Below are 144,179 nucleotides of genomic sequence, written 5' to 3'. Positions count from 1 at the left end.
GACCCCATGGGCTGCAGCACGCAAGGCTTCCCTGTCCATCACCAACTCTCAGAGCTTACTCAAACTCATGTCTTTCGAGTCAGTGATGCCATCCAACCATCTCATCCTCTGTCGTCCCAATCTCCTCCTACCTTCAATCTTTCCTAGCATCAGGGTCTTTTCCAATGAGTCAGTTCTTCGCATCAGGTGGCCAAAGCATTGGAGGTTCACCTTCAGCATCAGTCCTGCCAATGAATATTCAGGCCTGATCTCCTTTAGGATGGACTGGTTGGATCTCCTTGCAGTCCAAGGGACTCTCAAGAGTCTTCGCCAATACTGCAGTTCAAAAGCACCAATTCTTCAGCAATTAGCTTTCTTTACAGTCCAACTCTCACATCCATACATGACTACTGGAAAAACCATAGCTTTGACTAAATGGACCCTTGTTGGAAAAATAATGTCTCTGCTTTTTAACATGCTGTCTAGGTTGGTCATAGCTTTTCTTCCAAGAAGCAAGTGTCTTTTAATTTCATGGCTTCAGTCACCATCTGCAGTGATTTTGAAGCCCCCCAAAATAAAGTCTCTCACTGTTTCCACTGCTTCACCATCTATTTCCCATAAAGTGATGGGACGAGATGCCATGATCTTGGTTTTCTGAATGTAGTTTTAAGCCAACTTTTTCACTCTCCTCTTTCACTTTCATCAAGAGGCTCTTTAGTTCTTCACTTTCTGTCATAAGGGTGGTGTCATCTGCATATCTGAGGTTATTGATATTTCTCCCAGCAAACTTGATTCCAGCTTGTGCTTCATCCAGCCAGTGTTTCTCATGATGTACTCTGCATATAAATTCAATAAGCAGGATGACAATATACAGCCTTGAAGTCCTCCTTTCCTGATTTGGAACCAGTCTGTTGTTCCATGTCCAGTTCTAACTGTTACTTCTTGACCTGCATACAGATTTCTCAGGAGACAGGTAAGGTGGTCTGGCATTCCCATCTCTTCAAGAATTTTCCAGTTTGTTGTGATCCACGCAGTCAGAGGTTTTGGCGTAGTCAATAAGACAGAAGTTGATGGTTTTCTGAAAATCTCTTACTTTTTCAATGATCCAGTGGATTTTGGCAATTTGATCTCTGGTTCCTCTGGCTTTTCTAAATCCAGCTTGAACATCTGGAAGTTCACGGTTCATGTACTGTTGAAGCCTTGCTTGGAGGATTTGAGCATTACTTTGCTAGTGTGTGAGATGAGTGCAATTGTGCAGTAGTTTGAACATTCTTTGGCATTGCCTTTCTTTGGGATTGGAATGAAAACTGACCTTTTCCAATCCTGTGGCTACTGCTGAGTTTTCCAAATTTGCTGGCATATTGAGTGAAGCACTTTCACAGCATCATCTTTTAAGATTTGAAATAGCTCAACTGGAATTCCATCACCTCCACTAGCTTTGTCCATAGTGATGTTTCCTAAGGCCCACTTCACTTCGCACTCCAGGATGTCTGGCTCTAGGTGAGTGATCACACCACTGTGGTTATCTGGGCCAGGAAGATCTTTTTTGTATAGTTCTTCTGTGTATTCTTGCCACCTCTTCTTAATATCTTCTGCTTCTGTTAGGTCCATACCATTTCTGTCCTTTATTGAGCCCATCTTTGCATGAAATGTTCCCTTGGTATCTCTAATTTTCTTGAAGAGATCTCTAGTCTCCCGTTCTATTGCTTTCCTCTATTTCTTTGCATTGATCACTGATGAAGGCTTTCTTATTTCTCCTTGCTATTCCTTGGAACTCTGCATTCACCAAATGGGTGTATCTTTCCTTTTCTCCTTAGCATTTAGCTTCTCTTGTTTTCTTAGCTATCTGTAAAGCCTCCTCAGACAACCATTTTGCCTTTTTGTGTTTCTTTTCATTGGGGATGGTCTTGATCACTGCCTCCTGTACAATGTCATGAACTTCCGACCATAGATCTTCAGGCACTCTATCAGATCCAATTCCTTGAATCTATTTGTCACTTACACTGTATAATTGTAAGGGATTTGATTTAGGTCATACCTGAATGGTCTAATGGTTTTCCCTACTTTCTTCAATTTAAGTATGAATTTGGCAACAGGGAGTTCATGAGCTGAGCCACAGTCAGTTCCCGGTCTTGTTTTTACTGACTGTATAAGCTTCTCCATCTTTGGCTGCAAAGAATATAGTCAATCTGATTTTGGTGTTGACTATCTGGTTATGTCCATGTGTAGAGTCTTCTCTTGTGTTTTGGAAGCTGGTGTTTGCTATGACCAGTGCATTCTCTTGGCAAAACTATATTAGCCTTTGACCTGCTTCATTCTGTACTCCAAGGTCAAATTTGCCTGTTACTCCATGTATTTTTTGACTTTCTACTTTTGCATTCCAGTCCCCTATAATGAAAAGGACATCTTTTTTGGCTGTTAGTTCTAGAAGGTGCTGTAGGTCTTCATAGAACTGTTCAACTTCAGCTTTTTTGGCATTACTGGTTGGAGCATAGACTTGGATTACTGTGATACTGAATGGTTTGCCTTGGAAATGAACAGAATTCATCCTGTTGTTTTTGATATTGCACCCAAGTACTGCATTTAGGACTCTTTTATTGACTATGAGGGTTAATCCATTTCTTCTAAGGGATTCTTGACCACAGTAGTATACATAATGGTCATCTGAGTTAAATTCAGCCATTCCAGTCCATTTTAGTTCACCGATTCCTAAAATGTCCATGTTCACTCTTGCCATTTCCAATTAGACCACTTTCAATTTATCTTGATTAATGGACCTAACATTCTAGGTTCCTATGCAATATTGTTCTTCACAGCATCAGACTTTATTTCCATCACCAGTCATCCTGGGTGCTGTTTTTGCTTTTGCTCCATCTCTTCATTCTTTCTGGAGTTATTTCTCCACTGTTCTCCAGTAGCATAATGGGCACCTACTGACCTGGGGAGTTCATATTTCAGTGTCCTATCTTTTTGCCTTTTTCATACTGTTCATGGAGTTCTCAAAGCAAGAATACTGGAGTGGTTTGCCATTCCCTCCTCCAGTGGACCATGTTTCATCAGAACTCTCCACCATGACCTGTCCATCTTGGGTGGTTCTATACAGCATGGCTCATGGTTTAATTGAATTAGACAAGGCTGTGGTCCATGTGATCAGTTTGATTAGTTTTCCGGGATTGTGGTTTTCATTCTGTCTGCCTTCTGATGGCTAGAGATAGGAGCCTTATGGAAGTTTTCTGATGGGAGAGACTGACTGAAGGGGAACTGGGTCTTGCTCTGTTAGGTGGGGCCTTGCTCTGTTAATCTTTTATCCAATTTTCTGTTGATGGGTGGGACTGTGTTCCCTTCCTGTTGTTTGACCTGAGGTCAAACTATGTTGGAGGTAATGAAGATAATGGGGCCTCCTTCAAAAGGTCCCATGCATGCACTGCCTCAGTGCTACGGACACTACACCAGGCCACCACCGGCCCAGGCCTCTGCTGGAGACTCCTGGACCTTCATGGGCAAGTCTGGGTCAGTCTCTTGTGGGGTCACTGCTCCTTTCTCCTGGGTCCTGGTGCACACAAGGTTTTGTTTGTGCCCTCCAAGAGTCTGTTTCACCAGTTCTTTGTAAATTCTGGTGAATCTATGGTGGGGTTAATGGCGACCTCCTCCAAGAGGGCTTATGCCATACCCAGGTCTGCTGTACCCAGAGCCCCTTCCCTTGCAGCAGCCCACTCCTGACCCATACCTCTGCAGGAGACACTCAAACCCTCAAAGGCAGGTCTGGCTCCATCTTTATGGAGTCTCCTGGTGTGCACAAGGTTTTGTTTGAGCCCTCTGAGCATTTCTGGTGGATATGGGGTTTGATTTTAAACATGATTTCACCCCTCCTACCTTCTTGCTGGGGCTTCTCCTTTGCCCTTGGATGTGGGGAATATTTTTTGGTGGAATCCAACATTCTCCTTTCAATGCTTGTTCAGCAGTGAGTTGTAATTTTGGAGTTCTCGCAGGAGAAGATGAGTGCACATCCTTCTATTCGGTCAGACAGTTACTCAAAGTGTACTCAAAGTGTGGTTTTTCCAGTAGTCATGCATGGATGTGAAAATTGAAAGTGAAAAGTCACTCAGTGGTGTCCAACTCTTTGCACCCCCATGGATTATACAGACCATGGAATTCTCCAGGCCAGAATATTGGAGTGGGTAGCCTTTTCCTTCTCCAGGGAATTTTCCCAACCCAGGGATTGAACCCAGGTCTCCTGCATTGCTGGCAGATTCTTTACCAGCTGAGCCACTGTACCATAAAGAAGGCAGAGTGCTGAAGAATTGATGCTTTCAAATCTTGGTGCTGGAGAAGACTGTTGAGAATCCCTTGGACTGCAAGGAGATCAAACTGGTCAATCCTAAAGGAATCAACCCTGAATATTCATTGGAAGGACTAATGCTGAAGCTGAAGCTCCAACACTTTGGCCACCTGATGCAAACATATGACTCATTGGAAAAGACCCTGATGCTGGAAAAGACTGAGGGTAGGAGGAGAAGGGGGCAAGAGAGGATGAGATGATTGGATGGCATTACTGACTCAATGGACATGAGTTTGAGTAAACTCTGGGAGATAGTAAAGGATAGGGAAGCCTGGTATGCTGCAGTCCCACGGGATTGCAAAAAGTCAGACACGACTGAGCGACTAAACAACAACAAAGTTATGGGTGATAAGGATAAGGCTCTAAGGACTCACTTCACTTATATCTTAGAACTAGTACTGATGGAAGAGGAAAAACCATAGACACTGCTCCTTATCGTGGAAAGGTAAGGCTCAATAGTTTTCTTATGACTGTACTATTAAAAATATACTTTAGGGACTTTCCTCATGGTCCAGTGGTTGGGAATCTGCTTGCCAATGCAGAGAACATGAGTTTGAACCCTGGTCTGGGAGAATCCCTTATGCCTCAGGGTGACTAAGCCCCTTTGCCACAACTACTGAGCCCTTGTGCTCTAGAACCCATGCTCAGGAATAAGAGATACCACTGCAATGAGGAACCTGTGCACCACAATAAGAGAAAGCCCACATGCAGCAATGAAGACCCTGGGCAGGCAAAAATAGATAAAAATAAATTAAGAAACAATAAACTTCAAAACAGCACACTGAAAACTTTATAGGTTACTTTGCATGATATCATGAATGTTATCCATTAAACACTGGAAACAATGTCTTATTAAGGAAGTTAGTAGAGAACCTTGAATCTAGGCACTATGGGCCTAATTCAATGATAAGAAATGAAGAGAGCATGGGATTCCTATCACATCCTTATTCTTATTGTAACCCTGTTTAAACACTTCAATAAGTGCTTTGATGAAATACAGTATTAAAGCTGGAACAGACTTAAGATATCACTTAGTCTAAGTGCCCCAGCTTGAAAGTGAAATTTAAGCACGCAGACATTAAGTCATTTGCTCAAGGTCACAGCCTCCTTCATAACAGTTTTTCTTACTTCTAGCCCTATTCTCTTTCCTTTTGGAGTTGTTAAGAGACAGCAATGAGATCATTTTAATTTTATAACTGTCAATTTCTATGTATTTCTACATGAGACATGCTTCTATATTTTCCTTATTTTGATCAAAATTAAATTATTGGTTGGTCTGAGATCCTTTGTGATTTGAGCTTGGATTGTTTCAACTAGAACCCATTACCTTGGAAAACTTGAATCCTTTCCTCCTCATTGCAGTATTCCTTCTTTTTCTATAGATGCTTGCCTTGACAAGGTCTATTACTATGTATATTTCAATCATTTCATTAGCTATTCTTACAATTTAACTTTGATTTTCATTAACTGCCAGGTGTTAGGCAGCTGCTCTGCTCATTTTGAGTTCATCCTAATTTTTGTGTTCCACTTTTACTAGCCTGGCCTGTTTTGAACAGGCTATCTTAATGGCTTGGCCTAATTTCAAGTTACAAAATAGATTTGTAATTAGTTAGATACCTGCCAAATCTAGTTGATTTCAAAATGAACCATAATTTTAAAATATCTTTCACTAATTTTTTTACTACTGGTTTTACATAATTTTATTTGCAATTTTGGATTAAAAAATAGTTATTTCATAATGATAAAGTCTAGGAATGCAAAGTAATTCTTAATTTGTTCTACATGATCCATAAGCCATAGGCATTCCAACAAAGGGATTATTATGTTAGTTCTATCTTTCTTATTAAAGTTGGTATCTTGCAGACATTTATTGCATAAATATTCAGTTTTATTAGTTTCAAGAAAGAAGCGTTTCCTGTCTTCCTTCTGCAGACTCAAGTGACAAATATGCTTATTGGTCACCAGGTCAACCTGTGGTAACAAACATTTTGAAAGTCTGTGTGATCAAAATGTTTTATTTTGACTTGGTGTTATTAAGAATTTCTTGGGTTGACAAAGTCTTCACCAGCTCAGACTGTCTCATTGACTCGATGACTTTATCAAGGAAGAGCTGGAATCCTAGTAAATGAGCAGTATAATGGGGTACTCTTCTGGCTGAGCTGAGTCTGGGTTTATAGGCCACGCAATTTCCTGACCTCTGTTCAGGGATTGAAGATCCCTGGGCAGAAAGTTCTTTTGAAAAGGTCTTGTTCTTTCCAAAAAATCCCTATGTAGCATCTTTAGCTGGATTGCCCTTCTAGGTTAAAGAGCAGATCTAGCCTTTAGCAATAATTCTTCAGACTCATGGAAGTTGCACAAAATACTGATTGAGCTAACTGCCTAAACTTTTGTAGGAAGGGTTCAACCCACTGAAGTTCTTTGGATTATAGCCCAATTAGTCTGATAACCCTTGCAATTTTTAAGGTGACTACTTCTCATTTTTTTGTACCTCAACTGCTGTAATGTTTCACAAAAAATTCCCTTTCAAATCTTAGACATTTAAAATACAGCTAACTTCTTCCCGCAGTCATATTCTGAGACCATATAGGAGCCATCAAACTGCTGACCCACATTGCTTGAATAGCTCTGAGTCTTTTCACTTTGGTGGGCTACCTTTTCTGCCAATCCTTACTTATTCCAGTTCCTTTGATTTTCCTAGTGAATGTAGTGACTTGTGTGGCTATTATTTCTTAAGAATAGAGTATTTTAATATATGCTCCATTTTGGAGCAGCTCTCCATGCTGGGACCCATCAAGTCAAACTGAAATGCATTTTGTGAGAATCTGAAGAATAGTTCTTTGGAGGCTCTATGTATCGTTAAGACCTACATGCCTGTAGTATTAAGGAAAAAGAAATATTTTAAAACTAAAAATGTTATTGACTCAAAAATATGAAGCACATGTACAGATACATATAATTTATATTTCATGTAAAATCTGAGTACATTTCAATACGTTTGGTATGAAGTAGGATGAAGCAAAAAGTTAAAATACCCAAGGTCTAGAAAGCTATTAAACGCCTTAGTTTCTAGGGCAGACATTAAATTTAAAATTAGTGATCCATGTCTGAAAGCAGCATAATACACATTGTTTTCAAGTGCACATGGGACATTCTCTAGGATACACTACATGTGTGTGTGATAAGTTGCTTCAGTAGTATCCGACTCTTTGCAAACCTATGGACTGTAGCCTGCCAGGCTCCTTTGTCCAAGGGATTCTCTGGGCAAGAATGCTGGAGTGAGTTGCCATGCCCTCCTCCAGGGAATCTTCCCAATCCAGGGATTGAAATCACGCTGCCTGCAACTCCTTCATTGCAGGCAGATTCTTTACTGCTGAGCCACCAGAGAAGCCTAATACATTACATAATAGGCCACAAAGCAAGACTCAGTAAGTTTTAGAAAATTAAAGTTATATCAAGCATCTTTTCTAGCCACAATGCTGTGAGATTAGAAATCAACTTTAAGGGAAAAAAATACAAAACTCATAAACACATGGAGGCTGAACAACACACAACAAAACAAGCAATAGATCACTGAAGAAATGAAAGAGGAAATAAAAAAATATCTGCAGACAAATGAAAACACAATATTCCAAAATCTCTGGGATGCAGCAAAAGCAGTTCAAAGGGGGAAGTTTATAATGATACAAGCTTATCTCAGGAAACAAGAAAAATCTCAAACAACCTAACCTTACACTTAAAGCAACAAGGGAAATAAGAACAAACAAAACCCAAAGTTGGTAGAAGGAAAAAATCGTAAAGATCTGAGCAGAAATAAATGTATTAGAGATTAAGAAAACGGTAGAAAAGATGAATGAAACTAAAAGCGGGTTCTTTGAAAAGATAAACAAAAGTGATAAACCTTTAGCTAGACTCATCAAGTAAAAAAGGGAGAGAGCCCAAGTCAAAAAATTAGAAATGAAAAAGGAGAAGTTACAAGCAACTCCTCCACAGAAACACAAAGGACCATAAGAGACTACTATAGGTAACTACATGGCAATAAAATGGACAACCTAGTAGAAATGGACAAATTCCTAGAAAGGTACAATCTCCCAAGATTGAACCAGGAAGAAACAGAAAATATGAGCAGACCAATTACAAGTACTGAAATTGAAACTATAATTAAAAACAAAAGTCCAGGACAGATGGCCTCATAGGAGAATTCTATCACACACTCAGAGAAGAGTTAACATCAATCTTTCTGAAACTATTCCAAAAAATTGAAGAGGAAAGGAACACTTCCAAAATCATTCTATGAGGCCACCATCACCTTGATACCAGAACCAAAGATACCACAATGTAAGAAAATTCAGGTCAGTATTACTGATGAGCATAGACACAATAATTCTCAATAGAATAGTAGCAAGCCAAATCCAACAATACATTAAAAAATCATATACCATGATCAAGTGGTATTTCTCCCAGGGATGCAAGGATTTTTCAATATCTGCAGATCAATCAGTGTGATATACCATGTTAATAAATTGAAGAATAAAAACCATATGATCATATCAGTAGTTGCAGAAAAAGCTTTTAATAAAATTCAACATCCATTTATGATAAAAAAAAAAACCCTCCAGAAAGTGCACATAGAGAGAATCTACCTTAACATAATAAGGGCATATATGCCAAACCCACAGCTAACATCATATTCAATGGTGAGAAACTAAAAGCATTTCCTCTGAGATCAGGAACAAGACAAGGATGTCCACTCTCACCATTTTTATTCAAAATAGTTTTGGAAGTCCTATCCACAAAATTAGAGAAGAAAAAGATATAAAAGAGTTTCAAATTGGAAAAAAAAGAAGTAACACTGTTACTATTTGCAGATGACACAATACTATGCATAGAAAATCCTAAAGATGCTACCAGAAAATTACTAGAGCTCATCAAAGGATTCATTAAAGCCATAGGATATAAAATTAATATACAGAAAACTGTTGCATTTTTATATACTAATAAAAGATCAGAAAGGGAAATTAAGTAAAACAATCCCACTTACCACTACACTAAAAAGAATAAAAAAGCTAGGAATAAACCTGCCTAAGGAGCATAGAATGTGTACTTCAACTGTAAGATGCTGATGAAAGAAATCAAAGATGACACAAACAGATGGAAATCTACCCGGGGTACTTGGATTGGAAGAATAACTATTGTCAAAATGACTATACTACTGAAGGCAAGCTACAGATTTAATACAGTTCAGTCGCTCAGTTGTGTCTGACTCTTTGTGACCCCATGGACTGCAGCATGCCAGGGTTTCCTGTCCATCATCATCTCCTGGAGCTTCCTCAAACTCACGACCATTGAGTCAGTGATGCCATCCAACCATCTCATCCTCTGTAATCCCCTTCTCCTCCTGGCTTCAATCTATCCCAGCATCAGGGTCTTTTCAAATGAGTCAGTTTTTCCCATCAGGTGGCCAAAGTATTGGAGCTTCAGCTTCAGCATCAGTCCTGCCAACGAATATTCAGGACTGATTTCCTTTAGGATGGACTGGTTGGATCTCCTTGCAGTCCAAGGGACTCTCAAGAGTCTTCTCCAACACCACAGTTCAAAAGCATCAATGCTTCAGTGATCAGCTTTCTTTAGAGTCCAACTCTCACATCCGTACATGACTACTGGAAAAATCACAGATTGACTAGAGAGACCTTTGATGGTAAAGTGATGTCTCTGCTTTTTAACATGCTGTCTAGATTGGTTATAGCTTTTCTTCCAAGGAGCAAGCATCTTTTAATTTCATGGCTGGAGTCACTATCTGCAGTGATTTAGGAGTCCCCCAAAATAAAGTCTCTAACTGTTTCCACTGTTTCCCCATTTATTTGCCACGAGTGATGGGACCAGATGCCATGATCTTAGTTTTCTGAATGTTTAGTTTTAAGCCAACCTTTTCACTCTCCTCTTTCACTTTCATCAAGAGGCTCTTTAGTTCTTTGCTTTCTGCCATAAGGGTGGTGTCATCTGTGTATCTGAGGTTATTGATATTTCTCCCAGCAATCTTGATTCCAGCTTGTGCTTCCTCCAGCCCAGCATTTCTCATGATGTACTCTGCATATAAGTTAAATAAGCAGGGTGACAATATACAGCCTTGATGTACTCCTTTCCCGATTTGGAATCAGTCTGTTGTTCCACGTCAAGATTTAATACAATTTCATATCAAATAACCAATTTTTCACAGAACTGGAACAAATAATTTTAAATTTTGCATGGAAACATAAAAGACCCTGAATAGTCAAAACAATCCCAGGAAAGAAGAAGAGAGCCTGAGGAATCATGCTCCTTGACTTCAGAATATAGAGTATGATAGTGTACTCTACAGTATACAGTACGATACTGGCACGGAGACAGATTTACACATCAGGAGAACAAGATAGAAAGCCTGGAAATAAACCCAAATACCTATGGTCAATTAATCTGCAACAGAGGAGGCAAGAAAATTCAATGGAGAAAAGACAATCTCTTCAATAAGTGGTGCTGGAAAAACTGACAGCTACCTGTAAAAGAATGAAATTAGAACATTCTCAAATACCACATACAAACATAAACTCAAAATTTAAAGCCAACTACTATAAAACTCCTAGAGGAAAACATAGGCAGAACACTCTTTGACTTAAATCACACTAATATCTTTTTGGATACACCTCTTATAGTAACAAAAATAAAAACAAAAATAAACAAATGGGACCTAATTAAAAACTTTTGCACATTAAGGGAAATCATAAACAAAACAAAAAGACAACCCACAGAATGGGAGAATATATTTGCAAATAAAATGGCCAACAAGGGATAAATCTTCAAAATATACAAACTGCTCATGCAGCTCAAAATAAAAAAAACAAACAACCCAATCAGAAAGCAGGCAGAAGATCTAAATAGACATTTCTCCAAAAAGACATACCAATGGCCAAAAAACACATAAAAAGATGTTCAACATCGTTCAGTATTAGAGAAATGCAAATCAAAGCTTCAGTGAGGTATCACTTCATATTGGTCAGAATGGCCATCATCAAAAAGTTTACAAACAATAAATGCTGAAAAGAGTGTGGAGAAAAGGGAATCTTCCTACACTGTTAGTGGGAATATAAATTGGTATAGCTACTATGGAGAACAGTAAGGAGGGTCCTTCAAAAAGTAAAAATAGTTGCCCTATTATCCATAGTCCCACTCCTGGACATATATCTGGAGAAAATCATAATTTGAATAGATATATGCACACTAGTGTTCATGGTAGCACTATTTACAAGAAGCAAGACATGAAAGCAACCAAAATACCCATCAACAGATGAACAGATAAAGATGTGGTATTTATATACAATAAATGCTATCCAGCCACAGAAAAGAATACAGTTTTGCCATTTACAGGAATGTGGATGGACTTGGAGGGCATTATGCTCAGTGAAATAAATCAGAGAAAGATAAATACTTATGATATCACTTATATGTGTAATCTAAAAAATACAACAAACTAGTGAACATAACACAAAGAAGCAGACTCACAGATACAGAGAACAAAATAGTGGTTACCAGTCAGGGAGGCCCTGGAGAAGGAAATGGCAGCCCACTCCAGTACTCTTGCCTGGAAAATCCCACGGACGGAGGAGCCTGGTGGGCTACAGTCCATGGGGTCGCCAAGAGCTGGACGTGACCGAGTGACTTTACTTTCACTTTCAGTGGGGGAGGAACTGGAGGGGGCAACACAGGGGTGGTGGAGTGGGAGGTGGATACTGCCGGGTGTAAAATAGGGTCAAGGATGTGTCGTCAATGAGGAACATAACCAATATTTTGTAATAACTGTAAATGGAAAGAAATCTTTAAAAATTGTATAAAAATTAAAAACGAAATTAGCTATCCATGGGATACTAGATGTGACAGATGCCACAGACATCATTTATTTCAATTCCTTTCTCTCCAGCCTTTAACGGTTTACTTGCTTATTTTCTCACAGATGAAGAAAGAACCCAGATAAGATTCTGGGATTCTCCCAAATCCACAGAACCAGTTAGGGACACAGCTTGGTTGACCCCGCGAGTCTTTTGTCTCCTGACACAGCATTTTATTTTTGTTTGTTTTTAAAAGTGGTGCATCATTGTCCACAACAGTTTATGGGTATAACATGAAAAGGTCAATTATATTCTAAGTTGGGAGACTTCCCTGGTGGTCCAGGGGCTAAGACTCTGCTCTCCCAATGTGGGGGTCCAGGTTCCATCTCTGATCAGAGAACTAGATCCTACATGCTGTAACTAAGGGCAAACATTTGCTACAACTAAAGTACCATGTCCTGCAATGAAGATCAATGATCCTGTGTTCAGCAACTAAGAACTTGTGCGGCGCTCCCCCCCCGCCCCCCAAAAAAAATTTAAGTTGGAACTAAGTTAAGAATTGATGCTTTTGGTAGGGGACGTATGTACACCTATGGTTAATTCACACTGATGTATGACAGAAATCAAACCAATATTGTAAACCAATCATCAATTAAAAATTAAAAAAATAAAAGTAATCCTCAAAATAAAAAGAAAAAAGCATTGATGCTTTCAAACTGTGGTGCTGAAGAAGACTCTTGAGAACCCCTTGGATAGTAAGAAGATCAAATCAATCAATCATAAAGGATACCAACCCTGAATACTCATTGGAAGGACTGATGAGGCTGAAGCTCCAATACTTTGGCCACCTGATGTGAAGAGCCAACTTATTGGAAAAGACCCTGATGCTGGGAAAGACTGAAGGCAGAAGAAGAGTGCAACAGAGGATGAGATGGTTGGATGGCATCACTGATTCAATGGCCATGAATGTGGGCAAACTCCAGGAGATGGTGAGGGACAGGGAAGCCTGGCATGCTGCTGTCCCTGGGGTTTCACAGTCAGACATGACTAGGTGACTTAATGGAAACAATAAGATGTAATTCAGCATTTCATCAAGGTTTTCAAAAGAAAGACTGTGAAAATAAATTTCAGTCTCTCAGCTCCTATAAGATTAGGACCAGTGTTGTAGAATGGGGGCTATTCCGAATCCTTCCTAAGGCTGTTATAGACTGTTATAGACTGCATCTCAGGGCATACTTCCCAGAGCTGCAGGAGATGGAGTGTTTAAGGGGACAAGAGATGATATCCAGTATGTTTAGAGTTGTTGCTTTCCAGAACAGTCAGAATGGCTGCTGCGGAAGAGAGCAAAAATAGTCACAAATATTCTTGTGTGCATCGTGCTCAGTCGTGTCTGACTCTTTGCAGCCTCATGCACTGTGGCCCACCAGGTCCCCCTGTCCATGGGATTTTCCAGGCAAGAATACTGGAGTGGGTGGCCATTTCCTTCTCCAGACAATCTTCCCAACCCAGGGATCAGACCTGCATCTCTTGCACCTCCTGAATTGCAGGCAGATTCTTTATCACTGTGCCGACTGTGAAGTCCAAATACTGATGAGCTCCCTACATTTCCCAGTCTTGCATTTGACTAGCTCTGCAATAAAATATGAGTGAAAATTTTGGCTGTCACTTCTAGGTCTGTGTGATAGTGTGTTTTTTGTGTCCTGCTCAGTCCCTCTCTTACATCCCCAACCTCCAACCCACTATCCACATGGGGATAAGAAGCAAAGAATTCCAAGATGATGGTAAAAACTCTGAAAGGAGCCCGGTAACGGTCATGCGTAAGACAACGGTCACCAGTAAAACCGTCCCACTCTGGAGGATTTCATGTGAAGAACTTTGTGCTCTACAGGTTTGTGACTGTTTGTTACAATAACTTATATTAATTACCTAAACACATCCAACTGTCTTTTAAATGTTAGTTATTAATTTGACTCTGATGGCCTGGGAATTAACATAAAGCAGTAGCTTTAGATGAAATCAGACAATTTCTCTAATATATTGAATAATTATTTCATCATATCAAATGCAGACTTCCAGACTGTTGTGCAGTGTGTAACATAATTTATCTAAAGTTTAAGCCCACAATCTTTATTTTCTCAATAGGTATTATTTTCACATTGATTACACAGTCCCTGAGGTTGTATCATATAGTTTCTCTGGTCATTAAGATATAGATATTCAAACCTATATGTTTTCCTTCCAGAGACAGATGACTTTATAATGACTCTTTGCATGTGACTGCACATAGACTAAACTGCTGTAATGAAGAGTCCCCTCCTTCACCCCAAAATACTCTGATTGAAACAAGCAGGAGTTGATTTTTCTGTTATTAGTCTAGAATAGGCCCACAGTGAGGCTGCACAGGGCCCAGACCCTATTAATCTTGCTACTTTTCCAACCCATGTGGAAGTAAGCTCATGAGCACCACATCTGTATGTTTGAGTCTGCATGGAGTGCAAGCAATCTCCTTCCTAAACTACATGGTGCAAAAGTTGAATGTATCACTTCTGTTCATATTCTATTTGCTGAAACAGTCACACGTCCACCCCTGGCTGGAAAATGTGGTTTTAATCTCAGTAGCTGTGTGTCCAGACAAAACACATGTATTCTGCTATAAAAAGGAAGGAGAACAAGGGACATAGGGATGCAGCAGTTTTTACCTGACTAACCACATTGGTAAAAGGACAGAAATGGTATGGATCTAACAGAAGCAGAAGATACTAAGAAGAGGTGGCAAGAATACACATAAGAACTGTAGAAAAAAAGATCTTCACAACCTAGATAATCACGATGGTGTGATCACTCACCTAGGAGCCAGACATCCTGGAATGTGAAGTCAGATGGGCCTTAGAAAGCATCACTACGAACAAAGCTAGTGGAGGTGATGGAATTCCAGTTCAACTATTTCAAATCCTGAAAGATGATGCTGTGAAAGTGCTGCACTCAATATGCCAGCAAATTTGGAAAACTCAGCAGTGGCCACAGGACTGGAAAAGGTCAGTTTTCATTCCAATCCCAAAAAAAGGCAATCCCAAAGAATGCTCAAACTACCGCACAATTGCACTCATCTCCCACGCTAGTAAAGGAATGCTCAAAATTCTCCAAGTCAGGCTTCAGCAATACGTGAACCATGAACTTCCAGATGTTCAAGCTGGTTTTAGAAAAGGCAGAGGAACCAGAGATCAAATTGCCAATATCCACTGGATCATCAAAAAAGCAAGAGAGTTCCAGAAAAACATCTATTTCTGCTTTATGGACTGTGCCAAAGCCTTTGACTGTGTGGATCACAATAAACTGTGGAAAATTCTGAAAGAGATGGTAATACCAGACCACCTGACCTACCTCTTGAGAAACCTGTATGCAGGTCAGGAAACAACAGTTAGAACTGGACATGGACCAACAGACTGGTTCCAAATAGGAAAAGGAGTACGTCAAGGCTGTATACTGTCACCCTGCTTATTTAACTTATATGCAGAGTACATCATGAGAAACGCTGGGCTGGAGGAAGCACAAGCTGGAATCAAGATTGCTGGGAGAAATATCAATAACAGATATGCAGATGACACCACCCTTACGGCAGAAAGTGAAGAGGAACTAAAGAGCCTCTTGATGAAAGTGAAAGAGGAGAGTGAAAAAGTTGGCTTAAAGCTCAACATTGAGAAAACTAAGATCATGGCATCAGGTCCCATCACTTCATGGGAAATAGATGGGGAAACAGTGGAAACAGTGTCAGACTTTATTTTGGGGGGCTCCAAAGATCACTGCAGATTGTGATTGCAGTCATGAAATTAAAAGACGCTTACTCCTTGGAAGGAAAGTTATGACCAACCTAGACAGCATATTAAAAAGCAGAGACAATACTTTGCCAACAAAGGTCCATCTAGTCAAGGCTAAGGTTTTTCCAGTGGTCATGTATGGATGTGACAGTTGGACTGTGAAGAAAGCTGAGCGCCGAAGAATTGATGCTTTTGAACTATGGTGTTGGAGAAGACTCTTGAGAGTCTTTTGGACTGCAAGGAGATCCAACCAGTCCATCCTAAAGGAGATCAGTCCTGGGTGTTTATTGGAAGGACTGATGTTGAAGCTGAAACTCCAATACTTTGGCCACCTCATGGGAAGAGTTGACTCATTGGAAAAGACCCTGATGCTGGGAGGGATTGGGGGCAGGAGGAGAAGGGGATGACAGAGGATGAGATGGCTGGATGGCATCACCGACTCGATGGACATGAGTTTGAGTAAACTCCGGGAATTGGTGATGGACAGGGAGGCCTGGCGTGCTGCGATTCATGGGGTTGCAAAGAGTAGGACACGACTGAGTGACTGAACTGAACTGAACCACACTGGGACTTTCAGCCACATTTGACTATCAGAAGGAATCTGTCATATTTTGTACTCAGTTCAGTTCAGTTCTGTCGCTCAGTCATGTCCGACTCTTTGCGACCCCATGAATTGCAGCACGCCAGGCCTCCCTGTCCATCACCTACTCCCGGAGTTTACTCAAACTCATGTCCATGGAGTTGGTGATGCCATTCAGCCATCTCATCCTCTGTCGTCCCCTTCTCCTCCTGCCCCCATATTGTACTATTCTACAGTAAATACCCTTGCAAATGAAAATCATTGACATCCCCTGAAATAATAAACAATACCTTTATTATCATATGGCAACCTTTTATTTCTTCCAATTTCCAAGGAATGAAGGCATGGAACATGTACTTTCCTATAATACTTTTTTAACGTGTTACTCTATGAGCCTTCATGTATTTTCTCTTGAATTTAGGAATTTCTGAAGGCAGGAGACTAGTCAAAAGACTTGTCATTGACCAATCAGAATGGGTGCCAGGGGTAAACAGAAGGGACGCCCATACAGGCACCTACCCGCTGAGTGTCAGTCCCGTCTAGGGTGGGGAAAACTCAGCAGGAATTTGTTTAGAGTGAAATGAAGAGTCTCATGGAAATAATTTATCCTCAGGGAAGTGAAAGCAGAAATTCAAAAGTTTGGCTTGGAAGAAGGGAGACTGTGCATTGTCTGTCACTCAATATATATATATTTCCCTCCTTCCCAATAAAAATAAAAGTCTATTTTATAGGCTATGGGAACAAAGATGTCAGTAACATGGTAGTGATCCATGCTGGGATCTTTGGCAGTATCAAGAGACAGCGCCCTTCAATCAGACGACAATGTCCGCAGCGTCTGGCATCAGCATGCTGAGAGCTGCAGCAATGGGGATGCGGCTGTGCCTTGGGTGGGGGTCAGAGGCAGGAGACCCCTCCGTGATCACAGGAGCAGAGCTGCTGCATAAGAACTGGCATTAACAGAAGATTTTGCAGAAAAGTGGAGCAAGAGAGGAGGGAATTCTTGAGTGGTCAAGAATCCTGAAGGTGGTTTGATATGGAATGTGTGTGTGGTTCCCATTGGACTCTCAGAAATATTTGAGAGGAAGTTGAGAAAATCAGGAATTTGTTCCTACACGATGGATGGGAGTGAAGACAGGGACAGGCTGTTAAGTGACATTTACTGTGACACTTTCTCTACCCTCTCTCCCTGTTTTCTTAATAGGGACTCACAGCTAGAGTTCTGGATCTATTTGATCTAGGACTTGAGGCCTCATCTGGTAGAGCTCCAAGCCTTGCTGCCTGTCCCCCTTGGCCTTTGTCACTGATTTGTCTAGCCTCTCAGAGGGGGAAAGGGCTCCAGCCTGGCACGCTTTTCATTCAAGGAATAAACATCCTGAGGCTGAAATTAATGATCCTCTTCACTAAAGTATCCCCCATTTCATTTAATTTCATTGTTTCTTCTGTTACCTTGGCCACTCTGGGCATTTGCTGCTTCTGATTCAAGGCTCTAATGACAAAATGGAAACCACACTATTAAGCAATTTCCTTTCTTCTAATCTTTGTAGAATAGAATTTTCTACTCTAATGATGTCTGCCTATCATTAGTCTTGCCTCTTAACTTTAACCTCTTAATTTTATTTGGCAAAATATCTCACCAGAGGGAAGAATGTAAAAGTCACTTTATAAACTGGCTTATGAAATGATTTGAGATTGGCTTAGTTGTGATGTATTAAAGATGTTTTAACAAGTGCATTTCATGGTAGAAAGATTAAGGATAATGGCATAAACTCAGATCATGATCCCTAAATAGAAAAAAAAAAAAAAAAAAAGAAAGAAAGAAAAGAGTGCTGTGATGAACTGGGTGCTATACCAAGCCCTGAAGGTACAATGGAGAATAAAACAGACATGAATTTGCACATTGTTCCCTATGTCTCTAGTTTCATGTTAGTATAATTCCATTTTGGGCAGAAAAATCGGGCTTTAAAAAGTCAAATGGACTTCCAAAATTTAAATTTCTTACTTTGGAATTCTAGATCCCAACAATTAGGCCACAAAATATCTTGAGAAGTGAATTTTCTTCTGGTTAGTTTGAGACAAACCAATCAACTCTTTGAAAAACTGTCACAATTACCAACCTGGTCCCAGGTTGTTCTCTTCTCTTGGAATTCCTGGCCTGCTACTTGTCCTGAGGCAAGTCTCTCCATCTTTATTTTTTTTTTTTTTCTCTCTTTTTTTTTTATTATTATTTTTTTTTTTCCAGTGGGTTTTGTCATACATTGATATGAATCAGCCATGGATTTACATGTATTCCCAATCCCGATCCCCCCTCCCACCTCCCTCTCCACCCGATTCCTCTGGGTCTTCCCAGTGCACCAGGCCGGAGCACTTGTCTCGTGCATCCCACCTGGGCTGGTGATCTGTTTCACCATAGATAGTATACATGCTGTTCTTTTGAAATATCCCACCCTCACATTCGCCCACAAAGTTCAAAAGTCTGTTCTGTATTTCTGTGTCTCTTTTTCTGTTCTGCATATAGGGTTATTGTTATCACCTTTCTAAATTCCATATACATGTGTCAGTATGCTGTAATGTTCTTTATCTTTCTGGCTTACTTCACTCTGTATAAGGGGCTCCAGCTTCATCCATCTCATTAGGACTGGTTCAAATGAATTCTTTTTAATGGCTGAGTAATATTCCATGGTGTATATGTACCACAGCTTCCTTATCCATTCATCTGCTGATGGGCATCTAGGTTGCTTCCATGTCCTGGCTATTATAAACAGTGCTGCGATGAACATTGGGGTGCACGTGTCTCTTTCAGATCTGGTTTCCTCAGTGTGTATGCCCAGAAGTGGGATTGCTGGGTCATATGGCAGTTCTATTTCCAGTTTTTTAAGAAATCTCCACACTGTTTTCCATAGCGGCTGTACTAGTTTGCATTCCCACCAACAGTGTAAGAGGGTTCCCTTTTCTCCACACCCTCTCCAGCAATTATTGCTTGTAGACTTTTGGATAGCAGCCATCCTGACTGGTGTGTAATGGTACCTCATTGTGGTTTTGATTTGCATTTCTCTAATAATGAGTGATGTTGAGCATCTTTTCATGTGTTTGTTAGCCATCGGTAGGTCTTCTTTGGAGAAATGTCTGTTTAGTTCTTTGGCCCATTTTTTGATTGGGTCATTTATTTTTCTGGAATTGAGCTGCAGGAGTTGCTTGTATATTTTTGAGATTAATCCTTTGTCTGTTTCTTCATTTGCTATTATTTTCTCCCAATCTGAGGGCTGTCTTTTCACCTTACTTATAGTTTCCTTTGTAGTGCAAAAGCTTTTAAGTTTCATTAGGTCCCATTTGTTTAGTTTTGCTTTTATTTCCAATATTCTGGGAGGTGGGTCATAGAGGATCTTGCTTTGATTTATGTCGGGTCTCTCCATCTTTAAAACCTAGTTCAATGATTCATCTTCCTAAAACCTTTGCAAATAGATGTAGTCTCATTTGTATCATGGTTAAATCCAACATCACAATTACTCTGATTTAATTAAATTACCATTAGCTTACATATTGCAATTGGGTGAATTAGAAAAAAGTACTTCAAGATACTTTACTTTCATCAATTGGAAAATTGTTGTAATATGATACAACAAAATAATTACAGACATTTGTGAAAAAAGTTACAACCATACAAATCTACTGTATCTAAGACATATAAGAAGTCTGCTAAAGTCTGTTGGCCTTTAGATGGTCACCCAGGTTTTACTTACTAGGTTGTGATTTGCCATTGTTCATGGTCAGTGGTGTGCTAGTGAGTTCTGAATACCTGGCTCCCTGGGAAAATCAACCAATGAACCAACCAGCCAATCCTGATTTATAGTGTTGCTGATGCTGCTAAGTCGCTTCAGTCGTGTCCAACTCTGTGCGACCCCATAGACGGCAGCCCACCAGGCTCCCCTGTCCCTGGGATTCTCCAGGCAAGAATACTGGAGTGGGGTGCCATTGCCTTCTCCAGATTTATAGTGTTAGCTGATATCAAATTACCAAGATGATATCAACTGGCTTGCAAAATCTGTGAAACTTTAAAAATTGGCTCTCGTGAGATAGTGCTGACTCCAGTACATAATGGGCTTGGCTTTGCTAATTCATTTTTGATATCTACAGAACTCAATAAATATTGACCTAGCAGTCCCACTCCTAGGGCTATATCCCAAGAAAATGATTTTTTCAAAAAGACACATGCACGCCAATGTTCAGTGCAGCACTATTTACAATAGAGAGTACACAGAAGCAATCTAAATGTCCATCAACAGATGATAGAAAAAGAAGAGCTGGTCTATACATACAGTGGAATATTAGTCATAAAAAAGAATGAAATTGGGTCATTTGTAGAGACATGGACGGACCCAGAGTCTGTCGTACAGAGTGAAGCAATTCTAACAGAGAAAACAAATCAAATATCATATATTAACCATACATGTGGGATCTAGAAAAATGGCACTGATGAACCTATTTGCAGGGTAGGAAGAGAGACATAACTTGGACACATGAACATATACACTCCCATGTGTAAAATAGATAGCCAGTGGGAAGCTGCTAATAGCACAGGGATGACCTGTAAGAGTGGGGTGAGCGTGTGTATGAGAGGGCGGTCCAAGGGGGAGGAGACATCTACATACATCCCGCAGATTCATTTTGTGGTACAGCAGAAACCAACACAGCACTGTAAAGCAGCTATACCCCAACAAAAAACATAAAAAATAAAACTCTCAGAAAAACACATTTGGGAAATGCTTCATGACGTTGGATTTGACAATGATTTCTTTAAGACCAAAAGCACAGGCAATGAAAGAAAATAGATAAAGTAAGCCATATAAAAATTACAAACTTTTGTGCATCAAAAATTACAGTGTCAACAAAGTGAAAAGGCAACTCATGGTATGGGAGAAAATATTTGCAAACCATGTATCAGATACAGGGTCTACTACTCAACAAGAAATCAGCCTCATTAAAAAATGGGCAAAAGATTTGAATAGACATTTCATCAAAGAAGATATACAAATAACCATTAAGTAAGTGAAAGGATGCTCAACATCAGTAATAATTTTTCTAAAATGCAAATGCAAACCACAATGAGATACTATTTCACACCCATAAGGATGGCTACTGTGAAAACCAAAATAAAACAGAAGAAAGTAACAAGTGTTGGCAAGGATGTGGAGAAATTGGAACCCCTGTGCAGCTGGTAGAAATGTAAAATGGTGTAACCACTAAGGAAAACAGTATGGCAGTTCATCGGAAAATTAAATAGAATTACAGACCCTGCAATTTCGCTCCTGGGTATACACCCAAAAGAATTGAAAGCAAGGTCTCAAAGAGATATTTGCACACTCGTGTTCATTAGCAGCATTATACAATAGCCAAAGCAGAATCAACTTAGGTTTTCATTGAAATGTGAAGGGATTAATAAAATGTGGCATATATATGCATATGCATATCTATATATATATATGCCATATATATATATGGCATATATATATATATGGCATATATATATATATATATATATATATATATATAGAGAGAGAGAGAGAGAGAGAGAGAGAGAATGAATCACTCAATCTTAGAAAGGAAATTCTAATGCATGCTGCAACATGAACCTTAAGGACATGTGAAATCAGCCAGAAAACTAGAACAAATATATTTCATTTATATGAGGTACCTAGAGAAGTAACATCCATACAGACACAAAGTAGAATGGAGGTTGCCAGGAGCTGAGGGAAGGGACGAATAGAGAGTTATTGTTCAATGGTTTTGTAGTTCCAGTTTGGTAAAATAATAAGGTTATGGAGTTGGGTGGTGGTGACAACGTGAATGTCCCTAACACCACAAAATTGTGACACTTAAAAATAGTTAAGATGGTAAATTTTATGTTATAGATATTTTACCACAGTTGAAAAAACAAAACAAAACCTTTGACTAGTAGAAGTTAAGCTCTTAAATTGCATTTCAGAGTCACTGAATGAGTACCTAAATGCAACTGGCTGAGTACACCCGCCAAAACAGCAGACAGTGCCTACCTTCCTAGAGCTGTCTTTCATCAGCCAGCACTTAAGTAGGCTCAGGGAAAAAAAATTATAAAAAAATTAAAATGAAGAAGCCTTAAGCAATGCAAATATGAAACTTACAGGTACTGTACCTGAAAAAAAATCAAGAATATGCTTGGCATTGCAACCAAGGACAACAGCATTTGCCAGTGTAACTATCTCTTTAATGTTTGAGCACTGGGGTAATATATCTTTTTTATGACACACTTCTGAGGCTGAAGTACAGAGGTTTCTGAGAACATAGCAATTCATTAGCTTGCCTAAGGTAAAAATAATACCTATAAATAAACTTTCAGGAAAACGCAATGTGCCAAGTGCAGTAAAATTTCAAGGCTGTCTTATGATTAGTATTTCTTCAGTCCTGGGTTTCTATTTTCTCAAAGCTTTGCCTAAACAATTTACATTTTAGCTACTTTAGTAGATAAAGCTATAAATATTTTCCTGACATATTAGTGCTTATACAAGGAAGGTCCTCTTCATGGTTAATTAGTTTGCATGCTGAGATGAGAGGTGGGTGATAGGCAAGGCTCATTAAGTGTCAAACACCTAACTTCTATAAGATAGATTATGTTTATTTTATAAAGGCCAATGTTGGACTCTTTGCATGAGTGAATCAATTATGACCACGCACATTAGTTGAGAATAATGGCAACTCATATCTAGTTATCTCAAACTGGTGTTGTATCCATATATTTCACTATCTAATAACAGATAAGTGAAGAATAATAAATATCCTTTGTCCAACCTTTTACAGTTGTATATATCTTGTTATTAGAAGATAATAGCGAATATTTATATCATGCATTTTCTGTAGCTGCTGCAACAAATTAACACAAAGTTATGACTTAAAACAACATAAATTAGTTACATTACAGTTCTGTAGATCAGAAATCGGAAAGTGGTCTCCCTGGGCCAAAATGGTCCCTGCTTGTCCGGTCCCTCCTGGAAGCGCTAGGAAAGAATCCACTCCCTCACCTTTTCCAGCTTCTAGAAGCTGCCTTCACCCCTTACCTCATGGCCCTCTTTGTTTATCTTCAATCATCTACAGCTGGTCATTTTCTCATATTGCCTGGCTCTGAGTTCTACCTCTAGCTTCCCTTTTAAGAACCCAGGTGATTACACTGGACCTACCCGTACAACCCAGGATACTCTCACCTTAAGATCAGCTGATCAGCAAACTTAATTCCATCTGCAAACTTTAATTCACCTTTACCCCATGCCCTCGCATCTTTACAGGTTCTGGAAATTAGGATGTGGATCTCTTTGAGTGGGGAGAGGGGCGTTGTTCTGCCTACCACAGAATCACAGGACAAAAATACATTTACATTTTTACACTCTACTTCTGAGCAAATTAAGCTTCAAAGGAGTTAAATAGCTTTCCAAGATTTCTGTGCCAATGCCATTTTCCGAGCAAAGTAAAGGTACTTGAATAACTGTTTTCCCCCAGATTATCATTTCACTCAAAACTTCAATTTTGTTTTGAGTGTGCTGCTTTTGCTTTTTTTTACCGTTGAAGAAATCTTTTGCTATTTAAAGGATTGCACGTTTTTTGCCTTTTCTGTTTCAAGAGAGTCTAGAGAGAAAAATGATTCGACAGGGATTAAGTAAGCGACTCACCTAGAGCAACAGAACAAACAATATGGTAAAAATAAAAATAAAATTCTAGTCTTTAAGCCAAAAGCCCTCATGTTTTTAAAGACCTACAGGTTTAATCAAGATATTAAATTTCAGTGTAGTTGAAAATACAATTTTCTGGCAACTGGTACAGTAACCTTTCCAGAGGTATGTGTAATTATGACCATTTTGAAGAATAAATGGAAACTTGCTTACTGTGTCAGCATTTGGCTAGTCCTTGCCCTGTGTGTCCCTGGGTCTATATGGAGCACTCTGGATTCAAATTTTTCCACAACACTGTGACCTAGTTCTTCTGCACTATAATATCTTTAGCCATCTCCAAAAGGTTCTATTTGCAAAACATTCAATCTGCCTGACTTCTGGTTTAGAAAAGGCCTTGATCTTTACTGATTTTAATTCTGAGATGAGGAAATGCAGAGAAATTATTTGCTTAATTCCGTGATTTAGCAACAGAACTGGAATGAGGAGTATTCTAAATTCCCAGTAATAGAAACAAATGTTATCTCTATCACACAAATTCTGGCAAATGCAAGAAATGCACGGAACTTCTTTCAAAGTAAAATGATAGTGAATAAACTTTGAGAATAGTTGAAGATAGTTGTGGGAGGGGGAAGCCCTTTTCTTGGTACAGGACATGTCAGGAGCTGTGAATAATGAACAATTGTGTCAGAGTGCACACTCCCCTTGGCTGTGTGCTTCCAGAATTAGCACTGCTACCTAGAGTAATCGGGTTCTTACGTACTTTAGTTGCCTTATTTTGTATGAGGTGTGTGTGCGCGGAGTTGCTCAGTCATGTCAAACTCTGTGACCCCATGGACTGTAGCCCACTAGGCTCTCTGTCCATGGAATTTTCCAGGCAAGAGTACTTAAATGGGTTGACATTTCCTACTCCAGGGTCACACAGCAATATTCTTTATCTCATTTTCCAACTGTCAAAACCCCATTCATCCTGTCAAGTACAACATATTGCTTCTAACAGAATGTCTTTGCCACTAGGAAAATCCCCTGAATTCTCAAGTTGTGTTTTCTCTGTATTTCTTGTCACATCACACATTCAGCTGCATAAGTCTTTGTGTACATTTTAATGTCTGTACTAAAAGTCCAGCTATTTTCATTTATTTTTATCTTCTAATGATCCTACTAGAAGGTAATCTAAGGACTTTTTTACATGCAATATACTGCATCACACATAAAAGGTGGTCAACATTTGGTCAATGAATAAGTGAATGTGTGTAATGGACAACTGCAGTGCCCACCAAAGAGTATCACTTTGTCTTGCTTTTTTCCTATTTTTGTTTCTAATAGAGTACCTCAAATATAGCATATGTTCAATAAGTGTTTACTGCTATAATTGTTTAAAGCACTAAATATTCTTTTAAAAATAACAAAGTTATATAACAAAGGTTATATAAAGTAATAAATTGGAAACTATATTGTTTCCTATAAAAGATAATTGTTTTGCTAAGACATGGCAAAAGATAGAATCCTGATGAAAACTAATGAATAAAATTACTTAAGCTTCAAAAAAAAAAAAGATGTTTTGGGAATTTTAGCTATAAGTGAGTTGATATTGATAGACTAAAATCCATTTTATAGTGATATAGAAAACTGATAGTAAATTTATATAGATTTTGGACTTCAACATATCTTGATTTGGTCCCTGGCCTTGTCATTTACTATCTTTGTGAATTTGGGCAAATTAAACTCTCAAACTCAAATTCACCATCTATAAAATAGGAGTATTAACATTAACTCACAGGGAAGTTACAGTAAATGGAAACTTCATACAAACAACCTAAATCATGTGCCTTACTCATAATAAAATATATTCTCTTCCTTCCCACCCTCTTATTGAAAATGTGTTTCTTAAATATTGAATCTAGGTAAAATGCATGTCTTCATTTGACACATTCAGAATTTAATGTGAACAGTATAATCCAAACTGAGGCATTTTGCAAAGTTTTAAAGAAATGTCTGGTATAGCTGGCATTTGGGACATCTGTGTCTTCCTCTCTCTTCTAGGGACAGTGCTTTTCTTCCTTTGGGAAACTGCCCTTCTCCTACTCCGTGGGGAATCAATGATCATAACTTCTACAACCTCCTCACTTCCGCATGATCTATTCACATGGGTAGGCATGTTTCCAAAACGGGCCAACTGGTTTTCTCCAGGATTTGTCACGTGCATTGTAGCTAGAGGCTGTACTTCCCCTGGGAAGGAAGCAGAGACTCTGAGCCGGTCATGGTTGGCCAGCAAGGCTTCCTTTTGGCAAAGCTGACTGGCAATCCTAAAGTAAGCCACATGGAAAGAAGCCCCAGTTGCTCTTGTTATTTAGTTGCTTAGTCAAGTCCAACTCTTTTGCGACCCCATTCACTGTAGCCAACTGGGCCTCTCCGTCAATGGGATTTCCCAGGTAAGAACACTGGAGTGGGTTGCTGTTTCCTACTCCAGGGGATCTTCCTGACCCAGGGATCAAACCCACATCTCCTACACTGACAGGCAGATTCTTTAACTCTGAGTCACCTGGTACTCCTACTAACCCAAATTTGATTATGGGATCAACACAATCTCCAGTTTTGGCTAAACTAGAGTTTGAACTTCACATTTATAACTAAAGTCAAATATAAGCAGTGGCTGACCTAGAATTAGCTGTATGCTGGTGTCTCCTCCTGCTCAATCTCTGCACATTAGCATCTGAGCCCCTGGTAAAGCATTTAAGTCTGATCACTGTAGAGTTTACTGCCTTCTGTTTCAGTCCTAGACTGCATCGTTAACTTTGGTCAGTGTTTGGCAAATGATAGCGTTTTGTATGGAGGGAAATCAACGGGAGAGTGTGGCCAGATCAGTCCTTTAGCATTTTCAGGGAGAAAAAAAAAAACCCAAGCAGACCCTCCTAGAGCACATCTCTGTTCTCACAGAACCACTTCAAGTAGTCAGCGGGAAGTCCATCAAAATCTCCTGCCCTATGTTAGGCAATGTGTGTAGAAGCTACTTCGTAAATCTGAGATCTAACCTGTTTTGTGTGTGCTTGTGTGGCCAGGCAGGTGAAGATGAGGGAAGGAAGCTCCTGATTCAGATTTTCTGCACTGAATTCCTTGGATCTAAGTAGACTGAGATACCAAACTGACTAGCTTCTTAAATAAATCAACATAGCTTAAATCCAGGGGAATTATATTTCTCTTTTTTGGTCATCGCCTCCCCCCATCATTCTTTTCCTTCCATTTTTGCTCCCATACTTCCTCCTTTCTTCCAAATGGCAAACTGTACCATTTTCACATTATAGAAATATTTAAAATGCAAGAAAAAAAGGAAATAAGAAGCACCTGCAGTATCATCAACTGGAGATATTCCCTACTGATTTCTGGCATATATTCTTCCAACTCTTTTCCTATGCAACTGCTTTTAAACATGATTGAAATCATAATGCATACTCAGCACTGTGTCCTTTTCATATTTTCTTTGGACAAATCTAAACATTTTCTGCTGTTCATTTTTTCTTTGGTATCATGGATAAAGATGTGGTGACCATTTTAGCATTCATTGCATCTTTGACAACATATTGTAGGGAACAGAGAGCTTGGTGAGCATATGTATTGAAGGATTAACACCAAGGTAATCAATATTCTTGCCTGAAAGATCCCACGGACAGAGGAGCCTGGCAGCCCATGGGGTCGCAAAGAGTCGGATAAGACTGAGTGACTTCACTTTCAACCAATAATCCAGGTACTTGACAAAATCGATAATCCATTTTTGTCTTCTTGGATGTAGAGTAGATTTTCAGGATGCATTAGAATTCGAGATGATCAGGTCAGAAATGACAGCAAGTGCATTTACCAAAGTCAAATCAGATGTGACCTGAAAAAATGATTGTTAGTTTTGGCCAGAAGTATAAAAATTAGTCATAACAGTTAGATGTCATCTTTCTTCACTCCCCAAGCTGAGAGTCCATCCTTGTTTCCAGCAAGAGCCAACGCCCATTCTTCTGCTAGACTTCGCTTGTACAACCTAGAGGACGTGCTTTGTCAAACAAAATAGAAGCAGTTTGGCCATGAGGTTGAAAATGCTAGTAGTATTTCTCACTGTTTTAGAGGAAATGCAAAAACAAACAATCCCCCTCCCCCAAACAAATAAACAAAGGAGTTGAAATTAAGACAGCATTGTTAAAGACTAGAATGCAATAAACATGTGCCCCTTGGACACCAGTCACATGCGGCTTCTCTCTTCACCTGATCTATCAAAAGTCAAGTCTCGGTTCTGGTACATTGCACAAAAACACTTTGGTTTCTGCTTAAGTCATCTGATTATATCTGTAATTCTCTATAGCATTTGGCAACCTTTTTTCTTAACTTCTGAAAACAAATCAGATCAGAAAACTATGGTATGTTTGCGAGATATGTGTGGTGAAAACAAGAAAATACAAGTCAAATAGCACCTGTCATTCATTTTTAAAAGACTCAATTTGAAGCTAGCAGGAAGTATAAGATTACAGTGACAAATGCTCCGTTTAGCCTTAATGGTTTTCCAGGCATAAAAGCTGTGAGGGTTTACATGAGAGGTGGTGGGGAGGCTGGAACAGAGGCTAGAGATAAGAGCAATAGTATGAAATATATGTGTTTTCACTATATATTTTTGGGACTGGAACCTGAAAACAAAGGACTCCTCTCCCAGGAGAGCATCCTTTCCACTTTGCTCCTAGAATTTATGCAGATAGTGCAGCACGGAGCAGGCACCTCATCAAAGTTGTTGCCAAGAACTTTTTCCTATCTTCATTCCTGAGTAACATCAGCCCCCAACTCAGTGTCTCAGCTTATGAACTCTTTTCTTGACCAGGATTCAAGCATGGTCAGACTTATATGTGAGATCATTACAGACAGCTTTTATCTGATGGGATAATACCAAGTGATTGGGCATAGTTAAGAGAGACAATATGATCCCATACAACTCAACACAGAGCCACGTACAATGAATGATGTCCACATGTGTGAGAGGTGGGGAGGTACTGGTGTTCTGACTTTGGTCTATCTGGCAGTCTTCTATTTCTAGAGATAAAAAGATCCAGGCACTAGAGATTTCATAAGGATGGGAGCCTGATGTTTTTAAGAGCTGGCAGTGGGGAGAGTCCAGTGCTTTATTATAATCTGTACTAGGTGCTCTTCAGTTCTGGTTCTTCAGCTGTTCTGACAGGATGAAAATTAAATAATTCAGAGATAGCTTTTCTCTTCAGAGCAGGATACTCCAACTATTGATATTCCTTGGGAATGTTTCACATTTTTTAAAAGGAAATATACACATAAGTATTTTATTCACAATAAAACTGGAAGTGATAAAGGAGGAAAAGATGAGGTAGTTGTCCTTGGAAGAGTGAAGTTGACAGTTTGGAGAAGGGGCTTCTCAGGCACTAGTAATGTTGAGTTTCTCAGAGTCCTAGGCTACAGGACGTGTTCAGCTGAAGAAAGTTCACTGAGGTGTATGTTTATGCTTTATGAAATTTTGGTATATATATTTCAATACCATTAAAAAATGTAAACAGGCATTTTTCAAGAGGTAGGAAAACCAACAGTGGTATTTTGGATATTCCATTTTCATGTTTCACTAGGAAAAATAAGGATTTTGGACCTCTTCTGTAAAATATTACTCAAGTAATGAGCTGAACTAGCCAACAGGATAAGAAAAGAGAACAGAAAAGCCTCAAGAACTCAACTGCTCTCAGGGACGAGATCCCTGCTCCCAGAACTCTAGGTGAGTTAGAATTTTAGAAACAAGGCCACGGGATATGCAGAAGCCTCTTATTTCTATTCAGAAATGCACTTCCAAAGCTGGACGGCTGGCACAATAAGCTTAGTGAATAATGGGTTCACAATTTCAATTTATTATCAAAATATTTCCATCATGACAAATCTGAAAAGACAGGAGATGCAGAGCTACATAAATGCAGTTGTGCCCTTTTATCATAGCCACCCTCAGAGAAGATTTCATTTTGAAAATCCTGCTTATACACTACAACTCTTATGTACCTCTAGCCAACTGTCCAGGGGCAGTTTTTAACCCAAAGTTTGTGCTTAAAGCTTTTCATCAATATGATTTATAAGTTTAAAAAGTCTCAAATCTTTATCTGTACATCACTTTACAGACCTTGTTGGTTCATGAACTATTTATCTTGGTCTGAAGCTTCCATATTCAATGGCTACTTATAATAACAATTATTTAGTCATAAATGTAGTTATAATTAAATATAAAAATTATTATTTATACATTACTACAAATCTCTTAAAAAGACCAAGTTTTGAGAGAGAACAAGAAACTGCTTAGAAAATTGCAGGGAGCCTCAAGAATCTCATTATCAGTGAAAGCAGGTACAGCAAAAAACAGTTTTAGACATTCATTGTAGCCCTAAGAGTGCTTAGAATACTCTCAGAATGAATAACTGATGACTGGTAAAATTAGATTAGAACGATGTTGAGTCCCAAGGCCCCAATATGTGTAAGAATTCTTTGGAAGAGTTCTGAAGGAGTGTAAATGTTGCAAAAAAAGGTAAAAACAGGTACACAGGCTTCATGTTCTTAACTCTTAGCTACTGCTGTACTCTTGGGGCCAAGTGAATTATTCTACCTCTTCTTTCTCCCTTAGATTAGAAATTCTAGTCCACCTCAAGAGACAGCATCAAATTGGCAGATCACATGGGAAACTGAAATGAACGGTAATATTCTGTCTAGAGATTAAGCATAATTTACACAGTGAGAATGAGTGATTTGATAGACATTAGACCCCTCCTCCCTCCACGCCTTTTCCAGAACAGCCTAACTTCATTTTTATTGCCATGCTCTCACCCCTGTGAACTACCTCCATGACCCCTTCTCTCTCGGATAGAGTTCCCCATTTCTGTGATTTGGGCAAGTTTAGCCAAGGGCTGCACCGCTTCTTCTGAAGATTACCAAACACGGCATTTCTTTTCTGGATTCATGTATGAATTCTTGCGACAATGGAAGGCTTCTGAAAACTGAGGAGAGTTCTGCAAAGTCCCGATAATCCTGGAGACAAACAAAAATCACCATCAGCATCTGATACTCACGTCCACACCATATAAGAGCTCTACAGAATTTATGTAGATCAAGTGAGTGAGTTTGGAACTTTCAGTTTAAAAGGAAATTAAAACAAAACAAAACAAAAAAACTGGTAGAATGAGCCCACTCCTTTTTATTAACAGAATGTTTAAACAGAGAGATGGTAAACTACAGAGTTTAAGTGCACAGATTTTGAAGACAGACCACATGCTCTAAATCCCAGTAATGAGCTGTTTTTATTTAGCCTGTCTGTGCCTCAGTTTCCTTTTCTATAAAATGCGTGTAATATTACCTGCACCTTAAGCCTGGCTTGAGGAGTTAATTTATAAATACTCTATATATGTGGTGGTAGGATAAATGAATAATTCAAACTTGGAAGTGCAGTTATTTTAAGAAGAATCTGGTCAAAGAATAAAATTATGATGTCTTAAAAAGCAGAGACATTACTTTGTCAACAAAGGTCCGTCTAGTCAAGGCTAAGGTTTTTCCAGTAGCCGTGTTTGAATGTGCGAGTTGGACCATAAAGAAAGCTAATTGCTGAAGAATTGATGCTTTTGAACTGCGGTGTTGGAGAAGACTCTTGAGAGTCCCTTGGACTGCAAGGAGATCCAACCAGTCCAACCTAAAGGAGATCAGTCCTGGGTGTTCTTTGGAAGGACTGATGTTGAAGCTGAAACTCCAGTACTTTGGACATCTGATGTGAAGAACTGACTCATTGGAAAAGACCCTGATGTTGGGAAAGATTGAATGCAGGAGGGGAAGGGGACGACAGAGGATGAGATGGTTGGATGGCATCACTGACTCAATGGACATGAGTTTGAGTAAACTCTAGGAGTTGGCGATGGACAGGGAGGCCTGGCGTGCTGCAGTCCATGGGGTCACAGAGTTGGACACGACTGAGTGACTGAACTGAACTGAACATATCTTGAAAGCTATCACAGTGTAACTTTATGATAGACTTTAAATAGGTATCTGTTGATTTAATAGGGAAGATAACAATTATTTTCCTTTCCCCCTCAAAGAACACCATAGATATCAGAAATTGGATTTAGCCTGAGTAACTGGGCAGGGTTGGCAAAATGCCAATTTCCTCTTATCTCTGAACCCCAATGGGTAAAAACAACACTGTCCAACCCACTATTGGCACCAAGCAGTATTTGAAGAGCACGGGTCAGTACAGTGATGGAGAGGTGATGTTTTCCCATCAACCATGAACCAGCTCCTTCCCTTCTTTTTCCACTGGGACCATCCCACCTCAGCCACCTTGGGTTGGGGGCGTGGAGTTAGGAGGCAAGCAGACTGGAGTGGTCAGAAGACTATGAACATGTTCTAACTTGCTGAGATCTCCCTAAACGGCAGATATATGAATAGCATTACTGTTGCTGTTAAGTTCCTAAGTTGTGTCCGACTCTTTGAGACCCGTGGATTGTGGCTCATCAGGATTCTCTGTCCATGAGATTTCTCAGGCAAGAATACTGGAGTGGGCTGCCATTTCCTTTTTGAACTGTATACATCCCAGCATTTCTCTCCCCCTCTAACCCATTCTCCACACAGCAGTCAGAGTGATGCTGTAAGTCAGAAAGAGAAAAACAAATATGGTAGATTAATGCATATATGGGGAATCTAGAAAAATGGTACAGATGAATCTATTTGCAAAGCAGAAATAGGGACACAGATGTAGAGAACAAACCTATGGACACCAAGCAGGGAAAGGAGGGGTCAAATGAATGGGGAGACTAGGACTGACATGTATACACGACTATGTATAAAACAGACGACTAATGAAAACCTAGCATATAACACAGGGAGCTCTACTTAATGCTCTGTGGTGACCTAAATGGGGAGGAAATCCAAAAAAGAGGGGCTATATGTATCACAGATTCACTTTGCTGTACAGCAGAAAATAGCACAACACTGTAAAACAACTATGTCCCAATAAAAATTTTAGAAGTATTTAAATCAGTAATTCTTTTACTTATAACCTTCTAGGGACTTGAAGAAAATCCAAAATCCTCTCCATCATCTCCAATGTCCTGATGGCCCCAACCTACCTGCCAGCCTCCTCATGGTCTGTTTCCCCTATTCCCCATTAGGCTCAAACTACATGGATCCACCTTACATTATGCAAACTGGCTAAGCTCTTGCCCTTGTCTGGCCCTACTGTGCCTGCTGACCCCACTCCCTGCAAAGTTACTCCCCAGTGACCATGTGGTTAACTCCACACTGACTATGTGGCTAACTCCCCATTGACCATGTGGCTAACTCCTCAGCCCCTGCTTCAACACATCATCTTAGAGGCCTTCTTGGAATACTGTCCATGTGAGCCCCTCTCACTGTACCAGCCCCATCACAGCACTTGTCATGAAATGTGATGATTTTTTTTCTCCTTCTTTCCTTCCTGACATACTCTCGACACTGTAATCTCAATGAGGACAACATATGGAGTATACTTTGCTCCCTGCTGCTCCCCCACAGCTTAGCACAGACCTCTTTTATTGCAGAACTCCAGAAATAATGAATGAGCCCATCACCTGGTCACGGTGATTACATGTAGAGAGTAACAGGACATTATGAAGAAAAGCAAAGCTCAGTGTTTTTGGTTTATTTGTTACAATGAACCAACAGGAGGGAAAGAAAGCATTTCCTCCCCCTATTTCATTCCACATCAAATTTGGAAAAGTCCTACTTCCTAATGTGTAACCCATCACCACATCAGTTATTTCTCAAATTTCCCACTCAGGGAGGATGTAAACTTTTTTGGTTGTATGTTTTTGAGGACTCCTAGAGCAATCTTGGGACTACCCTGGAGGCTCAGACAGTAAAGAACCCACCTGCAATTCCAGAGATGCAGGAGACACAGGTTCGATCTCTGGGTTGGGAAGATCCCCTGTAGGAAGGCATGGAACCCACTCCAGTATTCTTGCCTGGAGAATCCCATGGACAGAGGAACCTGGTGGGCTACAGCCCATGGGGCTGCAATGAGTTGGATACGACTGAGCGATCTCTCATGCATGTACCCAGATCAAAAGGAATCTTCCAGGCATGAAGTGGGGTAGGGGAGAGGGGTAGAGCAGAAGAATTTACATCTATGTTCACTGGCTGAAGAGGGAGGTCTCCTCAAGCCTGAAGAGGGGCCCAGTAAGGGCAGGTTGTGTGAATGACAAGGACGTGTCTGCCTCTCTGAGCAGGGTCCAGAGAGGACCCTGGATAGGATGGTCCGTGGCTGTCAGTGAGACTTAACGTCAAGAGCAGTGGTTGCTGCCTAGCTTGACCATGACCAACGGGAGGAAATGGAACCACCTGACTTTAGATAGGACGAGAGGACTGCAAGGATGCCAGCACCCATGGCAGGCCAGAGAAGGAGGTAATTCCTTGATTTCTAGGCTCTTGAGATCCCTTTGGATTCCCCTATGACCCTAAGAAGGAGTACACTGAAAATGACTGAAACTGAATTTCTCACCTCCTGGCGTAGGGTAGAGTTTGAATTAATTTGATTAATAATAATAATAATAATAATGTCCATGTATCATTTCTTACACTTGAAAGTTCATGAACAAATTTATTTGATAAGCTGATCAAAGTGATCATACATATAACAATAGGAAGATTTCAGAAATCAGGGATGTATAGTAGTACTTAGTCTTCAAGGTTCTAGGCTCACAGACTTGGAGTTAGAGAAGGGCTTTGGTTCATTTAATCTGATTCCCTTCCCTTCACTAGAAGCCCTAAGTGCTCGCTGAGGGACAGTATGCTGGTGGCCTGACTGTTCCTCTAACTGAGGAGCAAGCTCCTGACGGATGGGGTCATGGGCATTTGAGCATCACTGGCTGGAAGAACTGCTCTCTTTGCTCTTATTTTATTAAAATTTTTTCAAGGGATCATTATCTTAGATATCACCACATGGGGACAAGTACTTGAGTAAAAATGTCCAAACCCAAGACTTAATTCTACTTCTCTCTTAAAAATATTAAAGAAATTTAAAGGAATATACCTCAAAACAAGAAAGCCCACAATACACCTCTGGGAGTTGGCCATGCAATGACACCCAAAATAAGGAACACTCAGCCCTCCATTTCCATTCCAGGTCCTTTCTTTCCAGCCAAAAACTTCAGTTTAGATAATCTGATTCTGAAACATTAGGTCAACAATGTACCAGGGCTTCACTTACTTTCCTAGGACTCTAATTAGTGCTTGGTTGTTTATAACATCAACTCTTTGGATGGATGACATAAATAATCTATTTCAAATGGATACATTATCAGTTAATGTAAATTTCTTCTCTAAGAATAGGATCATATTTCATCAATTTTTTTTAATGCTATATGAAAACTATGCACTGTTTGTGTTTATAATAACAGGAGACAATAACATCTTCTATTATTTCCTACAGTAATTTTCTTGAAAATTTTAGTTTATTATATAAAATATATACTACTGCTATTTTATCAAATTCCTGCTGCTCACTACCTTGGCAAATAAACACTTGTACTGAAAATATCTAAGAGATGTGGAGTTGAACATGTAATCAAAAATGAACTTTATCTACCACATATCTGACTACTCCTGCTTGAAATTAACTGTTTTTTTAATTACTAAATGAGCTTTTAACAATTTATGAGTTCTCTGAAAATCTTTTCTAATTTTTTAAAACAGACAACAGGGCTACAAGGTTAACTAGCTTCATTCATGAATAAACTGTTCAAAATTTATCATTAACTAACGTTCATGATTCTTTTAAGGTAAGGTCACATTAGTCCACATGTGTTTCACTATAAATTCATCAAGAAATAAATGTGTGAATAGATTTCCAGGCATGGGCTAAAGATTAGTAAGTGCTAAAAGAAATTCTAAAATCCACACCATGTATAAAATACCAGAAATAAATGCTAATATTTAAGGTAAATGGAGGAAACAGTATTTCAAAGAGGGTTTAGCTTAGGCATGCTGAATCATTGAATGTGCTGTTCTGTGCTTAGTCACTCAGTCGTGTCCAGCTCTTTGCAACCCCTTGGACTATAGTCCACCAGGCTCCTCTGTCCATGGAGATTCTCCAGGCAAGAATGCTAGAGTGGGTTGCCATGCCCTCCTCCAGGGGATCTTCCTAACCCAGGGATCGAACCCAGGTCTCCCGCATTATAGGCGGATTCTTTACCAGCTGAGCCTCCAGGGAAGCCCGAGAATCCTGGAGTGGATAGCCTGGCCCTTCTGCAGGGGATCTTCCCGACCCAGGAAACAGATCTGGGGTCTCCTGCATTGCAGGCGGATTCTTTACCAATTGAGCCACCAGGGAAGCCCCAATCATAGAATAATAAGGAACAAAAGAGCCACATTACTTTAAAATGCCTAAATACATCATTAGAAAGAATATTCTTTTAAAAATATTAGATATTAAGCTGTGGAAAACATTACTAGCATTAATAGTGGTGTAGGATCTATCCAAGAAAAAGAAATGCAAAAAAGAAAAATGGCTGTCTGAGGAGGCCTTACAAATAGCTGTGAAAAGAAGAGAAGTGAAAAGCAAAGGAGAAAAGGAAAGATATATCTATCTGAATGCAGAGTTCCAAGGAATAGCAAGGAAAGATAAGAAAGCCTTCCTCAGTGATCAGTGCAAAGATACAGAGGAAAATAATAGTATGGGAAAGACTAGAGATCGCTTCAAGAAAATTAGAGATACCAAGGGAACATTTCATGCAAAGATGGGCTCAATAAAGGACAGAAATGGTATGGACCTAACAGAAGCAGGAGATATTAAGAAGAGGTGGCAACAATACACAGAAGAACTATGCAAAAAAGATCTTCATGACCCAGATAATCACAACGTGTGAGCACTCACCTAGAGCCAGACATCCTGGAATGTGAAGTCAAGTGGGCCTTAGGAAGCATCACTACAAACAAAGCTAGTGGAGGTGATGGAATTCCAGTTGAGCTATTTCAAATCCTGAAAGATGATGCTATGAAAGTGCTGCACTCAATATGCCAGCAAATTTGGAAAACTCAGCAGTGGCCATGAGACTGGAAAAGGCCAGTTTTCATTCCAATCCCTAAGAAAGGCAATGCCAAAGAATGCTCAAACTACCACACAATTGCACTCATCTCACACGCTAGCAAAGTAATGTTCAAAATTCTCCAAGCCAGGCTTCAAAAATACATGAACCATGAACTTCCAGATGTTCAAGTGGGTTTTAGAGAAGGCAGAGGAACCAGAGATCTAATTGCCAACATCTGCTGGATCATTAAAAAATCAAGACAGTTCCAGAAAAACATCTATTTCGACTTTATTGACTATGTCAAAGCTTTTGACCATGTGGATCACAATAAACTGTGGAAAATTCTTGAAGAGATGGGAATACCAGACCACCTGACCTGCCTCTTGAGAAACCTATATGCAGGTCAGGAAGCAACAGTTAGAACTGGACATGGAACAACAGACTGGTTCCAAATAGGAAAAGGAGTACGTCAAGGCTATATACTGTCACCCTGCTTATTTAACTTCTATGCAGAGTACATCATGAGAAACGCTGGGCTGGAGGAAACACAGGCTGGAATCAAGATTGCTGGGAGAAATATCAATAACCTCAGATACGCAGATGACACCACCCTTACAGCAGAAAGTGAAGAACTAAAGAGCGTCTTGATGAAAGTCAAAGAGGAGAGTGAAAAAGTTGGCTTAAAGCTCAACATTCAGAAAACTAAGACCATGGCATCTGGTCCCATCACTTCATGGCAAATAGATGGGGAAACAATGGAAACAGTGGCTGACTTTATTTTTCTGGGCTCCAAAATCATGGCAGATGGTGATTGCAGCCATGAAATTAAAAGACGCTTACTCCTTGGAAGGAAAGTTATGATCAACCTAGACAGCATTATTAAAAAGAAGAGACATTACTTTGCCAACAAAGGTCCATCTAATCAAGGCTCTGGTTTTTCCAGTGGTCATGTATGGATATGAGAGTTGGACTGAAGAAAGAAAGCTGAGGGCCGAAGAATTGATGCTTTTGACCTGTGGTGTTGGAGAAGACTCTTGAGAGTCCCTTGGACTGCAAGGAGACCCAACCAGTCCATCCTAAAGGAGATCGGGCCTGGGTGTTCACTAGAAGGACTGATGTTGAAGCTGAAACTCCAATACTTTGGCCACCTGATGCAAAGAGCTGACTCATTTGAAAAGACCCCGTTGCTGGGAAAGATTGAGAGCAGGAGGAGAAGGGGAAGACAGAAGATGAGAAGTTTGGATGGCATCACCGACTCAGTGAACATGAGTTTGAGTAAACTCTGGGAGTTGGTGATGGACAGGGAAGCGTGGCGTGCTGCAGTCCATGGGGTCACAAAGAGTTGGACAGGACTGAGCAACTAAACTACTACTACTAGAATCTATAAAATACACTTTATTCTGACTGGAGGATGATCTCAAGCAATCTAAGTATCTAGATTAGCACCCTTACTATTTGGGAAGCAGACATGGGTATCATTTTTGTCTATTTGGATTTACTTTAAAAAATGACCAGACCCTTTTATCTTATACAGAAATATTATATCTGAATAACCTTAGAAACACATTTATAGATTGTATAATAAGTAGTATCATAGCAACCATTCTTTGAAGTGACTGTAGACAACTAACAAAACCTAGATTTCCAAATGAAGTCATTTAAAATTCTAGAATATCAGGTTTTTACTTTAAATACTAAAGTTTAAAGTACATAAGACTTTAATTAGGAGGAATAAAAAATTATAGCCTAGACCTAGTGTTGTTTGGGAGCTTCCCAGGTGCCTCAGTGGTAAAAAAAGTCCACCTTTAATGCAAGAGATGCAGGTTCGATCCCTGGGTAGGGAAGGTCCCCTAGAGTAGGAAATGGCAACTGGCTCCAGTATTCTTGCCTGGAAAATCCCACGGACATAGGATTCTAGCGGGCTACAGTCCATGGGGTTGCAAAGAGTCAGACTGGACAAAGCAACTGAGCACACACACACACAAACACACAAACACACACACACAATATGGTTCTATAGATTCAACTTTATAGCAACTATACCTGGACTTATACTTTGATAGTGTGGTTATTTAAGCATAAAGTTAAAAAATCTCCCTTCATTTCAGGAATATTTCTACAGAAACCACTATGCACAATTTTTCAATAGCAACTCAGTGTCTATTAGTTTTTAAGGTTCTTTTAAAAAAAATGTATTTGACTTTGTACAGCCAGGAAGCAGCCTGTTTCCAAAACTAAACGTGACCTCAACCTTTTGCCAAGGAAATCCTTTTATCTCCAGAGAAAATAATAATTTTCCTGGAAAAAAGGTTGGCATTCCACTTACCCTTTTATTAAAAAATCAACACATACTTCTCTTATTATGAATGAAAAATAGTCAAAGAGGCATATTTTGGGCCAGAACAAATAAAATAAAAGTTACAAATAATTTTACATATTTATAACAAAATACTGTTTTCAGTTTAAAATTGAGGGTAGAAAAAAATTCCTTGTTTACCTATATGATCACTTTCTGGTGATCAGTTACTGACATTTTGAACTAAGCAGACATAAGAAATGAGAAAAAAAAAACATGCCAAAACCCTTGACTGTCAGCTAATAGGGAATGACTGCAAAATCCCTATGCTTTATTCATAGGAACTCTTATTCTGGTCATATTTCTCCTACATAATAGTTTAGGTACTAATTTTCAAGCACATACATATAATAGAGATTTCATATACATTAACATTAACCCTCCAAGCAACTCTCATTATAATGTACTTCTCATTTTATATATCAAGAAATTGAGACCCAGAGGTTAAGGAAAAGCTCATAAATGGCAGAGCCCTGAATGGAACTCAGCGTTTTTCTTAATTCAAGGCTTGCATTCATTTTCTACCATAAACTATAGAATATGCTTTTTGAGTCAACAAGAATGAAGAAATGGGATGGCTGAAGGCAGGCAATTTCATGATAAGAAAAAAATAAAACTAGGGAAGAGACAACAGGTAGAAAAACCCTAATAAAAAATCTTAACTGAAAAGTCAAAAAAATCACCGTAATGGCTCTGTAGTGTAGGAATAACTCCACATGTTACAGCCTCGAGGCCTTTGCTAACCTAATAAACAGTGAAACCATAAGTATTACACATAACAAAAATCTGCATCATCAAAAAAGAAAACTTAGGTTTTCTTCAGGATACTGTGTTAATAAGTCAGGAAGTTGAAAAATTTATTTTAAACACAGAAATTTTAATCCACTGGTTAAAATAAAAATGGTAATAATCAAGAGACATACATTAGCTGTCAAAAAATTAATATGCTACCCCTTGTTCTTTGAGGATGCTGTACATACAAAGTACTGTATTAAAATTACTTAAATTAACCTGGGCTTTTTATGGATATATGCTTTGGTTCATGAGGATATATAGGATATATATATAGGATACATAAAGCTTTGACAGATTAGATTGTTATGGTGATTTGTGTGAGCTTATAAATACTCTGTTATCCCCAGATTGTTAGACCTTAACTTCTAAAGACTTCAGTAAGGAAAAAGACAACTTTAAAAAAGTAAAGCTATTGGATCAATGTTGCACAGCAGGAATTAACATGGTATTGTAAGTCAATTATACTCAAAAATAAAGAAATGCACTCAGAGGAAAACCTATCAGATTTGTGGTTATCTGGGGGAGGGCAATTGGATGAAGGTAGTTGAAAGGTACAAACTTTCAGTTATAAAATAAATAAGTACTAGGGATGCGATGCACATGACATAAAATTAACACTACTGTATGTCACACATGACAGTTAAGAGAGTAAGACGGAAGAGTTCTCATTACAAGGAAAAAGTATTTTTCCATTTAATTTTGTATCTATTTGAGACGACAGAAGTTCAATAAAGTTATTAATGTTATGGTAATCCCTTCATGATGTATGCAATTTGAACCATTATGCTATACATCTGAAACTTATACTGTGCTGTATGTTAATTATATCTCAATAAAACCAGAAGTAAAATTTAAAAATAAAATGAAATGAAAAATGAAAAAAAAAAAAGAAAAACCTAAAAATTACAAAACCATAATGAGAATTGGTCCAGGGATTATGCTGCTCATGGCTCACACAGTAAAGGATCTGCCTGCAATGCAAGAGACCAGGGTTCAATCCCTGGGTTGGGAAGGTCCTCTGGAGATGAGAATGGCTACTCACTCCAGTATTCTTGCCTGGAGAATTCTATGAACAGGGGAGCCTGGTGGGCAGCAGTCTGTGGGGTTGCAAGGAGATGGACATGACTAAGTGACTAACACTTCACTTTTTTATCTAAAAAAGGACATAATTTGTACATCCTAGCAAGGATAAATTTAGTTTGCACCATACATATAATAGGCATACAATAATCAATTGTTGAATGAATGAATTTGAAAGAACCGTTAAGGCAAATACTCAATGGTAATGATGATACAAGAATAAGACGAGTAAATTCTTTAATTTTAAATATGCTTTTTTATTATTTCACAATTGAATGTGTATTTTTTTCAGGAGTGAATGATCTGGGTAGTATGTTTGTGTTTGTTTTAGGAGAAGCTTTTAAAATTAGTCCATTAGCTTTCTTTTGTTCTCAAACTGTTTCCCAATAAGCCTACAGAATTTTTAATTTGTTTCTCACACATTCATGCCTGAGACATGCTGCTGCTGATCAGCAAATCGGTCATGAAGAGTATAGTACCTGAGGAAGGGGTAGGAATTAGGAACTCGGCCCTAAAACAGACACACAAGGATTTACAATTTAACATTCAAATGATAGTTGGTTGATCTTCTTTCATTCTGGTGTCCTCTTAGGTTTTCTGAATGGGGAAGGACTTCTGATGCCTTATAATTCAACCTTCTCCTCTGCAGAGAATTTTCCTCCAGCATCCCTGCCAGGTTGTTCTCTGAACTCTGCTTCATCATACTCTTTCCTGGAGTTTTGGGAACAACTTTACTCCACATTGGGACCTTTTCATTACTAGAAAATTTTCCTCTGTATTGAATGGAAATCTTTTTGGAACAGCTGCTCACTGGTTCTAGGGCTTTGCCTTTTGTAGCCTCTTAGAAATGTCTCTGCTAGCTTTAAATAGAGCCGCTGTTCTGAGGTGACATCTTTGTTGGAATTCATCAACAACTGGGCCTAGGTCATATACAATCTGAGGATAAGAGCAGTCAAGGCAATGCTTGTGTAAACATGACATTTATCTTGATGTGTTCGGTTAATTCTTTCTGAGACCCTCAAAACAAAAAAAAAAAGAAAAAAAAAAAAAAAGAAAGGAAAAAGAGAAGCACTGGATTTCCAAATTGTACAGAAGCACAGTCAAAAACAAGCCTCCAAATCTGAAATCATGGAGCCAATACTGGAGCACTTTGACACCATGGATACCCACACACCTGAAATTGCCTGGACTGTGCACATCTGTTTTAATGGAGTTGAGTGCATACTCCGTCCTGTAGGTTCCACACCACACCTAGGGATAGAAATAGACAAAGGAAAGCAGTGTACTCAGGTTGCATCAAGGATTATTTGTTTGGGCAGTATGGAAGGAAAGCAAACTTCCTATTGCAAAAATTAAATAGAAATTCTGCATTCCACAACCAATTACTCTTCAAATAACATTTAATAATAGGCAACCAGAAACATAATTATCATTAATATGGTCTGATAGACTGTTACACACAATGAAAGTCAGTCAATCAAATGCTCTGCCACAATTGATTAAAACAAGAAAACTCAGTATGCAATATCTAACTTAGTATGAAATTATAACTCAAAATGATTTTCATATCTATCAATCAAGAAAGATAACAATACCTGGGCAAAATTCAAGAAGAACAGTTGTCTGTGATTTAGGTCAAGTCCAGGAAGTAATTTTTCTTCACCATTCTTTTTAACATAGTTTTGATAGGCCTAGGCAGTTAATGAAATAGAAACATGATGTTTATAATTTCTAAATTTATAAATAAACCTATTTGAAGATCATGTGACCAAGTAATTAACCTTTATCAGAATCACCATAATGATACATTTAGTTATGGCAACCTTCAAGTATTTAATGGATTAGAAAGAGAACTAGAATTTACTTACAAATACTCTGAAAAGAATAAGATTAATGATTAACAGATGATAAAAGCCTAGCTAATGTCAGAAAATCAACAAATGTTAACTGAATGAAAGGATGGATTTACATAAGTGATGAAAAACTTACCTAAATGTTGTTCTATAGATGAGTAAGTCTAGCCAGTTGGAAGAAAGAGTAGCCAGGAGAATCTGTAATTGCTATACTGGGCTGGGTTATCACTCTCAGTAAAAAGAGACTCACAACAGATTTCATTTGAGAGATTCTTGCAGAAAGTTAAGGGAGTCTCCTGAGATTCCTTAGAGGTTTACCACCATATGACTCTAAGAATAAGGATGAGCAATTATGGCCCCTGAAGACAGGGCCGTAAAGTGAACCTCAGTCACCCTACGAAGAAGGAATTTAGATTACTGGAATGTCAGGAAATGTCCTTAATTATTAAGGATTTATAGACACTATTGGAAAATATAGTTTTCCACTACAAAATATACTTAAGAATGGGATTGACAACAAATTTCTGAGATGTGTTAGCTTTAATTGAATACAAAGAAAGGTGATAATTAGATACACAGAAGATATCTTTCATTTCTTCTTGCTTGCCATCAACACAGATCTTCTGCATCTCTAATGTGTAAAGATGCTGGGGATATAGGAAAGACATGAACCTACTCCTCTGAGGGAGTTCACAATCTACCAGGGAGTATTACATGGCAAGACTTCATATATAATAATATATTTGCACAATTGTAATTTGCTTCATTATTATAAACCTGTACTTGTTCTACATGAGGAGCTCCATGGAAGTACCCTTAACTCAGACTTTGGCCGAATTTTTACAGCGGTGATTCTCAATCTGGTTGTGTATTAGAATCACCATGGAGTATTAAAAGGGTCAGTGCCTTCTGCTTCCAGGCAAGATGGAGTGGCTGAGACTGAATTTATCCTTCTACTGAAACAACCAAATGATAGACAAAATATATTAAGCAATGGTTTGCATGACACTAGACATCAGGCAAAAACTGCTCTCTAAGAGATGGTAAACAAGAGGAGCCCTGTGACTGCTCCAGCTTATAAGTTGAGCACTCCGGACCACAAAATAGAGCAGGAAACCCCAGGAGCCTGGTGGACTTCTTGAATGGATGAGGAAAAGGCATTGAGAATTCAAGGACACCAATGACAGGGTGAAGAGGAGAAAATGCAGAGAAAGAGACTCTAAGAAATCAAATATCCCCTCAATATTCAGCTGAGTACCTGAGTATACATGTGGGCAAACTATCCAAGGCTAGGGAAGGAACTGCAGGAAAGGATTAGAGACGAAATGTCTGGTACTCACAGGACACAAGAATGGAAGACCGCTAGGTTCACACAGTAGGGTGTCACTCAGCAGTGAAGAACTATCCCTAGACTGAGCACTACCCCAGACGTACCTAACACGATGTAAAAGCAAGATCTAAAAGGATCTAGCCGTTTCTGAGGGATTTAACTGTGCCGCAAAATAAAGCTCAAGAATATTAACAGGAGATCAAAAATTTTCTCCACCCAAAGATGTAAAATGTACAATGTCTGGCATCCAGTTTAAAAAAAAAAATCAAATATTCAAAGAAGCAGTAATCTACCATCCCCCAGGACTTGGCTGGGATTCATTCTTTTGGAAAATTTTCAGTCAGATTTATCTCCCAAGCCTCACACTTTGATCATCCTGGGTCACTGCCAATTCACAGGCCTCACCAGTCACCTCGTCCACATTGTTCTGATAATTCCTTCTTCCTGACCCAACCACTAAGTCTCTTCCCCCCTCCAACCCAAACATCTCTGTGGCGAACAAATAACACTACATCTTCCTCCACTACAATGAATATTCCATCCATCATATGTCAGTAGCCTGATTCTATCCTGTGGACACCTTATCCCCTGTGCCCTCTCAAGTAGCCCCTGCCTTTTTCTCCCACATGTGGGCTGTCTCAGGGTTGGGAAAACAACTCAAAATCATACTCACTCCTTATTTACTTCCAAGACCATTATTCCTCCACTCTTTTGTGAAAAACTCTACTTTTTCTTGTGCACATAGTATCTGCTAGGCCACCTTTAATCCTGGTTCAAGTCATCAAATAATGGCATCTTTTATAAAGGGTTTGAAGCTGGATCTCTAGCACCAAGAATAGTGCCAAACATAGACTGAAGGCCTCAGAAAGTATTGTTGAATGCAAGCCTAAATGAGATTCTAAGGGATATTCCAACAATATACTCCTCTGCGTTTATGGTATGGACCATTACACAGCCACATGCAGGAACCATATCATTTCCGTCCTTCACTATCACTGTAATTGGACTGGGTTTATGTTGATCAATCTTCCCAAATACTGCTTCACCTGCCAAGAAACTGAGGGTACTGCTCAGTACGTCAATGAATGATTCTATAATAAATCTTTTTGTTTTCTTATCTTTTCTAAAAAACTATCTCAGAGATTATTTCTTAGAAAAATGTTGCTTCCTCTATGGAACTTGCATACCTCCTCAATTCTGTCATTATAATATTCTGTTTCCTTTTCTCCTTAGTCTCTTTGAAGTTTAGAGAAGGTTATTCAGCTCAATCCTATCAACTGTATTGCCCCTTCTTATTAGCATATTTACAATCCCCTTTCTCCTTGTGTATTTTCAATTTGCTATTGTTACAAGTACCTTTTGCAAAAGGCTTTAAAATGAATGATCAAATGTGATCAATATGCACTCTAACCACTAAAATGGAAAGAAAATATTATTACTCACTCTGTATGCTTGGCCAATACCACCATTATCAGCAATGTTTTCTCCCAGGGTATTAATTCCATTGAGCTGTTAAAAAAAAAGACACTTAAGGATTCTTAACTGTTTAGATTGTTAAGAAAGCATCAGTAGTTCACTTAAGATTGAATACAACTTTTCAAGAGAAGGCTGACAACATACATGCTGTCCATTTGCCAGGTCCCAGGAGAAGTTCCCGTACTGGTACACCATGCACTGGGATAGGTCTTTAAAATTATTTGCAGACTGTTGAGTCCACCAGTCAACGAGGTCTCCATCTTTGTTAAAATTTCTGCCTGGAATATATATTTATCTAAGTAAAATGAGAACTCATTACATTAAGAGTTGCAATAAGATATCTTTAATTCAAAGTGCAAGGACTGAAATACCAAGTATGCAAGAGAATATTAAACTGGACAGATGAGTAGATAAACTGTTCTGCTTTCTCATCTAGGGTTGATAAAAACCAGGCCACTGGGGCTCTCTTTGCTGATACGCCCTAGTATTAATCCAGATTAATCCAACTTCACCCACTTGGTTGTTGATGTCTCGGCCAAGGCCACCAGATAAATACTCCTGAAATCATGACTTGTTTCTGGTGGATGATTTTTGTCTGAACCAAGTTTGTTTACTTTGATATTCTGAGATTTTTAAAGAGGTCAGTATTTCACTATGGCATTCATTTCCCATCTCAAACCCTTCATTAGTAATCGCAGACTCATAGTTTTGTCCTACTTCAAGCACGAACAAAAAGTTACCTTTACTCTTGGAGCTTTCTTGCTGATCCTAACTACATTGATCTTTCTCCTTCTTGATCTTCAGCAGCATCTATATACATTACATGTTTGACACTTGATTTTGTCATCTTTTAAACAGTTATCTATGATGTAGTGAATAAGGTAAGGGCTATCAAGACAGACTACCTGAACCCATATCCTGGTTCCACCAATTCCCAGTTTTGTAACTTTGACCAAGTCTTATGCGTCTCTATATTTTTCTGTTTGAAAAATGGAAGTAGTATTAATACCTACCCGTGAAGATTGCTATATAGTTTAATTGAGTTAACAGACCCTTAGTGTATCCCTCGGAGAAGGAAATGGCAACCCACTCCAGTGTTCTTGCCTGGAGAATCCCAGGGACGGCGGAGCCTGGTGGCTGCCATCTATGGGGTCGCACAGAGTCAGACACTACTGAAGCGACTTAGCAGCAGCAGTATATCCCTCCTGTCTCCTTTTCTTCCTCTGACTCTCTGAAGTTAGATTAAGGCTTAATTGTTTTCTCTCTACTGTTCTTATTTTCTTTCCAATTGTGAACTGATCTTTGTTACAGCTTCAACTCCTACCTCTCTACATATCTCATGTCTTTACTTCTATTCCTCTCAAATTTCATTGAAACTCGAAATCTATTTTGCTATCTGGGGCAGGATGTAAACATTTAATTTCCTACTGCTTTGCAAGAATGTGAACAAGGTGGTAGGTGTGAGACGCAGTCAAAATAAAAAGTCTCTGACCACAGGAAGTTTAAAAATCCTGGGGGCACCTTACTTTCTGAGTTCACATCTAATTTTAAGACATGGACTCTGCCCTCTAAAATTCTGGAGAGATAAGACATAGTCATGAAATAAGAACAAACAGTATCATTGGTGTTGATAAATATCAATGTCTTCTCAATGTGGACATTGTTGTATTCTGTCAGAGTAAAAAGCACACATTGCTAAACCTCACTATTAGAAAATTCTGATCTTCAAAAGCAACAATTTAAAAGGAACATTAAAAGTGCAGTGATTGTTAGGCTAATGATATGCTGATGAATAAATGTGTTTTATATTGATACATTATTCTAACTCTTAATTAGGCTTGCTAGGGTATATCTCAGGCAAATAAAAGCATCAGCAGTACTTTACCATTGTCATCAAAGCCATGGGTGATTTCGTGTCCTATGACCATGCCGATGCCCCCGTAGTTCAGTGACTTAGGCTGCTGGGCACTGAAGAAGGGCGGCTGCAGAATGCCAGCTGGGAAGACTAGGAGCAAAGAAGACGGTTAAAGATCGCGTGTAGGTTTTTCTGTAACGACAGGCACTGGATTGGCTATTTGCCTGCGAAGCTGCGTTCCAGGATGTCAGTTTCACTTAAATGTATACAAAAATCTTCTGTGACAGAAACAAATGCAGGTCTGGTTTTTTAAAAAAGGATATTAAGATGCTGTTATTTCTTTATATTTTATTTTATTTATTTTGGGCGTACCGCCAAGGCAAGCAGGATCTTAGTTCCCCAACCAGGGATCGAACCCATGCTCCCTGTAGTGAAAGAGCAGATTCTTAACCACTGGGCCACCAGGCAAGTCCCCAGGCCATTTACTGTTGATGACAGTAAAGAGTTTATCCTGGAGTGCACCATATCTGTGATTTATAATCACAACTGACTGTATAACATCTGTTAAAATTGTTTTTATGCTATAAGGAATTTAGAGCAAAGGAAAATTACCATCTCATTCAGAAGGTCTTTTCTCCATTGCAAATATTTGCGAGAAATAGTTAATAACAGAAGTATTGTTTTTAACATGACTAACAATTTATCCATCTATAATAGCTTAGTAAATAAAGAGACAATCAAAAGTACCCCCTAATCACATAACCTCTTTAAATTTTCATCAAGGCATGTGACTATTTATTTTTTTATGGTTGTTTAGTCCTTCATTTTTAATGTCTTCCTCAAAGCAACTCAAGTATTAGCTCTTTGAGAGCATAGATTTGTTTGCACGTACATGTATTTATTCATTTTTGAGTCCATTTGAATTTTTAATTATCTCTAGCACCTTAAATTGGATAGTGCCTGGAATATAACAGGTACTCAGGAAATGTGCTGAATAAATCAATAACTGAATGAATGAGTGAATTTCCTACAGTGTCCTAAAGACTTGTAAATAAATGAATTGTAATTTTTATATCTGCACTGACACCTGTCTTAACTAGCTAATTTTCTATACTTAAGACATTTCACACTGTTTAAATTTCATGTGTCACACATCAAACTCATTTCCCTTCTAAGCCATCTGACTTTAATATTTCTGCTAATAGCATGGGAAGAGTCTCAGTCACCCACAGTGAACATTTTTCTATTTATCTTTCTTGTCTCCCTTCTTTGTACAAAGTCCTTACAGATCTAGTAAGGAAAAAGTCAGGATTTCCAGTAGCATTTCTTCTGTTTGTCTCCTCCTGTCAGTCCTACTGCCACCTTCTGAGTTTACGTTCTCATTTCTTACCTGAAGAACTATTTAATTTCCTAATTGGTTTTCTTAGGTCTTCTTACTTCCAGTCTCCCCCAACTGCAATCTATCCTAAATCTACTGCATCCTGCCTGCCAATTAAAGCGCCACTGTCCTCATTATCATTATCCTGCTAAGACACCTCATCATTGTTAAGGTGGATGGTAAGCCAATGGATGGCTTATCATTGTTCCCTAATGAAAGACAGCATATTCTTCCTGGCCTTTGTCTCTATGGTGTTCTTCTCCACTTCCTCTACGCGCCCCTCTTCCCTCATAACATTCATAGTTTTGAGATTTTATTTTTCACATTGTAAAATTTTAGTATCCACTGAAGCATTACGTTCTGTAAGCAAAAATAAAAAAATCATTAGTATCAACGTCTACTACATGCAAAGGCCTGGGCTATTACTGCATGGAACATTAAGAGCACAAAAGAAAGGCCCTTATTTTAAGAAACATAAGACCTAGTTAATATAGAGTAGCAAATGTTGTTTTTTGTCATTCAGCTGGGGTGAGTATGACCTTAACTTGTAAGTGTTTCAGGGATAAATATGAGCTATTTACAGAAGAGACTTTAAAATATACACTGAGCAATTTAAGTGCTCTTTAGATCTTTAAAAAATATCTGGAAAGTTGTCTTAACAATCAAGATGACTAAGTTAAAAAAAAACATACAAAATGTTTGTCCTTGGAGAATTCTGATGAACATTATACGTCACATGTAGCTGCCTGAGCTATCAACGGTGCCAAGAAATTATTTTTAGCTTGAAGTATAAAAATTATGTGCAGTACTTTATTAACTTAAAGTGAGGACTATCTCCCACACTATGTACTTTGATTAAAATCCATCCATTATATAAAATGCTCTTATGAAACACACTGTTAAGACTAAACATTAACTATAAAGATCCTGCTGTTTTAATTATACCCTGATACACATTTTTCAGGCAAGTGATAAGATTTTTATGGCTCATATTCAATACTAGTCTTCAAGCTCAACTTTGCAAATCATGATTTCTCCTTTTACTCTGTCAGCTAAATATTTATGAGGATTTTACTGATTAGTCTTATCATTGTTACTAGTAGACATCACAACTGTTGATAATAACCAACTGCTTAGTTGTGCATTTTTTATGTTCATGATTGTCAACAAGTTAGTTAATTAAATACACCATTGGTCCATGAAACAAAAGACAGTGTTTCTCCCCATGCCTATCCCCTCACTTCCCTGGTTTATTTTTTTAAGGCTGCAAGCAGCTCAATTTTAGAATCTTTGATGTAAAGCTCAAGAGTGCAATCAGATAAAATCAATTTTGGTGGAAAAATTAAACATTGTTTTTATATTAAATGAAATAGCAACATGTTTGGAAAAATTTACTCTTAATTCTCAAGTATGAAAATAAGAGTCCTAAGAATGAGTAAGACAATTTTAGAAAGTTTAATTATGTCAAAGTAGTCATAGATCACCCAGGCTGAATATACTATAAATTACTTATAAATTACCTAAAATTGGAAAAGAATTTTGTTGTTACTGAAAAAGGAGAATGCAGCAGTAGTAAGACTTCTCAAATGACTTGTCATTTCCTTGGATAAGACTTGAAAGTTTAATAAGATGATTGGATAGTGCCTGAAACTTACAGAGAAATGCTTGACAAAACATTCAAGTGCAGCTTTTCTAATGACATGTAAGGTCCCTAAAGTTCTATGGTGCATTTACACAAGGAAGAGGAACAAGTGAATTTAACACTTTCAGCATGCCGTCCTGTCCTGAAAGTTGACTTTTTGCTTTTGAGAAGGGGCAAGGATGCATAAAAATTGGAATGTAGCCTACATGTGTGAGTTATGACAAAAAGTGGTGGGAAATGAATTTAAAAGTAGAAATTATTAATATAATAATAATATATTATTAAAATAATTATAAAAAATTGGAATGTAGCCTACATGTGTGAGTTATGACAAAAAGTGGTGGGAAATGAATTTAAAAGTAGGAATTATTAATATAATAATAATATATTATTAAAATAATTATAATTATTATAACAATAATATAATAATAAATAATAATATTATTATTAAAGTAACTCCCTATATAATAATAAAACAAGTTCTTTTTTTACCATAACATAAAAAATTCAATCCTGCAAGAAATTGCATGTGATCTACTTTAGGGGATTTGTGTGAAGGTGGGAGGGTCATTTATGAGACATGTTATTCTGTACCAATTCTAATTCTGTGATGCACATGATATCAAATCCATTAAAAGAGTGTTGCAAAAGCTATATATCTAGGTATGTTCTCATTTTGAATTTAACACCCTCAAACCAAGCAAGCTACAGCAAAAGGAAAAAGAAGTTAAAAGTGGCCTGACGTCTCACAAAGTGGACAATTATCATCTGAATAATCAAGAACTGGCTGTAATAAACATTCTTAATGTATAAGAAAGACCTCTTAAAGATGCTTTTATGAAGAAGAAAGTGAGAAATCAGGATTTTCAATTGTTTTTAGTTAAGACCATCCCCATTTTGGAGATTTAAATGAATTGTCAAGGAGAAAATGTACACGTCAAAGCGTTCTCATGCATGACACTTTCCCTTTCTCTGAACTGCTGTTATTAGCAGATAAGCATATGACAAGAGGTTAGCAATTTTTCAGATTTCTTATTTCCATCAGAGGAATTTATATTAAGCATCTTTAAGAGGTCTTTCTTATACATTAAGAATGTTTATTACAGCCAATTCTTGATTATTCAGATGATAATTGTCTGCTTTGTGAGACTTCAGGCCACTTTTAACTTCTTTTTCCTTTTGCTGTAGCTTGTTTGGTTTGAGGGTGTTAAATTCAAAATGAGAACATACCCAGGTCTCCTCTGCTCAGTAATCTCTGAGGCAGACCAATTTTGAGCCAACTTCAGGAACAAGGGGTAATTTAGAGACAAACGAAGTCTGTCTTGACCTGCTCTAGAGGACTGAGAGGATGAACATGCCAGAGCGGTCTCTTGGGGATGATTCAGCACTAGGTCTGATAGGATCCTGAGCTGGATTAACATAAAGCAGTATCCTTTAGTCTGCTCTAATGGAGTTGAGGCTGCCTCACTTTGCCTTGGGAATCCTTTAAAAAGTCAATTATCCTATTTAGTCTAAGTCTTGAATGAACAAGGGGCTTCCCAGATGGCTCAGTAATAAAGAATCCACCTGCCAAGCAGGAGATGTGGGTTCGATCCCTGGGTTGGGAAGATCCCCTGGAGAAGGAAACGGCAACCCACTCCAGTATCCTTGCCTGGAGACTCCCATGGACAGAGGGGCCTGGCAGGTTATAGTCCATGGGGTTGCAAAGAGTTGGACACGACTTAGTGATTAAACGGCAGCAGCAGCAGAATGAGCTAGACTTTACGCCTGACAGAACTACTGAATATCAAAGAGGTCTTCAAAGTGAAACTCTCCACAGAAAAAGCAGAGGTCTTTAATAATAAACAGTTCCCCTGGTGGCTCACATGGTAAAGAATCTGCCTGTAAGGCAGAAGAACTGGGTTCAATTTCTGGGTCTCCAGGAAAATCCCCTAGAGAAGGGAATAGCTACCTACTCCAGTATTCTTGCCTAGAGAATTCCATGGACAGAGGAGCCTGGAAGGCTACAGTCCACGTGGTCACAAAGAGTTGGACACGACCGAGCAACTTCCAGGAAAAGGTCTGAATGGTTTCTAGGAATACTTTACAAGGGATAGACTGCACGGGTTCTGAGTTGATTGTTAAACAGGCTCTGACCTAGGTTCAGGTAATCATTTTACTAGCTGGGTGATGTATCAGACTAGTTTTAAAAGCAATGGGAAGGAGTATCATCAAACTTTAGTTTCCCACTTGATTTTTAACTACACTTAGAAATGAAGGGCTGGACTGAACAAACCTGGAGAAGCTGGCTATACTGTTTAGAATACTTCCACTGAAGTACTAAATCAGTTGGTTGTCTTTCTTCATACTAAAACCCTTGGGGGTGGGGAATATATCTATTTGTAAGATACTTAAAAGAGAGCTGCAAGATGTCAAGGTATTCCCAGGAAGAGAAAAAAAATCTATCTTTGTTTTAGTAAGCCATTTCATTATTCATAGTATGATTCACTGAAGAATTAATTTCCATGCTTATTTATGTGATATTACTACTAGTGAACATAAATTTTTTTTTTGGATCAAAAGTGGTTAAGTAAATCCCACATGGTTCAACCTCATAAAACTGACTTTGCAGAGCCTTCCTGAGCCTCTCTCTTAGAACCTTCTAGGAAAAAAACAATGATACAGAGCAGGATCATCTCTACCAATGCCTGCATAGAGAACTGAGAAAAAAATCAGATTTCGGAAACTTTGGTTCTTGAAACTTAAACCACTTAAGATGCTGATGCTTAGAAAGCCCTAAAGTTAATATAACTTTATGGGGTTTTAAGGGAATTTTTTTAAAAAAGCAGTTTGAAATAAAAGTACTTAGCAATAAGATAAACCATTTAGCTATAAATGAGAATGTTATAAAAAAAAAACAAAACCACTTAATGTGACTTATACTGATTTAAATTTTGCTATTATAGTGAAAAGAGGTACATGGATACATTTACTTCCAAGGAGGATATTCAATAAATCAGTAACTCAGCCTCAACAGTGCTTTTGTAGGGAATATAATAAATTGGCCATGCAAAGCATTAAAGCGTGGGACCAACAGAGAAATATTATACGATTATTTAAGAATAGACCTTACCTATCTGATTTCTGCCTGAAGAGTAAAATGCATTGACTACAGCTGCTCCGCTTATCCACCTATAGAAAACATAAGAACTTGTTACAAAAGATACTGTTATCTGATTCAATCTGTTCACCACCATAAAAGCATTATCACTATTCCAAGATGAATTTTAATTTTCTGTTTGAAATATGATCAACAAATTAAAATTAATTCACTAGATGAGAGAATTCATTTAAAAATATTTCCACTTCTTGAAAAATGAGACTATACACAGGTCTGCAATCTGTTATTTAATTTGATAAACTTTTAATGATGGCATCTCACAGTGCAAAACCCATTCTAACGCATCTCTTTGGAAACGGCAATTAATTAAAATTATATTGAAATTTATTTAGTTCTGTGTTGCTGATACTAGGTGACTATGCCAACAATTCTGGAACAGTTGACAGAATATAGAAATACAGGTTGCTAAAATTTCAATTCAGCAAATTTCAGGTTGCTAAAGGTATATTTAAACTTTTTAAATTAATAGTTTACAAAGAGCCTTTTTGGGGACTAAGAGATCCCCTTGACAGGTATTTAGCTTTGGGTAGTGTGCCTACTCTGATTATTGCTTAAAATTTTTTTTAAAAAATATGACAGGTAAGTGAACAAAGGTATATTTTTTTATAATGACTGCAAAATGAAATCCAGGTGATTCTTAAATAAATCTGTCTGTCTGTATATGCCATGAATTAGGTTCTATATTGGACCTAGAGATTTTACAAAACACAATTCTTGACTTCAGAAGACCCTAGTTGAGATGATAAAGAAGCGTAAATAACTTATACAAGAGTGACTGAGAAAAAAAACCAACAATCCAGTTCTCCAAACAACAGTCTGAGAGCAGCGGTAAGCTAAAGGATGGAGCCAGTGTTCCCATGTCTTTCTGCTAAGATGTTATGAAGACTGCATATCAACAATCACTGTTAAGCACTTTTGTGCAACAGAAGTAATATTGTCTTGATAGGCTGTATGCTTATATACTCATTAATAGACACATATCCTTATATTGAAAGTGTCAATTGAAAAACTGACACTACTTGAATTCTGATACCTTCTTAAATGTCAGCACACATACACACATACACTCAAGACAACCATAAATTGTTATCTAATGGCTGCATAGTTATTCCACTCTTAGGGCAACAATTCTAGTGACAATTATTATCCTACTCATGAAAGGAGTTTACAGTAATTAGCACAATGAGGTTAAATCAGAACTGTTTCCAGACCCTGCTTTGCAAGGTAAGCAGTCCAAAGTCAGCTGTCCAAATCAGCATTTTAGTTAAAATTTCAGTAACTACTCTGGGATGTCAGATGTAAGGCCTATTTTGATCTATTAAAAGTAACTCAGACAGGGCCACATATAACAACTGTTGGATAAAGTCTAATTAAGCATGAGTTTTACCTCCAATAATAAGACTAAGACATTCATATGAGGGATTTATGACTTAAAAAAATCCAGATAGAGTTTCTGTAGATAAAAATAATTCAGATAGAATTTCTGGGAATTTTTCTTTAGGAAGGAAATAAGTTTGAAGATGGAGGGTTTGGGTGGGGGGATGCTCAATCAATGTGTTTCTTCTTTAGTTTGATTTTGTTGTTTCAAATAGAGAAAAACATTTTCAGGATGGCATGACCAATATTTCAGTCCTCCCTAATTTCACCACAGCTGAGTCATCAATATTTTAATTCTTGCAGGTTGATGATTATAAGCATACAATTTTATTTATTTTAATTAAACTTGACTTGCTTCCCACATGCTTTGTAGTGACTCACAACAAAAACACGTATTTGCAAACCCAGGGATGTTAGACTAAAATCTTCAGATCAGAAGCTACGGAAGAAAAGTTGATTTTGTGTGACCAAACAGTATTATGAAAGAAAATAATACAAATAAAACTCATGATCAGGAAAAATGATGTGTTAGGACTGTGTTTATATAAATTCACACAGAACCACATGACTCGCGTATGGTTTAAAGCTATCTGGCAGGAATAGAAAACAGGAAACACGCTGACCCTACTCCTGAGGAGAAACAGTTCCTTGTGGTGCCTTTAGAGGTATTTCTGATGGGTCATCAACATTCTGAACGTGTAAGACAGCAAAACTTGCCACCCCCAAAAAGTCTCTTTGGCATGAAGATAATTTTGAGATGAAAACAAATCTCCCAAAGGACTTAGGAAGAAACTTTGACCTGCCCCATAATTGCCTAAAAAAATTTAGGTAGAGGAGGCCTGTTCCTGAAATAGAGCCATCACCAGAGGAATCTTCAGAGAATATGGGCCAGATGTGGTGGGGGAGCCAGACAGAGCCAAGAGATCAGAGTCCACCCCGTATCCCATTATGAGAGCATGACCCACTGAACAAGCGTTTCGCAAACATCTGATTTTCCATCTTCACGTGAATTGCCTTCCTCCTCTTTGAGGTCCCAAACCACTATTCCCAACATCCTCTTTTGTCTTTAGCTGAAGATGGTACTTAGGGTGAGCGGTTCAGCCTTCTTGGCAAGTTACTCAGTTTTCCTGGGTCTCTCTTGTGTATACGTGGTATTAAATCTTGATTTTTTTTCCTGTTAATAATTCATAGACCAGGCAGAAGATCCTGGAAGGGTAGAGGAAAATTTCTTCTTCCCTGATGATACCCAACATAACAGATTTTATGCATACATAGCTTGTATTTATTAGAATTTCAATTGTTTAAAAATTACTTTAACATATTTCTAGGCCTCAGTTGTTCAGTTCTGAACTTCTGATTTAGTGATAATATACTCTGCATGGACATCAGTAGGTAATCACAGATAATATACAAATTGTTGATTTTGCACTCAGGCACAGTACTAATAATGAAACACAAAAGGTGCCAATTCAAAATGTTTTCTTTTTTAAATTAGTATATTAGAGAGGAACAGAACTAGATACAGGAAACTGATGTTGCAGATAGCAACAGATCTCAAAAGTCAGACGTAGATGAATGGAGTTTATATTATCCATCTCATGTTTATTGCTTTTGTAAAAATAAATGTCCCACCTGTTGTTTTAATGATTTTTTTTCCTGCTCTTCTGTTTAAAATTGCACTTTGATCAATGTTTGTAACTTCTTAGCAGGGAAAGCTTTACAGATTAAAATGTCCATTGTGAATTACACCTTCAAGAAAATAGGTAGCTATTTATGACCACAGAGCACTCACATAAAATTAGAATTACGGTGGTTAGTTTCACAGAGCCCAAGTGTGTAGTGTTTGCCTTTTATTCCTTGAGATCTTTCACAGTGCGTCCTCAGACTACCCCTGGGTAATTATCCAGACCCAAAAGCACAGGGCACTTTGTCCCTGGGAATGACCAGAACTTGAGGTACTGTAATTGGATCATTTCATCTTAAAGTGATGATAGTAGTTACAGACTCAGTGTCTAATATTTGTGGTCAATCATGAACTATCTCACTATGTTACAACAAAAAGCTAAATTAAAGGACAAAGAATATAGTTTTTAAAGTAAATGGTGATATAACAAAAACTGTAAGATCTTCTGATTTGGATGCAGCCTCAGAGTTTCAGGAGAGGCTTTCATTTATGGAAACTAGACAAATGCGACCCTGAACAGCAGCACAGAAAAGAGAAAATGCACAACTAACGAGAGAACCAGGTGTCCAGTAACAAAATGGATAGTGCAGGTTATCTGAAGAGATCTTTAAAGTACGGAGGCCAGACGCTAGCATCTCCTGCAGCAGGTACTGGACCTGAGAGAGAGTGCATGTCACTCTGCTCTGTGACTTATCTTCCTGCCGCCACTACGTGGCTGCAGAAGGATGGGTACGTGCGGTGTAAAGTGAAGGGTGGGGATGCAAGAGGTAAGCAGACTTTACTTTCCATTTCTGAGAAACGGTTTTGTCAGGTAATCTTCTTCTGGTTTGAGGGCACTTACAGCAGAACAAAGGGCCACAATAAGCAGCATGGTCCTCAAAGCTGAACTAACAATGCACTTGGGAAATACAACTGCAGTCTCCTGGAGAGGCAGGCCAGATGTGTTTCCCTCCCACCTCTTAATTACCCTGAGGAACCTAAGCGGTGATGAGATGAAAGCACAGGACACCGTTTACCCGGGGAACTGAAAACGGAAGTCTACAGCCTGATCCTATAGCCTCTTGGATATAATAAACCCACTGGAATGCAAAGACATATGGAATAAAACTTCTTTCACTCGTTAATGTGTAACTTTAAAACAAACACCTTTAAACAACAAAATCATGAATGTTCCTTTCCCTGAAAACATTTCATTTCTCAGCATCTAGTGCCTTTGAAGCAATTCCTTTGAAATCAGCAGTACAATACAATGGTTTTCTCTGTCTTCCTCAAATATTTCTGGAAAGGAGAATTCTCATTTGTAATGGTAATTACCACTGTAATTCCTTACATTTATTAATATCCCCTCAGCAAGACTTCAAAATTTTCTATATATTTTCATTCATCTTTCAAACTACCCATATAAGACAGATGATACCTCAATTTTCATGTATAGAAACTAAGGTACATTATAGATCAAACTCTTTTTCCTAATTATTGATAGAGTTAGTGATACAACTGGGAAAAGAATATATAAACTATGGAGAAATATGACACCCTCATCTTCCAATCAATCCCCTACTTTTAACATGTCGATCGGTACCAAGCATAAAATTTCATTACAAAAATCAATGCCATTTCCTTGCTAACCTCTTTAAAAATGAAGGTGCTCACATTTTTAATCTTTTTTAAAGATTTATTTTATTTTTTGGCTATACTGTGCTTAGGATCTTAGTTCCCCGACCAGGGATCAAACCCATGGCCCCTGTGTTGGAAGTGCAGAGTCTTAATCACTGGGAAGTCCCGTGCTCATTTTTACAAAGCTTCATATTTAGGGCTGCCCCTTACCCTAACAGGCTTTAGGGTGCTCGCTTATACACCACCCTGAAGTCTCATCATGACCCAATCATAACGATGGCCACTGTTTAATGAACACCTAAGTTACGTGGCAAGCACACTACTCAATACACAACAATGACCTCACAAAGTAAAAGTAAATGCTTTATCCTCAGCTTACAAAGGGACCACTGAGGCTCAGAGGTATCATGGTGGCTGCCTAAGTTCACCCAGTTAATAAGCAGCAGAGCAGGAATCTTAACTCAGGGTTGCTCACTCTCTCTACCCTCCACCTCAGCCCCCTGGTTCCAGAGTACAGGCTCTTCCCACTGCTGCACAGAGTACAACATTTTATCCAAAGGCAAAAGCACAGTAGGAACAAAGAGCCTCAATCAATTGGTCCTTTGAGCTGTTAATAAGCACCCTGAGTGATTCACGTGATCCTTGGAAGTGAGAGCCAAGGCTCCTACTCTTACCAGCACAATAAGAGAATCGACTTCTCTTTCAACCAAAAAAACCCAAAAAAACAAAACAAACCAACCCCCCAAATCATTGATTTTCTTCTTAGAAGTCATCAGTTGGTTGTGTATGGTTATAAGTTGGCAACAAGACTCAATCGCTTTAGTCTTCAGTAACTCTAGATGTGTGTACATGCTTGATGTGTGTACTCATGTGAGCGATATCTCAAATTCAGAGAAATTCCCCATTTGGAACATATAGGGGTGGGTAGATTTTTTTCTGTTAGAATTTTATTTTGGTGTTTATTCTCCTGACTGAGAATAATCTTGTGATCTTTCAGGAAAGAACTGAAAGCTCTTACATCCTATATAACCCTTAGCAATGACATAACATGACATTACAAGTCTATTCAATAGTCTGTCTAGCTCATGAAATAGTGACTCCGTGAAGGCAGCAACATTTCATGTTTTGTCCTTTTTCTAAATTATGGCAATAACACTTACCATGAGATCTATCCATTTAATATATTTTAAGTAAATAGTACATTATGGTTGACACTAGGCACAATGCTGTAACTTATTCATCTTGCTTAACTGGAAATATTTTGTCTGTTGATTAATAACTCCTCATTTCCTTCTCCTCCCAGCTTTTGGTAATAATGATTCCAGAATCATAATGATTTTCTTTTGGTAATAATGATTCCAAAATCATAATGATTTTCTGAAATTTGACTATTTTAGAAACCTCATATAAGTGGAACCAGGCAGTACTTATCTTTCTGGGCTTATTTCAATTAGCACATTTTCTTAAATTCATCAACACATACTGCATAATTTCCTTCATTTTAGATACTGAGTAGCATTCCATTGTATACACAGATTTTTCCCCAACCATTCATCTGTTGAGGGAAAGAGGTTGCCTCCACATCTTAGCGATTGTGAATGGTACTGCTATGAACACAGGAGTGTGAAAGTCTGAGATCCTGAGTTCAATTAGTTTGGCTATAGGCCCAGAATTACTGAGTCTTAATGGCAGTTCTTTTTCTAACTTCTTAAGGAATGTCTATGTTGTTTTCCATAACTTTTGCACCCTTTTGCATTCCCACCAATTGTGTTCCAATTTCTCCACATTGTTGCCAATACTTGTTGTCTTTTCATTTATTTATTTTTTAACAATATGTCATCCTGACAGGAGCGATGTGATATCTCACTAGGGTTTTGATTTGCATTTCCTTGATGATTAGTGAGTGGGGCTTCCCCGGTAGCACTAGTGGTAAAGAAACCACCTGCCAATGCAGGTAGACACAAGAGATGCAGGTTTGACCTTTTGACCCTTGGGAAGATCCCTTGGATGAGGGCACACCAACCCACTCCAGTATTCTTGCCTGGAGAATTTCACGGACAGAGGAGCCTGGTAGGCTATGGTCCATTGAGTCACAGAGTTGGACGTGGCTGAAGTGACTTAGCACACATGCATGATGATTAGTGATGTTGAGCATCTTTCCATCTATCTGGTGGCCATTTGTATGGCTTTGGAGAAATGTCTATTCAAATCCTTGGGGGCATGCTCAGCTGCTAAGTCATGTCTGACTCTTAGTGACCCAACAAACTGTAGCCCACCAGGCTCCTCTGTTCCTGGGTCACTTAAAATTGATTATTAGGGTTTTCTTCCTCTGCTATTGAATTATAGGAGTGTCTTATATATACTGGAGATTAATCCCTTACCAGATACGTGATTAGCAAATATTTTCTCCCATTCCTTAGGTTGCCTTTAAATTTTATTTTGCTGGGCAGAAGCTTTTAAGTTCCAAGGAGTCCCACTCCCACTTATTTATTTCATGCTTTGTTCTTAAAGCATTTCTATTGAGAACACGACAGGCACACACACTCATTTAGGTCTTGGGATACCAATGAGTCCTTCAAGCCCCAAGAGCACTGACTCTTCTCGTCCTGGAAGGGTGATGGGTGGTAAGCCTGCGGAGACTTATGCCAACCAGAAGCCACGTGCTATCTGGGCATTGTCCTCTCAAGAGGGCACACTGGTATCAAGTTCTAGACTTCTTTTGCAAAGCTCTTCAGTTTAAACCTTTACCTTATTAGCCTTCCTTCTCTATCTCTTCTTTCCCCTCTGAAACAAACCTTCCTTGGGTGCTAATTAAAATGCAAATTTTTTTTTAACTGATAAGATATATTTTGCTTATAATCCAAAAATGTGTTGAAAAATCACAATCTGTTATCTTAATGGGAATCTAAATAGGTGGAACTTAATATTTTAATCTATGATCACAGGTGTAGAATGAGCATAGCAGGGCAGATACTGCCACAGGAAACCAGAGCGGCTTGTCCAGGTTGAGTCTGTTAGTCTTTCTGACTAAGTAGCACTTGCTGAATCAGACTATCTGCATTGTGTATCTTCCCATACATCTACACTATGGAGAGTCACTTGTGTCCCAAGTCTCCAGCACTCTAAATGCCCAGCCTGGATGAGTCTTATCAATTTTCCACCTCTGGGCCATCTCATTTCTCCACAGAAATCCTCTATAGCTATTCTTTTGAAATTCAAGTTCAATGATACAAGACTTAATTAGAAAACTGAGTCTAGAAACATCACTGAAGGGGAAATAGCAGAAGAGATACTTTAGGAAGAAGTGAGGTACATCCCTACCTTACAAGAATATGGTCTTTCTCTCTTGGGTCACTTGTGGAAAAGCCAAGGACTAAAACATCTTCAGTTCAGTTCAGTCGCTCAGTCGTGTCCGACTCTTTGCGACCCCATGAATCGCAGCACACCAGGTCTCCCTGTCCATCACCGACTCCCGGAGTTCACACAAACTCATGCCCATCGAGTCGGTGATGCCATCCAGCCATCTCATCCTCTGTTGTCCCCTTCTCCTCCTGCCCTCAATCGTTCCCAGCATCAGGGTCTTTTCCAATGAGTCAACTCTTCACATGAGGTGGCCAAAGATTGGAGTTTCAGCTTCAGCATCAGTCCTTCCAATGAACACCCAGGACTGATCTCCTTTAGGATGGACTGGTTGGATCTCCTTGCAGTCCAAGGGACTCTCAAGAGTCTTCTCCAACACCACAGTTCAAAAGCATCAATTCTTCGGTGCTCAGCTTTCTTCACAGTCCAACTGTCACATCCATACATGACCACTGGAAAAACCACAGCCTTGACTAGACGGACCTTTGTTGGCAAAGTAATGTCTCTGCTTTTTAATATGCTATCTCTTATCAAAACTTCACAGTAAGGGCCCTAAAATTTTAGTGCTGGAAAGAACCTTAAAGATGTTATACAGTCTAAATCAACCTGCTCATTTTACAAATAGTGAAACTTCAAGGCTTTTAAAAGGCTACAGATAGTAACTGGCAGAACTGAGACACTGAAAAAGGGATAGCAGCTCACTGCAGTGGCAAAACTACAGTGGTACCAGCCACTCTTTTTGGTGCTGTTGGTCTTTCAGGAAGAACCACACAGAGCCACAGCTGTTGGCTGCCAACCTCCATAGCACCACTTATCTCAGGGACTAGCAAACATCCAGTTAGTCCAGATTAGAAAAAACAGTGGACTTGAAGCAATAAAGGAGAAAAAATGAATCAATTATTTTGCTTGTTTTGCTCTAGTTCACCTCAACATTAATTTAAATGCTGACATGTTCCTTCCAGAGAAAAGTTTTACTAATAGGTAAAGGTTTAATTGTGGGTTTAAAAAAGTGCTATCCTAGCAGCTTGTTGTCTTGTAATCGCAACAGCCAACTCCGCCTTTCATCTGCTTTCGTTGTTACATACCTTTCCTCTTCCACTAGATTGCTAGCTCTGAGTCTTACTCATCTCTTTATCCTCTGCAACGTAGCACAGTACTTTGCACACTGTAGCTATTTGGCAAAATGTTTACTGAGTTGCCTGCTATTACTGTCAGCTTGTTTTTATTTTGATGTATAACGGCAAGAAAGATGCAGCAACGAAGTAAGTCATTGTAGTTTATGAAATGCAACTCCACATGCTCAACAGTCATAATTTACCAAGCCTGGCACTACCTGTCCAAATGATATTACAGAAAATTCTGTCTTGAGAAACTAACAAAATAATGTCAAGTCTAAAATTAAGAAAAGGAATTCACTTTATTTTGTCCTAGTATATTGTTTCTTTTTAGAGGTTTATGTTTGTTCCATAGACTCTAAGTGAATAATCATGTTACTGAAAGTAAATTATTTCAGATACTTCACCAAGTAATTTTGCCAATGGATATTACATTTTCAATCTAACATTATTACTATTTGATAACATGACGTGCTTGAAGTTATTTACAAACTGTCATTAAGTCCCCAGAGAACATGATGTTTGAGGTAATTTTGGAAACATCAGCTAAGTACTCAGAAACCACATGAACCAACAGCCTTTTAAATTTAAATCTTTGCCCTTTGCAGTTGCCAGCTGCCTGAATGGGCAGAAGGAGGTCCTTTGAGCCAAATGATTAACTTAGGCATATCACACTCAGACTTCCTGACGTTCTCAATTTTTTGAATTCTTAAGCAGAGAAAACAGAGATCATGTTGGACATATTCACCAACAATGATGGTGAAATGCTTGGATATATCAGTACTTATTTGAGTGGCTGAGTTCACTTTATCAGCACTGTTACAAATTGACTATTTTATCAATCATTCACTCTATCATCATTGAAGGAAGGTCCACATTCTATTCATCAAAGTTCAATCTCTGGTGACACAAATACATGACTTTTGCTTTCTTTCAACAAGGGCTATTCCAGCTAAATATAACATAATATACTGGCGCTGTGAGTAAAATATGTGTAAGGTATCATACAAGGACAAGGTGAAGAGAAAAACATAAGGGATGCATGAGTAAGGAGGTAACACTCAAGAAGAATCATACTAAGTGTAGGTTTCTGTTAAATGAACAAGAGTAGAAAGAGTGGTCCAAGGTAAGGGATAAGGAGGAGGAAGAGATGGAGCGGTGATTTTAAAGTAATTCCTGTGGCTGGAGATTTGGGACAATGCTGTGGGGTAGGGTGACTCAAGGGATTCTGGAGTATGGAGTCGGAGATTGCAGAGCTTTGTACAAGCTTCATGAGATGGGCAAAACACATCGAAAGGTTTTCATCAGAAAACAGCATGACTCAATCTGTGTTTTTAAAAGCTCTCTAAGGTGGTTGCCTGGAGAATTAGCTCAAGATTGACTGTGAGATGATTGATAAGATTAGGACAAATATTGTAATCACTCTGGTGAACAATGAGAAATGTCTGAATAAGCCATGACAATGGAGATGTAAGATGGATCCACATCCCCTCATGCCAATAAAAGAGTTAATTAGCAGCTGGTGGATAAAAGCATTTTTAAGATAGGATTTGTAGTAAACATCACCGCAACTGCCAGAGACAATAGAAAAGAACTGCTCTGGAATGATGAACCCGTGTGTGTGTGAGTGTTAGTCGTTCAGTTGTGTCCGACTCTTTGTGACCCACGGACTGTAACCCATCAGGCTCCTCTGTCCATGGGATTCTCCAGGCAAGAATACTGGAGTGGGTTGCCATGCCCTTCTCCATGGGAATCTTTCTGACCCAGGGATAGAAAACAAACTCGTATCGGGACTTCCCTGGCAGTCTAGTTTCTAACACACTATGGTCCCAATGCAGGGGGCCTGGGTTCCAACCCTGATCAGGGAACTAGATCTCACACGCCATGGCCAAGACCCAGTGCAGCCAAATAAATAAATAAATATGTTAAAAGAAAAAAAAAGGAAAGCAAACTTATGGTTACCAAAAGGGAAAGGGGGAGGGGGATAAATTGGGAGTTTAGGATTGACATATACATACTGCTATATTTACGGTAGATTGGAGAAAGCAATGGCAACCCACTCCAGTACTCTTGCCTGGAAAATTCCATGGATGGAGGAGCCTGGTAGGCTGCAGTCCATAGGGTCTCGAAGAGTCGGACATGACTGAGTGACTTCACTTTCACTTTTCACTTTTATGCATTGGAGAAGGAAATGGCAACCCACTCCAGTGTTCTTGCCTGGAGAATCTCAGGGACGAGAACCTGGTGGGCTGCCATCTATGGGGTTGCACAGAGTTGGACACGACTGACTCGACTTAGCAGCAGCAGCATATTTAAGGTAGATAACCAACAAAGGCCTAGAGTATAGTGCAGGGAACTTTATTCACTATTTGGCAATAACCTAAATGGGAAAAGAATTTGAGAAAGAATAGATATATGTATAACTGAATCACTCTGCTATACACCTGAAACTAACACAGCATTGCAAATCATGTATAGTCCAATATAAATTTAAATTTTTTTTAAAAAAATCAAAATTCCTAAATTAAAGGTATCATCTTGTAAAAATATTTCACAATATTGAATATGAGCAAGTATGATTCAATATAAAAAGGAATTAACATTAATGCAAAGATTCTGACTTGAGAAGGGGGTGCAGTACTTAAAAAGAATACCAGTACCTGAGTCCCCACCTACAGGCATGTGTATCACAATCTAAGGTGGGAGAGTTGGGGAATCAGTCTATTTCAAATGCTCCCCAGGTGAATCTAAAGTGCAGTCAAGAGTGTTGAACCCTTGTACTCAGCATACAGGTAGAAGATGAGGAAGGAAGAAAAACTAGCCTCTTACGGCAGTGAAGACCTTAAAAGGCATATTGCACTTGTGACTGACTGTCAGAGGCTCATGGAAAGGATCCAAAAAGTACTCCTGAGCTGTGCATGCTATTGAGAAAACATTCATTAAATCTTAGATACAGTCTTTGCTATTGATTATCTGTGGTAAAGAGAAAAGAACTCAGAGATCAACACATATGATGAAAAGGAGTGAAAATTGCACACCACACTACAAAATTATTATGGAACTGGGGCTATATTAACTTCCAAAGAAAACATCAAGCAATAATTCAACAACAATTTTTAAAATTATGAAGAAATATTCAGATGTCAGGTGGATGCAGCTTATGTTAGCTCTCTTCAGAAAGAATGCTGCTGCTGCTAAGTCACTTCAGTTGTGTCCGACCCTGTGTGACCCCATAGACTGCAGCCCACCAGGCTCCCCCGTCCTTGGGATTCTCAAGGCAAGACCACTGGAGTGGGTTGCCATTTCCTTCTCCAATGTGTGAAAGTGAAGTTGCTCAGTCGTGTCCGACTCGTAGCGACCCGATGGACTGCAGCCCACCAGGCTCCTCCATCCATGGGATTTTCCAGGCAAGAGTACTGGAGTGGGTGCCATTGCCTTCTCCATCAGAAAGAATATTTGATGATAATTGTATACAGGTATTTTACAAAGTGCTAACAATTATTAAATGTAACTATATAGTATGTAACTATATTTTGTAAAGAAATAAAAACATTCAGTTATAAGGAGCTTCTCAGATTATAAATTTTTTCACAAGGTATTCTTTTTGATGACTTTCTGTCAATTTCTAGAGCTAGGATTTGACAACTGAGTATGATAGAAGCCATATGTACCCAATCTCTTTCTTTCCCACCTGGGACACTAAACATTCTCTGACATTTGCTGCCCTGTTTTAAGTACCAGATAACATAACATTTGCTCCAGTGTAAACAGAGAGGTCAGTAAAAGAAAGTGGTCTCTTTTTCAGATTACCTGGAGGGTCCAAAATGTTGTACAGGGATTGAATGTATTGGCATTTTCATACTGGGAATTTTGTCCAACCAGTACTTGGTTTACTGAGAATAGAACACTCTGTCGTCAAACAGTCCTTCTGCACTTTGTCCCTTTCTGGGCACATTTCCCTCCGGGAGGTAGTTTATTATAATACATCTTTCCTACACTCTACTATTGTAATGTAATGGAATTGAATCAAAGTTCACCCTTGATTTTTCCAGTTCCCACCTTGACTTGGTCCATATTACAAAATATTCGCTTAATAAATGTTAGTGAAAGAATAAAGGAATGCAGGAGTGAACCACACACTTCACTAGCATGGTATTGTGTCAGTTACCACAAAGGTCAAGTTAGTATATTTACTTTGCACTTGCTCACTCATTAATTTAGTTTTGATTGAAAATCTCCTATGTATCCAGCACTGAACGATCCAGTGCTGAACGATCTCCTATTCTCTTGGAGCTGTGTGGGAAAAAGTCCACACAGATAGTTCTAGGGATTTAAGTGCATAAGCACTAATGTTGATAAATATTTTTAAACACATCCATTTAACCGAAAAATAAACACTAAGCTGATCATTTCTATGGTGTACTAATACCACTAGTAAGCAGAGATTAAGATCATTTGAAAGCTATGAATGCGACTGAATCCTGATACCTCAGATTTGGTTCTCACAAGGTTGAGAGAAGTGTTACCTGGACAAGTTAGGTAGGGGACGGAGTTAAAGGCTGGCTGAACAATAGAAAGGTAGGTGGAACTAAGGGTAGATGATAATTAATTCTGAGTATAGTAATAGACTCAAAGGTTTGAAGGAGCTAAGGACCGCTTAGACCAAAGTGTTCTAGGGAGCTCTGTCCACAAACAAAGTAGAAGGGACAGACAATAATATGAGAAGAAATCAAATGTAGTCTGACGCCTTAAGGAAAAAATTTATATTTTGATTACATCCTCCTATATTCTTAGATGCTCTTAGAAGTACTCAATAGAAAGAGAACATTCCACCTTTCAACATTATTCTAGGTCAGGTTCTTAATCCAGCAAAAGCCCTCTTCTGAATGAACATATTAGAAAATTGAAATATACATACTCATCCTTGTCCACCTTTTCTCGAAGCTTCTTTAGTTGTCTAGTTTGGCCAAACTTCAGGTTTTGAATTATGTTCTCAAAGTATTCTTCTTCCTGGTAGCTCAACTGTATTAATTTAAAAGAATTTTGAGAGCAATACTAAAAACATGTCTCCAAAGTTTTGCTAAATAGCATTAAGAGATTATCACTTAATACAGTTAGCAGAAACCATTAAAATTTGCCAAAGAAAAATTAAGTTCTAATTAATTCCATACAAGTCACTGCTGCTCTGGCTGAATCATCCCTTCAGTGTATTCTTTTCTAATTAATCAAATGAAACCAAGTGTCAAACAAGCTTTTCTGTGTTGATATCAATCCTTACATGACAGATAACAGCATTCTTATTTACTGTGTTACAAGAACACTTATTCTTATAATCCTCAAAATAATTTTATGAAGATGGGCTGTTAGAGGAAACTGAGGCACAGACAAGTCAGTTGTCCAAGTTAATCCGTGATGAAGTTGAGATTTGAACCCTAGGAGTCTGACTTTGAGTTGATGCTCTTAGCCAGTTAGTGTGTGGTATGGCTGAGATCTGAGCCCATGTAGTTCAGCTGTGAGGCTGTGTGCTCAGCCACTAGACTCCGGCCACAAGGGCCCCAAGGACTCACAAACTACAGTGAGCTCATTTTTTAAAAAGCCAAGCTTTTCTGCAATGGAAAAAGAAACGAGGACAATGTGCCTTGCGAACTCTCAAGTTAGGCTAGTAATCAACAGATTAGAAATCATCATCCCCGGATCTCTAGGCAAGGGCCACCTTGTCACCAAGACGGCAAGTAGTCGTGGAGACTGCAAGGTTAGCAATAAGCTCTTAGAGGACTCTGAAATCCATACTTCAATCAATTCTGCTTTCATCATTTATATTACACAAGAGGAATAAAACAGTTTCTCACTCTCAAATAATAGATGCTTTTTTTCCAGAGAAGACATGACCAGGTTAATTCAGTGGAGGAATAATTAGAAATTGGAAGGAAACCTGAAGATTTGACTTTTCAGGCATGTATAAAAAGCCTGGGTACTGCCTGTTCATCACTTAAATATCTATGCCTTGATGCTCTTAAAAAAAAAACACCAAGTTTTTAATCACTACTCTTAAAATGGACTATATGGAAAGCAAAATAAGAAAACCAAACACAGACCAGGCCAATGAAACAACAGGCTAACACTAAAACAAACAGTTCTGGCTTCAGTGTTAAAGGCTTAACATAACAGGGGCTCTGGGTGTAGGCCCACATACGTTCTGGCCTCCCATAGCAAGAAAAGACATTGCCCCCAACCTCAGGCACCATCAGTATAGAGTCTCTTCAAGACTTACCTCAAGGTACTCATTATTCAGTTTGTCGTCATTTGAAATAATGTCATCAGGATAGCCAATTCTTTCTTTGATTGCTAAGGCCTATGAAAATTAGAATATTGAATGTGAGCATGATTATGAACTTTCAAATGCAAACGTTATGATTGTGCCCTTGACTGGAAATTGAATAACTTGATCCATACTGTTTACAAAATGAGTATTTGACCACACTTAAACAGAGATCTTTGCCATGGCTTCTTCCTGGAATTCAACATAAAAAAGAGTCTTGAAATTTAGCTTCTAATACCCTATTCTCATAGTCTGAAGCTTGCCTAAGAAAATTAACATGACAGACTGACAAGTCTTTGTTCCACAGGTATTGGAACAAAGGTATTACAAACTTTTTCTCTGCAAGGCTTTTTTCTTCAATCTTATAGGAGAAATAACATTTAGAACTTTTGTTCTAGTAGCTTATCTTTCCACTTCACCAATTTGGCTCAGAAAACAGATATGGGCTTACAGGTTCGGTGCTAAATATTCTTCTTGAATATTGGTTCCTGGAGTTTTTATGTTCTGTTTCAGTCTCCAGAGCTAGTGTACCCAACTTTCCACAGTTAAATGAATGATATTAGTTAAATGAGTAGAAAACAGGGTTTCCCTTGTTACACCATCTCGTATTTACCACTTGCTTACTACTGTTTGTGTATGTGCATGCCAAGTTGCTTCAGCTGTGTCTGACTCTTTGCGACCCTATGGACTGTAGCCTTCCAGGCTCCTCTGTCCATGGGATTCTCTAGGCAAGAATATTGGAGTGGGTTGCCAAGCCCTCCTCCAGGGGATCTTTCCAACCCAGGGATCGAACCTGCGTCTCCTATGTCTCCTGCACTGGCAGGCAAGCTCTTTACCACTAGTGCCCAGCAAGTGGGAAGCCCACTTGCTTACTATTTGCTATTTCTATTTTTTACTTCTGTCATTTTTCTCAAAGATATTTGATTCAATCATACCACATTGCTCTTAAATAATTTAATTAATTTAAATTTTTCATGAGGTATTAAGCTTGCATCTCTGAGTTATTTGTTTTGCCATCAAATGGATGTGGTTTTTTTTACAGATCTGTTTCATGAGTCTAGGATTTCTCCAGTGGATCAGACAGATGTGTCAGCTAATCTAATAGGCCCAGCCTATTTTCTTTCTATACTGTCAGCCCACAATAAATCACTCCCCTCTCAGTGGTGTTTTATTTTCTAGAAGATGTTTCCCCAAAAGGTATTCTAAGGGATACAAAATCTACAGAAATGGGAGGTACCACATAAGGAAGGATATACTGTAAAAATATTTGGGGTAAATACTGTGACCGCTTCCCAGGTGGTTTAGTAAGTAAAGAATCCACCTGCTGATGCAGAAGACTCAGGAGACATGGGTTCAGTCCTTGGGTTGGAAAGATCCTCTGGAGAAGGAAATGGCAACCCACTCCAGTATTCTTGCCTGGAAAATTCCATGGACAGAGGAGCCTGGCAGGCTACAGTCCACGGGGTCCAAAAGAGTTGGACAACTCTGAGAGGCTGAGCACGCACGCACTAGGACAGGAACACGAAGTAGGCTCTTTCACTGAAGGACGTCTTAGAGTCTACAATTAAGTAATTGCAAGTATCCAAGAGAATGAATTATTTTGCCTATTTATTCATTCAATTTGTGTTCTAGAGTCTACAATAAACCAGGTACTTTGTAAGGGGCTGAGGATACAATGCAAAAATTTCTGCTCATGGAGAGTCTATTGTAAATGTCAATGGTAGGCAATAAAATGAATATTAACTCTCAAGTGTGATGTATGATGCCATAAAATCATACCCTAGAGGCATGTAACCTAATTGAAGGTAGGATCAGGGAAGCCTTCCTTCAGGAAGTGTTGCCTAAACTTTTTGAGTATGGGACTCTTTCACAAAGCAACTTGCAGATCCAGAGTTTTATATCACTTTGGGAAATTATTAAATCTAGAACAATTTAATTGGTTACATCAAAAAGGACCATGTTATGACAGCTAGAACATGAAAGGAGCAAATCCAGCCTGAACTTCTGAGGAGCTAGACGGAGTGCTGCAAAGACAGCTATACTGGGGTGCCAAATTCTAGATCTGAGTCATCCAGGGTTCTGTGGTCACTGAAGATGACCCTTCCATGTGATCTAATCCTGAAAGAAAACTAGACTTCAGTCGGATTCTCTTATTATAAATAGATTTATGGACTCTTTCTGTGTTAAGTTCAAAGAATGGTATGTTCTTCCTGCTACTCTAACTACAAAGGAATAATCAGGTTGCATGTGAATACTGCTTATAAAGCACATACAATTTTCACTGGACATGTTCCTTCCAGTTTTATATAGTTATCAAGACAATGGCATAGTAAATTTAAACCTGAGATTTCCTTAGAATTTCTATTTTGCTTATTCTATGCAAGATGTTAAAAATCTCAATAAAAGGTGAATAGTGGGGGTAAATAAGAAAAGTTTATAAAGAGCTCCATCAACATCTCTGTAACTGTGGGACACTCTATAGTATTCAAATAATGCACTGACCTTACATTGGCTTAATAGAAATTTGGTATTATTTCCTCTAGGTTATATTAAAAAAAAAAAAACTAAATAGCACATGTTTACAAATTTTTCATTAGAAATTTGCATTAAAGATTATTGAATATTGGTAGAAATCTTTTAAATATGTTTCATAAAAGGAGGAAAAATATGAACCACTGATAATATCTTTTAATGTTTTCTTATTCACACAAGATATTTCTCTTATTTTCTTGGTTTGTGAAGACTTCTTTTTTAAAGAAAAGGAGTTTTTTCTTTCAAAGTTTTGAGCTGAACATGGAGAATAGAAGCTAGTTGCAAAGAAATAATGAAAGATGAAAATCATAGAAAAAAAAACTTCATCAATGAAAAATTGTCCCTGGAAATGTTACATCTTGAAAGAGTGTGTTTTTATTTTATACAATTCTTGATTACCATATTTTCCCCAAATATCTTAAAAGTTCATCTTTTCTTACAGATTTTTCTTTGGTAGTTAGCTCCACCTTGCTCTTTACCTTTTCCTCAGCTTTCTTTTTTGTTTCAGCATCCATCCAAGTTAGGTCATCTAAAGTCTGAATAAAAACCTCCCGGATCTGGGCAATTAAATCCTCAACCTTAAACCAAAAGAACAGAAAGCAAATATGAGCCATGAGATAATTTTTTGTAATAAAAATTAAGAAAAATAGAATTATAAGCTGTGTTGATGTGATTCAATAATATGTTAATAAATATAAATTTATAAATGATCTAAACAAATGGATATATATGGATAATTATATTTTTAAAGCAGCACTTCTATTAACACTAATGATTGAATAGATCTTAATGTATACATTAACAAAATTCTTCTTTAGAATGTATGGTTTCCATTATCAAGAAAGAAGAATTAACATAAAATACCAGCTGTCATTACTATTAATAGTTTAGTTAAGCATGAAGTAGCATTTCAATAAATTTTTTCACCTTGCCTTTAAGTTCCTTTGTTTTCACTTCAGTTACAATAAAAAATATAGTATTTGGCTTATACTTCAAATGAACTCTGATTTACTTTCTGGTTTTTAAGAAAAAAATACTAATTCTTAGTCAATTTTGCTAATAGAAGAGACTACAAATGACTATATTATAAGAACATGTGACTAGGTAATGTGAATATATTGCTCCTGGAAAATGGACAATTGCTTTTGGGTTAAACAATATTAGGATTAGAAAAATATGCAGACCCTTGGGGGAGGGAGGACAAGATTTATTGGGAAATAATGGCAAATGGTAAATCAGAAGTTCTTAGCCAATCAGTAAAATTTTAGCAAAATGATGGACTATTGTGACTGCCCGTTGATGCAAACTGATGGAGTACGGTGCTGAAAACATTACCACATGTTTACTATCTCCAGGAAATGCCGCTCCCACATAGAGCCTCCCCACGGCATTTTCCATATTCCCATTGACATAGTTTGCACAGCGTCTCCAAGTTGCTGTTTCCGATGTTGTGCCATAAAGAGCCTATGGGAGAGAAAGGAAATGGCATTGAGCAGGCGTAGACGGCCGGAGCGCTGCGACAGCACAGATTTCACAGGACTCTACTCTTGGGTCTCAGATTCTTTGAATATTCATTGCTTCTCCTCACACGTCAGGATGTCCTTGCATAGGAAAAAATGTAATCCAATAGAATTATTACTTATATATGATCTGGAAATAAGGTATATTTTCAGTAGCAAGTCCTAGAAGAACTGTTGGCTATTGCAAGTTAATATCCTTCTGGACCACTTTAGGAAAAAAGCTCTGCCCTGGACCACTTTAGGAAAAAATCTCAAAATAATACTATTGCCACTGCATAAACATAAACATGAAGCAATATTTAATATATGTAACAGGGGAGAGACCTGGTATACAAGAAAACACATTGCTGTTTTTCAACGCTTTTGTTGAACTTCCAGTACTTAGAAGAACTGCATGTGTACACATTTAAGTACCAATAAAGGGATACATTTATGCAAGGAAAATTTAACAAAACACAGCTCTTATCTTCTTTCATTTTTAAAATATGTCTACATTTTCTTTTAAAGGGTAAAAAATTAAAAATTTCAATCAGTCAGAATTATTCCCTGCCCATGACACCAACCAATACATTTGTGAGAATGTCTCCTTTTTCACATAAGGACTTTCTCTCTCCCCTCACATTAGGACCAAAATGATGATTGTTGAAATGATATGGGTACAGCCTAACAAAAGGTCTTAAGGGTATCTCCAGGGAGGTGTATTCTCAGTGGGAAGTCCACACAATGTAGTCCATCTGTTTGTATGTCTATTGTGCTGTGAGTACTAGAAAAATCAAATTAATTGAGATAGATAGCCCTGAAATTACTTGGAACACAACACCAAACCAAGCCAGTACTCTTTCATGAATTGTGCAAATAACCAAATGCCCTTCCTTCCAGGGCAATTCAATCATGGTGCCAAAGTAGACAGAGGAAAACAGAGCACCTGAAAACTGGCTTTCCTGGGCAACATGGCTTGAATACAGGCAAAGTAACCAACATTTGGCCTTCTGTCTCTTTGCAAAGTTTACCACATTCTAGCAATGGACATGGCAAGCCTTCATAATCATGGATCTCTTTATGCTTTAAGTCTTAAGAAAAGAGAGATTTTTTCTTCACCTTGCGGAAAGCATTTCTGGACTCCTTGTAGTTTCGGCTGAGGCTGCTTACAAGATCCATTATGAACCGCCAGGACATTAAATTTTGAAGATCTCTGTATAAAAAAACCCACCACCCAGCAACAGAAAAGATGAGGCTGCAAAGCTTCTAAAGAATGATATTAAATGCAAACTTTGGGGACATGGGCACGCTGACATACCTACCTGGCAGAATATTTGGCAAGAATGAGCTTAAGATTGGTTAAATACTCTGGAGCATAAACAATCACTTCTTCCTCATGTGGAATATTAATATTCACGGTTGACATGATTTCATTTGTGAAATTTGACCAGCTGAATGGCTGGAAAAAATCAGGTACAAAACATTCAGTAATTATGGACTTTTCTTCTTGGTTCCAAGAATCAGTTATGGTTACAGGGTCAGACATGGTTACAGTGCCAATTGTATCACTATATAATTATCACAATGGTCATTGTGATATTTGTTTGGGCTTCTTCTTTAATTGCTTCTGTCAGTTTTTGAATAAAAATTAGTTCTGCAGCATAATTATTTAAATGCAGAATTAAACCAACCATTTAAGAGCAAGAACAAAGCTTCTAAGAGTAGTAGGCATATGGTAGAAATCAGGCTAAATGTCATATTCTTGGTCTTGCCCATACGAGAGAAAAAGAAATTTAGTTATAATGTTTTCTAGGTTTAAGCCAAAATTTAAATGCATATAATATGCATATTTCTTAAAAGTATATATTAGTAGACAATTCGTTTGAACACAGTAATACACTTCAGTGAAGACTGTGTTGTACGTGAAAGTGAAAGCAAACTGTTGTTCTAGCAGAGGTATAAGTAACAGTAATGATACAACATACATGGTCTTGTGAAGATGAACAAAACGCATTTTATGTTATCAATGTCAGGTCTATATAGACATGCAGTTTTCACACTTCAGAAGCTGGATTTGGAGTTAATGAAAGAAAGAATCTTGTTTCTCTATTATTCTTTAAGTGGGAATTATGGTTATTCAACCACCAATGGATATGAGGAAAGATAGCAAAAGTGAAGACTATGCAAATGTTGCTGAAATACCACATTTCAATTAAGATTACTGATATTTTAGGCTACCTGGGAGTACATAAATAAACTGATCACTTACTCAGTATGAGGTGCTATGGCTTTTCTAGATTTCCTTTAGTGGCTTGGACTATTTTTTCAAACCACTTATTAAACACTTATATTAAAAAGCTTTATGTAAGAAATTCCTTGTTTATTGCAATCAGACAATAAACAAAACAACAACTGCAATTGTTTATTGTGATTCCAAATAGAATTCCATCACTGAATGTGGTAGTTTGTAGATTTTATGAATGTTGCTTCATTATCCAATTGTGTGCATCAGCTCACACACAGAATATACGCATATCTTAGAAGAGATGATTAGATACTAGCTAAGGAATTACAACTAAGCAAAAAGATGTCAGTTGATGTTTATAAATGGTACCTATAGATTTTTCTGTTTCTTGTGTTCTATTTCTCCATTATTGCTTTGAACACCTCCATAGATGGCCCTAATGAGAACATGGCAAGTTCTATGAAAAAATTACTCTTTTTTTGGAGGTAAGAAGTCTGGTACATATTATATGACTGTCCAAGTCCCATAGTTATATAATGACCTTTCAGAAGGATTTTCACTTTTAATGTTTCCAAACCCTTTTTTATGATAATTTCTAATACTATTCCATAGCTGCTTTGAAAGGGCTTTTTATCTTTGAAATTCGCTCTAATTAAATATGAATACAATGATTTAGAATAGTTTTTTCAAGTCTTTTCATAAAGTCAAATGGTTGGTATCATCTAAATTCATTTTGATGTTCAATTTATCTCAATAAATTTAAAAAATCATTGAATTTTAACTGTATTTTAATATTAACTTTGAAAATGACATAATAAGTACTTAAATTTTGTCACTTACCTTCCCATTGAATTCCAGTGAAAATTTATTTTGGATCTCAGCTAATGTCACTTTGTTATAAAGAAGCATTGGATCATTTCGATCTTCAGATTTAGTTGTAGCCTATGGATTTAATGTTTTATTATTATTTTAGACCAAGAATTCTTTTGAAAAATATAACTATATACAAGGGGGAAAGAAATATGGCATTGGTACAACATAATTATATTTAAATTCTATTCTGTATTTGTTTCATAATTTATCTTGTCACATCAAGAAGAAAAGAGAAATATAAGAGATTTTAAGTATATTTAGTAACAATCATCAAGACTTGGTTAGTGTTAAGTATGAGGGCTTCTTTGGTGGGTCAGTCAGTAAAGAATCTGCGTGCAGTGCAGGAGATTGCCTGCAATGCAAGAGACCTGGGTTTGATCCCTGGGTCAGGAAGATTCCCCTGGAGAAGGCAACAGCTACCCACTCCAGTATTCTTGGCTAGGAAATCCCATGGACACAGGAGCCTGGCAGGCTACAGTCCATGGGGTCTTCAAAAATCTTTTTATATTTTTATAACAACAAACCACATCGGCAATATTTACAGCCCTCCTTCCTTCCATGGCTAATGGGCAGCTCAGTTGTGCCTGTGGCTATTTCATATAATGAATTTCTTGGATAAAGTCATCTCCAATTAATCCCTCAAATACTGTGTCTGCTGCTGCCGCCGCTGCCAAGCCGCTTCCGTCGTGTCCGAGTCTGTGCGGCCCCATAGACGGCAGCCCGCCGGGCTCCCCGGCCCTGGGACTCTCCAGGCAAGAGCACTGGAGCGGGCTGCCATTGCCTTCTCCCACTCTGCCTGCTGCCCGCCACCATTCAGTGTCCTAGTTAAAATTCAGACCGGAAGACACACATACACACACACAATGATTTCTGCCAAGAACTGAAGGCAAGTGAGACCAAGAAAATCCCTAGTACACCGTGCAGGTAGGTGCCAAATGATCTGAGGAGAGCGCTAGCACTTACTTCTGTGACTGTCCGCTCATGGGGCCTAACGAGTTTAGTGCTATCGTCAGCATCCAGTATTACTGTTTTCACTGACTGAAAAGAGAAAATTTCAATAACAACTCCCCGACTAGTGGTTGACAGGAGTAGAAGCAATTTTAAGTGAAGAGAGACAAAAGGTAGAAATGGGAATTATTTCTCTAGTTAACAATGACTCGTGACTTCAGTTCACTGATGTATTTATTTACTTCAAGAAGAATGCAAAAAGGCAAAAATGGTTGTCTGAGGAGGCCTTACAAAGAGCTGAGAAAAGAAGAGAAGTGAAAGGCAGAGGAGAAAAGGAAAGATATACCCATTTGAATGCAGAGTTCCAAAGAATAACAAGGAGAGATAAGAAAGCCTTCCTAAGTGAACAAAGCAAAGAAATAGAGGAAAACAATAGAATGTGAAAGACTAGAGATCTCTTCAAGAAAATTAGAGATATCAAGGGAACATTTCATGCAAAGATGGGCACAATAAGGACAGAAACAGTATGGATCTAACAGAAGCAGAAGATATTAAGGAGAGACGGCAAGAATACACAGAAGAGCTGTACCAAAAAGTCTTAATGACACAGGTAACCACAATGGTGTGGCCACTCACTGAGAGCCAGACATCCTGGAGTGTGACGTCAAATGGGCCTTAGGAAGCATTGCTATGAACAAAGCTAGTGGAGGTGATGGAATTCCAGCTGAACTATTTCAAATCCTAAAAATGATGCTATCAAAGTGCTCTGCTCAAGATGCCGGCAAATTTGGAAAACTCAGCAGCAGCCACAGGACTGGAAAAGGTCAGTTTTCATTCTAATTCCAAAGAAGGGCAATGCCAAAGAATGTTCAAACCCTCACAATTGCTCTCATTTTACTTGCTAGCAAGGTAATGCTCAAAATCCTTCAAGCTAGTCTTCAACAAAAGGTAAACGGAGAACTTCCAGGTATACAAGCCGGATTTAGAAAAGGTAGAGGAATCAGAGATCAAATTGCCAACATCTGTTGGACCACAGAGAATGAAAGAGAATTCCAGAAAAAAGTACTTCTGCTTCATTGATTACGCTAAAGCCTTTTACTGTATGAATCACGACAAGTTGTGGAAAATTCTTAAAGAGGTGGGAATACCAGACCACCATGCCTGCCTCCTGAGAAGCTTGTACGTAGGTCAAGAAGCAACAGTTAGAACTGGATATGGAACAACAACCAGTTCAAAATTGGGAAAGGATTATGTCAAGACTGTATATTGTTACCCTGCTTATTTAACTTCTATGCTGAGTATGTCATACAAAATGCCAGGCTGGATGAAGCTCAAGCTGGAATCAAGATTGCCGGGAGAAATATCAGCAACCTAAGATAGCAGATGACACTACCCTAATTGCAGAAAGTAAAGAGGAACTTAAGAGCCCCTTGATGAAGGTGAAAGAGAGCGAAACAGCTGGCTTAAAACTCAACATTCAAAAAAAATGGCATCCAGTCCCATCACTTTATGGCAAATAGATGAGGAACAATGGAAACAGTGACAGACTTTATTTTCTGGGGCTCCAAAATCACTGCGGATTGTGACTGCAGCCATGAAATTAAAAGACGCTTTCTCCTTGGAAGAAAAGCTATGACAAGCCTAGAAAGTGTATGTATTAAAAAGCAGAGACATCACTTTGCTGACAAAGGTCCATATAGTCAAAGCTATGGTTTTTCTAGTAATCATGTACGGATGTGAGAGTTGGACCATAAAGAAGGCTGAGTGCCAAAGAACTGATACTTTCAAACTATGGTGCTGGAGAAGACTCTTGAGAGTTCCTTCGACAGCAAGGAGATCAAACCAGTCAATCCTAAAGGAATCAACCCTGAGCATTCACTGGAAGGACTGATGCTGAAGCTGAAACTCCAATACTTTGGCCACCTGATGTGAAGGGCTGACTCACTGGGAAAGACCCTGATGTTGGGAAAGACTGAGGGCAGGAGGAGAAGCGGTCGACAGAGGATCATATGGTTGGATGGCATCACCGACTCAATGGACATGAGTTTGAGCAAACTCCTGGAGGTGGTGAATGATAGAGAAGAAGCCTGGTATGCTGCAGTCCTCTGGGTCACAAAGAGTTGGATAAGACTGAGTAACTGAACAATAACGATTTAAAGATTATGTTTGTAACATCTGCCTGCAATGGTAGGCTGGACACTGTGAGAGACACAGGTGATTCAGAGAGCATGAAGACCCCACTAAATCTCAGTGTCTGAGAGGAGAGAAAATACAGACATGAAGACTTTTGAAGTAACATACGACTATTACAGAGCTGAGGCTGAACAAAGGAGCACACAGTCTGATAAGGTACAAGTGGTAAAAACCCAGGGTAATAAACTATGCTTCTCTAAGAATTCTGTTTCCAACCCAGAACCACATGTAACCCATCAAACTGCCAACCATCCAGCTGCAGCTCCAGCCAATGTCTGGTTCTGATTCTAGACTTTTAGTTTCATGTGGCCCCAGGAAAGCTAAAATTGCCTTCCAAGATCTTTCGTTTTCAAGATTCTGATGGCAAGCTGTCAAGCAGATAGGGATTTAGGATTGTAGGTTGCTGGGGGCAATGTCACAGCTCTGTGGATCCTAGATGGAAACCGACTATGAGATCAGTCAATAACCTGGATGCTGTTTAGACAGAGTTCCCTTGCTTGAGACTGCAGATTCTATCAGAGGAACGTCAGAACAGAATGTGCCAACTCAGCCTCTAAGGGCTGACCCAGAACCAGAGGAATCTCAGCAACAGACCCCTTCGGCTTTGCTGATAAACTCCTCCTGTCAGATCTCCCCTGAGCTAATAAGCAGCCTAACAGTCTGAACTCAGTGAATTTCATACTGCAGTGTGGCCATGTTAAGAGGCTAATACTTCTTAGCAAAGGGATAGAGACAATTTCTGTGGTCACCTTAAATTTTAAAACTTTAAAATAAAGCAAAATTATGTACATTAAAATTAAAACAGCTTTGCTGAATAGTCATCACATGTGTCCTGAATCTCAAGGGCATCTCAAAAACAGTGTGACTGTAAATAGTTAAGATCTTGACGTGCTCCAGTTATAATAGGTCATTAAACAAATCTAGTTTAATATTTGTCAAAATTAGTATGTCTCCTGGATGTCTGGAACTTGGTTTACTGAAAAACTCCAGTTTCAAAGGTCCTCTTGAAGTCAATGATCCATTGCTGAGCTGTACATTTTTATCACTTGCTTGAGGAGTTGTACCTTTTACCCTTAAAATACGATAGAGAGGAGAAAGAAATAAAAAGCAGTTGACATTATTCATTGTATCAGAGAATATGTGTTTTACATTGGCAATTTCTTTTTCCAAATCCATAACTTTATTCATTTCCAAAGAAAGCTGGTTTTCATCTATGGGCAGTCCTCTTTCCTGACGAATCAATTTGGCCACAGAAATCATAAAATCCACATATGCCGTACAAGCCTGTAAGAAATAAATAACAGTACATTACTGAAGAACCTTCTAAATATTCATCATGGCACTTAAAATTAAAATTTATTTTCAATTCAATATTCATTTTTGGTAACAGATGAAGCACAAAATAGAAATTCGTTTCTGAATCTTAAAAGAAATGACCTGCTCAGATTCTCAAACTCAGTGTGTGTTTGAATCATAACAGATTCTCAATGTACCTTTGAATTAGAACAGAACAATGAGGGATCACTCTAAAAGTACTACATCATTTAAAACCATTTGGTTATGGAGATTTTATAATCTTCAACTTTTAACCAAGTTATATTGCTTTAATAAGAATGCAGTTGCAAAACACTTGGTAAGCATTAAACTAGTATATTTTTCTTAAAAATACATTCTTTTGCCAAATTTCCTTTTATCAGGTTTTCTCTGCTCATATAAATTTTTTTTTCAACTATCCATGAAGAGATGGCCACAAGCATATCACATTATCAAGACATCTTTTAATTGTCTCCTCTAGCTAAGCAGTATTTTCTTTTTTAACGAGACTCTTTTGCCATGAGCTCCTCCAAGACACATCTGTGGGCTTTAATTAATTCCATAGCTGGTTCTCGTTACTGTGAAATTTCTAATATGCCATTTTGACTATCAGCTTTCTTCCAAGAACTCAAATTCTTCCATTTTATCTTCACACACATTTAACTGTATGAAGATAAGCTATAACCTAGTTATGTTATTGACCTTTTACAGAATATATAAATTGTTTATTCAAGTTCTGAGTGGCACTGAACCCAGGAAATTGAATACCACTTTCATAAATCTCAGCCCATTGCTATTTAGTTATTATCTATCAGCAGTTTAAATAACTTATGATCCCACCACATTAAAATTTACTCAAAATTTCAAATCCCAGCATCAGTTTGGGAAGGGCTTCCCTGGTGGCTCAGTGGTAAAGAATCCACCTGCCAATGCAGGAGACTAGGGTTCAATCCCTGGGTCAGGAAGATCCCCTTGAGCAGGAAATGGCAATCCACTCTAATATCCTTGCCTGGGACATCTCATGGGTGGAAGAGCCTGATGGGCTAGTCCATGAGGTAGCAAAAAAATCGGACACAACAGCAACTAGAAGACTACAATCAGGAAGGCCACACCACACGTTTGGGACCAATGGGTGGTTCTGAGCTTCAAATATTTGTCCACACAGGATAAATATGAAGAAGAGCTGAAGAGTACTTAACCCTTTCACAGTTTCCAGGGGGTTTTACAACCCTACTGATTATCAGTGAAAGGGGCATCCTTCTTGCAACTTTGAGTGGAAAAGGCACATTTAAATTCACAGTGACTCATTAAGAGGATCACACAAAAAATTTGTAGGGAAATGAAAATATTTTACCAAACAAGAACCTAAGCAAAATGTAAGCTGTTATTAATTTGAAATTCAAGAGGACATCTTTAAGTAACATTTAGATACTGGTATTCCATGACCATTATTAAACGCTAAGTAAACAATTTCCTGGGGAGAGGGCTCTCTCTTCCAAGGATACCCTGCAATTAGGAGGCTGTCTAACTAGCATCTCTATCCTGGATCTGCTACTCAATAAAATGTCATCTGTTTCTGTATTAAACACTTAATCACTAAGGTAACAGGGATAAAAGGATGTTTTTATGTACAGTCCTGCCAACTCCATTCTTTTCCTATTAAAAAGTAATCAGAATTCTTGTTTCACTTTGAAGAAAACAAACATGTCTGAGTTCATACCTAATGGGACCAATTATTCCAAAGTACAAGTACGTGGTGTTTTGAATTAACTGTATTTCAAATCATATAAATTCATCTGCATTCAGCAGGAAATTACTACTGACTGCAAAGAAATGGTAATCTGAATTTTCCAATATCAATCTCTAAGATTTTTTTTGTACACTATGGGATGCTTTTTTGTTAATGAGGTGAGAAAACAATAGCAAGAGTGCTCTCCTCCATTTCATTGACTCTGCAATGGTGTTACTGCAGTGTCTTCATCCCTAAAGATGTATTTAAAAGTTACAGAACTTGGCAAGCACAAGAACTTTGCACAATGCTTCCAATCTGCTGAACTGGTAAAGCTTCCCAGAAAGCTAGAAGTATATAATATCATGGACTTCTGGGATGTTTGAATATTAAATACAATTAACATAGAATACACTCTTTCCTTTAATGTGCTCCATTACCTGGCAAAATTTTACAGTGTGACTGACTAAAACATGTTTCAGTATCTGTTTTTTTTTTAATTGGAGGACAATTGCTTTACAATGTTGTATTAGTTTTTGCCATACAACAACATGAATCAGCCATAAGTATATATATATATTTTTATATATCCCTTCCATCTTGAGCCTTCCACCCACCACCACCCCTATCCCACCCCTCTAGGTCGTTCCAGAGCACCAGGCTGAGCTCCCGGGGTTATATAGCAACTTCCCACTAGCCAACTACTTTATACACGGTAATGTATGTATTTCAATGCTACTTTCAATTTGTCCTACTCTCTCCTTCTTCCACTGTGTCCACAAGTCTGTTCTCTACATCTGCATCTCTATTCTTGCCCTGCAAATAAGTTCATCAGTACCATTTTTTCTAGACTCCATATGTATGTGTTAATATGGTATTTGTTTTTCTCTTTGGAGATTTCCTTCAAAAACTAGGAATAAAACTGCCATATGACCCAATAATCCCACTACTGGGCATAGATTCTGAGAAACCATAACTCAAAAAGACACATGTATCCCAAAGTGTTCATCACAGCAGTACCTATAATAGCCAGGACATGGAAGCAAGCTAGATGTCTATTGATAGATAATTGGATAAAGAAGTTGTGGCATATATGTACAATGGAATATTGCATGCTTGACTACTCAGTGGTCAGTCTTTGTGACCCCATGGACTATAGCCTGCTGGGCTTCTCTGTCCATGGGATTTTCCAGGTCAGAATACTGGAGTGGGTTGCCATTTCCCCTCCAAGAGATCTTCCTGACCGAGGGATCGAACTATCTTCTTTGACAGTTGTAAGGTAGCCTAGTTGAAGCTTTGATACAATGAATTCTTTGTGTGACAAAAAAAATAAAACACAGAAAACAAAAAACCTAAATATCTACGTAGTCTTTCCTTTAAAAATAAAACATTATAAATCCCAATGCTTGTAATAGCAGGTTCAAAGATGATAACTGGTTTTAAATGGTTGGGTAAAATCCACAATAGCAGTTTTGTGAGCTTTTAAGTTATACACTATTGGTGAGGTATTTACCAATACCCAACACCAGGAACTGTCACTCTAATTCTTTATTTTGCAAGACCAGGCAATAATATTTATATGTTGGCTCTGTTCAGAAATTGGATTCCTTCTGCTTAGAAAAAAAGCTGCTATTTGTTGGAGTTGCCAAAGAGCAAGACAGCAATGCCATTCAACTATTGTCCTTCACACTTAATATCTCTGTTAATAAGTAACAGCAAGTCCCAGGGAGGAACAGAGAGCGCTCTGGAAACACTGCCTGATATTTGTGCACCTTGGTATGCCGACAACCACGGACCAGAGGTTTCATTTCTGGGACACCTCAGCCTTAGCAATTTTCTGCCCTTCCCTTTCCCAGATATCATGTGGAGCATTAAGCAACTGAAAAGTCACAGAACTGTCTTATTCCTAACTGCTGATGCCAGGGGTGTTATTTAATAGTGTTACACAGGATGTTTCGTGAGGGAACACACAGGGCCCCCACCAGGAGAGATGTTTCCTCTCAGAAGACTGTGAAGTTTGTTCCACTTGACGAAGCATGTCAGGGATCATGCAGCTGCCACAACACAGAGACTTGCTCCCCAAAGACAGATACAGACACACAGAAACACACAGCGGTTCCTGGAGACGGGAAGTGAGAAAGTCCCCAGATGCTAGCAGGGTTCAGAAACAGGAGAAACATAGGACATGAGAGAATCCACTGCGGACGAACATGGGGGTGGTCAGAGGCTTTTGTCAGGTTATTAATGAGAGCACCTGCAGATTCACATGAGAATTTATTGTGTAACTTCTAAGGTTTGTTGCTTATGTTTGGGAAGGTGCATGTACTTCTTTTTACAAAGTTCAGTTGATCTAAAAAATTTCCCTTGTCATACCCACTAAGTCCCAAGTTCAAAAGCTCCTTTATGTTTTGTTAAACACAGATACTTGGGTGAAACCTCCTGACTATTAGTCACCTGGTGCCCAGAAAGAACAAAACGAGGTCAGCAGTTTCCCTTGCAGGATCTGTTTTTACCAAGTCAACCAAGCAGCAGTCAGAGCAATCCTTTTAAAAACCAAATCAAATCACATCTAAATTATCCACTGACCTGGAACGCCAGTCATTCACCTTTTATAACACTGCCTCCATTCACCTATTTCCTTAAATTATTTTTCATCATCTATCTCCTCTGATTCGAACCATGAGAATTCTATGTGAATTAGAGGTCATTTCTGCCTTGTTTCCTTGATATCCTTCCTGTCCAGAGGAGTATCTGTCACATAGTAGAAGCTCAATAAAAATATAGTTAAATTGTAAGTATACTGAGTAAATTTCCCTCACTGTCATCAGCCTTCTAATCGTAGTCCAAGTCCAGAGCAGTTTCTCTGAGCTTGCATTTTGGGTAAGCAGGCAAACAGAATCCTCTCTTGGTTTACCCTAAGTTCTAAAACCTGCTCATCTAAAGGACTGAAAATCTCAGTTTGTGCTATTTCCAGAGTAGGTGCAGCTTAGAGAATTTCCCTGGATTATGATTTCTCTTATTTAGTACACAAGCCTTGGATCATCTCTTTTGGGCTTCTAACCATCTCAGCCATATTCTAAGTCCTCTGTCTTCATCCCTAAAGTGTTTTCTTTTTTACTTTTCTTTTTTTAAATGAACATCACTTTTTCTAATTGCTCTAAATTTCTTCATAACTCTCACCTCCCTCTTCCTACCCTGCCATGCCGCATAGCAATATACTATACAGCTTCTAACCTCGAACTCCTTTGCTACCTCCTCAGGCTTTCATCAACTAGATGAGAGATTTTCTCACTTTTACTTTAGCCCTGAAATGCTCTATTCAGATGAATGTTCTGTTAATGTATAAACAAGTAAAATAAATCTTGAAGAATGTATACATGAAGCTGTGGCTACACAGATCACTGTTTCTGGCACATGCAAAGTGGTCTGAACATTCAGAAACCACTACTGTGGCTTATTCTACCTTCTCAGACAAACACAGAACATAAACATAGCTACAATCCAATTATGCTCCAATATTTGGTTACCTAACCTGTAGATTTCCTTATGAAGGAGGAAAAGATAACAATTAGCCTTGAAGTACTAAGGAGGTAGAGAAAGAGAAGGTTTGAAACCAATTCCATTCTCCTGAATAGAGTTTAAAAACTCTTCTGAAGGTGTGATTTTTCAAGAAAATTAAGGTTGCTATTCCTTTCAGTGAATCAGTATGCAAGCACTTTCTTACATGAAGTAGTTGGTTGGTTCCATTTTAAAATTCTGTGAATGGATGATTATTTTTTATGGGCAATGGGTATCTCTCATATTATTTTCCTAGCATAGAAAAATATATACTCTTGTACTGGGTAGAGTTGTTTCAAATCTCATTACTTCTGTCCTCTGACGTAGTGGTGTGTCATTAAGCGACATCTTCAGATAATCAGAATACCTCAGAAATAAAGTTCCATCTCTCCAGCAAGAGTGGCTCCTTGATGAACCCATTTTGAGAGCACAATTAAATCTCAATTTTTAAAATAAATGTATATATTTGTTCAGTATCTATACAGATGTAGATGTGGCCTTCCGCCTAATATTTGGCCAGAGGGACACTGTGTTATCAGTTTTACACTATAAACTCCTGGAAAAAGACAGTGCTTGTCTGGTTTGACACCTTGGGTCATCCACATGAGCCAGCTTAATTCACTGTTTTCAATGAGAACTGCTCTCCAGGTTTGTTTTTTTTTTTTTTTTTAAGGAATTGCACCATCTAGAAGTAAAACTAGTTGGGAATCAGAAGACAGGATCATGACCAGGGGAGCTACACAGTAGCTATTTCTCGCCAACTTCTCACAACAGAACCCTCTGTTCTCTTTCTTCTTGGTGGAGAAGGGGTCTACTTTCCTGAGTCACTGAGATGGGCTGACAGTACCAACTAGCTAATCAGAGAGCCTGGTTCCCTGGATACAGTGCTTGGGCAAGAGAAGGGCAGGTGGCCCAGTTAGGATCAGAGCCCTTTCCTCAGAAATCGATAGACCATAACAGAGATGGGATTTCTTTTCTCTAGATTGCAAAGCTTTCAGGGATCATCGTTGATGCTGCAACAGAGATAGTCTGCTAGAAAAGGACTCCAACACAGCAGAAAGTAGAGCCTTGAGAATGGGAAAAAGAGTTAAGATGATTCAATTGTACCCCTGGAACCAATCATGCTTGATTCATCCCTGGAACTTTACAGTGTGGCAAACAAAAAGAAAACGTTTTTTACAGAATTTAAGTTAGAGTAGGTTTCTATTGCATATAATTAATGTTCCTGACACATGGATCTTCTAATTCACGACTTGAGCAAATCATTTTACTTAATTGGGTCTCTATTTTCTTATTTCTAAAATGAGGGGTTGAAATAAATCCTTTAATGTCCCATTTAGCTTTTAAAGTCTGTGCATAAGTAAATATAATGAGAAAATATATGATACTATCATGTAAAAAATACAAGAATATATTTCCTTGAGTTGCTATTGTCTTTAAGGCCTATTCCCTCTTTAGGAGGGAAAGTACAGAAAACAAAAAGGAACTGAGGTATTTAAGTTCAGAACAATAACCAGAGGATACAATATGCATTTCTCAAAATATAACATTCAAAATTTCTAAATAAAAGCACACGAGTTTGAAAAGCAGCGAGTTTTTTGTTTTTGTTTTAACCAGAGAAAAATAGGTTTTGTTTTAAGGAAGGAGGTTAGACATAGTTCTTGAAAAAAATGCATTACCTATTTTCATCACTTAGTGGTATAATGGCACATTTTACTATTTTGAATGCCAAACAAATATTAGAACACAAAAATTCCATTCCTAGGATATCAGAAGCCCCCAAATACTTCAGTGTAGTGGAATGGACTTCCTTGTAACTACAAGTGCTATTTTCATTGCTCATAAGAAGTCTGGTTGTAGAATTGTAAGATGATTCCCTAGAAAGAGGGATCAAAAAAGACCTGGGGGAAATGGCCTTAGGTAATGATTTGATCAAGGAAATCTATAATTAGGGTCCCTTTGATCAGAAAGAATGCTTCCTCTTCCCCAGCCCCTGAGACATATCTGCAACCTGGATGCCATTTCATAGTGTGAAAATCACTGGCTAGAGTGACAGACAAAGGAGCCAGTCTTCTCTAGTCAAAGATAAAGCACCTTTCCTGGCTTCCCTGATACCTTCCCTCTCAACCATGCATCCATAGATTCCGCAATAGACACTAAATAAAAAGAGTATATAGAAATCTGCATGCTATGAGAACATATATGTTCTTCATCTAGACAAAAGCTCCAGGAAAGGCCTTCACGAGTAAGTAAAAGTCAAACTTAGACTATAGGGATTAGGAGAAAATCAGGATGGCTGGCCAGATGGCGTGTGCATGTGTGTGTGTGTGTGTGTGTGTAGTCATCCTGGCAAAGGAAACAGCATACATAAAAGTATATAAGTGAACAACCTAGAGGGGTGGGATGGGCTTGGGGGTGGGAGGGAGGCTCAAGAGGAAGGGAACATAAGGATACCTATGGCTGTTTCATGTTATATATGTCAGAAACCAACACAGTACTGTAAGCAATTATCCACCAATTAAAAATAAACACATTTTAGAAAGAATTAATAAAGTATATAAGTGAGAAAACCAATGAAAACCATTGTTATACTTGTACAATGATGTTGAGATTTATTCTAGCTTTATAAATTCTCCAGTAGTGTTATTTTGTTGTCCTATCCCTTTCACCATTTTTTATCCATGAATGATAAAACCCTAAAAAAAAAAAAAAAAAAAGTACTTGAAGGGACTGAATTCTTTCAGAGATAGCAAAGTAGTGGAAAAACGAGAATGAACTTTTATTTGATAGCTGGCTGGGGATGCAGATGAAACTAAGTGAGGGATTACAGGTAGTAATGACTGGGAAAGAGTAGCAAATATCATGAGGCAAATAGGTAGAAAATTGGAATTTTCTCCATAGTTATATACTCTTCCCCCTCCCCCTAATGCTCCAAAAGAATGGATTTGTACAGAAATGTTCTAGCAATTACCCATTTTCAGGATGACAGAATTTCATCTCATAAAAAAAAAAAGAATTCCATATTATATGCATATATTATATGCATCCTTGCAACTGGAAGGACGTTGCTTGGAGCTTGGAGCACTAGGCTGAGACATATTCTGAGGTCGGCGGTTAGGAGGAAGGAGTGCAGTGACCTTATAGCCATAGTTATGGAAGCATGCTGTGTGTTGCTTCTCTTATCCAGATCAGGGGAGGGCACCTAATTTGAGCTAATAATAACTTCCTAGCTGAAAGTGCTAGTGCTACTGAGTTTTCTAAATCATTTGTTCACTTAAAGAACTCTGCTACTATGAAATACTACTCTTAGGAAGTTGGAATGATGTATGGAAGGAACAGAGGATAGGGACTAAAGTTCTGTCTCTGGTTCTACTATTGTTTGAGTGAGGGTTCTGACAAAGACTGACAATCTTTGGGCCTTGGATTTCTCACTCATGAACTCTAATCACATTACTAATTCCAGATTTAATTTCCACTCCATTGTTTGACTATAAGTATTTTCCCAACCAGTGGATGCAATGAGTAGAGACTGCCAAATGTAAATATCTTTGGTCTGAGCTCCTCTTCTTTTCAGTAATAGAACCTTGTTCCCATTAACCAAATTTTAATAAGGCATACACATGGCCACTTGTTTAATACTACATTTCTCGGCCTCACTGATACTTAGCTGTGTCCACATGACAATATACTAAGCAATGAAAGGTATACAACTTCTGTGTCACTTACATAACAAGAAATTGCTTGTCTATCACTACCTCTTTTCTTTTTCTTATGAACTGAAATGTGAACAGGGCACTGGTGAACCAACTTTGACCAAACAGACTATAAATAAAACACTTGAGGAGGTCGATATTAGAGCAACAGGTCAAAGAAAACAGTGCTCCTGGCCATTCCCTTGAAGACAGCTTCCTACCTCTCCGGAGACAGAAATGAGCTTCTTGCTTGCTTGCTTGCTTGTATTTTTCAGTCTCTTTTTTACCACAATTTAGTTAGGACCCCAACTAATTTACAAACTCAAATGTCTAGAGGAACCACAAAGTCAATAAAAATCAATGAATTATCTCGATGAGGACTGCCCAAGTCTGGAGAACAAAGGCCCTATCTGAAGGAACAACCATAAAAAAACTCTGTCCCACAACCACATGGGGATGTAGGTCTAGGGTTTCCAATTCTGCTAATTTATCAGGAGATCTGGATTCTCAAGTAAAATCTTCAATTTTTATAAAATCTTGGCAACTAATATAAAAATTTTTAAAAATTAGCCACAGGTTAAACAAAATGCCTCTCTATGACTCAAACCTATAACCTAGATTAATTATGACATTCTATTAATTATGAGGCAATATTGAATACAAAATGCACAAATACACCATCCCCTTAACAACAGGATCCTCTCCAAAAGAAAAAATGCCAAAAGGAAACTTTATCACATTATGTGTATACACTGACTGCCAGGTATACCTTGATATCAGGAATGTTAAAATACAAAAAATACGCATCCTTTTTGTTGTTGTTTAGTTGCCAAGTCATGTCTGACTCTTTTGAGTCCCCATGGACTGGAGCCCGCCAGGCTCCTCTGTCCACAGGATTTCCCAGGCAAGAGTACCGGAGTGGGCAGCCATTTCCTTCTCCAGGGGATCATCCTGGACCAGGGACTAAACCGAAATCTCCTGGATTGGCAGGCAAATTTTTTGCCACGGAGTCACCAGGGAAGTCCTCACACATCTTTATAAGGTTGGATAAATTTAGTATGTTTTTAGGACAGAATCCTAAATTTGACAAACATTCCAGTTACTACCAATGAAAATGTAGTATAATGAGCCAAAATTCTTCAATCACCCTCAACTCTGCAATAGGAAGCAGCTAGACGGCTTGTAAAGCCAACAACTGCAACCCACACGATACCTGCATTATCAAGAACTCAAATATCCCACACCCATTTGATTGTCTATGACATTAATTGTGGACTTTTATATTTATGTTTTTCTTCATTTCAATGCTGTGTAGCCACTCATAAAGATACTTTATAGTGAATTTATTCCATGGCTTTTGAACTCAATAATGCAGCAAAATGCACACTCAGTATGAACATAAAGAGCTAATATTTTAATTAAGAAGTAATTCCAGTCACACCACCTCTGACCCATTAGAATCAAAGGTAACTAAACTTACTTCTGAGCCTCAAATTAGGAAAGAAAACATTTATGGAACCAAAACCTTCCCCAAATACTTAATACATTACACTGCTAAGTTTATCTTCTGTGGTTCCTTTATATCAACAGGCAAGTGCACACCCACACCAGCTTGAGCAAGGCAAAGCTGTGAGACAATAAGAAGCGGTGTTGTGGGGTGTGATGGACAGAGTCAGAAGGTGGCCACAAAGGTTTGTCTGAACCCAGTGCCCCATGCGGATAGCCCTCTGAAAGTCAAATAGGAAGGCTCTAGAAGAATGGTGCTGAGTACAGTGTATGTACTTACTGGACCATTCCCCAGTCTTCACTGGCACTGACCTAGACCATGATTCACCTGTTCATTTTTTAAATCATTCAAATTTATAGAGAAAATAAGACATTTAAAATTGGCTTTTCAGGGAGAATGGATACACCATGATATGGTTGTTGATAACACCCTCAGATATGCAGATGACACCACTTTAACGGCAGAAAGTGAAGAACTAAAGAGCCTCTTAATGATGGTGAAAGAGGAGAGTTAAAAAAACTGGCTTAAAACTCAACATTAGAAAACCGAAGATTATAGAATCTGGTCCCATCACTTCATGGGAAACAGAAGGGAAAAAAGTGGAAACACAACAGATTTTATTTTCTTGGGCTCCAAAATCACTGTGACAGCAGCCATGAAATTAAAAGACGCTTGCTCCTTGGAAGAAAAGCTATGACAAACCTAGACAGAGTATTAAAAAGCAGAGACATTATTTTGCCAACAAAGGTTCATATAGTCAAAGTTGTGGTTTTTCCAGTAGTCATGTACAGATGTGAGAGTTGGACCATAAGGAAAGCTAAGCACCAAAGAATTGATGTTTTTCAACTGTGGTACTAGAGAAGACTCTTAGGAGTCCCTTGGACAGCAAGATCAAACCAGTCAATCCTGAGGAAAATCAACCCTGAATATTCCTTGGACGGACTGATGCTGAAGTTGAAGCTCTAATACTCCGGCTACCTGATGTGAAGAGCTGACTCATTAGAAAAGACCCTGATGCTGGGAAAGATTGAGGACACGAGAAGGGTGTGACAGAGGATGAGATAGTTGGAATGCATCATCGACTCAATGGACATGAGTTTAAGCAAATTGTGGGAGATAGTGAGGGACAGGGAAGCCGGGTATGTTGCAGTTCATGGGGTCACAAAGCGTAGGACAGGGCTTTCACAAAGGGTAGGACAGAGCTTAGTGACTGAACAACATTCGTATGCTGAGCCCCTTTATTGTTCACCTGAAACTATCACAACATTGTTAATGGGTTATACTCCAACATAAAATAAAAAGTTAAAAATAAATAAGTAAATAAAATTGGCTTTTAAAAATGGGCCACACGACTTAAATACTGAGAATCAAGACACAAACAAGGAATTTCAAGTTTCTTTGTTTCTTAAAAGCTCTTCATTTGTTCTGTTGAGAATACTCAGTCAGTCAAAGGAAGCTCACTATTATGTATGATTTTCAGTATCTGCCTGAGTGAAGAAGATAGAGGGTTTAGTTTAAATTCTGTAGCTTAGTTTTGTTGGTTTTTTGTTTCTGTTTTTACCTCTTTATATGCTGCAGTGCATTCATAGTAGTCTCTGGAAGGCAGGCCAAGTTGAGGTTGGTCAATCTATAAAAAACGTACAAAGAAGAAAATATTCAGTTGATATAGAACAGTTTGACAAATTATAAGCATGCCTACCTATGTGTAAGCACGATCTTAGTGTTCTTGCTCTATATAACAAGCTAACACTGAGTGAATATACAATTAAGAAGTGGTTTCCACAATACTTCTCAGTGTTAAACTGATGGGTAGGTGAGACAATCTGGAAGATCATACTACAGATATTTGAGAGAAACCAATGAAATCTTAAACCCACAAAAACCATATGGGGAAGGAGTTGAATGTATAACAATGGGAGAGATGAACAAATACACATTAGAATCTAGGACTGGGGAGTTTTATACTTTTATAGGACATTTCAGGTCCCTGAGCTTCTAATATACTCCCTTGCTGGATGTTTTCTTCTGCTCCTACCCTTAACTGTAATGGAAAAAAAAAAACCCAAAAAACCAAAAAACAAATAAAAGGTAGAAAACCTCTATGGTGACTCAAGAAATTCTAAGCTAGTAGAAATCTTGCCAGAGATTTTTTTGAGACTCTCTACCCTAAGAGGGGGCTTCCTTGGTAGCTCAGTTGGTAAAGAATCTGCCTGCAATGCAGGAGATGGGGGTTCAATCCCTGGGTCGGGAAGATTCCACGGAGAAGTGAATGTGTTAGTATTTTTGCCTGGAGAATCCCTATGGAAGAGGAGCCTTGTGGGCTATAGTCCATGAGGTGACAAAGAGCCGGACATGACTGAGCAACTTACACACACACACACGCCCTAACAGGACAGAGGAGACTCCTCTTCGGTTCTCTTCAGAGCTGCCCCGCTCAGGACGTCAGCAGACCCAGCTGCCAACTGAGCGTATGAAAGAGGTAACCCATCTCTGCTCCAGCACGTCCACTCCACCTTGGATCCCCCACGAAAGCTCCTAGACATCCTCGCAACATTTTAAGTGTCAGGAAGCACTTAACAAGAGGCTTCCTGTGTGCTGTTTTGGATCTATCAGGAACCCTCTGGCCCTTATTGATTCCTGAATATTCAGGAATTAAGAGGAGAGGCACACCTTTCCCAGGGCTGAGGAATCCAGGCATTTCTCATTAAGGTGATAAGTACCCTCTTCCTTTTTACAAGCCAAACGGTAAAAGGTGATAGTTTGCAACTCTCTCTTTGATAGGGATCATCTTATGTTTTGTAAGTCTGGAATTTTAATCTTTATCTTTGCTGAGAATAACTACAGTATATATGCCCACGCCATGTTGATTAAGACACCTTTGCTCCATCAGAACTTTGTGTCTTTCTTTCTTTCTGTCTTCCTCTCTCTATTTCTCTATTTCTGGCTAATTCCTTGGAGCGCGGAGGCCCGCTGAGCTCACTTTCTTGCCCGGGCTTCTAAGCCCCTCTGGAGAAGGCGCACTGCGCCTTCACCCACTCGAGAGGGCGCCCGGTGCCCACGTGCAGCAGCGCGACCCCTAAGAACAGGGCTCTATTGGCTTTCCACCTAAACCAGGGGATATCGGCCTCTTTCTCTCTCTTACTTTCTTATCGTCGACTCCGGACCACCAGGTTCCGGTCCATTAAAGGACCAACAGTGAGATTCCCTCCTACGTGCTGCACGGTAAGTGGGTAAAGTAAACTAGAGCATTTGTGGGCGGAAGTGGGGATCCTAGCAGTGTAAAGACACAGAACCCAGAAGACTGGCGGGGAGAGAGCCAGAAGGCATCCCCACAGGAGGGGCCCTGTTCCTTCTCTAACCTTCTGAGCCTCCTTAGCAGCCCTCATAGGGTGATCAAGCAGGAGGCTGGCATTCCACAGCCAAGGGAGAGACTCCAGGAAGACAGAAAGGGTCCACTGCAGACAAGAGTCAGGTTCAATTGTCTTCATGGTTTTAATAAAAATGACCATAAGGATTTATATAACTGTGCCATACATAAGCTTCTGTGACCTGTGACTTTTGGTAGTTTCTTTTACAGGAGACTAAAGAAAAGCTCTGTAAATGTTTTACTCCATTCTAAACATACTTATTAAGTACTAATCTCATCTTAGGAGATGTCTTAGGTTAACCTAAATGAATAGTTTATACTCTAAAAAAAAAATCAAATAAGGCCCTTTAAGAAGAATGACATTTTGCTTTCTTTAACTGGGGAAAAAAGTACAGATGTAGCAAGCACCAAATTATGTTCAAAATCCCATTTTTATGATCTTTTTGGAGTCAATTAGGAATTTCTGATTTCCAACCTATATTTAAACTAGACCATGCTCCTTGCATGAACATACAGAGAAATCAAGTGCTTTTTCTAAATTGTTGTTTAGTCACTAAGTTGTGTCCAACTCTTTGTGACCCCATGGACTGTAGCCCACCAGGCTCCTCTGTCCCTGGGATTCTCCAAGCCAAGAATACTGGAATGGGCTGCCATGCCCTCCTCCAGGGGATCTTCCTGCCCCAGGGATCAAAGTCAAGTCTCCTGCATTGGCAGGTGAATTCTTTACCACTGAGCCACCAGGGAAGCCCCTTTTCTAAACAGGAGAGACCTGAAGTCTTTAATTTCTTATCATTTATTTTTATAAAGGGAGAGCTATCTAAACAAAGATAGCAGAAAGGACAGTTGAATGTCTAACACACAGCATCAAGAAAACAGTTTCAAAATTGGAAATCCAGGTATCTGTCCTTGAATTTATTACCACTTTGTTCCTACAATTCAAATAAGAACAAGCCTTATTTCTAAATATCAATAACAACAATGCATGTGAATGTTTTATCACAATTTAAAGATAACTCTGGCTGCTGGCCATACAAACTTACATGAATTATATGATTCGTAGAGTTTTTATCATCAGTGCCAACAAAAAAATTAATAATGACTTTTTTTCCATATTTAGAATTCAGTTGTGCAATAGATTTCTCAGCTGTCCAAGAAGAACCTGAAGAAATGAAAGGTGAAGTATTATCATTAGATGCTTAATGCATTAATATGATACTATAGTATAGTAATAACAGATTTTACACAGACGTAATTTTTTTAAAGGGAAGACCGTCTCACCATATTTTTGCTCCCAGTTGTCCAGCGCCACCGGCCAGTCGTAAATATCTGGCAACAGTCTGAGTAGAGGTTCTCCGCCTCGGCTCTCAATAGCAGCTTTTAGAAATAATGAATATAAATATATTATGAAGTCTATGCATATTTTGGCATACTCCAAATAATATAAAATAAAGAGCACTTACTTTCATTTATACAAGACCTATATAACATTTTTGCTTTCTGCACCGCTATTATATCTTCAGTTTTGGGTTCCTGAAGGACATCTGAAATGGAGTGTTGGTAAAATGCATCAGTATAATCGCTCATGTGCAGCTCTAAATAACATTTTCCAATATGTTTGGTTAAAAAAAAAAAAGCTTATGTGTTCATACCTCTCCCATTCCAAAACCCTATGGGAAAAACCAAACTCCTTATCAGATCATTATTCCTGGTGTAGAAGGAGGAGTTACTTTGATTAGCCAACTTAAATGAAAGTCTTTTTGACTAGATTATTAGTTTCTGGTGAACAGTGATACATACTGCTCTGCCGTACAGAAGTTACTTTTTCTGATATTGAGATTAAAAAGAAAACAAATTTGTTTTTGGAATTTGGAATTTAATATGATAATCTTCTTGATGGTTGGAGGGTAATTATTTTTGTGTGATCATACTGTTCATGCTCCAAATGAAATGTTCTACTTGCTTGGATATTAAAAAATAGTAAAAAAAAATTTTTTTTATTTTTACAATGTAACTTCTAAACGAGAACACAGAATGTAGGATAACAAAGGACTAGACACAACTTCCTCAACTTCCCAGGGAGGATGTCTTGATTATATCTGGATTAGAACAGATTTACCTAGTCTGAGAAGGCAAATCTTGGTAATATCTTACAGCAACTTCAACACAGGGCCAGGGTAGAAAGACATGCATGTCCTGTTTAGTGGCAATCGTTTAATTTCTCCTGTAAAATGCATAAAGATGCCACTTTCATGGATAATAAAACATTTATCATGTTACATGCAAATGAAAGCAGGAATGCTGAAATGCCAACATATTCATTTTTGTGTCTTCCATCCTTAGAGTGACTCAGCAATGGTCCACAAAACTTGGAGGGATTATCAACTTTTAATTTTGTGTGACATTCCCTGTAATGGCTTTTACACTCCCAAGTAAAATCTTGAAAATGGATGTTATTTAGTTGCTAAGTTGTATCTGACTCTTTTGTGACCCCATAGACTATGGCCCACCAGGCTCTTCTGTCCATGGGATTTCCCAGGCAAGGATAATGGAGTGGGTTGCCATTTCCTTCTTCAGGGGAATCTTCCTGACCCAGGGGCTCGAACCCACATCTCCTTCACTGGCAGACAGATTCTCTACCACTGAGCCACCTGGGAAGGCCTTAAAATGGATATATGAAGACAGAAATCTTTGATACATAGACTTAAACTTCACTAACCTTTCAAAACGACTTCTAATTCATCTCTTAAAATGTCAAAGTTACTGTAACGAGAGCTGGTCTCAGGAATGACGTTGCGTTTCAACCAGCCTCCGCAAGCATATTTGAAAAAGTCTGTACAAGGCTCAACAGAGGCATCCATGTTCTGGATCAGTCGAGCGGCTGAAAGACCAGAGAAAGGATGAGATAAAGTGAAGGGATTGTTTCATAAGTAGTTTGGACGGGGAGAAAAAAAGAGACACGTTACTTCTTTATGATCAAGTCAACTGAACCGATGCTCTTCTTTTCACTTGTGGAACTGTGGACTTAGTTTGAATGATGAATATTATGGCTGGTTTTATTCTTGAGAGGTCTGGGTCCTCCTATCCTGCATCTTACCTCTTTCTTTAAATAACCAAGCATCTCACTAGTTTCTACCTCAGATGAAAGAAAGAATGCAGGCCTGCCTTAGCCGTTTCTGGGCCTGGGCCTGGAGTCACCCTTCACTCTGATAACTTTGGCTGCTGACTTTGTTCTTCAAGGTGCTGTGACCTTTGAACATCTCTGAGGCTCTAAGGCATCTGGGATTGTTAATAGATTTTAGTGTTTCAGTAAAGATCTGAAGCTACAGTTAATACCTCTTGGCGTCTACTTACAAAACTGCAATTCATACTGGATATCCAATTTGCATTTGTGTATGTAGAGTCTGTCATTATAAAATTAGCTGTAAGCTTGGTAGTTTTTCTTTCATCCATGATTTTATCTTTGATAATTATGATGAAAAAACAAATCAACCAATGTTGATTGTTGTTATTTACAATGTGCAAAACACTTGACTATACTAGGTGTCTCAGTTAATAGAAAGGGATATAAAGAGAAGATGTACAAAGAGAAAAATATTATATTATCTACAGGACTGCTATGCTCACAATTTCTACATCTGGAATAGTGAGAAAACCCTACCACTGCCCTCCCCACATTCTTTCTCATACAAGTTGAACTGTTCTGCAGGGAAAACAAAAGAGCAATTGAGAATTCATCTGCATCAAGAGAGTATAAGTTCTCAAGTGAGCTTTTGAAAATCCTTTGCCTTTTGAATAAATAAATTAATTAAACACTTTTAAAGAACTGCTGAGCTGTGTGGATTTTTCCAGCTTGAAATGGTAAATCTGTCTGCCAGCTGAGCCTCGAGCCCCCACTTCTGACCACTTCTGGACACATTTGCCTGGCTGTCATCTTAGTCTCCATCTCTTTAAGACTAAACCCTCTGTTCAGTTCAGTTCAGTCACTCAGTCATGTCCGACTCTTTGCAACCCCATGAATCTCAGCACGCCAGGCCTCCCTGTCCATCACCGACTCCCGGAGTTTACCCTAACTCATGTCCATCAAGTTGGTGATGCCATCCAGCCATCTAATCCTCTGTCATCCCCTTCTCCTCCTGCCCACAATCCCTCCCAGCATCAGGGTCTTTTCCAATGAGTCAACACTTCACATGAGGTGGCCAAAGTACTGGAGTTTCAGCTTCATCATCAATCCTTCCAAAGAACACCCAGGATTGATCTCCTTTAGGATGGACTGGTTGGATCTCCTTGCAGTTCAAGGGACTCTCAAGAGTCTTCTCCAACACCACAGTTCAAAAACATCAATTCTTTGGTGCTCAGCTTTCTTCACAGTCCAACTCTCACATTCTTACATGACCACTGGAAAAGCCATAGCCTTGACTACACAGACCTTTGTTGGCAAAGTAATGTCTCTGCTTTTTAATTTGCTGTCTAAGTTGGCCATAACTTTCCTTCCAAGGAATAAGCGTCTTTTAATTTCATGGCTGCAATCACCATCTGCAGTGATTTTGGAACCCCCAAAAATAAAGCCTGCCACTGTTTCCACTGTTTCCCCATCTATTTCCCATTAAGTGATGGGACCGGATGCCATGATCTTAGTTTTCTGAATGTTGAGTTTTAAGCCAACTTTTTCACTCTCCTCTTTCACTTTCATCAAGACGCTCTTTAGTTCTTCTTCACTTTCTGCCATAAGGGTGGTGTCATCTGCATATCTGAGGTTACTGATATTTCTCCTGGCAAACTGGATTCGAGCTTGTGCTTCCTCCAGCCCAGCGTTTCTCATGATATACTCTGCATATAAGTTAAATAAGCAGGGTGACAATATACAGCCTTGATGTACTCCTTTTCCTATCTGGAACCAGTCTGTTGTTCCATGTCCAGTTCTAACTGTTGCTTCCTGGCCTGCATACAGGTTTCTCAAGAGGCAGGTCAGGTGGTATGGTATGCCCATCTCTTGAAGAATTTTCCATGGTTTATTGTGATCCACACAGTCAAAGGCTTTGGCATAGTCCATAAAGCAGAAATAGACAGTTTTCTGGAACTCTCTTGCTTTTTTGATGATCCAGTGGATGTTGGCAATTTGATCTCTGGTTCCTCTGCTTTTTCTAAAACCAGCTTGAACAGCTGGAAGTTCACAGTTCACATATTGCTGAAGCCTGGCTTGGAGAATTTTAAGCATTACTTTAATAGCATGTGAGATGAGTGCAATTGTGCGGTAGTTTGAGCATTCTTTGTATCGCCTCCAAACCAGTCTTCTCTGGATGTTTGTACTTTGGCATTCAGTACAATTGTTATCACTGCCTCCCAGGTTTGAAATCTTGAGTAGAATTCTGTATTTAATGCTCTCTCTTGGGCTATCAGTAACTCTTTTGCCTCTTTCTTATACTCTAGACAATCAATGTCAACCTAGTTTACATCCTCATCCCTTTTGACTAGATGTCACCCAACTGCTCCTCTTGCATTCAACGCTTATTCTCTACTTCTATACATATGTTGCACATCTTTCACAGGTTAAACTTCCCCAAAGACCCTTTTGCTCTAGCTCCTCCCTTGCTCAAAAATGTCAGTGGCTTGACACTGCCCAGGTTAAATTACGAACTCTTTAACTTGGCTAATCAAAAGTCTCTACCTTCTCTCGTTTCTCCTCTCTGGGTTTTCACAAAAACAGTGTACTTCGGCCAGGTGGGTTTTGCCGCATGCACCGCAAACTCCTGTGCTTCTCTACCCTGCATCTTTGTTTCTCTCCTCCTCACTCCCCGCTTTTAAATAACAGTTTTATTGGGGTACAGTTCCTTTGCACTGTTGTGTTAGTTTCCCTGCACAGCAGAGTGAATCAGCTGCACATAAATATATATTCCCCCTTTGTCACCACAGAGCCGTGGGTAGAGTTCCCTGGGCCATAGAGTAGGTTCCTGTCAGTTATTTATTTTATACATAGTAGCATATACATGTCAATCCCAGTCTCCCAGTTCATCCCACCTTCTCTTCCCTCACCTTGGTATCCGTACATTTGTGTCTTTATTTCTGCTTTGCAAATAGGTCCATCTGTACCATTTTCCTAGATTCCACATACATGTGTTAATATACGATTTTTTTTTTTCGTCCTTCTGACTTACTTCCCACTGTATGACATGCTCAGGGTTTACCCATGTCTCTGCAAATGGCACAATTTCGTTCCTTTTTTATGGCTGAGTAGAAACTTGGCCCTTTTAACTTATCCTCCCATTCCTTCCAAATTCTAAATCCACTATTCAAGGTTCAGCTTCTGTCCCATCTCTTCCAAACCATAGGGAAAATTTCTTTCTCTGAACTCCTGGGAGGTCACTGTCTCACTCAGTCTTAAATGCTCTAGATTAAGCTGTTTTGAATTTCTTATATGAATACCTGCTGAGTCTTCCTAACCATTCTGTTGATGAACTCAACCTCTTTGTACCCCTGTCACCTGGAATGTTCAGTAAAATGCATTAAGTTTGTATGATGACATTACCGAATCATCAATGAGTCCCTTTACTTGTTCCTCCTACACGTCTCCTTCCCCAGTTCCCGCAGCTCAGACCAGTTCTCATTTCAAAGCCTCCAGAGTCAATTGACTGAAGTCAATACTTGCAGTTCCCACTGTTCCCACTCTTTCTCGGTCCTTCCTCTCTAAGGGTCTATTCATGCCTTTTCACCAAAGTATGGCCCCAGGCCACTCCCCATGCCATCCATCCGTGTGTCAACTGGATTCACACCATCCTAGCATTTCAGCATGCCGTTTTCCACTCCAAAGCATTCAATATTCCACTACAAAGTATTCAATCCTCTCACATTCATAATAAAATCCAGATTCATAGCACATTCTAACCTTAATATACCTAGAGAAGCTTCTCTCACCACTTTCTTACATGAGCCATCTGCCCCAATTAAATGAATGTATTCATTTTATGCTATGAAACATCTTACGGTTCTCCATTTCTGTAACTTTGACTATGTTGCCTCAACCCTTGTCAAAATATCCTTTTTTATTTTTTCACATTCAGAAATTTCAGGCTCATTCACGGCCCAGTTCAAATCATTTTTCTTCATGAAGGACTGTCTCTACAAAGCCCATACTGGCTGACATTCATTTTTCTGTTGGAAAACCCATTGCCTCTTCACCTGGATTGTGGTTCCTGTAAAGGCAGAGATACAATTTCCAGCTTTCTCTCAGAGCCTAACATTGTGCTCGATCAAGACTTGTCAGTAAAAACTCTAACTTAAAACCTCAGGTAAAGATTAAGAAATGGATCCTAAAAAGGTAGAGAGAAAATGAAAATCTCTTAAACTTTTAAGGAAATGAAGATATGATGACAGGGGAAATAAAAATAAAGATCCTAAATAGTAGAAGATTATTATGTAAAGTGAAAAGCCAGAAAACTGGAACCTGAAGGGACTACTACCTAAAGACAGTCTCAGCACACATTTTTTTAGTGATTTTATACAACTCTTGTCTTTCAACATACTTTAAAAAATGTAAGCTGAATGTTGTAAAGGCAACCACCATTTTGAAGGCACTTCTACTTTCTTCTATTCTCTGAGGAAATAGATGGCTTCTATCCTAACACCACAAAGAGCCATAGACTCCTCGTTAGGAGGGCATCGAACACATACTGACCCAGCCTGAATGAAAAGGAGGAGCAGTTGCTGAAGTTCCACATTCATGAGTGCAGATACATGCCACGTTCACACAGCCTCACCTCCCACAACGAAAAGGACGATCCTTCCCGTCTTAGGTTGAAGTCCTCACCTGATACCCAGTGAAACCACTTACATCTGGACAACAAACCAAAGAAGCAGCATTCAAGCAATTTGTGAGGTATGTGCAGGAGAGAGAGAGAGAGAGAGAGCGAGCACACCTCTGCCAGCCCCTTCTGTGCCACTTTTAAAGTTTCCCTTTGACCAGAGAGCTCATCGGAGCACAGGCGCTTCCAATCACATCAAAGAAAGTTCTGTTCTGATGAATATTTCGGGGCCATGGGCCAAGGCAAGTCATGGGCTAGCACTTTCATGCTGGGGCTTTGATCAACCTTCCTTTAATCTCTTATCGTGGGTTTTGATTCCCGTTTTGCACCTTACCCTCTGGACCTCCTCTCTGCGGGCTTTCCTTTGAAGTCAGCGGTAGACTCATGGGTAGGAGGGCCATAGGAAACAGACGCACCACTGTCAAACTGATTGTAATTGTTTTTATATTTTGCACTTTGTTTTGAATTACTCAACCTCTCCACAAAGCCACACCTGGGGCTCTTCAGATGTTTCCTAATCTGTGGGTTTCTGACTTCTGAGTAAACAAATGTGCTTTAAAAACAAACAAAATTATTTTACCTTCATAAGCAGACATAAGAATGATGTAGTAAATGCCAATGTATTGACACGAAATGCTGTTGACCAGATGTTTATAAAGGTGAAAGAAAGTGTATATTATGAGTTTTTGAAAATCTGTATAAAAACAGAGAAAGTCTAAAAGGTCTTTACAGCAATTATATCCGGGTAGAGGGATTATGAGAGTGTTTAATTTTGTGTTATTTGCTTATCTCTATTTTCCAATTTGTATTAGATGCACATGCTTTGCTTTTACAATAAGAAAAGAGTTTATTTTTAATTTAAGAAAATAGTCACACAAAGACAAGAAAAGTAATCTTTTATTAATAATGAGCTTATTTCTCACGAATGACAATTTTGAGTGTTCTAGGCTGATAATAAATGGCACACCGTTTTTTTTTCTCCAACTAATCTTTTTGTAACATTTGCCCAACTTATTTGACCATAGGAATTTAAAAACAAGCTCAACTACCATCTGGGACATTATTAATTGCTGTATTCATTACCAGGGTCTATGGTATGCATATGGATTAGAAGATGCTACATAAGCTGAGAAAATGTTTAGGGTTCTTAAATCAGACTTGTTTTGAATCCCTGAACTTCCCCACTTTTTAGTTGTAAAAGACAAGTAGTTCCTGGACTTCTCTGGTAGTCCAGTGGTTATGAATCTGCCTTCCAATGCAGGGGACACAGGTTTGATCTCCGGTCAAGGAAGTAAGATCCCACATGCTGCAAAGCAACTAAGCCTGCGCTCAGACACTGCAACTACTGAAGCCCACACACTGCAGAACCTGTGGTCCACAGCTAGAGAAAGCCTGAGCACCACAAGGAAGACCCAGGACAGCCAAACAGAAAACAAGCCAAAAAGGTAGCTTCCCCAAGATCCAGGAGCTAGTAAGTGATGGAGACCCAGAACTTACACTTGGGTGTGTGTGGCTCCCCACTCACACTCTCCCCTCCACACTCTGGCCATGGCCGGAGTGTGTGAGATGAAGTGAGAGTGCTCCATCCCTCTCTCCCCCTCCACTTCTTCCCAATTACCCTTTATTCTCCCCTTGCCCTGCCCTCTTCTTCACTTCCTCTCCTCCCCTCAATGTTGAGCTTATCACCAGAAACTAGCGCAGAGTCCAAGAAAGGAGAAGGCATCAGAATTTGGAGTCTGTAGGGGCCAGGGAGGACAGGGAAAGAAACATGAATTCTTCACAGAGGAGTGAGCAGACAGAGGCACACCCAGCAGAGCCCTTCCTGAGGTGGACCCGTAGCAGGGTTCTTGCCTAACCCTCCTCTAGATAGAGCAGGATGATGGAGAGTGAAAATTTTCCGTGATATATTTAACAGCAACAACTTTCAACTCTGGTTAACCATGTGAATCACCTTAGAAGCCTTTTAAATATAAAGATGCCAAGGATCGATCTCTGATCAGTCAAAACCTTTGAGGTGGTTCCAGCATCTTTTAAGGCTTCCTGAGTGATTCTAATGCCCATCCAAGGGAAGAACTATCAGATTAGACAATAGAGAAACATGGAAAATGAAAACAAGAGAACTCAGTGTCAGCAAGTAAAGACAGTCCCATGCTTAGATATGTGTGTGTGTGCGCTCAGCTGTGTCCAACTCTTTGCGACCCGACTGACCCATGGACTCTAGCCTGTCAGGCTCTGCGATCAATGAAACTTTCAAGGGAAGAATACTGGAGTGGGTTGGCCTTTCCATGGATCAGGCCTATTTCTTCTCGCCTTTCCAACCTATAAGTGTGAAATGGGCTCATGTCATGACAACCCATATTTCTAAGTGCACTGATCCTTTCCAAGTTCCGGGCCCAGTATGGCAGGGAATCACACAAGTGTCTTTTGCACAAGCCTACTCTCCTTAGGCCCCCACTATACTGGCTTTGCCTCCACAACCTCTTTTCCTGGATCTCATCCACAACCTCTGGTGCAGGGAACACGCCCTCTTCCATCAGTCACTGTCTTAGACCGAGTCCCAAGAGGGCTCATGGCCCCTCCAGGTGAGAAGCTCTCTTGATTTTATTCTCCATGCCTTCCTCTCCCAAGAAGCACAAGGACCAGTGGGCCTGGTTTGGGAGGAGGGCCACGATAGCAAAAACTGGACTGCATACAGAATCACTTCTCTGATGGGAAAGGCTTTCTTCAACAGACATTTTTGCTGAGCTTGACTTTTTATTCCTGAGATAAGCTCTCTATCTCAGGAGGACCCTGGCCCTTTCAGCAAACAGACCCAAGATACAACCACTCCACTAGTTATCAGACATGATTAGGCATTGTGGAATTCTAGCTTCACTGGAGACCAGCTACTGGTCTACCTCAAGAAGGGGCAATCCATGGTCTGACTTTGAATGCCAATGGCTTCCAATGTCTTAGAATCCCCCTTTTTTATCTATACACCACGCTTTCAAATAACATCAATGGTTTGCTGACTGAAAATGGAATTTGGGGCACTATCAAAAGAAAGATTTCTAAGTTTATACATGTACATTCCATAGAGGCCAGATGTCTGGTCCTGTGTGTATGAATGTGTATGTGTATTTTAAGAGACTTCTGCATGTGTCAAGTGCTCCTAGGAAGACTCTCAGGAAAATAATGTAAATCTGAAATAAATGATTGCCACTGGATAGCAAGAAGCTTTGTGCTGTGGCATTTTGTTATGGGTTTAATTTTCTTTAATGTTTATCTTTACTTAGATCACTGATACATTCCCGTGCAAATGAATGAACAGGAATTATAAATAGGGTTCAGACTTAAACTGAAGAAAGTAGGGAAAACCACTAAACCATTCAAATCAAATCCCTTATGATTATATAGTGGAAGCGAGAAGTAGATTCAAGGGATTAGATCTGGTGGACAGAGTGCCTGATGAACTATGGATGGAGGTTCGTGACATTGTACAGGAGGCAGTGATCAAATCATCCCCAAGAAAACAAATGTAAAAAGGCAAAATGGTTGTCTGAGGAGGACTTACAAATACCTGTGAAAAGAAGAGAAGCTAAAGGCAAAGGAGGAAAAGAAAGATATACCCAATCGAATGCAGAGTTCCAAAGAATAGCAAGTAGAGATAAGAAAGCCTTCCTCAGTGATCAGTGCAAAGAAATAGAGGAAAATAATAGAATGGGAAAGACTAGAGATCTCTTCAAGAAAATTAGAGATACCAAGGGAATATTTCATGCAATGATGGGCACAATAAAGGACAGAAATGGTATAGACCTAACAGAAGCAGAAGATATTAAGAAGAGATGAAAAGAATACACAGAAGAACTATACAAAAAAGATCTTCATGACCCAGATAATCACGATGGTATGATCACTCCCCTAGAGTCAGACATCCTGGAATGATAAGTCAAGTGGTCCTTAGGAAGCATCACTACAAACAAAGCTAGTGGAGGTGATGGAATTCCAGTTGAGTATTTCAAATCCTGGAAGATGATGCTGTGAAAGTGCTGCACTCAATATGCCAGCAAATTTGGAAAACTCAACAGTGGCTAAAGGACTAGAAAAGGTCAGTTTTCATTCCAATCCCAAAGAAAGGCAATGCCAAAGAATGCTCAAACTACCACACAATTGCACTCATCTCAGTCAGTTCAGTTCAGTCGCTCAGTTGTGTCCGACTCTTTGTGACCCCATGGACTGCAGCATGCCAGGCTTCCCTGTCCATCACCAACTCCCAGGGTTTACCCAAACTCAAGTCCATTGAGTCGGTGATGCCGTCCAACCATCTCATCCTCTGTCGTCCCTTCTCCTCCCACCTTCAATCTTTCCCAGCATCAGGGTCTTTTCAAATGAGTCAGTTCTTTGCATCAGGTGGCCAAAGTACTGGAGTTTCAGCTTCAGCATCAGTCCTTCCAATGAACACCCAGAAGTGATCTCCTTTAGGATGGACTGGATCCTTTAGGATCTCCTTGCAATCCAAGGGACTCTCAAGAGTCTCCTCCAATGCCACAGGTCAAAAGCATCAATTCTTCGGTGCTCAGCTTTCTTTATAGTCCAACTCTCACATCCATACATGACCACTGGAAAAACAATAGCCTTGACTAGATGGACCTTTGTTGCCAAAATAATGCCTCTGCTTTTTAATATGCTGTCTAGGTTGGTCATAGTTTTTCTTCAAAGGAGCAGGCATCTTTTAATTTCATGCAGTCACCATCTGCAGTGATTTTGGAACCCCCAAAAATAAAGCCTGCCACTGTTTCCACTGTTTCCCCATTTATTTGCCATGAAGTGATGAGACCAGATGCCATGATCTTAATTTTCTGAATGTTCAGCTTTAAGCCAACTTTTTCACTCTCCTCCTTCACTTTTATCAAGAGGCTCTTTAGTTCTTCTTCACTTTCTGCCATAAGGGTGGTGTCATCTACATACCTGAGGTTATTGATATTTCTCCTGGCAACCTTGATTCCAGCTTGTGTTTCTTCCAGCCCAGCATTTCTCATGATGTACTCTGCATATAAGTTAAATAAGCAGGGTGACAATATAGAGCTTTGACGTACTCCTTTTCCTATTTGGAACCAGTCTGTTGTTCCATGTCCAGTTCTAACTGTTGCTTCCTGGCCTGCATACAGGTTTCTCAAGAGGCAGGTCAGGTGGTCTGGTATTTCCATCTCCTTCAGAATTTTCCAGAGTTTGTTGTGATCCACACAAAGGCTTTGGCATAGTCAATAAAGCAGAAATAGATGTTTTTCTGGAACGCTTTTTCGATGATCCAGTGGATGTTGGCAACATGATCTCTGGTTCCTCTGCCTTTTCTAAAACCAGCTTGAACATCTGGAAGTTCACAGTTCCTACGTGCTAGTAAAGTAATGCTCAAAATTCTCCAAGCCAGGCTTCAACAGTACGTGAACTGTACTGTTCCAAATAGTGTTCCAAGTAGACTGGTTCCAAATAGGGAAAGGAGTACGTCAAGGCTGTATATTGTCACCCTGCTTATTTAACTTATATGCAGAGTACATCATGAGAAATGCTGGGCTGGAGGAAGCATAAGCCAGAATCAGGATTACCAGGAGAAATACCAATAACCTCAGATATGCAGATGTAATCACCCTTATGGCAGAAAGTGAAGAAAAACTAAAGAGCCTCTTAATGAAAGTCAAGAGGAGAGCGAAAAAGTTGGCATAAAGCTCAACATTCAGAAAACTAAGACCATGGCATCTGGTCCCATCACTTCATGGCAAATAGATGGGGGAAACAGTGGCAGACTTTATTTTTGGGGCTCCAAAATCACTGCAGATGGTGACTGCGGCCATGAAATTAAAAGACGCTTGCTTCTTGGAAGAAAAGTTATGACCAACCTAGATAGCATATTAAAAAGCAGAGACATTACTTTGCCAACAAAGGTCCCCTTAGTCAAAGCTATTGTTTTTCCGTAGCTTTGTGAGAGCTGGACTGTAAAGGAAGCTGAGCACTGAAGAATTGATGATTTTGACCTGTGGTGTTTGAGAAGACTTTTGAGAGTCCCTTGGACTCCAATTAGTCCATCACAAAGGAAATCATCCCTGAATATTCACTGGAAGGACTGATGCTGAAGCTGAAACTCCAATACTTTGGCCACCTGATGTGAAGAACTGACTCATTGGAAAAGACCCTCATGCTGGGAAAGATTGAAAGTGGGAGGAGAAGGGGATGACAGAGGATGAGATGGTTGGATAGCATCACCGACTTGATGGACATGAGTTTGGGTAAACCCTGGGAGTTGGTGATGGACAGGGAGGCCTGGCGTGCTGCAGTCCATGGGGTCACAAAGCGTCGGACATGACTGAGCGACCGAACTCAACTGATGATTAGGGTGAATTTCTATTATTTGATGGATTTGCTCTAAAGTCAACAGTAACACTGAATTAACAAATACTGATACTGTATAGCTCAGGGAACTCAGTGCTCTGTGGTGACCTTAATGGGAAGGAAACTGAAAAAAGGGGATATATGTATATGTATAGCGGATTCACTTTGCAGTACAGTAGAAACTAACAAATTGTAAAGCAACTATACTCCAATAAAAGTGAATTTAAAAAATTTCTGAGGCATTGACCCTTGGAAAATACAACATTAGGTTCCTATGAGCCTCTGATCACACAGCATTTTCATCAACTGATCAATATATAACCTCGTTTTATGTGTTCCTGTTTAAGTTCTGATTTAATATCTATATCATTGATTTGTTAACACTGAAGTCAGAGCCAACAGCACTGCAACTCATACCTGAATGAAGCTTATGGATCACATGTCTTTTCTCTGTAAGGCACATCACGGCCTTCTTGCAGTTAGGAACACTAGACAGCACTTCAGCACTAGGCCTGGGGACCATTTTAAACAATAAAATAATTAACAAATAGTATAAAAAAATGTGAAACATGTGGCAGTAAAAAGACCAAGAGAAGGACCCTCATTTACAATCCCATTGGACATCAGCAGGGTACACATATGCCGGTGACAGAAATCTTTCATCAGTCTATAAATGATCTCGAAAGTGTGAAGACTGATTTGGAGGTTACAAATAAATTTTAGCCAGTAGGCAAATCAGCAAATAGAAAATTTGTAAATGATTAGGGTCAACTACACTTTTGTCCATTTTTTTCTTTCAGGCTTTTAAAAAATATCCAGGAAAATGTGCAAAACAAGCAACAATATTAAGTGGAAATGGATTCAAAGCATTTCTTTCTCACTTACTATTGTATTATTAAAAACTCCTGACCACTATATGTTTTAGTGTTGAACATTTTAAATAGACTAGGCATCTATTTATTTATAACATAATGAAACATTCCTGACTTGGTGGCAAAATTTCTTCATTGACTCTTCTTTCCCTGCTTAAGTCAGGTTTAAGGAAGCTGTTATGAGCAAAACTGCTTTCAGCTTATTCTCTCTCTGAATCAGCCTACGCCCTTGGTTTTCTGCTCCCAACCACACGACATTTCATTTTGGTACGTTCAAAATTACTATAATCATCCGCCCGGTCTATGACCATTTTGGAAGTGTCCAGAAGACACCAGAGAAATGCCGGGCGTCTAGGAGCAAACACTCCTGTGAAGACCAGAGGACATTCACTTCTGACTCAACCTCCTATCCTGTCTGCTTCATTAACAGATATGAAGCCTGGTACTCGGGTTTCCCTGGTGGCTCAGTGGTAAAGGACCCACCTGTCAATGCAGGAGACACAAGAGACGCGGGCCCCATCCCTGGGTGGGGAAGATCCCCTGGAGAAGGAAATGGCAACCCACTGCAGTATTCTTGCCTGGGAAATCCCACGGACAGAGGAGCCTGGCGGGCTACAGTCCAAAGGGTTGCATAGTCGGACACGACTAAGCAAGTAAACAACAACAAACCACAAAGCTCGCTATTACTTACCAGGCAGTTTTTGACAATTTAGAAATCTCCTTTGACAACATTCTGAAAGTACTGCTGACCTCATTCCCCTGCTGCCACCCTCCTCCCACCATCTCCCAACCAAAATTAAGGCGAAGTCAGAACGTTTTGAAAGAACACAAGGAAAATGCAATGTAATTACAATGGGTCACAAAGGACTCCATTCAGAAGGCAGCAATGTAGAAACTAGAACCTGGGGGACCATTTGTAAAGAGAAAATGACTGAACATTAGCAAGCACACAGACTAATGCTAATAAAACCAAACAGTTTTCATTATAAATGTTCAGATTCTTGCAAAATTCAACCCTCCCTTTTAAATGAAATCCCTGTTTCAAATGGCTTTTCTGATACCTTGGTTAAAGAAAGGCTGGGGGGAAGCAGGTGAGGGTATACCTGACGCTAGATATAATCAGGATGTAATAAGAACTGCTAGTTAATCATTTAGTCAAACACTCCCTGTCAACCACTGGGTAAGTTCAAGCTAAGCCAAAGTCAAGTCTTGCACTAGTCCAACTGGTCAGCGCCAAAAGCCACATGTATACCACTGTTCAGAAATTGTGGATTTACACAGGCAGATTTGAAGAAACTTTCAAGATAGTGAATTTTCTCTGTAGAGTTGAAACTCCCAGGAAAGGAGATTTACTTTTTGTGTTGAAGAGTAATTAGTTTAAAATTATATTTCATATACAAGATGCCTGTGTGCTCAGCCAGGTCTAACTCTTTGTGACCCCATGCACTGTAGCCCGCCAGACTCTGTCCAGGCAAGGATACTGGAGTGGGTTGCCATTTCCTCCTTCGGGGGATCTTCCCGACCCAGGGATTGAATTCTGCGTATGGCACACCTCCTGCATCGGCAGGCAGATTCTTTACCACTGTACCATGGGACCAGTTTACCTTGAATGCAGAGGCACAAACACACACGCACAACCACACCCCCATAGGCTCCATACCCTCATATACACAGACACAAGCTATACACAGTTAACCTGGAATCCATTTGCTATCAGATTCACAGAGAAACTCACTGTCAAGTTTATAGGTAAAATATAAACTATAGGATTTTAATTAAGGTTCAGCCAAAGATGCGTATGTCATAATAACAATAAAAAGTCAGTGTTTGACATGTGTTAGGCACCAAGCGCTTACCTCATGCATTTGCTTCAAACTTTAGGTCTGAAGTATGGCAACAATATTTTTGTCCCCACTTTTTGTGCTTGGTCGCCCAGTCATGTCCGACTCTTTGCAACCCCATGGACTGTAGCCCGCCAGGTTCCTCTGTCCGTGGGGATTCTCCAGCCAAGAATACTGGAGAGGGTTGCCATGCCTTCCTCCAGGGGATCGTCCTAATCCAGGGATCGAACTCAGGTCTCCTGCATTGCAGGCAGATTCTTTACCGTCTGAGCCAACAGGGAAGCCCACTTTAGAACTATAGTAATTGAGGATAAGGAATCTGTATGCAAAGTCACACTGTTGGTAAGTAGCAAAGCTGAAGGTTTTAATTATTTTTCTCTCTTACAATATCTTCCCATTGCTCTATAAATAGGACATATTACCTTTATTTTAAGGAAACCTAGGCACTGAGTGATTACATGCTTGAAGTTATCAATACGACTTTAGAGAGAGCTTAGGTCTAACTTTAAGCTTATGTCTTTCTACAGAATCATCCTTCCATAACTCCAAATAACACTAAAAAACATTTTGAAAGCTGCACAGAGAGAGAGAATCCAAATTAAATTATATAGCAGTCACTGTTTTTTTGATGCCCAATTAAGATTTTAATCACTTCATAACATGAGTATAGCTACATAAAGTTTTTCACCTCGTTTGACCCTAGACTTTAGAACTTGTATAGATAATTACAGGAATCTCAAGTCTAATGGACCTACAGTAATAATCCTTAGTTGGCGTTTCCAAATTAGTGAAATTCTTCAGCCTTATCTTACAGCCCATTTAAATGAATGGCTCATAGCCAAGAGAGGATAGTCAATAATTTTCCAGTAGGGATTCCTCCAAAATTCACAACCCAAAACATTCTGTTAACAAATGGAAGCCCTGAAACTGTGTTACAATTAAGTTAAAGTGCCCTAAGTCTAAAAATAAATTTTCTTTTTCAAGTCCAATTTGCATTTTAAATCCTAAAAGATTCTCTGCTGGCAAAAAGCTATTAAAGATTATACTGCAATTTAAATACAATATATCACTTAAAATAGTTATCAAGGCTGCATGTTGATTATAATATTAATGAATAATAATGTTCCTCATTTAAGGAAAGATACAGAAGGTTATGAAAAGGCTACACTGTTCCCTTAGTAACTTTATTAGGTAGATCTCAAACTCTGGACACTGGTGGGTATCTCTGAGGAGAAAGCAATGAGATTACATAGCCATGTTTCTCCCATTTAAAAATTTTGCTATTTTGGATCATGCTGTTGAACACAAGTGATCAGTCCAACTTCAATGATATACAATTACTTGGAATAATTCAAAACATTCTGCCTTTGTGTCAATTTTGGGTAGGGAGTGGTGCAAGATCACAATGAAGGATAAACTGGGTCACTCACTGGTGCTTTAGAATACTGCCTAAAGTGAAGTCAAAATTATAAAAACAAAACAAAACTCTAGTGGGCACTATGACATTGAGTCATAATATTAACAAATTAGGCATTTAGGTAGTATAAGGCTCCATATGATTATCTTTTTTAAACCTATTTCTCTTCTATTACAGAAGACCCAGAGGATTATGTTAAATCATTTGCCTTCTCCAAAAAAGATTTTTTTCTTTGTGGACCATGAAAAGACTCTGAAACTTTTCAACAACTATTTTTGAGTACCCCTACATGTCTGACACTATTGGGATCTGAATATATGTCATGGTGCATAAACAGATATAATCCCTGCCCCCACAGAATCTTCAGGGTTTCCTCTGACACAGACTATTTCTTTCACGGTGCACGTGAATTCCTATAAAGTAACTATTTCTAGAAAGGAAGGGTTGTTATGCCCTACTCTCATTTCCGATTCCCGAGCTTCTCCAGCATCCAGCTGACAGGTAAAGCTCCTATTTTCTATAACTCAGAGATAAGGAGACACTTGCAGTGTGCTTTGATAAATGAGCTTATGACAGGTGATTGTGTGGACTAACCAGGAGTCTGAATGAGCACACTATGAGTGAAACAACCTGGGACAGAGGAATCATCAAGGATGACGGTCCAAAACCAGCCACACTTAGCCAAACAGAGACATTCAAGAGAAGGTGAGCACGGGGTCTCATTAAAGGAGAGCAGAGATGAGTTATTGAGAAGGGAGAAGCTCTGAGAGAGCTGGTGTTGGAAAAGAAAGGCCAAATCAGTGGAGATTTTGGCCATATGAAGCTGGAAATGCTTATGTAAGTAGGAAATTAGTTACAAAATCTCCCTAAAACAGGAAAATAGTGGGAAGAGAAATACATACAGAAACAGTCTCCTTGTTGGCCCAGTTCTAGCTTAGGAGGGTAAAATTAACAACGAAAATTAAACCACCAAGAAGAGAATAATTACTGCTAGCAAAACAGATAGATCAGACAGAAAAGGGTTAAACTCGGGAAATTTGATGGGGAGATACAAAACTAAGAAATCTGATTTACATATGTGGAACAGTCAGAATGAGACCACTTCAGGTACCCTGAAAACACCTTGCCTGGACAACAGTGGCTTTGTAACCAAGATAAGGAACCTGACAGAAAAAATATAAACAAATATAAAATGTAAATAAACTATATAAATATAAAACATAAAATATTCATATACACAATCAGTATTTATTGGTGACTTAACTATTTGTGATGTACCTTGTTAGCTGCTAGGAACAGACTGATGAGTAAGATAGAAATAGCTATCATAGTGGGGCAAATCTAGGCATCGGACAACTATCTACAAGTGTGATGTGAGTTATGGGTAAGCATATAGGACGTGTTGGGAGCAAAGGAGATAGCTAGGCAAAGGTGGAAGAGGGAAGACATTTCATTCATTCATTCATTCATTCACAGATAGTGGAGTCAGGAACAGAGTTGTGGTCCAGGCAGAGAAGGTGAGTGACAGGCTCGACGAAAGAAGCAACTGAAAGAGGACTGGCGTGTAGAGCGGCTCTCTGTGAGTATGGAAACGTAGGTCATCCTCAGAAGGAAGGATACGGGATGGATAAAGAATGAAGGGCTAGATTCCCATGGCTTCAACATCCCCAGGGCAGAGCATCCCTGGGGAGGAGCCCTGCCTCTTCAACTGGTGGAAAGAGATCTGTGGGAACCAACAAGCAGGGGCGTGGCCTTTGTCACCCTGTCCGGTTTAGGGAAGGGAGTTGATCAGGAAATAGCCTTGCTGAGGTTGCAGGAAATAGCCAGCCTTGTCCTAGAAGTCCTCATCATATGCATCTAGTAGAAATTGGCCTTTTGATCCTCAATCTATCTGTATGTCTGGTCAGAGAGTTATAAACCATCTTTCAGCACACGCCCTTGGCCAGTCAACTTAGGCTCTCAGAAGCCCTTGCTTGGACAAGGCCTCCTCATGAATTCAGACAGAGTTCTCATGGATTACAGATATTAAGCTGCTGGTTGACTTCTTCTGTAAGATTCATACATAAAGACATCATTTGTATGACTGTATGGCTAGGTTAGAGATGGAGCTTCAGACTATCAATCATGCATTAAGTTATCAGTATGAGATGTGCAGTTTCTAACAATTACCTCAAAGTATATTTCCAGGTAATCCACAGACTATAAAAGCAATAATAATTACAAGTACACCCTTTACCCACAGGAACGATTCTAATTCCAATACCTTGCACAATGACTAGTCTATAACAGACACTCCCAAAGAACCCTTCCTTCTCGCCTTCTGTTAGTGAATTATCACCACCTGTTATTTTAAAGCTGTACTTGTACTTACTTGTATCAGAATCTTAAGATATTTTGATACTGGCTTCTTTTTTCCTGTTATTACAATTAAATATGGCTTTTATTGTTCATTTAAAATCAGATAGGCAGTTATCTGAAACATTTTGAACTTTTGACACATAGATTTTCTTGTATTGAAATAAAACAAGACAAAAAACTGATTCCTCCCTCTCTAAATTTTTTAAATTAACATGTGTGATTGGCTGATAGTTGAGAGAAAAGCCAGATCCTTCGCTTTCTGTGTCAGCATACAACATCACTGAGCTGTTTCTTCGTCAGCAAATGAAGAAACATTTACCTTCCATATAAGATGGTTGTCATGCACCACTAAAGTGGGCTCAGGTAGAAGTAGTCTGAGCCAATCCAGGGAGACTGAATCCCAGTTTAGATAGACTATGAGTGATCAGCAGCAGAGGAAGTTCCTGGCTAATAGCAATGGAAAGAAGCTACCCAGGGACAAGAAGCAGCAGGCAGCTGTGATGAGGGCACAGTACCCAGCAGACTGTGTGCAAAAGGCAACAAGGTTAAGAGCTAAGCTAGGTTCCAGTCCCAGAAGACAGGGAAGAAAGAGCAGAAACTCAATTTCCAGAACTGGGGGATGAGCCAGGAGTGAGGTCCCAAGGGACAGGTAGGAACCCAGTCACTAGACTGGGGTCAGAGGCAGTTCACCAGGCGCGAGACTGACCAGACACGGGAGCCAGAGCCAATGACCTTAGCTTAGTAAGTGCCTGGGGCTGGAATGGAGCTGATCCTGCAACAAGGGCCTGCATGGAACTCAGCCAGTTTGTCAGCTTTGCAAATCTTTCCACTTCTTTAAGTTTATTACCATAGTTGTTGAAATATATCATGTTTCATAGCATCTGTAGCTGCTACCTTATATTCTCTTTTAGAGATTCATATTTGCATGGATATGAGTTTAAGGAGACTTTCAAGGTTTCACTTGTACCATTTTTTCTCAACACATTGTCACTTCCTTGCTACAGAACATTATACGCAGGGCTTAGAGAAACATTCTGTTCAGTTAACGACTTTTTTAAAAATATTGCTTTTTTCTTTGATTCACTTATATATAATTAAATTATTTCTCTGAACAAATATAATTTCAATACTTTGCTTCTTGGTTTCTAAGTTAGTGAATTCATTAATTGCTATATACATATGTTTGGAGATAATGAATTCATTCTGGCTTCAGATTGACAAGAGGTATCAGAAACATCTTAATTTCACTCAATTAATTTCATTAAAGCAGAAAATTAAGCCCCTATATTTAACAAAAACTTTCTTTTCTGGGAGTATTTTTAAAGAACTACTAGATCCCCAACCACGTTTTATTATAAGTCTTTAATGATTTGCGAGTTCTTTAAATAAGAAAGTCTCTGAAGTTCAATAAAGTCTTAATTAACAAAGGAAACTACTTAAGAGATATGGCCTAAGCCATCTTCACCACTTAATGGTTGGCTTGTTTATTTTTGCTTTAAGCATCAGGCCCAAAGAAACAGAGGTACTGCTGGTCATTGGTTACCTGCTAATCGATTTCAATTTGATTTCCCAATCCACCTAGTCTGTGCTATGGACCAAACCCCTGTTTATTAGTTTCAGGCTAAGGTACTACTTTGAAAAGTTTTAAAGACATGTTGTGTCTAAAATGTGACAATTTTGTTTAGGCTTTTTTTTCCTTTTAATTTTGAAGGAAGATTATGCCTCTGAAAAATGTTTAAACAAACATTTTGCTTTAAGAACTCACTGGTTCACTTTGAGTTTTCATCTAGGCTGATAAAAAAATAAAATAAAAATGAATACATGACTAATTCTAATTCCATCAAATGGAGTTCCCACACAATGTGCTGGACAGGTGGCCCTTCACCACCTCCTCTTGCCCGCTGCCCCTAACCCACTGGGGTGATAAAATAACTGAGGACACATGTAAGTCGAAAACCCTAACCAGAGTGGGCTAATTTCCAAAGTACAAATGATACATTTTATTTCACCTCTGAAAACAAAAACAAAAATGTCCACATCTAACGAGAAACTGAACAACTATTCCAAACTTCACCTGGAAATGGTATATAAATAATTTCTTCACAGTAAGGCAGGGTATAGAGAAGGGTTTGGAAAGATACCTTTCATGAAATATTTTCCCATACTTACTTTAATAAAACATTATAATCATTGCCACTGTGTCTGGCAGCACTAACTTCTAGATCGGGTGGCCCATACTATGATTCTAGAATCTGATTCCTATCAGCAAACATTTACCTCCATTCAGAAGGGTATCTCCTGCAAGTCTGCCTTTAGAGAGGGAAAGAAAGCATTTTGGGTTGTGTGAGGAAGCAGGATCAGAAGAACATTTTTCTAGAATTATCTTGGACAAGAAGGCATGATTTATTAAGCCCTAAGCTTACTCACTAAGCTGCCCACGATGCAGGAGATGCGGATTCAATCCCTGAGTCGGGAAGATCCTCTGGAGGAGGAAATGACAACCCATTCCAGTATTCTTGCCTGAAGAAATCCATGGACAGAGGAGCCTGGTGGGCTACAGTCCATGGGGTCACAGGGCTGGACATGACTGCGTGACTAACTCACACACAGCCTACTCACAGGACGCTACCCCCGTTCTCTGATTTAAGGGAGGTCCCTTTTCCTGAAGCTCTCTCTCCCTCAGCACTCCACACACTGAAAAACAAAACCAGCCTCCTACGGTCACTCTACGCAGCTTCAGATCATTCCTATCCAATGGGTTTATTTAGGCTTCTGCTAGCTGACCATCCCCATCTCATCTGTTTTATCTCTGTCATCTACTAAATTCCTAGACATTCATCTTTATTAAAGACTCAACATCTCGCTCAGTCTTCCCTACCACAAATGTTCTACCATGTTCCCAGATAACATCAGGGACTACGTGGACAATCTCTGCTACTATCTGTCTTAAGAATTTCTTAACCTTACAAAGTCTCATGACCTTCACCTCCATTCCACATTCATATCTGCATTTTCAGGGTGATGTTCTGATGTTATCATATAGAATAGTTACCTTTGAAATCTTTTACTTGCGTCATCTACACATCGGCCTTCCCATTCTCAGAAGCTTTTTCACTTCTTTAGTCCCTCTGCACTGGCTCTTCCACTCTCCTGAGAATTCTTACTTCAGGTCTGCTCTGCTTTTCCTTGGCTTTTCTTTTACCTTCTATTAGGCTACATCCTATGGTGCCATCATTTAAACTGTCATCTCACCAGAGAATCTCATTCCCTTCCCCGTGCAAATGAGCCCACCCTGAATGTTCCCCACCACCTACCTTTTCCCTTCCAACTTTAAGTTAAGATATTTCAGAGTATTTTTATAGAATTACTGATTGACTTGTTTATTGTCAGTCTCCCTTTTTACTGCATGCTCATTATGAGCAGGGGCTTTGTGAATTTGTGAAGATCAATTCTGATCTTCACTGAAAACTTCATTCCATAGCTTTTCATTGCTATTAGTAGAAGGTTCAAACACTTTACCATGGAAATTACCACGGACTACAAAATCCTGTGCCAATGCTGACATACCCTTGTCACCCCTGCTCTCACATCCACACACACGTCCTCTCTGACTTAGCCCTAAAGTCATTATTCTAGTTCTTTGATCTTGCTAAGCTCTCCCTCATACCCAGGACACTTCTACATCTGCAGCAACTGGAACAATGTTCAGTAAATATCTGTGGAAGACATTATCTGTGATGCTGGGAAAGCCCTGTAACTGCTTAGCTTAATGCCATTTCAAATAATAAAACTTTAACAGGGCCATTAATTCTGTGCAAAGCCTTTCTACATGGCCCTGGTTAGTCTTTCCTTTCACTCCACACACTGGCCCTTTCCAGCCTTCAAAACTCTTAATTTCTCTTACAAAGAGAAAACCTAAAGTAACTTGGTGACGTATCACACAGGTTCCCATCCTTGCCAGCCTCTAACCATACTAGCATTCACACTATCATTGCCGCCGTCCCCCTGGTAAGAGAAGAAGAGGGGTTCCTCCTCTGTTTAAGAGTAACCCTGCTATCTTTTCTCTGGATGTATCCTCTTTTATGTCCCCAGGGACAGATCCATCATTTTTCCCATCTTCCAATGGACATGAATTTGAGTAAACTCCAGGAGTTGGTGATGGACAGGGAGGCCTGACGTGCTGTGATTCATGGCATCGCAGAGTTGGACACGACTGAGCGCCTGAACTGAACTGAACTGAACTGAATGGAATCTTCAATCTCTTCCTTCATTTTTTAAAGTTTTTTTTTTTTTTTTTAATGTGGACCATTCTTGAAAGTCTTTATTGAATTTGTTACATTTTGCTTCTGCTTTTTTAGGTTTTGGCTTTTTGGCCGTGAGGCATGTAGGATCTTAGTTCTAGTACCAGGGATCAAACCCACACCCCTTGCATTGGAAGGCAAAGTCTTAACCACTGGACCACCAGGGAAATCCCAACCTCTTCCTTTCTGCTTTCATTTCTGTCTTATCAACCTCTCAGCTGCATTTAACTCCAATGATCAGACTCTAGCTTTTGACATACTCTCTAATTTCTTCCCCTGTGTCCCCTGGCTGAGTGACTGGCAACACTTACCATCTAGTTTCCCAAGCCAGAAATGTCGGTTACATTTTACTCACTTCTTTTTCACAACCTCACATATTTACTTTATGCCTTATATTTATTCCTAAAGATCTCTCAAATCCATCTATTCTCTCTACCCTGTTACCATCAAATCCAGGCAACCATTAGGGTTATGGTTAAGGGACAGTAGACTGATTCCCTGCCCAAGGCCCTTCTTCAGCTACAGTCAGTGAACCTTCTCAACAATTCTGATCTTCACTGAAAACTTCATTCCATAGCTTTTCATTGCTATTAGTAGAAGGTTCAAACACTTTACCATGGAAATTACCACGGACTACAAAATCCTGTGCCAATGCTGACATACCCTTGTCACCCCTGCTCTCACATCCACACACACGTCCTCTCTGACTTAGCCCTAAAGTCATTATTCTAGTTCTTTGATCTTGCTAAGCTCTCCCTCATACCCAGGACACAGAAATAGTATTCCCTTGTATGGGTAAATCTCTGTCTCCGCTTCACCAGGTTGGCGTGAGCTAGCAGGCAAGCTTGATAATGTCCCACCTCTGCTTAAAATCCTTTAGATGCTCCCTCTAAGATACTTATGCATTTTCTCTAGACTTGAAGAGGAATTACAACCCAGTGCATTCCACATTACACTCCAGTCATCGTGAGCTCCTTGCAGACCCTACACTCACCCAGGCGTACTGCCCCCAGCCGGTACACGTGCTGCCCTCTGCTCCACTGGCCTGCCAGCCCCAGGCTGGCCTTCTGAACCAGCAGGCGATGTTTCCTCTTGCAAATGCTTTCCTGGCCCTGTTACAATCACTCTAGCGGCCAAGCTATATAAGGACTGATGTGGCCTGGGAGCTCTGTTCTCAGAGCGCCCGCGGAACACTCTGCTTCTCTCTGCCCTAGCGCTTACCCAAACCGCATGGTGACTTTGTTTATTGGTCTGTCCTGCTGACTAGACTGTCACTTTCCTGAGGGCAGGGTATATCTAAGGTCAAGCTCCCAGTGTCTAGAAAAGCGCTCAATATTTAGAAAGTGTTCAATTAATGTTTTGGGGAATTATAAATGAATGAAGAGAGGAATAGATAAGGAAAGATATTGTTCTGAAGTCTCTATGGAAATATCCGTGCCTACATTCTACTAGGAAATTCAAAGGAACAGTCTAGGTTCAACTTCTCCATTATAATTATTTTATAAAAAAAAAAAAAAAAAAAACTGGACCAGTGTCCCTCAGCTCTGACTTAGTTTTCACAAAGTAGCACTGTCCAAAATTGCACCTTTTAAAGCAATCAGTCGGTTACATATAACTTCTTGTAAAAATGCAAATGCCTAGGGAATTTCTATATACCTTAATGTCACTTCATTTACTTCAATTCCTTTTCTACCAATACTCAGCAGAAACCACTCTGCTAAAGGACTGGGAACTTTGTGTGTGAGGGACAAGAGATGGGCTGGCATGGATATATTTTAAGTTTCCCCCATTATCATAATAAGCAGCCATAGTCGAGAATCACTGTTGCCCAGTGCTTCTCAATCCTTACTGTGCAGTGTCCTCCCCTGGCAATTTGACAAAAAATCCAGTTGCAGACTCAACAGGTCTGAGTTGGGATCTGAGAATTTGCATTTTTGCAAGTTCCCAGCTGCTGCTGCTGCTGCTGCTATCTGGACCACACTGTTAATAACAAGAATCTAGCTATTCTCCTCTTACTGTTGCCCTCTGGCTTCTTTACTTTTAGGGTTTAATCACTGGGGAGGGAAGGGATAACAGTGAGTGTCTGCAAGGGTGAGCACAGGAGAGCTATGTGTTCAAATCAAAGTGTGCCCGACTGATTTCACACACACCCAAAAATGTGCTTTGCTTTACAGGAAACATGGATGCAAGTGCCTGATACTAACTTTGCTCATTTTACCTGATTCGCAGGCTGAACTGTCACTTCTTGTGCTAAAATAGAGCACAGTAGTCAAGGAAAATGTTAATAAGAGATGACACATCTTTACCTGAGAGTATCTAAAATATACTACTTTCTCTCTCTCTCCCCCCAACCCCTACCCTCTCTCTTTTTTAGGTACACCTTCCACTTAAAAAATATGTTGACTGCCCTTTGATTCTCAATAAATAGATTTTTACCCTTCAAAAAACAGCTTTAAATAGTGCATCTGCAAGTTTCATGAAAGAACATATTAAATGGGTTATATCCGTGCATTATACCTGTGGTGCATCTCCTTGAAGAATGCATAAGATGAAATAGGCTGTCATTAATCTTTGCTGTTTCTCTGTAAAATGAGACACTAATTTCAGTTTTGTAGATAAGGAAAATGAAATGCAGAGAGCTAAACTGACTTAATTAAGATCACATACTAGCAACACAGGATGTGGCCCAAACTTACATCTCAGTTCTTTCATGCTGTTGGCTTTGTGGAAAAAGAAGCCACAATCTTTCAAAAGATTTTGCCTTAATTATTCATAACACATCTCTTTGAAATAAAGTTTACTCTTTAACAGTCTTTCTCATGCACATATCTATTACTGGAATTTCTCTATATTATAGTCATCTAATTATTAACCTATGTGGCTTATAAAAGAATTCAAAGTGGCCTTACAGGAGGATATATAAAACAAAATCATATACATCAGCTGAGAAAGAAAAAGGAGGGCAGGGATAATGCTAATGAATCAAATGTATACAAGAGGTCCTATAATTATAGGTTAAAGATAAATCTCTTGACATATTGGTAGTCAGGGTGGAAAGGGAAACAATTCACAGAACTCTCGGGAAAAACTAACACCTTTTCCCAGGAGCACGATTATCCCCAAGAACCACTCTGTGGTAGACCCAGTATCCTGCCTCTGATTAAGAGGTGGTTGATCTACCTGGCCTACCCTACCACATATATCCCCAACTTCCTCTGAAAATGCAACTCCAGCATATGCAAACTGTGCTTCCCATGTCCAATTCTGAAATAATTTTAACTTCCTAGTTGATTTACTATTTCCATAGACTTTTCATCAATATAATGCTAATGTAATCAAATAATAGGTACTCACTCAAACTGAGAAGCTTAAATTATTTAGTGATTTGGTAGGCATAGAAAATGACACATAATTGCTTTGAATTGTGGAAATGGGAATCAATGGACTCAACATTTACTAACAATAGCAAGTAGAAGATCAAAACAGAAGATAATTACTTATAAACGGACACTGGAGAATGGAAAAAAGGGATAAGGGTGATTTTGTTGTTTTTAAACCACATACCATAAAATTCACCCAGTGACTTTTAATACATCTACGTATTTATACAATGATCACCACAATCCAACTCTAGAAACATTCCATCACCCCAGAATGTTTCCTTATGTCCATTTGTGGGAATCCTTGTTCCAATCCCAGCCCACAGGCAAAAGCTATACCACTTTCTGCCCCTATAGTTTTGCCTTTTCTGTAAAATAAACCTTAAGATACCAAATGAACTTATCAGACATTGCCAATTTTTTTCCCCTTTAACCACTGAATCCAATTTATCTATGTTTTCCATACTTTGACCAAGTACTAAAAAGAGATAGTGCATGACTGCTTAAAATCTACCTAGAAGGTAAGAAAAATATGTGATATATGAGTGTATCTATCATATAATTGACTTTCTTGAAAAGGATCTGATTGACAGATGCTAATTTAGACTGGAGAATTTTTGAGCAAGTATTTCTGTGCAATTGTCAGGAGAATGGTGTCAGGGAAGCCCAAAGCAAATTGCCACATGCCACATTTAAATGAACAAAGCTGTGCTTCGGCAGTCTTCCCACTAAGATACCTGCTGCGTTCTTATTGCCTGAAGGATTTTTTTCGAGCTTAATTACATAATGAAATCGCCTCATCTTCCACTCTGAAAGGCTGTTACCTGGCTGGGAGCCCTCCTGAGCCAGTCTGCAGTCTTCAGCGTACTCATCCAGTTGTGTCATTCTTCTTCATGGAGGCTTTTCGGGTGTCAACAGACAAGGAAGGCGGGACCATGGCCCATAGCAGTGCAGATGTTCCCTGCTGCTGCCAGGAAAAGGCCAGTTGCTAACAAGATGCTTCACAGAGGGCATTACCAGGATCTGGCCCTTGCAGAAACGATCAGATATTTGGAAGGTTCATTTACTTCAAAGGTTATGGCTCCAGCCACACAAAAGTGATTATATATCAGAATAGGAATACATTATCTCACCAAGCTGAATATATCCATCAAGTGAACAGAATGCCTCCTTTCCTGTATTAATATTTAAATACTCATCAAAAGTTTGCTTGGTGAGTACAGAATTAAAGTAAAGAAAATGGATAGCTCTGAGAGGTTCAGCCAGGTCCTGGTGCTACACAAATCTCTCCCTCATGACTGCCACAATTGTGCAGTGTACAACCTGCACAACTGTACAGGTGGTCCTGCTCTCTTGGGAACTCTATTGATCATGTATCTGAATTTGGTTTCTCTATCCCCTGGAGAGTTGAGAACCACATTGCTAATGTTTGCTTCTTTAAACTCCTCAATTCCAAGTTGAGTTTGATGTACTAAAATCACTGATTAGCAGAGCTCCAGTGGCGCAATCGGTTAGTGCGCGGTACTTATAAAATCACTGATAAAGTTGCTTACTGTTCTCAGTAAAGTAGCTTGGTTCTTGGTCAAAGAGATACTCATTCTTCTCATTCCCAGTTTGGATTTAATTATTTCAGTTCTCTGAAAGTCATTTATGTCCTTTAATTCCAAGTTCTATCACGAGAGGATGCAATTTGCTCTCAAATACTGCATGTACAAGCATAGAGCATTAAAAGTTTGACAGATGCCTAATTATCTTTAAGGCAACATGGAGAAGTGGTCATGAATACAGGCTCTAGAGCCAGGCTGCCTGGAGTGCAATGCTAGCTCAAGTTTTGTTCATCTGTAAAAAGAATGTATAATGGTATCTAATTCACAAGGTCACTATGAGGATCAAAGGTAAACTGCCTGCAACAGGGTCAGACACACAAACATTCAATAAGTGTTAGCTATTGTTATTCTATTTTATTATCTCCTATTTTTACTTTATTATATTCTATTATTATTCTCCTGTATTATTATGCCCCTCTATTAATCTATTTAACATTTCTTCCTTATCCTTATATGTTACACACAATTTAGTAATAAAAGACTAGTTTAGCAAGAAACACTGGGTATGCATGTTTAACTCTTCAAAGACAGGCCTCAAATAAAGGAACTATAGAAGGGTATATTACTTGTTCCCTATTGCTGCTACAACAAACTGTCACAAAAGCAGTGACTTAAAAGAAATGTATTATCTTATGGCTCTGGAGGTCAACAGGGAGGTCAATATTCCTTCTGGATACTCGAGAAAGAACCATGCCTTTCCCTTTTCAGCATCTAGAGGCAACACACATCGTCTGGCTCATGGCTGCATCACTCCAATCCTGCCTTTCTCTGCTTCTTTCTTACATCTTCCTCTCCGATTCCCACCCTCCTCTTCCCTCCCCCTTATACTGGGTTGGCCAAAAGGTTCATTTGGGGTTTTCTATAAATGGTACCTGAATGGACCTTTCAGCCAACCCAATAAGAACACTTGTGATCACATAAGACCATCCAGATAACTCAGGATAATCTCCCTGGGTTATCCTTAACTTAATAATCACATTTGCAAAGTATCCCTTGACTTATAAGGTAACCCATTCACAGGATCCAAGGACAGGAAGTGGACATCTCGAGGGAAGCATTATTCTGCCTAGTACAAAGAAATAGCATTAGATGATCTCCTGAGATTATTTAAGCCAGGGGCACTCAACTGAAGATGATGCTGCTGCCCCAGGGAGACAGCTCGCAATGTCTGGAGACATTTTCTGGTTGTCACCATTGGGAAATAGTGCCACTAGTCACCTAGTGCGAGAAGCCAGGGATGCTATTAAATGTCCTACCGTCCACAGAACAGTCCCCTCCCCACAGCAAAGAATGATCCAGCCCAAAAGGTCAACAGTGATGGAACTGGGAAACCTCGACTTAAAGTTCATGATTCTTCGACATCTCAGTAAGGTTTCAGTGCCATGGAAGCCAGTTTCAGGATATAGATTTACAGACATTTGAGAAATCACACTTAGGCTCTATAACTCCATGCTTTTTACAATCTTGTATGGTAAATAAGAGATGAATAATATTACTCATACTTTAATAGTAGGGTTTTGAACACGGCCATAACTTGTTAAGTAGTGTTTGCTTCATTTTAGGTCTGGTGTACTCTTTCATAGTGATGCATTTCTTACACAAGCAAGTTAAAGTATGTATTATAAACATCATTTTGTGTATATTATAAATATTGGATTGGCTAAAAAGTTTTTCTTTGAGCCCCTTTTTTGGGGGAGAGGGGGCAAGAACACTGGAGTGAGTTGCCGTTCCCTTCTCCAGCAGATCTTCCCGACCCAGCGATTGAACCCAGCTCTCCAGAATTGTAGGCAGAAGTTTTACCGTCTGAGCCACCAGGGAAGTCTATTAAAAAGAGGTGGCAAGAATACACAGAAGAACTGTACAAAAAAGATCTTCATGACCCAGATAATCACAGTGTGTGAGCACTCACCTAGAGCCAGACATCCTGGAATGTGAAGTCAAATGGGCCTTAGAAAGCATCACTACGAACAAAGCTAGTGGAGGTGATGGATGGGATTCCAGCTGAGCTATTTCAAATCCTGAAAGATGATGCTGTGAAAGTGCTGCACTCAATATGCTAGCAAATTTGGAAAACTCAGCAGTGGCCGCAGGACTGGAAAAGGTCAGTTTTCACTCCAATCCCAAAGAAAGGCAATGCCAAAGAATGCTCAAACCACTGCACAATTGCACTCATCTCACATGATGCCAGCAAAGCAATGCTCAAAATTCTCCAAGCCAGGCTTCAGCAATACATGAACCGTGAACTTCCACATGTTCAGGCTGGTTTCGGAAAAGGCAGAGGAACCAGAGATCAAATTGCCAATATCCGCTGGATCATCAAAAAAGCAAGAGAGTTCCAGAAAACCATCTATTTCTGCTTTATGGACTATGCCAAAGCCTTTGACTGTGTGGATCACAATAAACTGTGGAAAATTCTGAAAGAGATGGGCATACCAGACCACCTGACCTGCCTCTTGAGAAACCTATATGCAGGTCAGGAAGCAACAGTTAGAACAGGACATGGAACAACAGACTGGTTCCAAATAGGAAACGGAGTACGTCAAGGCTGTATATTGTCACCCTGCTTATTTAACTTTTATGCAGAGTACATCATGAGAAACGCTGGGCTGGAAAAAGCAACAAGCTGGAATCAAGATTGCCAGGTGAAATATCAATAACCTCAGATATGCAGATGACACCACCCTTATGGCAGAAAGTGAAGAGGAACTAAAAAGCCTCTTGATGAAAGTGAAAGAGGAGAGTGAAAAAGTTGGCTTAAAGCTCAACATTAAGAAAACTAAGATCATGGCATCTGGTCCCATCACTTCATGGCAGATAGCTGGGGAAACAGTGGAATCAGTGTCAGACTTTATTTTTTGGAGCTCCAAAATCACTGCAGATTATGACTGCAGCCATGAAATTAAAAGACGCTTACTCCTTGGAAGGAAAGTTATGACCAACCTAGACAGCATATTAAAAAGCAGAGACATTACTTTGCCAACAAAGGTCCGTCTGGTCAAGGCTAATGGTTTGTCCAGTGGTCATATATGGATGTGAGAGTTGGATTATAAAGAAAGCTGAGCGCTGAAAAATTGATGCTTTTGAACTATGGTGTTGGAGAAGACTCTTGAGAGTCCCTTGGACTGCAAGGAGATCCAACCAGTCCATCCTAAAGGAGATCAGTCGTGGGTGTTCGTTGGAAGGACTGATGCTGAAGCTGAAACTCCAATACTTTGGCCACCTCAGGCGAAGAGTTGACTCATTGGAAAAGACCCTGATGCTGGGGGCAGGAGGGGAAAGGGATGACAGAGGATGAGACGGCTGGATGGCATCACCGACTCGATGGGCATGGGTTTGGGTAGACTCCGGGAATTGGTGGTGGACAGGGAGGCCTGGCGTGCTGGGATTCATGGGGTCGCAAAGAGTCAGACACGACTGAGCGACTGAACTGAACTGAACTGAAAAAGTTTTTCAGATTTTTCCATAACAGCTTATGGAAACCCTGAACTAACCTTTTGACCAAACCAATATTTAAATTTATAGAGGTTTAAAGGACAAACACTAAATTTCAAGATGATCCACAGCCTTCTACAATATTTTATTTTTACCTTAGTATGGCTTGACCTCCATCCCTTGACTTCATAGGATCAAAGAGAGAAGTACACTTGCCATGACTTTCCCTTCCACGGGGAGAAAGATTTAAGCTAAAGCCAACTTTTACTTAAAATAAGCACTGTGGGTATCCATTCCTAACCTTTCCAATGTTCAACAATTTCTGTGCTCAGATTTGAATCTTCCCAACCTTTTCAAGTAATGTATAGAATTGCTGGTGGGAGACTTTATATTTTTTTCAATATCCTTTTCTCCACTTTTCTTTTCTTTTCCATCCATTTCCCTCTTTCACTCTCTCACTTTTTTTCTTTCCAAAATTTCCCCTAGAGTTTTCTTAATCTACAGAAACTTCCAAAAGTGACAGTTGTATTTTCTGACACAGAAAATATTTTCTAACCAGTAGAGGACTGTGTGTGTGTGTGTGTGTAAGGAGAGCATGAAAACTCTGTCCATAAGTGTAAGTTTCACCATTCTCCCCCCAGGGAGGAATAGTAACTAGGAATATGAAAGAATTCTTAACAGCTTGTGAATCAACAAAGCAGAATGAAGAAAAACACACAGCTATTCAGCAATCTTATTTTTCACTGAAGTTATTTCTATTGTATACATTTCTCTGCCAAGATATAGTTCTGTGAGGTGTTTTTTACATTTGGTATTATTTCTAGGCTACAATTAAAGGATCCAGTTTAAACACGTTTTAATGAGTTAAGCCTGGCAACCACCATCAAAAAAAGCCAAAGCCTTACCCCCAAACATTAAGTCACGTGTAAGATTTCAGATTCCAAATGTCACATTGCTCATTGGGTGGGTATCACTGAAGAAACCTACTCAGATCTCTAGGGTACAATCACCTGTAGGATTTTACACAGTTACGCCTACGGAATCAAAGGATCTAGTTTCTTCAAAAATAAAATCCAAGAAAAAAAAATTGAGAAAGAAAAAAAGAGTGCCTGAGAGAATCTATAGATTAAGAGACTTAATAGGTCTGTCAAGTGTATTGAAAAACAGAGATAATTAGGAGTCAACACATAAGTGGGGGCTTTTCAAAACTGAATAGCATGAGCATATAATCGGGCACCTGGTGGAGAGGAAGCAGGGATGGCAGTCAGGGAGAGGGCAAGCAGTAATTCAGACACTTGAGCACTACCGACTCTAGCAGAAACCCTGGACACCACCCAGCCAAGGGACCTGTGTAGCCATTCCCCTGAGGAATAAGGAAACACCTTGGTTTCTGGGAAGGCCCTTGGATGGGAAAGTGCATGCTGTTATGCTGAGGAGCAAATGGCTGGTATCCTAAGCTACCCACATCATGTCCCAGAATGTCTATATGGCTAGTGCCCTTGAGATCCAGTGGTGGGGGGAGGGTAGGCAAAAAGAGCACATATACACTCAGGACATTAGACTATAACCTATAATCCCACAGTTTTCCCATCATTATTCTGCACAAATCAGTAAATAACAAAAAACCACATAAGACAGTCCAACAGAAAGTGTTTAAAACTTATTTGTGACAGGTTATTTCTTAGAAGAGATGTAAACACTAGGAAGTTTAGAACCTCTTGCTAAAGGGCATATATATTATGTCCATATCCAAGGTGTTCACATATCTGCCACCATCTTTTTTCTCTTTGTCAAAATGTTCTTTTTTTCACCACACTCTAATTGATATGACTTCTAAAAGCGTCATCTACTTCTCTGTTCCCTTTGCTGATTTTTCTTTTCCTTCTACTCTAATACTTGATGTCCTCTTAATTTCAACCTTATACTTATCCTTTTTAGAACTCAAATATTCCCAAGACTTCAACCATCACCTCTTGGCTGACAGACCCTAGATCCACTCCATCTTTACTTTCTTGCTGTCAATCTTCACTTCAATATTACCCCTGACTTGGACCCAACAGGTCTAAATCCACATTAATCACATCCCCCCAGAAAACAAACTCACCTAACTTCGACGTTTCTGTGTGAGCTGCCGGTCTCCCAAGTCCCTTGAGGTTTCACACTCGGTGTCATGTTCAAATTATTCATATCCTTCATTTAGCAAGTCAGTGCTATTGAGCCATCCAATTGTTTCATTGCTTTTCCATCCCACTGTAGGTAGCCCTCCTCAGCTCACTCCTGAGTTACAGAAGCAGCCCCTACCTGCCTGCTCTCCCTAGCTTCTCACTCGGTCCCCCTACCCTAGCATTCCCAGAATTACCTTCCAACTTTTGCCTTATTGAGTGATCTGTTTAGGAAAATATCCTTTCCACTCCCACTACAAAATTAGGGCTAAACATGAATTCTCAATGCTCTCTGTAACTTTTATCTATCAAGTCTATACTTTCACTGCTTCTCCACATGATTTATTCCTGTCCTTTCTCCTAGTTTGGAAATTTCTCTTCTGCGTCCACTTCCGCATCCTAGCCCTGCTTTAAGACCCCTTCCAAATATCAGTTTCTCTACCTTGCTTTAGAGGATTACATGTTACTTCCTTCTTCATTCTAAGCCCTCTAATGATCTGCACTGAGAAATTTAAAACTAAATGATATGGTGTGTGCCATTTCAATGTACTGATTTTCTTTCTCCAATTATAAGGCAAGCTTCATAAAGCTAGAGATACAGTTCTCCATCTCTACCCTACCATATACTCTGGAGTTCAAATGAGTGAATTCCTTTATAGAATGAATAAATTAACTATCTACTACTTAAATTTATTTTTATTTTCTTTGACTGTAAATTAGTGATTTATAATAAATAAAAATATACACAAATATAGAGATATATTAGCATTTGATTTTTAAAGTTTATACATTAATTATAAAACTATTTGATTTAAAAACCATATCCTTACCTGATTTTATGCACTCTGATGACTTGCAAATACCATCTAGAAAAAGGAGGATATATGCATAAATATTTGCAATACATGTTTTCTATTTTCTCCCTACCTTTTCTTCTTTTATAAGCTATCAATTAAATAATTAATTCCTTAGAGCAAGAACTAAACCCTGAGTATTATATACCACTGACAGAAGTTAGAAGAAGATAAAGAGGAATGAAATAAGCAAATCCTAAATTAAAAAAATTTTAAATGAAGAGAATGTATTTCCTATATCATCTCTGACCCCTAAGCCCTTAGTACTATTAAATTGAAATATCAGTTGTTTTAGTCTGATAACCATTTTTTTTCCCCATTTGTGAAAAACTTTTAAGAGTCAAATTAGACCTCTTAAATTCTCATAAAGCTGTTTAGAATTTCAATGACACAACAAAAGTTGACCAAATGAAGTTGGTTTTAAAATTGTGAACATTTTCATCAAGTAAAATTATACATTAGAATCTTCATAAAATAAGTATGAGTGCACTAACTATACTTGGCAATTAATAACTTAGCTCAAGCATAAAAAAACATTGTACTTTAGTGAAAGTTAATTGTTTTGGCATATTGATATTATATTTTATAAATGAATCTTTATATCAGTCTTTAAGTGTCTCTCTCCTTAACCTATTGTTTAATAGATGGGAAAAGTCTAGGATAAAGACTTCGCTCTCCTCTGCATGCTTGTGGGCATGAGTGTGGGAATAACTCACCATCGAAGGTCGCATAGAGCGCTATCATCGTCACTGCAATGATGGTGAGCAGCAGGACGAGGACAGAAAGGCTGATCTCCAGTGGGGTCCATCTCTGTTTCTTCTTTGGCTTTGGTGTGTTGATATCAGTTATATCCATCTGACTTTCTGATCTGCCCATTACCTAAAATCTGCAAAAAACTTATTTTTTAATTTTTAAAAACTAGTCATAACAAATAGATAGATAAAACGAAGAGATCTATACACAATTTTCTAAATGCCTAAAGTAGCTGAATAAAAGTGAAAGGCTAACTCAGTATAAATTAGAAATATAAATTTTTTTGCTGAAAGTCAAAATTTTGATTCTGAAAGCAAAGGGTATATAGTCATATAAATTAGACAGATCCTGGCCACAATCTTTTGGGTTTTTTGACATATCACTAAAGATCCAAGCAAAATTAGACAAGGAAACTTGCTTAAATACATAGAATTTCTTTAGCGGTTCATAAGCAGGTAACTTCTGTACCATTAAGGAAATTTTTAAACTCACCCTTCTGAACTTTGGACAACATCAAAGGTGAATTTTATATCTGTTCCACTGTCTTCCTTTACAAGCTTGGGAAGCAATGTCTAATACTTTGTGGTTTTGACTAGATAATAATTTGAAATATGAATACAGATAAAAACAAAAATGAACAAACATTTGTGGTAGCTTTTTTTTTCAGTCTTAAAAAAATCTTTTATTTTTACAGTTCAAAATTACAGCTGCTAACATGAGTATCTATTAACTGGTTAGACTGTCTTGGAAATGGTCATTCACTGGACCAAAAGTCATGGTTTACAACCTGGGATGAGAGATATTAACCACAATCACAGCTTCCTTGTGCAACTAAAGAAGGAAAAAATATGATTAAAAAAAAATTCAACCTTGCAGGTCAAGATAACAAGATACTTATTTAACTTGTTTTTAAATTACTAATATTAATACTTCTACTAATAATAGCTGACATGTATTGAGTACTTCCCCTGTGTCATTCATAGTTCTTAGTGCTTTGTATATGCTAATTTTCTGAATCTTTGTGAGGTGGATTTTAATATTCCAATTCTATACCTTAGGAAAGTGGGGCAAAGAAAAGCCAGGTAACTTGCCCAGAGCTACACAACTAAGAATACATTTACAATGAATACATTTCAAAGAACACAATTACAAAGAATACATTTTGAAAATAAAATTGAATCATCATAGAAAGATAGCTACTTTAAACCTTATTGCAGAAGTCTAGGGGGTAAAATTACGGGGATATAAGCCTAAGTATTAAATTTCATTATGCTTCTTTTAGAGGCCTAGTGACTCTTTATCAGCCATTCACCAAAGCTTAGAACAGACAACTTCAATTTTCCTGGTTGACTGTAGTAAAAAGGATCATAAACGAACAGATTAGCTGTTTATAGCCTGATGCAAATTAAGCATATAATTTAGTTCCCAGATGAAGTGACTGCGCAGAGATGCTCTTACTGTTAGAAATCTTTGTAATTTTCTGAGAATGTGTTTTGTGGAAACTGAGGCACAGCATAAAGTAGATAAGGATTCTATGTTTAAAGGACAGCCTGGGTGAGCCAGCAGATAACTAGGAATTTAATATGCCTACTGAGTTATTACTAAGTGAACCACAACTGAACTTTAAATTTCTGGATACATATTTTTAAGTATGCTGTCCCCTTGATTACATGAGGCTATAACCAAGGACAGACTATCAAATAAAAATATTTTATTAGACCATGAAAACCGTGTCTACTCAATAAAAACGGAATGTAATGTACCTGAATGTTAAAATGTCTTAATAGTTATGTAACTCATGTTGGCTTCATCTCACAGCCTCTTTCTTGGGTTATGATATGGAATTGCATTGATAGTAGTCCTTGGAGTTTTAACAGGGGAGGTAGGTGGGGAAAGAAAATGTGGAAACAAAGTGAATGCTTATATGCTGTACAGAAAGGGAAACAATAAAAAGAATAATTTTTCACTTCTCCCAGATGAATTCAAGACTGACTTCAAAAACATCTTAATATTAATCACATCTATTTGAGTATTTCCCTTTCCTGAGTATTTCTCTCCCTTCTCTAATAATAGTTCAGAAGACAATCTAGAGAAACATTCTCCTGATATATTACAACCCACTTCTCTTTTTAGTTCTTTATTAGAAACAACAGTCGGTTTCTCTAGCAAAACTTAGGGCCAGGAACCAGGGCAGCCATGGGGTTAAATTAAAGATGCTCTTTGGCGCCACCAGGCTTCCAGTATACAGGAGAACTAGTAGGCATGTGTATCTTTCTGCCTTCTAGGGTACTTTTCCCAGGTTTCTCCTCCTTACCCATGAGACTGGGGTACCGAAGAGTTGAGCTCTTAATGAATGGTTCTGCACCTAAGGCAGCAGAAATTATTACAGGGGTAAATGAAGGCAGTGACTGAGGCTTAGTCCTTCTACCTGCATCAGATGAATATCATTTTTTAACTACATGCTAACTCTCCATCTGCCCCTCTTGTAAATGCCTGGTAATTTGCAATCTTTGCTCCTAAGACACATTTTTCAACAGCATTTACCAAAGCAAAAATGAGGCAGGCATGTTTAACCGCCTAATTAACTTTGTCATTCATTTCCAGTCAATTCCAGTGGATTCACTATTTTCTTATATGAAAATAAGTGTCAGTATCTTGAATTTCAGGAAGAAACTTACCACCATCTCTCAGATACTTAGACGCCCAATGCAACCACACCCAACCCATTTTGGAGAGGGGTAAAGGAGGAAATTATACAAAAGAATATAAAAATTATACAGCTGATACTTGCAGTCCCCTATAAAGCAGGATATGCCAAAACATACCTACATCCTTAAAGTATTTCACCTCAGTTGGAGATGTGTTGGCAAGTTCAAGCAAAAAAAGTAGACACTTCCACGAGAAGAGAAATAGAACATCTAACCTAACAAACTGCAGACTTCAGACAACGTCTCCAAAAGAAAAAATGATTCTTTTGCCTAGGTAGAAACTGAGTTTCCAAGCAATATAAAGTAGCATTTTTTTATAGTTGAGCATACACATTACTTTCATCACATCATCAAATCAAAGAATCCAGAGGATAACTGGTTTGTTAAAAAGAAGTCTATAAATCCAAGCAATGTTCATCTTCACGGTACATTAACATTTCTACTAGTCCCTGAGGTTAGTCTATGCAATTACAGTTTGTATTATGGAAACTGAGGCATAGAAAGCAAGAGAAACAGGTTCCACCTATAGGGGAGTATAATCTACAAAAATAGTGAACCACTATGCTATACACCTGAAACTGATACATATTATAAATCAACTATACTTATATTCAAAAAAGATGGTAACAGGTCCCATATTTAGATGGCAGCGCATATACTAGACGGTAGCTGCAGATCTGAGGAGGCGCATAAGCTAGAGAAATCACCTCCTTGTTTCCCCAGACATTAACTTGAAGATGTTTCCAGGATCTGTTAACAATACACGGAGTTCTGAACACAAAATCCCAACTACAATTACTCCCATATGCAGTGTAGCAGCTATACAACAAAAGACACAGCATGGAGCGCAAGAAACTGTGGGACAGTGTTTCTGTAAGTACTGAAACCCAGCAACAATGCAAGGTAGATGCCTTCATAGCCGATTTGCGGATTAGCAACTTCCAAATGCTGACAATGCAAATCAAGGTACTACTTTTCAGTTTAATAAAATTACTATTTGCATCGTTTATCGGGGAGGGGTAGGCTTGATCAAGTGGCTAAAGAGAACAGTTCGGTTGCAATTACCCTTTTGTTCGAATAATACAAACTGGTTGAGACCGATTAAGGAAACTTTCATCTACTAAAGAACTACCCACCCCACTCCCACCAACCAACCCTCGAGAGATTTAAGCACTCTATCAGTATAAATTATGTAAGAGGAAACTAAGGTTCAAAGCAAGATGAAGAGGTGGGATCATAAAAAGATCTTCAGGTTAGGGAAAGTAAAAATAGAAAAGTGAGCTACAAAAGGGAAGAAAAATCTGATAGAAGCCAAAATGAAAACAAACCTTACTTTAAATATACAAAAACACTGTGTCTGTCCAGCGGAATGGCAAATTCCCAGTCCCCAAATCAGCCCCGCTGCAATCTGGTACCGCTGACCTCAGAAACCAGACCTAACTCTCCGAGGAAGAGGCTGCGGGAAAGCTATGGAAATGAACCTGAAGAGGCGACCTCACATCACTTGCAGAGCCCTCCTCCAGGTTACCCTCTCTGCCCTGGTCCCTCACTCTTTAAGTCTCAGTTTCGGCTTTTCCCAGGGCACGCCTCCCTCGCCCGCGGGGTCGCGGGCGCTCTGATCGCGCCGGACCTGAGTCGTCGACCCGGTTCCGCGCACCTCCTGGGCAGCCGCGCCCCGCGGCCAGCTCTGCCCTCCAGCTCCCGTCCCAACAGCTCCCACCGCCCCCGGGGAGATCTCACGCCCTTTGGACCCATCTCCCTCAGCTCCCAGGTGCCAGCTCGCTCTCCCGGGACTCACCCGTGGGATTCGGGGGAAGTTGGCGGCTGCTGAGCAGACACATCCCCAACCAATGAGCGCACGGGGCCGGCGGGCGGCGGGGAGCCCAGCAGCGCGGAGCCCAGGCCGGACTCCGGAGAGGTTCCGGGCCCGCCTCGGCCGGGGCCCCGGGGGCGACGGGGAACCAGAGCATCTCTTGACCCGCATCCGGAGAGACTCACCGTGGCCTCTCAGCAGATCCCGCGCCGGGAGTTGGGCGGCTGCTCCCGCCTGCGCTGGGTCCGGCTTCGCCACTTGCACATCTCCGCGCCCCGCGCGTCTGGGCGCTCTCACCCCCCACCCCCCACCCCGCCTCGCTACTGCAGGACCGGCGAGAGGAGCAGTTCCCGGAGTGACCTGAAGGTTTCCTCTAGGTCTCCCAAATCCTGTCACATCCTGTGGTGGGGCCAGGGCTGGGGGCTAGGGGTTTGAGAAAGTCCTCCCCACCCGCCCCCCACCTCACCCTTCTCTAAAGGTCTTTGCCAAACATTCTTGGAATTGCATAGCTTCTGGGCTTTCAAGAAAACAATACATTGCCTCTTCGAGATTCTGTTGTGCTGATAAAGGTTCTATTTCTCTTCCTAATGGACCTGAGACAAAAACAATTCTCTTCCTCACACTCTTTCCCTTTTTCTCGCTCCCATCAGCGAAGCTTCCTTCCTTTCTCATTTTTTTCTTTATTTTCTTTCTCTCCTTCATTTATGTTTTCTTTTATTCTTTTCTTGCAATCCCTAGCTCCCTTTATTCCTTCTCTCCTTCTGTTCCTCCCCCCCCCCCCCCCACTTCCTCTTTGCTTACCCTCTGGTCTCTTTCTTCCCTTCCTTTCTTTTTCTTGGGGATGGCCAGAGCTACATTCTGTACTGAAACTCTTCACTTCCATCTTCTGACTCTAGGGAATCTTGTAATGTGCATACCTGGGGGGGCTGGAATGGGGAGTGAGAAAAAGAAACTCAAGTGTGTCTGCTCTACCTATTAAAATGAGCTATAATATGTCTGTTGGACCCTCATCATTGTTGGACCTCATTAATGTGGTCACGCAACATACCATTTTCATGTAAGACATACGATACCTTTTCAAGGGCACAAAAAAAGTTTCAAAGAACTAAACCTCTTCTAATTTTTTTTTCTTCAATAATTTTTGGTTCAGTTAATCAACGCCAAGTATATAGGTTTAACATCTATCTTTAACATCGATCTCTTTTTCCTTATGTTTGTCAACATGTATACACATACATATGCATACATATATACACACATATATACACACGGGACACATCTTGGGGTATTCACACTGGAATACAGGCTGAGTTTTCCTGAATTTGCCGTTACTGTTTTTAACATCACAATGACTCAGTGCTTGAGAGAAGTCCCTTTGCATTGACAAATTTTGAATCTTTTTCATAACAAAGAAAGCTGAAAAGCTAAGAGAAAAAGTGATACTTGCTAATGAAAGGGTAAATGGGATACAATGGACAGACATTAAGAAAAAGAACAATCATTATAAAATTAGATTATATAGCAAAATCAGAAGTACTCTCCTCAAACCTCTATTCTCTACTCTTTCTTGATGCATGGTGCAGACAGTACTTAATCCTCACAATATTACAATTTGAATGTAATTATCCCACAAATAAGCATAAGGAGCTCAGCTCAGGAATTTGAACCCAGTTCATTTTGACTCAAATAAGAGTTACTCTTATCCTCACTTTACAGGAAAGATTGAAGCATAGAATGGTGATTTACTCGATCTGTGAGAAATCTAGATTTTCTAACACTCTAAACTTAATTTTTATTACTTTCCAGCTAAATCATCAGAATGTTATTTCAACCTTATATAATTAACAATAAATTAAAATGAGCTAGAAAAGTCTTTTTTTTTTTTTTATGTAGTCAGTCCTCAGTTTCTTCATAAGCAGCCATGTATGTTAAAAGTTTAATACATTTCTTCTGATTTATATGTGATGAAAGTTGGTGGTGGAGGGGGAATACCTTGGCCAGAATAATCACTAAGTTTGCATATCAACAGGAGATGTAAGTAAAACTCAGTCCTGGTCCTAACATTTTTATTTGAATGTTTTAAAGCTAGATTCTGTTTTCAAATTTGCACAAAATTTTTAAAAAGAAAATTTTCCTTTGGAATGTAATATTTATCCTTGCAGTTCAGGAATATCGTATTTCTGGTAGAAACAAAGATGGTCTGATTTGTTTAAAATGCCTCTAAACTTAGAGTTGAAACACAAAAACAAAGGTAATTCATTTAAATTTTCTTAAAAATTAAGATTTGTTAATGAAAACTTTTCAAACTATTCTTAACAGAGCATATGTCATAGATTTAGGTCTATTCAATTGCAATTAAAAAAACAAACAAACTTTGCAGGAATCCAATTCAAAGATTCACTTTTGATAAGGTTGTTTCATAGAGAAAAAGACTGGATATAGAGTATAAGTGAAGTTGCTCAGTTGTGTCCGATTCTTCGCAACCCTATGGACTGTAGCTTATCAGGCTCCTCTGTCCATGGAATTTTCCAGGCAAGAGTACTGGAGTGGGTTGCCATTTCCTTCTCCAAGGATATAGAGTATACAGTTAACAAAAAAAAAAAAAGCAAAGTTATTTTTAGAATGAGACTTCTGGCTGTTGGTCAAGTGTGTGTTTCCTACAAGCAATCTTAATCTCATTAAAGTTCCCCAGAAATTTAAGGGTTTTATCAAAAATGCCAAAGCTCTTCCTAGAAAGTGGTTATGTAAATTGGGGAGATTTCTTTTATAACAGATCTAATAAAGAGTCACTAGATAAGGAAACTCAGAAAACTGAGGTTTGTACAGGTTTTTCAAAGTCAGGTAGTTTGGTGAGTTACAGAGATGGAGGAGAAAATGTTAGGGAACTGTTGGCCAGGCATGAGTTGCTACACAACAGGAGGTAGTGATAAGGAACACAGTGCTGCTGCTGAAAACTAACGGAGAATTTAGGAGGGGTCAAAAAGAGGTGGGAGATACCATCCCCTGATACGTCTTGTAAGACTAACTGGGTGAATTTGGGAGGGGACAAAAGGAGGGAGGGGATGCCAGCCCATAATATGTTCTGCCAACCTTCCAGAAACCCCTGTGCTGGAAACCACTTTAATTAACAGAAGTGTGCACTGCCAGGAAGGGTCTTGAATCATTTTGCAGGGAAATGATTGGCCAGAGACAACCCAGAAAGAAAACCCCATCCCCATAAAACCTAAGACTGCAAGCCTCATGACAGCACAGTTCTCCTGAGTCCCCTAACTCCCCTGCTCTCCACCTAGTGCCTATTCCCAGTAAATTCTTTTGCTCTGTTAGCATGTGTTTCTCCTCAGACAATTCATTTCTGAGTGGTAGACAGAGCCCGCTCTTGGGCCCTGGAAGGGATGCCCATTTGGTAACAAAAGGAGTCCTCCCGGCTGCTATGCATAAGTTATCAAGAGTGGGGCGCACGTTCTAGAAGGATGCAGAGTAGACCCTTCAAAGCTGTCCTTGTATGCAACACTTACAAATTCTTGATGAAGTATTTTTTAAAGGCCCTTTAAGTGCACCACTAAGCTAGCAAGAAATGGAAGGGAAAATGTGAAAAGCCAAAAACTAAGAATCCAGAAAGGCATTTGAGTGATGAAAGTGGTGCTGCCCTGGTGACATTTACCTATCTCAGGAGGTCTTATCAAGCCTAGGTGATCTAGAGCTTCAATTTTAACAAAATTTGTGACTCCTTACAAAAGCTAGTCCAGAACAAGGTGAAAGCCAGGTCAGATTCCTACATAAAGTCGAGGTGACTAAAAAGGAACATCTGCAAGTGAAAAGGTGAACTAGAAAAAAAGAAAAAAACTCAAATCCCACTTTCACTCTTTCCTACTCCCTAAACATAAATACATAAATATATTTGTTTTTTAAGCCTCCACTTCAGGTAAGTAAATTTATACCAAAAATCTTCCAGTGAAAATTCATGATCAGACCAGACCGCAGATGGATATAGGGCTGAGATTTATACTAATTGGGCAGCCTGAAAATTCCCAAGTTAAAAATTCATAGTAAAGTGGTCCCAGCTAAGACTATGTCAAACAAAAATTGAGAGAATTATCACTACCTAACTCTCACTAAAGAAACTTGTTGAGAATGAATTTGTGAAACAAAATAATACTAGATATGAGATCTTATATGCAAGAAGAAATAGTAAGCAAAGAAAATAGTAACAGTATAGGTAAATCTAAGAAAACACTGATGAGAAAAATGTATGGGAATAAAAAAGATCAACTAAAATACTAGGCAATGGTGATGTGTAACTCAGGAAAGTATTAAATAGAGTTCAAACACTCTAAAGCGCTTACTTAGGTTGTTGGAAAGGAGGATAATGATACTAATTGTAGACCTTATTAAATTAATTATACATGTAAAAAGTACTAGTTAACCATAAAAAAAAAATAAAGTGTATAAGGTCAAGTTTTACATAAAGAAAATAACTAGAATTAAATTAAAGGCAATCTAATGATAAGGAAAGAGAAAAAATGAAATTCTAGAAATAAAATTATAAAAATTAATCCAAATATGTTAATGATGGGCTTCCCTGTTGGCTCAGATGGAAAAGAATACATTAATTATAATAAAGATAATTGGGTCCAATTTTCCAGTTATAGGACAATGACTGTAATACAACAAATAAAAGCCAGCTATCTTCTGTTTAAGAGACACATGCGTGCTGAGTCGTTTCAGTCGTGTCCGACTCTTTGTGACCCTATGGACTGTAGCCTGCATGCTCCTCTGTCTGTGGGGTTCTCCAGGCAAGAATACTGGAGTGGGTTGCCATTCCCTTCTCCAGGGGGTTTTCCCGATGCAGGGATCGAACCTGGGGTCTCCCACATTGCAGGCAGATTCTTTGCTGTCTCCGGGAAGCCCAAGAGACACACATATAACCTAATAATATAGAATGGTTGAAAGCAAAATGATGTTAAAAAAAGATACTTCAAACAAATGTTAACCAAAAGAGAGCTGGTGTAGCTATATTGTAAACAGACAAAATAAACTTAAAACTTACCAAAGAAAGATAGCAATCAGTTCAGCTGGGTGATACAATTCTAAACTTGATTAGATCCAGTACTATAAAGTTTAAATATGTACTGTAAAAAAAAAAATAACAGCAGAATTGCAAGAGGAAAATGATAATTCACCATGATAATGGGTGATTTGAATACATTGTTCATGATATTTGACCAATCATGTATACATAGCAGTAATGATACAAAAGATCTAAAAACAATATTAAAAGCATGCCTAATGGAAATATATTGAATATTTTACCCAAGAACTGGAGAAAATACATTTTTAAAGCACCCACTGAATATTTATAAACATTGATTACATATCAAACCGTTAAACAAGTGCCAATGAATTTCAAAGACTTTTCATTATAAATAACATATTCTTGGAATGTAACACAACTAAAGAAAGCTAAATCAAAACCACATGTACACTTAGAAATTGTTTAATGATGCACACAAACACTTTTACATATGTTAAAGACAAGAATACAGGCCCCAAATGGAGTGTAGCATATGTTAATCCCCACAACACTTTAAACTGCAACTGAACTTAATTACAGTTTAGGTTATTCCAGAAATGGAATTTTAAACTGGTCAGTCAGGATTGCCTGATCAGCACCAGTTAGCTAATCTGCCTGGTGGACACCTGCCAAAGGAAAATAATCTCGCAATAACTAATCTGTCTTCTTTTTTTTTGTCTAGTACAACTTCCGTGTTCCTCCTTCCAAATCTATAAAATCTCTTACCCTATATAAATCTTCAGAGCTCTTATCTACCTGCTAGGGTGAATGTTTCTGCTTTTAAGAATTGTTGGTTTTTATATCTTACTCAGTTGAATTGTTTTTAAATAAATAACACATGAATCAAACATGAAAGTTAAAAAAAAAAAACAAAACTGGGTGACAATGAAAATACTGCCTATCAATTGACTTATCTAGAGGGAGACTTACAGTCTTAAATGTTTTTAATTTAAAAAGAAAAATGTTGAAACTTCATGAGGTGAGCATTCAACTGAAAAAGTTAAGAAAAGAACAACAGGAAACATTCTAACAAAATGAAAGGAAAGAAATAATTACCTTAGAATAATAAATTCATGAAATATAATAGAAAGTGAAAGTGAAGTCGCTCAGTCCTTGTTCGACTCTTTGCGACCCCGTGGACTGTAGCCTACCAGGCTTCTCCATCCATGGGATTTTCCAGGCAAGAATACTGGAGTGGGTTGCCATTTCCTTCTCCAGGAGATCTTCCCGACCCAGGGATTGAACCCCGGGTCTCCCACATTGTAGGCAGACACTTTACCATCTGAGTCACCAAGAGCAACAAATCCAAAGTAGGATCTTTGAAAAGACAAATAAAACTGCCAAGGCTAAATGTAAGGTAAGAGAGTTAGAGAAGGTGAGGTTCAGAAAAAGAACGAGACTGGCACTTTACAGGAACAGATCACCTTTACTGAGGTGAGAGGGGGCAGCAGTCAGATTCGCGAGCTGCTGCACTTACCCAAGAAAAGAGTAAGTATATATAGGCAGGTATGTGGAAAGTTACTGTCTTAAGGGGGCCTAGTCTTCTCCAAGGTTGTTCGGAGTAGTTATCTCTTAAACGGGGCAAGGAATTTTGGAGATAGACCAGAGGCTGGACCGGCTGGGAACTAGGTGTAATCAACCTTAATGTCCATTTTTTTCTCTGGGTGAGAGAGTTCTTTGTTTTGCATAGAATGGTGGGGAGGACCTGAAGGGGAGTTTTAACTCCGGGCTATTTTGAGCCATGTAACTTTCCTTCACTAAAAAAGATGGATGAGTTAAGGTTACAATTGAACCTTGCATGGCTTGAATAAAAGAAAAAAACAAAAAATAAAACAGAAATTAAAAGATAATGAAAATGTTATATGCTGTTATATCCAATATTTTTAAGAAATTAGGTAAAATGAACAGATTCCTAGGACAATACAAATTACAAAAACTGTTTCAAGAATAAATAGAGAACCTAAATAATCTTATAATCATTAAATAAGCTTAACAGTTAGGAATCTTCCCATAAAGAAAAAAGAAATAGGCATAGACATTTTTTAAGGCAAATTCTACCTTATTAATGGGCAATTCCATTCTCATACAAACTTTCCTAGCAAATAAAATAAGGAACAATATCTCCTAACTCATTTTATGAGATTAATATAACCTTGACACTAATAACAAAAGAGTATCTGAAGGGAAAATTAAGATCAAACTCATTCATGAGTTTTGAAACAAAACCAAAATAACAGTAAACTGAATGCAGGCAGTATATAAAAATGATCCAA

The 144,179-nt window shown here is 39.0% G+C and overlaps 1 protein-coding gene across 4 annotated transcripts; it reads right to left on the bottom strand.

Annotated features, from left to right (window-relative positions):
* Positions 1–30,122: 30,122 nt before the first annotated feature.
* On the bottom strand, positions 30,123–137,152 carry MME (membrane metalloendopeptidase). 4 transcript variants are annotated; one of them, XM_061168173.1, is made up of 23 exons: positions 137,021–137,152; positions 132,278–132,447; positions 131,538–131,573; positions 97,895–98,056; positions 96,639–96,719; positions 96,457–96,552; positions 96,219–96,337; positions 93,373–93,438; positions 81,161–81,295; positions 76,838–76,939; positions 75,075–75,211; positions 74,872–74,965; positions 73,589–73,717; positions 72,733–72,831; positions 69,674–69,754; positions 68,321–68,424; positions 54,202–54,260; positions 48,100–48,219; positions 46,359–46,492; positions 46,182–46,247; positions 43,151–43,246; positions 42,730–42,806; positions 30,123–31,304 (listed from the first exon to the last, which is right to left on the bottom strand). In XM_061168173.1, exons 2-23 carry the CDS (start codon positions 132,435–132,437, stop codon positions 31,205–31,207), a joined length of 2,253 nt encoding a protein of 750 aa, XP_061024156.1. In that variant the 5' UTR covers positions 132,438–132,447; positions 137,021–137,152; the 3' UTR covers positions 30,123–31,204. The 4 variants fall into 4 exon arrangements, with proteins under 4 accessions (XP_061024156.1, XP_061024158.1, XP_061024157.1 ...); XM_061168175.1 differs by lacking the exon at positions 137,021–137,152 and adding an exon at positions 136,821–136,905; XM_061168174.1 differs by lacking the exon at positions 137,021–137,152 and adding an exon at positions 136,653–136,725.
* Positions 137,153–144,179: the final 7,027 nt, after the last annotated feature.

This window comes from Dama dama, chromosome 19 (assembly GCF_033118175.1).
Source record: "Dama dama isolate Ldn47 chromosome 19, ASM3311817v1, whole genome shotgun sequence".
NCBI lineage: Eukaryota > Metazoa > Chordata > Mammalia > Artiodactyla > Cervidae > Dama > Dama dama.
Note: the sequence above shows the minus strand (reverse complement) of the source record. Positions and strands in the feature narration are given on the sequence as shown.

Bases quoted from the DNA above. Each gene is read 5' to 3' on its own strand.
- MME (XM_061168173.1), bottom strand. From the start codon at position 132,437: ATGGGCAGATCAGAAAGTCAGATGGATATAACTGATATCAACACACCA. The intron at 76,940-81,160 runs GTAAAACACATA...TTAAATCCATAG, and splicing joins TGGAAAAAGAAATTGCCAAT to GCTACAACTAAATCTGAAGA. The intron at 43,247-46,181 runs GTGAGTAATAAT...TTAACTGCCTAG, and splicing joins GTATTGGCCAAGCATACAGA to GCCTATCAAAACTATGTTAA.